The sequence below is a fragment of the Cyclopterus lumpus genome, chromosome 15, assembly GCF_009769545.1.
Source record: "Cyclopterus lumpus isolate fCycLum1 chromosome 15, fCycLum1.pri, whole genome shotgun sequence".
Taxonomy (NCBI): Eukaryota; Metazoa; Chordata; class Actinopteri; order Perciformes; family Cyclopteridae; genus Cyclopterus; species Cyclopterus lumpus.
In genome coordinates, this window is record NC_046980.1 from 22,896,646 (window position 1) to 23,040,824 (window position 144,179).

The following is a 144,179-nucleotide window of genomic DNA, read 5'->3' on the forward strand; positions in this document are numbered from 1 at the left end:
ATACAAATGTATATTTGACCAATAAGGTGGAAATAATTCATACTTCTCTCTTTCTGTATTGCTCAATCGCACGCAAGCCCGTGCGTCAATGCCATGGAAACCGAGGGTATTTAAGGGCCGCGGACGTTCCGATTCGTCCCTTTGCACTTTGGACTTGGACCTGAGCGGAACCCTCCTGAGAACCTCTGAGAACCCTCTGAGAACCCAAACCTGTGAAGGAAAACCTTTTGACTTTTGAACTGCTTGACCCTTTTTACTGCAAACGAAACAAATCTACTAGACCAGGACTACCGAGAGCACCAGAGACCCGGAGAAAGGCCTTCCGACGACTCCAGACCGAGGACCAGCCCCTGCTGACGGGACCGGCCTGTGAGTTGGACCGTCACTGTGCCGGTAAGACCATTTTTATGTTTAATTTATCATTTTTTATTATTAATGTATCCCCTTAAATCCTTAAAAGTGTTCTCAGTTTAGAAATCAGTGAAACTTTTTGAGTTTTAAGGGTCAGAATTCACAGAGTGACGTCAGGCAATTTGGGGAAAAAAGATATTTTGTGAAAAGTCGATGATTTCTGCTGCGAAATGATTTCTGAGGGGCGGAATGTCTTGAAAATGTCGGCAGATGTGCGGAATGTGATCGCAATTAGTGTAGAGGTTCGAAACCCCGGTTGTTTTGGGTTGAAGGCATCAAAACGTCGAAGTTTAATGTTGAAATTACAGAAACAAGATGGCGCCTGAACCATATTTATAGAATTCTAAAATCAAATATGCAAATTGTCCGCCATGGAACGTTGGGCGTGCGGGTCGAATCCAGCGTCACGTGACCTGCACGCGACCCTGAGTCGCTTTGTTTTGACTGTTGACACGTGACTTATTGTACACGCGTGTGCTCCTTTTACTGATTTATTTAACATTTAACATTGAAATGCACGCTGCTCGTTGTTGCGGTGCTTCGTTTGACACGAGAGCGACCTGTTAAGTACCTGCATGGGAGTGCATGTGCGCGCATGTATGATGCAAAGTTATAGTACTAATAAAACAAAATATATGTTGGACAAATATGAGAAAATAATTAAAACCTCTTTGTGTCTTGCGTGACCACGCCCATCAGTAATTGCCATGGTAACCCGGCGGAGGCCCATACCCTTTGCATTTTGACTTCGACACTTGAACCCTCTTGTTGACCCAAACTGTGAAGCTAGCTCTTTGAGCTGTTGACCGCTAGCTAAAAGCTACACTTGAATCTCGTTGGACAACAGAACTACTGACCTTCCTCTATCGCGGACCCCGAGAAGCCGGAGAATGGACGACGACATCGCCGTGGCCCTGCTGCTGGGACTGGCAGGCCCCCCTGGAGGTACGTTTTATATTTATTTGACCATTTTTTTCGTGAGAAGATATGAAACATGTTTAGTCTGGAAGGTGTGGCTCGTAGTCGGTTAATTGACCTGCTAACTGATTGATTAGCAGCTGGAATCTGAATCCATTATTGCTCAATGTAATCCAGAAATATTTCATGTCATGAGGAATCCTTCAATGTTTCCCTGCAGCTGGCGGAGACTTCGTTGGAGTTCCTCAGCGCGGCTTCCCTGAAGCCCTCAGGTATGTCCCCGAAGGTAATATCGTGCAATATGAGGTTCGCAATGTGTTTGGGGTTGTGTTGGTTGTTTTGCCTGACTGTGATTCAGATTCCAACGACTCCAACCCGCCCGACCGCCTCCGACTCGCCCGACTCCGACTGGCCCGGTCCCGTGTCCGACTCGCCCGACTCCGACTCATCCGACTCCCCCGACTGCGGCTGGCCAGCTTCCAACGGGCCCGACTGCGACAGGTCCGAAGGTAAGTAATCAGGTAAGTAATCAGGTAAGTTATACACCTGTCACTTTAAACCTACATTTACATTACACTGTTTAAAGTAATGTTATCTGTTTGTCCGTGCACTTTATTTTATATTCTACTGTAAATGCATTCTACTGTAATGTTATTGTCCAATGTTGCACCACCCGCCATGACAAATGCCATGCTCACTTTCACATGCACACACACGCTCACACATGCCTACTCAGACTCGATATAATTACATTATTTTTCTTTTGTTGTCTAGCTTATGCATTTTTCATTTTATGTTTGTAATTTTGTAAAATTTTAAATATTATATAGGTGGAGGCTTCAAATAAGCCCAGTTCGTGCACTGTGATATTCATTTATCTCTGTTGTGATTTTATTGTTTGAATTGTGCAAATAAAAAACAACAACAACAAAAACAACCCAAAAAACAACCAAAAAAAGATATATAGTTGTAGATTAGATAGATACTTTATTCATAACCAGAAAAAATGCAAAGTGTATACACAGTGAAATTGTTGCAAGGTTTATTGATGTTCAATTTACCCTCCGTTTGTGTGGAATGTCCTGAAGAATCTCCAGTCCCCCAGAAACCAGAAGAGTCTACCAGGAGGAGCATGGAAGAGGACTCCTCCCCCGACTGCCGAGGATGGAGGACCACAGGACCAGATGAGAAGGATGGAGGACCACAGGACCAGATGAGAAGGATGGAGGACCACAGGACCAGATGAGAAGGATGGAGGACCACAGGACCAGATGAGAAGGATGGAGGACCACAGGACCAGATGGAGAGCGGCGGTTGCCTTTCTGTTAGTGGGCGGAGTAAGTAATCCCTCACTAAGACTACAGAAGTATCATTAATACGATTCCATCATTGGAGGCCAGATTCAACACACTAATGTAAAGGTTGTTGTGTAGTTCAGTTCAAATGAATTCATCTCTTGTGTTTGTGACAGGACCCCCTTGCCCGTCCACCCAAACCCCGCCCCGCCCCGCCCGCCAGCCGAGAGGGCGAGGGGCGTCCCGTTCCCACCGGCACAGAGGACGTAGTTTGTCTCCGTCTGCTTCTTCTGTGCTGGTCGGTTCGGGAAGCTCCTCACAAACATAGGAAGCAGCTGTTTGCATCTGCTCACAAATCCAGAATGAGACGGAAGCTTCTGGCTGAACAAGATTCATAATTATTATAAAAGCTTTACAGCATTTTATTTGTCACATATAATACTGTATCTTCATGTAAACTGTGTACAGTATTAAGACTGTTATCTCCTGAAGAGTTGAATGAATAAATGTACAACAAAATCTCAATCTGTCTTTTTATTATTAAAAACTACTGGGTCAGCGTTATGATCTTCATATTGGGTTATAAATCAGATCTGTAATGGTTGATTCTTTTATACACTACAATGTTATAGTTTTTATATTTCCCTTTTGGGTTGTTGATTCATAACAGTGAGCGCTTGGTCACAATCACCGGTGGACGTTTGACAGAGAGGCCGGAGCGAACGCATGCAATGGCAGAGTGGTCACTCAAGTCTTGACTGAAGACTCCAGACTTCCTGTTTATAAATTAAAATATGAAACCATGAGACTGAAAACATAATTCTTTCACTTTCAGGCTACTCGATAGCTTAATTTTAAATGCTTAATTTTTACTGTAGCTTTGAATCAGTCTGAAAATCATGGACCACATTGTTGATAAACTGTTATCTATTGTAATTAGTGTATTTAAATGTATATACATTGAATCATAATAACTAATGAAAAATTATTCAGTTTTGTTGGCCTTCATGAAGACAAGGAGGACAATGAAGTCCTTTATGAAAGTTGTATCGGATCTCACTGAAGAATGGATTATGAATATTAGCCTCCTTGAGACTTTGATGTAACAGCTTTGTACATGTCAATCATTCGAGTGTTTAAGAAGACCCTCCTTGTTTTGTAAATGTCATGTTGAACCTTATTTGGTGTCAGTACCTGAAAGAAGTCTTTCAGTCACATTTACAAATATATGAACCCAATAGAGTAGCTTAAATCACCATTCAATTGGCAGCTTGCACATTGACTGCAGGTTGTTTTTCATATTTAATATTAGCATTCTTTACACACACACACACACGGTACATATTTGATATTTGTATAGCGGCTCGGCCCTGCTTATAACACCGTACAAGTGCGGCGTTGACAGCTATTTGTCCCTGTGTTCCTGAACGTGTCACAGGGACGTGGGCGTGGCCAAGCACCTCGGGATAAAAGCACTCCTCCAGGGTAGCTCGCTCTGTCCGGCTCATACCTGGTTAGGGCTTTAATTGTTTACACCCCGCACTTCATCATGCTCACGCATTCACATTACTGATTAACACACTTCACAATTGTAGTCTTTTCTTTACTTAATTATAGTAAACACCTTTGTCGTCAACTGTCTAAACCCGTTAACGGGGTGTCGCGGTGTCGTTTTTGAGCGCTTCCTACCATTAAACCCGCCCCCCTCGGGGCCATCTGGCCAATAGCAGCAGCTCATACAGAAATCCTTCTTCTGCCGCTAAAACTGAACTCGCTACAACTCCTTGCCTGTCAAGTTGCTTGTGTAAAATAAAAATCAGCATCAAATAAGTAAGTTTTACTTCCACATTCGTCCTTCTGCCGCGGTCCTCTTTAGGTCAGCGCGTCTTTGACATCGGTCTCCGCTATGGAAGCGAAGAAACGGTCACCTTTGGTCCGTTAAGTGGGCTAACAGACGTTGTGCTATTCAGCTAACTAGTTACAAGGATAGCTCCACCATGTCACTGTGAGCTAACAGACGTTGTGCTGTTCAGCTAGCTGTTAGCTACAAGGATACCTCCACCATGTCACTGTGTGAGCTAACAGACGTTGTGCTGTTCAGCTAGCTGTTAGCGACAAGGATACCTCCACCATGTCACTGTGTGAGCTAACAGACGTTGTGCTGTTCAGCTAGCTGTTAGCGACAAGGATAGCTCCACCATGTCACTGTGTGAGCTAACAGACGTTGTGCTGTTCAGCTAGCTGTTAGCGACAAGGATAGCTCCACCATGTCACTGTGTGAGCTAACAGACGTTGTGCTGTTCAGCTAGCTGTTAGCTACAAGGATACCTCCACCATGTCACCTGTGTGACGTGTGATGGGGTGCTCTCTTTCTGTGTGTTGAGATGACTATATTGTGACCTTAATATTTAGTGTCGATTGGCTTATTGACATGTACCTTTTACATCATTCGATGGCACGCTTGAGGTTTAGTGCTCAAGTCTTCCCCGAACAGGTGTTCACTCGGAGGACATTCACAGCTCAGGTGTTCATCTCTCGCCCTCTAAATCTCTCACTGTCAGTCTAATAATAAAGGTATGAATTGCCCTCTAAAATAATCAAAAGGAGATTGCCTTTGCCTCCCTCCCTCATGTGAAGTCACAGAGGGCCAAGATGGCACGCATGGAAACAACCAACCTGCAGCGTCAACCTTCTTAGCATGTGTGGAAATGGAGCTCCTGTATGCAGGCGTTGTTTCAGATATACCTTTACTCACTGAAAGTGTGAGCAGGTGTCCTTATCCCTATTTTCCTGACTCTATTCCAGCTGCAGAATCGGCTCATATCTGCAGCTGAAAATGGGAATCTCCGGTCTGCTGCAGTTCATCAAAGATGCTGCAGAGCCCGTCAACGTGAAGAAATACCGAGGCCAGACCGTGGCTGTGGACACGTACTGCTGGCTGCACAAAGGAGCCTTTTCCTGTGCCGAGAAGCTCGCCAAAGGAGAACCAACTGACCAGTGAGCTTTATTTATTATTATTCTAGCTCTAGCTGAATGTTTCTTGAAAATGGCCACTTATTGCTGTCGGGTCCAAGCATATAGTTGCTGTGCTACAATGACACTCACAGCCCATGTTCTAATTTTCAGACGTTCTTTCTTCAAAACCCAAATATAGTTTGGTAACAAACTATGTTAAACGTACGATACAGGCATGATAAGCAGAGTAAACAGGTTAAGCACGGTCAAACTAAACGATCCAATCGGCACAGGCCATGCATCTTTTAACCAATCAGCTGACTGAAACCAGGGAACTGTTTATCTTTACCAGATCAAATGCTGCGAAAAAGAGAAACCGTTTACTACAATTTTTTTATCGTGTCAATGACACTAACAGTAATGTGGCAACGGCGGCTGCATGTCCAGAACTGATATTGGCATTTTGATTTATTCATTCAATCCCAGGTATGTGTGGTACTGCATGAAATTTGTGGAAATGCTGTTGGCCTTCGGTGTCAAACCAATTCTGGTGTTTGATGGACGCAATCTGCCTTCAAAAAGAGAAGTGGAAAAGTCACGCAGAGAGTGAGTATCTACCTTTTTTTATTGTGCATCAGTGTATAGAGCATACCATCTACGACCTCACATCCGCACCTCTCTCAAACTGAAATTATAAACACACGTTCACAAAAACTATCCAGCACCTTTCGGTGCTAAGCGCCATAGATGATACATTGCGTGACCAGATAGCTGGAGCTAAAGGCTAATTATCCACAAACTGTAAACCGCTTTTCTTCTTGACATAATAAACATATTTACTTTTGCAGTTCATGCATATTGAAGCGAACAAAGCTCATGTTGATCTCTTCAGAAGCCGTCAGTCATTCTTATTTTTTATTTTCTACCCTGAGTGACCTGTGACGTTACTTGGAAAACGGCCCATAAGACCAGTAGATGAAATGAATGAATCTCATTGGTTGGTACATCTGAAACAATCACTGTTTAAATCAAGTTGATGGACTATTATACTCATTCAGTGGTTAAAGATGTTTTTCCTTTTTATCAGAGTGTTCTCTGGACTCTGAAGATAACAGAAAGTTATTCATCATAAGCTCAATAGTGTCTACCCGGGAGATGCCAACAAAAACAAAAACAGCAGCATTAGTTTAGTCACAAATAAAACCATCCAACATTAATTAGCAGCGCTGTTCACACATCAGAGAATTCCACTGCTTTGTCAACAAAGTGGAGAAATTAAACTAATTGTTTCTATTTAAAGTGATGCTACAAAGCAAGTAAGACATATTGAATTATATAACTTAGCTTAGACTGCACACATCAGTATTTATTTAAACTGTGAAGCGCGCCCCTCTAGTGGGGAGCAGTGGTGTTACTGGTGAGGCGCACTGGGAAATGCAGATTTTATTTTTTTTATTTCGAGAACTTTAACTTTACTTATTACAAAAGTACACGGACATAAAACTAAGTCATTAATAAATACAAGGTGACTCTCCACATCCTACCTCCGTGAGATCTTTTCTGCTGATGCCCTTCAAAACAAAAGCTCCTCAATGAGCATGACTTGAGAGTGGCCGTATCAACTCCGCAACCCCGTTTTAAAAATATGTGTCGAGGAAAGCCGGCTCACTGCAGCCACTAATACTGATGAAACTTGCCAGTGGTCAGATTCATGCTGATTACTCCAGAATGTCTTTTGTAATTGTTTTACAATTACAGTCATTCAATAACTATATCCTGTTCCAACATCTCAATTTGGATTAGCTGCCTTTCTCTGTTTTTATATCTTTTATAAACCAAATATCTGATGGACATGTTTGACTTCATGTGGACTGTAGCGGCGTTCCGTCGGCGCGGTTCTCGTTCAGCCGCTAAAGAGCTGCAGACACCTTGAGTCCTTTCCTTACGCGAATAAGATGATTGTATCCTTCATTTCGTTTTCTGGCTTTATTTAAACATGAATCAATTCTACATACACAAAATAAATAAACTCTCTCTCTCTTATGATCTTACGGTCTGTTTCGATCTCCCGGTGCCTAATGCAGCTCGTTCCCGTCACCTGCTGCTGTCATGACGTCATTAAATTGTTCCGTAATTCAGAAAACAAAAAACACCCTTGTGGCTCTTACATGGACGTTTAAGAGCGCTAACCATTATAGGATTAATCTACAATAAATTGAGAGCTGAATGAGGCCAAAGCTGTGAAAACAGATATAGCAGATCACTCGCACAGAAACAAACCCCGCGGAGAATCTCGGATGAAGAAAGAAACCATGTGTGACCATAACAGACACTGCAGCTGCATTGTCGTCTGAGAGGACCTGATGACACGCGGCGATCCAGTGTTTCTTATACCTGGCAACGAACACCCTCAGACAAAGCTCGGCCTATTCGAAGGACTGCATTCCTAAACGGCAACAGAGCAACATTGTTAGGTGTGAAGGTGCAGAGAGGAATGTGCAGACCTGTCGACGGGTGAGGCCAGACAACCCCCGCCGCAAACAAATCCATGTTACACTTCATAATTCGGTGTTGTTCATGTACTTTTCAGGCGCAGAGAAAGCAACCTTCAGAAAGGTCGACAGCTACTACGTGAAGGCAAACTGTCCGAGGCCAGAGAGTGTTTTACCCGCTGTGTTAACATCACCCCGGCCATGGCTCATAACCTTATTAAGGTAAATAAATAATATATATATTAAAATATATATATATATATATATATATATATATATATATATATAATAATAATAATAATACATTTTATTTTAATATATATATTTATTTATATTGTTTTATTTATTTAAGTAAGTACTGGCTGACTGCCAGTACCTTTGAACCAGATGCTTGTCCAGGCCCAGTAGAGGCCCTCTACAATAATATATATTAAAATAAATAAATAATAATATATATTAAAATATGTATGTATATATATATATATATATATATTAATTTTTAATTTTAATATATATTATTATTATCTTTATTTTATTGTAATATATTATTAATTTTAACATTATTATTTATTAATTTTAATATATTATTATTATTTGTAATATATATTTTATTTTAATATATATTATTTATTTTGTTTTATTTATTTTAATATATATTTTATTTTAATATATATTATTATTTATATTGTTTTATTTATGTAAGTAAGTACTGCAGACCCAGTAGAGGCCCTCTACAGTTTCTCTTCCGGTTTGCCAACATCAGAAAGGCTGAGTCAGTATTTAATTTGTCCATTTAGACCCCACAGGTACATGCTTTGCTGTCTTAGTTTCTTTTATACTTAGTGGTTACATCCAGCGATGTTGCATGCCGGGTAGAAAATGTTTTTTTTGTCTGATTTCTTTTAAAAACCAGGCCGCAAGGGGCAGAGGAGTGGACTGTGTTGTGGCTCCATACGAAGCCGATGCTCAGTTGGCGTTCCTCACTAAATCTGGTTTGGCCCAGGCGGTCATCACTGAAGACTCTGACCTGCTGGCATTCGGCTGCAATAAGGTACGGGGCTGCAATGGGGTACGGGGCTGCAATGGGGTACGGGGCTGCAATAAGGTACGGGGGCTGCAATAAGGTACGGGGGCTGCAATAAGGTACGGGGCTGCAATGTGGTACGGGGCTGCAATAAGGTACGGGGGCTGCAATAAGGTACGGGGGCTGCAATAAGGTACGGGGGCTGCAATGGGGTACGGGGCTGCAATGGGGTACGGGGGCTGCAATAAGGTACGGGGGCTGCAATAAGGTACGGGGGCTGCAATAAGGTACGGGGCTGCAATAAGGTACGGGGTACTAGATCCAGGGGATGCATTTCAGGCTGCACAGGTCTTTGCACGGGGATCAGAGTTCTCATATCTGAGTGTTGACGATTTGACATGAAAGTGCTTTTTATTAATTCTTTGAAACTGGTTTACATCTGCAAACGTTTATGCTTATTGACAGCCAGCTGGACCAAGACCCAGATGTTTTACTGTGAAACACACCCATGAAATAGATTAATAAATGATATCGGAAGAAAATAAATAAATAAATGTAATTCACAATGAAACCCAAACCTATATTTGATCAAACTAAATCAAATTGAACTTATAAAATACGATTGAATATAAGTTAGTAAACCAAAAAGGACAGATTGTAGTTTGAGAAACTAAGAAACGACTCAACCCAACAAGGTTACAAATGTTGACATTTAAATAGGAATTTGTCATTTAGCTCAATTTGCTGAAAGCTGTTTGAACAATTTAAAGCTGCTAAGATTTTTTTTATTTTCAAACCGCTTATGATTATTACTTGCTAGTCCACGGGCAAAGCCTCACCAATCATGCGCCAGACATCACTGGTAATACCCAGCTGTCCACAGTGATATTGTGGAGCACAATGTAGAACAAAATGAACAACAATAACATTTTATTTATTGATTTGTTCTCCGTTCACCTAGCTCCATGAAACCTCTCTGCCAACTCTCCACTAATTCTGCCTTTTTTTAATTCTTACAATAATCGTCCTCTGCTACCCAAAAGGACTCCAGCCATGATTCACCAATCCATCCTCAAACTGCTGTCAACCAAATGAGTATAATCTTATCCTGACATCAGCTTGTTGGCCTGAATTAGTCACGCGGCCTTTAGAGAACAGGGCCCTGGTGGATCTATGGAGACGTTTCCATGGGCGGAGAAGATCACCCCTCCAGTGTTGATCATGTCTGCAGCAAACGTTGAGAAACGGCCTCGTGCCGCGCGGCCACTCCGCTCACATTGCCGCGCGACCACTCCGCTCACATTGCCGCGCGACCACTCCGCTCACATTGCCGCGCGGCCACTCCGCTCACATTGCCGCGCGACCACTCCGCTCACATTGCCGCGCGGCCACTCCGCTCACATTGCCGCGCGGCCACTCCGCTCACATTGCCGCGCGGCCACTCCGCTCACATTGCCGCGCGGCCACTCCGCTCACATTGCCGCGCGACCACTCCGCTCACATTGCCGCGCGGCCACGCCGCTCACATTGCCGCGCGACCACGCCACTCACATTGCCGCCGCCTTCTAATCGTCTTTCGCCATCACGCAGGTGATCCTCAAAATGGACAAGCAGGGCAACGGCCTGGAGATCGACCAAAGCAACATGGGCCGCTGTCGCTCTCTGGGGAACATTTTCACGGAGGAGAAGTTTCGCCACATGTGCATCCTCTCTGGATGCGACTACCTGGCCTCCATACACGGCATCGGCCTCGGCAAAGCCTGCAAGCTGCTGCGGCTGGCCCGAGACCCGGATATCCTCAAGGTGAGCCCAGGTGGGGAGGTGGAGAACGTTGCTATTTGAAGTTGTGATTCCAGAGCTGCCTCACTTGATTGATGGATCGACATGGAAACTTATGCCGCACTCCAAACCTGCTTCTGAGGAAAGCCCGTTTACCTCATCTGACCCAAATCTGGAAAACAAAACCCCTCCCGCGTGTCACAGATCAGCTGGTGGAACAAGCGGCATCAAGCATTACGTTAGCAATGCCATGTAGCAGGCGGTTTATTGTGAGCTGTGTTGCCCCGTCAGGTGATCAGAAAGATGGGCCAGTATCTGAAGATGGATCTCGTGATCCCTGAGCAGTACATCGAGGGGTTCGTCCGAGCCAATAACACCTTCCTCTACCAGCTGGTGTTTGATCCCGTCAGGAGGAAGGTCGTACCTCTCAACCCGTACCTCGAGCACATCGACCCGGCATCCCTCAGCTACGCTGGACTGTATCCTCTTGCCCTGTATTTAGTGGGAATGATTTGTTTATGTATTGTTTAGAAAAGGGAACGTCCTCTCCATTACTTTGATCCTTGATGACATTGACTCCAGTAATCTAGGCGATGACAAAGGCTTGCAGATGGCCCTGGGAAACCTTGACATCAACACCATGGAGAGGATAGATGACTTCAACCCAGACAAACCCATCCCACAGGTATCGGATCACAGCACCATTTTTGATAATCAGGTCTCCTTTCACTAACTGTGATGTTTAATTTAGAACATCTTTGCAAATGTCCTCCTTTTTGTAGCTTTTGAAACCCCGTAGTCGCAGCTGGAATCACTCATCAGCTCCCACTGGGCCCAGTATCTGGAGCGGAGACTTAAAGTCAGCAGCCGTTGCCCCGCCCCTTTCTGCTGCCTCCCCAGACAGGCCTCCCTCCACCAGGGGGAAGGAGAGAATCATCAGCCTGGTCGGTCTGAGGCTGTCCTCCAGAGAGCTGCAGGTGAAGAGACCAAGAGAAGGTGAGCCGTTGTAAGATTCATGCAGGCTGCTGAGGTTAAACCGCTGCACCGATAACCTGAAGCACAAACGGGTTAAGTCAATATATCCAGGTCCCCCGTCTGGGGGGGTCAGTGTCTCCAATGGTATGTGCGTCACTTTGTCAGTAAGGGTGCATCCCAAGTCTCTTATTTCTGTATTGAATAAGTACTATCGATTCATCATATCCTCATAAAGCCAATGTTCAGTGTTTACTTTAGTTTGCTACAGATTGACCCAACCCAGTCCACCTTTTATGAAATATAATGTGCAGCTACTGTTATTGGTCCTTTAGGGAACAGTCACTGGCAAATAATAGAAGCAGCCGTTTATCTCATTAAATCTTGTCTTTTTTTCCTTCCGCAGACCCGAGTGTATCAGACCAGGATGTGCTCCAGCAGTACTCGTCCTCCAGTCACAAGCGGTCCAGGTCAGACCAGCATTCAGTCGAGCCAACGCTAACCAGCCCGCCTCGGCCCCGCAACCGCTTCGCCACCTTGCTGCAGAGGCGGAACCAGGAAGCGGAGGAGGACAGCCAGGCCACGTGCAGCAGGTGAGGTCACAGAAACGCCACCACATCGGATCACCTGCTTCCTGTCGGACTCGCCGCTTACTCATCGAGACGCGTACGGTTACCGTGGAGGACGTTGGGGCAAGAAACAGACATGAACTGATTCAGTTTAGTTTGGAGAACGAGTGTTGGCTGAAGGTGAATTCCAACACTGAGCTCAGCGTGTTTGGTGCAGCGATGACGTGGTGGGAGGTTACCAATAACAGAGCATGCCCTCCCTACGCAGATACAATGATCAGACACTCGCAGCTCGCTTCCTGAACCTGTTCCCCCAACATGTTGAAACCACACAATGACGGGGTTAACGATGTGAGCTCCAATAAGATTAAAAACACGGCGACTGAATACGACAAAATACACAGGAAGTTACACGAGCTTCTTGCATCACACTGCATGTGAGCCTGATGTGGTTGTGTTTATTTCCACGTGTAGATTCTTCAGCAGTTCCAGTCTGAGCACCAAGGCGTCTGCTCGGGAGGATTTACCTCAGGAGAAAGAGCCCGGAGCGGGGGGTCCCACCCAGACCAGGGACAGCGAGGAGCCAGACATTCCCTCTGTGGACACCCCCAGCCCGCCTGCATCACCGAGCACCACTTCCCCCAGTTCAGCCAGTCAGGGCCCCAGGCTGTTCCAGTGGTCGGGCAGCTCCTCCACGACGGAACAATTGAGAACGCCGAAGTCCACTTCAGCCCTGTGCGCCCTGCAGCAGTTTCAGTATAAGAAGGAGAGTTTTCCTTTGTCTAAAAACACCCACGGGCCCCCTGGAGACATGTCACCCACACATCAGTCCTCCACTGATGGAAAACCTGAGCTCCAAGATTCACCTCCCTCCCAGGACAGTGCCTACTTCTCCCAGCCTTGCGTCACTTCCTGCCACAAAGAGGAAGTCCTCACCGACAGCTTCCAGGAGGATGCTGCTGCAACTGTGCGTTGATACAAATCTCCACTGCCTCTATAAATCCTTTTGTGGTTGGGTCAGCCTTCACACATACATCATCATCATCGTTTCATGATTCAAGAGTGGGTGTGCGTAATGCTATTTTAGTAGCAGGCTTCGCGGTCTGACCTATCTTTCTTTCACTTCCTCAGGAGATTAATTCAGAGCCAGAGCAGAGTCCCACTCACTCGACAGACGCAGATCAGAAACGTGGCATTCTGAGACCGAAGGTGGGTTTGTAAATCCACTAATATTACCATCCAACTCGAACCGTCACCAGCAAAGCATGCCATTCGTTCCGCTTTTGAAAAAGGGTCAATATAAGTCTACAGTCTCCACAGCTTTGACCTTCATGTAGTTTCACGTAGCCAGAACACAGCATTCTGGTGGAATACAAATAAGGTAAAAAGTCACGTGTTGGTCATGTGACCAAAGGCTCCTGACACATTCTGAGAATAAAGTACATTGTCATGTCTCAATAAGCAGTCGTTCAGTCCCAAGCGACAGCATCGACGTGTGGACGTGCGGTACCCTCTGCTCTCAAGGGGCGGCGCTCTACGATGACATCATCATACAGAATAGACTTAACAAAACCAAAGTCTCAAGTCGTAAAATGTAAAACACTTTGCACGGGACCGGCCGCATTCAAACATGTATTCCAGAGAGAGGCCACTTTCTCATCTTGTTTTATTTATTCACAGTTTCTAAATAATGAAGTCGTGTGTCTCCACTGTTTTTAACCTGGTGGTCTTTCTCCCTCCAGGTTTCAGGTCTGTCGAAGCCAAAGTCCGGCCGCCAGGCTCCAGCAGCACCGGTGCGAACGCTGGGCCCCGCCAGGGCCAGTGGGCTGAGGAGGAAGTCTGTGGCGTCTGGGAAGAAGACCTCGTCCCCCAACAATGAAAACAACCCGGGGGTCCAGGCCACCATCAGCAGCCTCTGGAAGAATTTCAGCTTCAAAAAGTAAAAGAGAAATACTCGAGTTATTATGATTGATGCTTTTTACATGATTCTGATAACCATCTGGTTTTAAGGGAAGGTTTCCTCGTAAACATCATAAAACATAAGTGATATTTTAAACGGATGGATCTGCTCGCATACCACGGATGTTTCAATCGGGTTGAGGCATCCCAAAGACCTGGACATGGACATCTTTTAACTTAAACAGTATTTTATTTGTATTTACTAACTGTTACTGAATGTCAGCTTGGCTATACAGCTGTATAGGGCTGCACCGGTTCCTCAAAGAGGGACGCGGTCCTCCTGCTTTGGTCAACTATCGTACTATAACAAATAAAACCTACAGCAATAAAACTATAATGCACACGAGAAAGCGTCACTCGGTAACGTGCAGATCTCAACAAGTATAAAACAAGCGGCGTCGTAAAGCTGCGTTTCACCCGAGTGACGTCATCAGTGCACGTGAAGCCTGAGCAAGTTGTTTAGTAACCAACCGAAGATCTTACAAAGTAAGTTCTCTGGGGACCACGCACAAGTAGACACAGACCTTCATGTGGCCAATCGGCTCAAAGTTGTCGTATAATCAATCAGACGAGACGGTCAACAAGCATTATTGAATTATGCCGTCCTTCCCAGTATTGAAAGGCTGTCGGTTCTATTAAAGTAATTGTGCTCCATCCTGAGACGCAGAAGACGCTCCAACATGCACACGTTGGAGCGTCCATGTGGAGTTAGAAACATGTGACAATCTGTTGGTTTTTCCCTTTTTTATGTTTCCTACAACTGTTTACATAATGAACTTTCATTTCAAGCTCCATTGACGGCTGTAAGACGTGTTATTCCTTTCATACGATCTTCCCATCATGCATTCTGAACCTCTTCAAACTGTCTTTCCCAAAGGGAACCAGCTCACAACGGGCTTTAAAACTGAATCTCTTTATGAAATAACAAAAATACAAAAGACACGTAATATAATTGGCTGTAATCAACGATTCGAAGCACCGAGGCGTTTATGTAATCTGTTCCGTCCCAGTTTGCACGTTTCCAATCACATCGGGACGGGAGCATTCAGCAATAAACGAGCACCCAAAATATGATGTGTGTTTTTTAGTTTTCAACAACATACCGATATGTATTTTCATTCGTTGGTACACCTGATATTCAGGTGCAGTGCTCAACAAACAGAACGATATGTGCGCTCAGCCGTGGACGAGGCGACAACCACAACACGGTCACGGTCGGACAGAGGAGACGTTTTAAGGCTTCTGATATGCAAAGTAAACGAGCTGTCACGGTGACATCATGTCTGTGGTGACCTGTGACCTGTGACCTGTGGCCGTTGTGTTTCAGGGAGTCCCAGAAGACGGGTCTGAAAGGAGAGCCCATGTCTCCGGTCAAAGACAACCTGCTGGGCAGCAGGAGCCTGATCACCAGCTTCTGATGGTTCAGTGGAGCTTTTAAACATACCGTGTATGTCAAAGCTTTCTTATTAACTTGTTTTTCTTAGTGTACAGTTTTGAAATAAAGTGTGTGTGTGTGTGTGCGTGTGCGCCTGCCTTCAGTTACACAAGGTGGAGTTGCGTCACATCTTGTTATCGTCTGTTGCATCAACACAACATCCCAATAAAGAAAAATGTGTCGCCTAGTAAAAAAAGGCACAATGCATTCCGGAGTGTTTACTGAAAAAGCCCAACACACACACACACACACACACACGCAGGCTGAGGGATGACTGCTGGCTTCCTGTGTGTCCAGAGCAGCGGCCGGTGTGTGGAACAACATACACAACACACAACACCTCACACACACACAATATACACACAACACACACCCTCATACAGTATACACACACAACACACTCTCACACAACATACACAACACCTCACACACCCTCACACAACACCCTCACACACACACAACACCTCACACACAAACACCCTCACACACAACACCCTCACACACAACACCTCACACACAAACACCCTCACACACAACACCTCACACACACCCTCACACACACACACCCTCACACAACACCCTCACACACACACACACACACACCCTCACACACCTTGGATCCGTGTGGCCCCCCCACGTCGTCTGGGTAGATCAGCCCGTTTACGGTGTTCATCTCTCGACACATTCTGCGTGTTCGTATTTCCCTTTTCCTTTTATATATTTCAGATTGTTATATTTTAATCATTTTTAAAGGCCCATAAACTTAAATCTTCTTAGACTACATACAAATATAGACTTTTATGAAGCTGTTTGTTTTGTCTTTAGTTCACAGTTTAATCTTCTTTCCCCAGCATGAAGGTCTTAATGTTGTTTCAAAGCCATCACACTGGACAGGAATGTAGAACATGAAGAATCAGCTGATTAAAATACCATCCTGACCTCCAGGTTATGCTGCATGTACAAACCACAATGTTCTTTTATTTGATCATTTCTAGAAAAGGGTTGTCCTTAATTCACTCCTGACTGGCTTCTTCTGACCTTAAGACCTTCAGCAATAACCAGTTGGAAACATTAACATGTTTTGGTTTTGACGACCTCACATGACCTCCCCACCCACCTGTTATTGAAAATATCTCAACTATAACAACGTTCTATATATCTGAGGATGTGGGCCTTCTGGTGTCCACCAGAGAAGGTCAGCAGGTCGACCTCCCGCTCTGGTCTTTAATGTCTAATGATGGCCAGAACATCTGAGCTAACCCAAATGCCACCGCGCACGCTTCACTTGTGTCCGGGACCCGGACGCCTTCTAAGAGCAGGTGAAGACACTCGATGGACGGAGTGTGAATGAGATGAGTTCATCCTGGGAAAACAATGGTGATCAAAGACATCACATTTCTTTTAGCTGACGCTTTCATCCAAAGCGACTTTCAATAAGTGCATTCGACCACGAGTACAAACTCAGAACAACAAGAATCGAGAAAGTAATCAAACTACTAAATCAACTGAAGTGGCTCTTATGTGCAGGTGTGATGACGCTGTAGCTGTATCATGACCCAGACTCGGTGTGTAATGGATGCAGAACGCTCGGGTACAGCGTGCGGATGTAATTGGTTACCGTAGAAGTTCGGGGCATTCCACAGTGTTTGCTGAGTTTAGACAGTCTGATCTTGATGAGTTTCTACTCTGCACACGAGTGCGGTAGGAATGCCGTTTCCCAGCATTCCCTCTGGCAGCAACACCTGTCGACACTTTTTTTAAGAAATGTCAAACGATCCAAAATCAGTCCTCCATCATTTAGTTGATGGTTACATAACGTCTGCCGGCTGTACGTCGTGGAGCTTGAACGGTGACACGACTCCGCATGTCGGAATCTGAGCGCTTGGGTTCGCCAACGAACTGTCTCTCTGAAGGAAGTAAAGTCAAAAAGTGTCAGAGTAAGAGAAGGGAGCTAACACGCACACACACACACGCACACACACACACACACACACACACAAACACACACACACACACACCATATTTGGGTTGATTATTCATCCATGTTTCAGTCTTCTGGGCCCCGAGTTGCTCTTGGTTCATAGAAGTAAGCGTGTTGTCCTGAAACAGTTAGCGGTCCCAGTTTGGGACCTGGGGGGTCCTGGAGGCCCTGGTTCTGAACCTCGTGTTGGACTTCATGAGGCCTGAGAGGTTGGCTGGCTGAATGTGTGTCAGCCTAAGACGCCCTAAGCGATGTTCCTTCTCCGACTGCTCTATTGGCCACGAGACCTGAGAGGCCAAGCGGTTCTTTCTGCACAATACAAAAGAAAAGTTTGAATTACTTGATTGTATTTGCTTGTCAATGTTTCAAAGCATTTGTTTGGTGTTATTTAATATTATTACTATTTTAATGTGATTTCGATGGAGGTTTTTCAACCAAACACAGATTGTGGTTTCACACTCCTGGCTCTGGTAGTTCTTTGAATGCATCTTTATGTTTTAATGGTTTCTGAGGACACCGATGAGGCCGGTCAGAGGGGATGGATTCAACCATCTTGGTCACTGCAGCCACAATGAACACGTCCACACAAGAGGCTGCAGCTCGGGGCCGACACGTGAAGAATTTATCTCTGAACCGAGAAGGACGCCAGCTATGAGGGGAATGCTGCTCACCGACAAGAGCCTCCGCCGCACCACCTGCAACGTTGACTAATGCAAACATAACGTGTGTGTGTGTCTGTGTGTGTGTGTGTGTGTGTGTGTGTGTGTGCGTCTTTGTTTTACAGTTCCACAGGTATTCATTAAAAAGCACAAGTTTGGACCTGAAACTGAAGCAATGAATGAAACATGAATCGAGGAATCTCGTTTTCTTTTTCTTCTTTTTCTTCTCTCTCTCGCTCTGACTTCTCAAAACGCAGCCGTCGGCGAAAGAGACGTGTACGGACAAAATCACCCCCAACCCCTCACTCACAAAGCACGGGAACCTCTGGGTTATATTTCACGGTGAATCTGCGTGAATCAGATTGACTCTTAAATCTAAAAGATGAACGCTTGAGCTTCAGAAACCAGCTTCCAATGTTTATGCAAACATCTAAATCCTTTCAGAAGTATATATATATATATATATATATATATTTATATATATAGGGAAAAGATGCAAGGAAAGACTGAGCTGTCTTTTTTACACACACACACACACACACACACACACACACACACACACTATTGTCGGGCTTACATTACGACAAAACCCCCCGGAGGAGCCGATTCCTGTAACCATAGTAACTCCCTCCTTGGTGTCAGAGGAGCCGCTGACTGAACTCTGAGCAGCAAGTTGCTAAAAAGGTCTGAAGTCAGGGAGCTGCTCAGAAACATCCTGATCCCGGGGGAGATGTGACCGGGACAGCCCAGAACACATCGGACCGTTCTTCCCGTCTTATGGCCCGGTCAGACTGTCGGGCCAGAGAGCCGGTGTGGCACATCAACCCCCGAACCAGCGATGTGGTCGATGGGACGTTCAGGAACCGAACACACAAATTGCTCAAATTCAAAGCTCATGGGGTCAAACGTAGGGAGGCACGTTTGACCCCATACATCCTCCAACCCGGACAGCTGCTACCTGGAGGACCAGGATGACGGTGAGCTCGGTCCTCATCCTGCTTGGGTCATGTGTTGTGAAGGACTTGGACGTGCTCAGTGGGTGGTCGTCCAACCAGTATGTTGGAACGCAACTCATTTCATTAGTCGACTAAATGAACTCAAGTACAAGTAATAGCTTCATACTGTTGGTCCAGGGAGGTGGACCCAGACGGACAGAGGAGGATGTGCTGTGTGCAAGTTCCTCTCTTCCCATTAGAGGGTCAATCCACCACTGTTAAGGTTACTTTACTCATCACTACTTCTGTTCATTATGTCTGTGGCAGTGGAGGAAACAATAACCCCGGTGATGCTCAGAGAGGCTGTGGTATCCGGTGGGGGGGGGCGTGTTCTCCCAGTTGCAGCGTGGGTTCTCTCTGGGTTCCACAATCCAAAGACATGCAGCTCAGGTTAATTGATGACTCCATAGTGCCCCGTTGGTGTGAATGTGAATGGTTGTTTGTCACATTATGTTGTCTTTGCCCCATATCATCAGTGTTCTGTGACTCCTGCTCTACGTGGAACATGGCTCATATTTTAGACGTCCTTCGTTGTACCAGAAAAAGCTCTTTTAGATATAGTTGGACTTGTTTTCTTGAGGCCAGCATTTATATTGCTCATCTATTGTGAATGTATTGTGTGACAACACCCTGCTTAGCCTCTTTTGTATTAGATGTTGTATTAATTTGATGGATGGGTTGGGTAGTGACTCATACTGCATCATGTGGTACGTAAGGAGAATATTTAAGCAATATTATCTTCAAAATAATTTCGCAATAATTGAAAAGGGATTTGTTTCCTGTTGAATTGAATTGAATTGAATTCAGTTTATTTGGTATAGCCCAATATCACAAATTTGCCTCAGAGGGCTTTACAATCTGTACACATACGACATCCCTGACCTTTGACCTCACATCAGATCAGGAACAACTCCCCAAAAATAACCTTTGACAGGGAAAAAAGGGAAGAAACCTTCAGGAGAGCAACAGAGGAGGATCCCTCTCCCCGGATGGACAGATGAATAGATGTCATGTGACCAGATGAACAGAGTTACAGAGTTACATAAACACATTACATGAATATGACAATGTATGAATGGAACTCCAATCCATGAAACAGAAGGAGGTAGAGAGGAGGGGGGGCGGGGCCTCAGCAGGGCCAATGGGAGGCCGGCTCACCAGCATCAGACACCTCCAGGTCCAATGGACCCTATGAGACGTGAAGTCACAACGACTCCGGGGAGGAAGCAGAGTTAATAAGGTGCAATGGAGAGATGTAAATTCATCCATAAGGAGAGAGAGGAGAGGAGATAGGTGCTCAGTGTATCCTAAAACATCCCCCAGCAGCCTATAAGCCTATAGCAGCATATCAAGGGGCTGGACCAGGGCAAACCTGATTCAGCCCTAACTATAAGCACTATTAAAGAGGAAAGTCTTAAGTCTATTCTTGAATGAGGTGACTGTGTCTGCCTCCAGGACTGAAAGTGGAAGCTGGTTCCATAAAAGAGGAGCTGTTGTCAGACACGACTATCAATCTGAGCGAGCTGCCCTGAGCCATCACATTACAGCACGCTCAGCATTCTCCTTCAATAAGGACCAATTTAAAACATTATTGCCCCCATTAGTCACTAATTGAAATACAAATTATGGTTGACACACTGTAGCTCCCCTTAGTGTAATGATTTAGCACATCCACAAGATGTTTGGAGCAGATGCTCTACAGGGCGACTGTGTCAGTGGTAGAGCAGGTCCACCCATGTTGATGTGTCCTTGGGCAAGGCACTCAACCCAGAATTGCTCCCGCAGGCTGTTCCTGCGGTGTGTGAAAGAGTGTGCATCTTAGTTAGTCCTGATGGGCAGTTAAAGGAGTGTTAAAGGAGTGTTAAAGGAGTGTTAGAGTAGTCTTAAAGTAGTCTTAAAGTAGTGTTAAAGGAGTGTTAAAGTAGTGTTAAAGGAGTGTTAAAGTAGTAGTGTTAAAGTAGTCTTAAAGTAGTCTTAAAGTAGTGTTAAAGTAGTGTTACAGTAGTGTTAAAGTAGTGTTAAAGGAGTGTTAAAGTAGTGTTAAAGGAGTGTTAAAGTAGTGTTAAAGGAGTGTTAAAGTAGTGTTAAAGTAGTGTTAAAGTAGTGTTAAAGTAGTCTTAAAGTAGTGTTAAAGTAGTGTTAAAGGAGTGTTAAAGTAGTGTTAAAGTAGTGTTAAAGGAGTGTTAAAGTAGTGTTAAAGGAGTGTTAAAGTAGTGTTAAAGTAGTGTTAAAGGAGTGTTAAAGGAGTGTTAAAGTAGTGTTAAAGTAGTGTTAAAGGAGTGTTAAAGTAGTGTTAAAGGAGTGTTAAAGTAGTAGTGTTAAAGTAGTCTTAAAGTAGTCTTAAAGTAGTGTTAAAGTAGTGTTACAGTAGTGTTAAAGTAGTGTTAAAGTAGTATTAAAGTAGTGTTAAAGTAGTGTTAAAGTAGTGTTAAAGTAGTATTAAAGTAGTGTTAAAGTAGTGTTAAAGTAGTATTAAAGTAGTGTTAAAGTAGTGTTAAAGTAGTGTTAAAGTAGTATTAAAGTAGTGTTAAAGTAGTAGTGTTAAAGTAGTCTTAAAGTAGTCTTAAAGTAGTGTTAAAGTAGTGTTACAGTAGTGTTAAAGTAGTCTTAAAGTAGTTTTAAAGTAGTGTTACAGTAGTGTTAAAGTAGTCTCAAAGTAGTGTTAAAGTAGTGTTAAAGTAGTGTTAAAGTAGTCTTAAAGTAGTATTAAAGTAGTTTTAAAGTAGTGTTAAAGTAGTCTCAAAGTAGTGTTAAAGTAGTGTTAAAGTAGTGTTAAAGTAGTCTTAAAGTAGTATTAAAGTAGTTTTAAAGTAGTGTTAAAGTAGTATTAAAGTAGTGTTAAAGTAGTGTTAAAGTAGTATTAAAGTAGTGTTAAAGTAGTTTTAAAGTAGTTTTAAAGTAGTGTTGAAGTAGTTTTGAAGTAGTTTTAAAGTAGTGTTAAAGTAGTGTTAAAGTAGTGTTAAAGTAGTGTTGAAGTAGTTTTAAAGTAGTGTTAAAGTAGTGTTAAAGTCCTTCACAGTAAGAGACAAATATACAGAAAGTACTTAAAGTACTCATTATGCAGAATGGCTGCTGTTATTGAATCATTATCATCATGTGTTCCATGTGCTGCTGTTGTAGCTGATTTTATACTTCAACTGAGTAGTTGAAAGCAATAAAAAGTACTTCATCTATTTTCTTTATAAAAATGGATCCTACACGTTGTTTGTTAAATCTTACAGTAATCTTATTGGTTAGTTGACTGTGTGAGTTTCACTGCCGTTGCTATTGGTTTATGTATTTAGAATATCGGTAAAAGTGTTAGTCCTGTCCCAGCCACCAGCCAATCAGAAGCCAGTACCTGTGTGAGACATGCCATGAAAGATGGTGCATGCAGATTTGTTAGGAATCCAAATTAAAATATTTAATCACCAACAATGTATTTATGAATTAATGTTTAAACAGTAACTTTCTATTATTTTGACCCACATCTGAGCATTTCTGAACAACTTTACTTCAAGTGAGCGATGGTGTTTTTTAAAGCGGTAGCCACTGTTTACATTTGTGTTACTATGATATGAAAATGAGGGGGCAGATGAAACGGGATAATCGTGTCTGCACTTATGGTTGTTAAGTGTGCTAATGAGTGTTAATTAAAGATAATAAGCAGACTTGAAGCTTAGCAACTGGATTTTTCATATTGTACCAAATCAAAACTAACGCAGCTTGGAATAATAATAATAATGATGATATTCCTAATAGGAAAGTAAAACATTTATAACTTTTGTAATGTAATTGGAAAATCGTAAAATCCTTTAACTGCTACGGAGCCCGGGAGTGGCCAAAGAGAAACATATGTACGCACATTTGAGGCCACAATTTATTAATTTGCGCCCATAAGACCGTAATCCTAAATTCTATTATGTTGCTCGCACTTTTTTGTTCCTTCATGTGCATGAGATACGTGTTGACATCATATTAGCAACAATATAACCCACCAGCTCTCAATATTTTCATGAATTGATTTTACGAACAATAATGTCCTGCAAAGCAACTGTTGTTAACATCCCATAACTAAAATAAAGCTTTATTAAAGAGTCTCTACAACCAATGACAAGTGCCTTCAGCAGCTGGAATGCAAGACGTGGCTTTGTGCATATAATTCATATAATTAGTGTGCACAAATTAATGAAAATGTGAGAATGACTTCATTAAAATGAAGGTAGCGAATTATAACTTTTGCACACAAATCAGAAGCACATTAATGTCCTTGACCTGCTCTGCAGAAGTATAACACAAACAACCACGGCCCACAACGTTGGAGGGCTAAGGCTCGATTCATCCCAGCAGAATGCCAACAATGTGCCCGTGAGTCCGGTTTCTGTGTATGAGAGTGTTGCGATGCCTCATGTCTTTGTAAGCCTGGTTAGTCCTGTTCAGAAGGAGTGGTGCTTCTCTCTTGTGCTTTCTAGTCAGGTTTCGGCTGCCGCGAGACTCTCTGACATAGTTTGAATTTGAGGCGTGTGTGTGTGTGTGTGTGTGTGTGTGTGTGTGTTGTGAGGGGATAAGGGGGTGCTAGGAGAGGCGGTACTGATGTGGCCCAACCCGTTCTCCTGGTTCGCTGTAAGCTCATAGCCAGTTAAGTGGCAGATCCATCTCGTCTTGCCTGTCACAACCTCAGTGACACACCGAGGAGGCGACATCTCTCTCCGGGCGCACGGTGAGTCCATCAGATACGAGGTCTACGGCCTCTTTTGGCTTGATATGGGACCCCGTGACGGGATCATTTGGGAGGACAACTGCTAAAAAGACGGTTGTTATTGAATTATCCAAAAAGAAATGCATACATAGAACGCTTGTGCATTATAAATATTAATTTGGTGTAGCTTTTATACACAGATTCTCTTCGTCAGAGCATTCATGCCGTGTTGCATGAATGACATATTCTTGGTTTAAAGGAATCTTAAAGTATCAAAGTGTCAAGTTCTAAGTCCATAATTTTGACATATATTGGAATCAATATTTTATTGTAATAATTTTTTTTAAAGAATCTCAGTCCTTGTTGCAAAGTCAAGATCTTTGTAAATATGTTGTGACGTCTGGCCTTAACAACAAGTGAGGATTCAAAGTAATGTAGATACAGAGGAGTATAGTTCTGTATATCAAATGTTATATTCAGTTTGGCTAATACTTATTGCTGTCAGTGTGACTCGCAGCTGTCCGTCACGGTGCGGCGATGTGGTTGGCATCGGTGTTGATGTCGACGCCCTGTTTTAGATCAACTCTCTTGTGACTTGGGAGTTGCGAATTTTCTGTTTTTTGGAAAAGTCTGAGGCCAATGTTATGCTTTTCAATATTTCATTCTGCTTTGGAAATCAAAGGGCATCCGTTCAGTCACATCATTCTGATTAGTGTTGATCTAATAAGCCGAGCCCCCTTTTGAGCTCTAAATGCACTAAACGTAACTGTCAACAGGTCACTAATTTATTATTTGTTACACAAGGCCTCTAATTGCACACAGCAAAGCTGTTGATTCCTCACTCATAACTATTTCAACGGTTATGACGGAGAGAACACTGATGGGTGTTGGCCGATGGAGCTTATTGGACAGTCTGGCTTTTAGTGTGAAGAAAACATGCTTGATTTCACAACCCCGTGTTACTAAATGTAAAGCCTCATCTCTCATTATGTATGCGACTATGCTGCGAGTGAATCCCAAGAGCATTTACATGTTGGGGCGGTGTTGAAGGGAGGCCTGCAGAGCGGTGCGCCATGCCGGTCACAATGCATCCCAACCAACTGGTTTACACGCATACGTTCCCCATGAGCAAACCTGGCAGGAGCTTCGGATTCCTGAAGTGTGAGGCGAGCCGGCGTGTGGGCGTCGTTGTTTATCTCGTCCGTCAGGGTCATAAAATGGAAGCGCTGATGAAGACTGGGTGAAGAGCCCTGGGCGTGGGCAGGGATGTGTGGGTAGAGGCCTCTAGTGAGAGCGACAGACAGATGATGGACATCGTTTATGAATCCAAGTGACGATCTTCCGCTATGTTCGTGCTATGACTTTCTATCATGAGTGTTTGTTCTATTGTCATCTTCAAGGTCGACCATCATCTTTTACCGTGCTCTTGCGGGGTCAAATATTACCAATTGCCAAAGATTTTAGATAGCTTCTAGGCCATCACAACATTCATTTCCTTCCTATTCATAGTGGACATTTTTGTTTAGTTGATGACATACTGGAAACCTAAACTGGGGCTTTATAAATAGCAGGAAAACCATGTTGCTTGCTCTATTCTTTGAGAGAGAGCTACAAGAGGGATTGTTCCCTGCAGCTTCATCTTCCACAAGGTACATGATATAGTGATGTCGCTGATTTAAGTTGCTTTTTCTCTGGTGTTTCACAGATAACTTTGCTGTGGTTTGGTGTTTCCATGGTTTTTGGGTATTTTGGTCAACAATTCCATGATGTGTGGATGTAAATACGACTAAGAAATGATGGTAAGTATGAAAATAAGTCACAAAATAAATGTTGCTAAAATATGAAAGTGGTGCCTGTCTAATCTTATGTACTGTGAACCACTTTTAAACATAGAGCGCGGACAGCAAGAGCAGATATGTGTCAGGTCTGGGCCTCGACAACTCTGAGGAAGGAGTCACTGGAACCACAGATGACACGGTCGCTGCAAGGAGTGGCCAACGAGCCGGTATAAGACAAATAAGTTCATATAGAAACTTAGATTTTGTTCTTGCTGCAGTTTTGGAAAGGTAGAAACATGCGGTTTTTGATGAGTTGTTTCTACTTGTTTCAGGGGATGAGATCGTTGCAGCCACTATACGCCTAGACCACCTAAAAAAAAATGAAGTGCAGGACATCATGAAGGTCCTGGAGCCATATAACAACAACATTGAGGTTCTGACAAAGAAGCAGCTGGACGCCAGGGCTGACCGTGGCTCCTTTGGATTAGGTCTCAAAGACTCTGCAAAGGTAATCTTCTCGAGGGTCGGTTCACCCAAATTAAAAAAGAAACACTTACCCGTAGACGTGGGATTGTGTTTCAAAAATAGTTCTAATAAAAATGGATATCTCTAAACTTGGGTATGTCAAATCTGCATGGCTATACACCACAACATCTTTTTTTCTTTGTTATTTGGGTGAGCTATAGGCAAGCATCATACCAGTCAACTACATCCTCCACTGATATGATGTTAGTGATATTAATAGTGACAGCAGTTCTCCAACACAGTGCTAATGATAACTGAACAGCATAAGATCATTATAACTCATTAATGACACTAAAGCTTTAATCAATGTTAATTAACATTTTTTTTATCACTCCATTACCAACAGATGCTCAACTTAAAAAAGGACCTGTCACTGGATGCATCAGCTCAGGCACCCATTGTTTCCCTTGATGGACTGAATGGAAAGATAAATGCTGCACAGGGCTTGGGGGGTGAAATAGGTGGTCACACTCTCAATGGAGACCTTCCCAGTCTCAGTCTAAAAAAGCCCTCAGCTGGTGCCGGTGCCAACTTCAAAATGCCCTCCCTGGGACTGACTGGACCAGATATAAAAGGAGATCTAGATAGCACCCTCAAAGCACCTAATGTCAGTGTCTCAACTCCCAAGCTCGACACCCCCAATGCCTCACTTAACATCGAGAAACCGGGAATCAAGACAGGCAACCTGAAATACAAGGCCCCACATTTCTCAATGCCACAATTCAATCTCCCTCAAATCAAAACACCAAAAGGAGACATGGATGTTTCTAGTGATGTAGATCTCCCTTCCGTCAGTGGAAATCTAAATAAACCAAATCTCAATCTGTCAGCCCCAAAATTTGATCTTAAAAGTCCAGATTTGGACCTGAATGGACCAAAATTGGATATGAACGGGCCTGACATGAATTTTGAAACCCCAAATGCTGATATCGAGCCACTCTCAAACAAAATCAAATGGCCCCATAAGAAGTGGAAAGGTCCCAAAGTTAAAGGACTAGATGCCGACTTAAATGCTGACTTGTCTGCACCTGATTTCAGCCTCACCACACCAAAGATCGATGGGGATCTAAGTGCACCAGATGTTGACATCAAAAGCCCTGATCTAGATGTTCAAACCCCAAATCTTGACATTGATACGGCATCTGGTAAAATCAACTGGCCTCATCATAAATGGAAGAAACCCAAACTGCATGGCCCAAAAGCTGATCTGGATTTAGATGCAAACCTGAACACACCATATGTTGATCCCTCTCTGCCAAAAGTGAGCGGTGGAATAAATGCCCCAGACGTGGACATGAATTTGCCGAAGGCTGAGTTAGACATGCAAACCCCAAACATTGATGGAGAGCTTCCATCTGGTAAAATCCACTGGCCTCACTGGAAATGGAAGAAGCCCAAACTTCAAGGCCCAAAAGCAGACATAGATGCAGACCTAAACACACCCGATTTAAATTTCTCAACTCCAAAGATTGATGGTGACATTAATGTACCAGATGCCGAGCTGAATCTCCCCAAAGCTGACCTTAACGGCCCCAATGTAGACTTTCAGGGCCCAGATCTTGACATGGATGCATCAGGAAAAATCAACTGGCCTCATCGTAAGTGGAAAAAACCCAAACTTCATGGCCCCAAAGCTGATCTGAGTGCAGATCTGAGCTCACCAGATGTGGATCTCTCGGTTCCTAAAATTGATGGTGAGATAAGCACACCAGATATTGATCTGAATTTACCCAAAGGTAATGTTGATGTTGACGCACCAGATATTGGCAAATTCAGGTTCCCAACACTCAAAAAGCCCAAGTTTCTGCAATCTGGGCCAAAGGTGAAAAGCCCAGATGTTGACTTTGATGCGAATGTAAACGCACCTGACCTCAATCTCCCTCAAGCGTCATTTGATGGACCTGATGTTGATCTGAATTTACCCAGAGCTGATCTAGACATTGAGGGTAATCCTGGGAAGATCAAATGGCCTACTCTAAAAAAGCCAAAGTGGGCAGTCTCAGGTCCTAAGATTGATGGTGAATTAAATGCACCAGATGTAAATCTAAACGCACCCAAAGCTGACCTGAAAAGCCCAGAGTTAGACATTAATGCTCCAGATTATGACAGTTCTGGAAAATTGAAATGGTTCAACTTTAAGAAACCCACATTTGGGACACTGAATGGTCCAAAGGGGGACATTGATGCTGCTCTGAAGGTGCCAGACTTTGAGGGTGGGATTGAGACTCCAGACCTCAATATGGGCATGCCAGACATTGACTTACCTAAAGGCAATGTGGCTGCACCTAATGTAGACCTCAAAACATCCGATCTCAACTTGTCTGCACCAAAAATTGGTTTTGGAGCACCAGATCTTGACCTTAATGTACCAAAGGCTGATCTAAGAGGTCCTGATATCGACCTTCAAGCTCCAGAGGTTAATGCCTCAGCTGGAAAAATAAAGCTACCCAAATTAAATCTTCCAAAGTTTGGCTGGTCAGGGCCAAGAGTAAAAGGACCTAATCTCAATGTTGATGCTGACAATGTCGATTTTCCTGATGGAAATCTTAACCTGCCAACAGCTGATGTAACAGGACCCAGTTTGGATCTACCAAAAGCAGACCTCCAGGTACCTGATCTCAACTTGAAATCACCAGATCTCAGCCTGTCCTCACCAAAGATTTATGGAAACCTCTCAGCACCAACAACTGAACCTGTCACACTGAACTCTCCAAACATGGATATCAACTTGCCAAAAGCCGACCTGAAAGGACCCGACGCGCAGTTAAAAACACCAGATCTCAATTTGGATTCCCATCTGGGTGACTTTAATTCTCCTAATTTCAAGTTTCCAAAACTGGGTCTTTCAAGTCCTGAAGTAGAAGTTCCCAGTGTTAATCCTTCAGTGAAGGCTGGAATTGAGGCACCAAAGGTCAACATAGGCACTCTTAAGGGAGCCATCGAAGGACCCGGAGTTCCAAATGTAGATGCCAATCTTGAAAAGCCTAAATTCTCAAATTTCCAGTTCCCAAAGCTGACAACTCCTAGTGTTGAAGGAGGGATCAGTCCTGATCTGGATATTACAGCTGAAGCAGATGCTGAAGTTAAAGGTTCTCCAAAAAGTAAGTCAAGATGGCCCTTCAAATGGGGATTAAGGTCCGGTTCAGTCAATGAAGAGGGAAGCGGTGATGACTCTGAAACGGATGTCTCTGATGCTAACGTGGAGTTTCCTCCATTCAAAACCCACAAACTGCCAAGGAACAGTCTTAATGGCATCGGAGGAATTGAGGATATTCTCAGCGTATCAAAGCTTGAAACAGAAGCAAAGGATTTCGTCGTTAGCAAAGGGGTCCGCTTGCCAATAATAAATGCAAATACAAAAGCAGGAGGAAAGGTTGACATTATGGAGAGACTGAGAATGGCAAAGGAAAAATCACACTCGGCTAGCTCCTCACCGATCGAAGCAAAAACAGATCTGAAGCTCTCCGCCCCGAGTCTTGCTGTCGGTACCTCGGTAGATCCAGATTCTTCTTTGGTGAGAGGAGGCACTTTCAAAGTTGACAAGCCAGAGTCTGCCCTTGCCCTGGTAGCCCCCGAAATTTCGACATCAGATGAAAATGACAAATTGTCATTGAGCCTCTCCAATATGCTTGGCCTGAATAGCAAGGACTGATATGCTGGCTGATTCCTGTTACCTGAGAAGTAAAGCTTCAGTCTGGAAACATTGTAAATACATTGACTCAATTCCTCTGCCTTAGTTTGTGACCGTGACAGATATTAACTGTTTAATTTACACTTGCCAGTTTTCTGAAAATAATGCTAACTACCAGTAATGTGCCAGCCAGCGTTCTTTATTACCAGCAACCATCGGACCCGCTATGAGAGACAATTTGCACCGTTCGACCTTTCTCAGGACTGAGGTCTGAGACAAGGACAGAGACAAAGTGGACAAGGACAGAGACAAAGTGGACAAGGACAGAGACAAAGTGGACAAGAACAAAGACAAAGTGGACAAGGACAGAGTCAAAGTGGACAAGGACAGAGACAAAGTGGACAAGGACAGAGTCAAAGTGGACAATAACAGAGTCAAAGTGGACAAGGACAGAGACAAAGTGGACAAGGACAGAGACAAAGTGGACAAGGACAGAGACAAAGTGGACAAGGACAGAGTCAAAGTGGACAAGGACAGAGACAAAGTGGACAAGGACAGAGACAAAGTGGACAAGGACAGAGTCAAAGTGGACAAGGACAGAGTCAAAGTGGACAAGGACAGAGACAAAGTGGACAAGGACAGAGACAAAGTGGACAAGAACAAAGACAAAGTGGACAAGGACAGAGTCAAAGTGGACAAGGACAGAGACAAAGTGGACAAGGACAAAGTGGACAAGGACAGAGACAAAGTGGACAAGGACAGAGACAAAGTGGACAAGGACAGAGACAAAGTGGACAAGGCCAAAGTGGACAAGGACAGAGTCAAAGTGGACATGAGCACTGCAGCTCTGTGTTTGAGAGAGTGAGAGAGAAAGAGAGGGAATAAGAGGTGGACTATTTAATTGGAACACTCTTTTCTCATTTATTTGACCCGCTAGCCTGGACTCATGATATTTTCTAGTAAGCTTGGCCCAAACTCATTATTTAGCTACAGCATGCGTGTAGTAACTTCAGGTAGCAAAGTGAATAAATGTGTTGTTATAAACTGTGTATTTATATAAGCATTTTTTTCCCAACATTGTTGATTTGGAAGTATGTTACTTATTAGTATTGCATGTGATCACAAGTTTCTAAGAAATGCATTACTTTACCTTAACATCTTTACTTGATAAGATAATTGTGTGTACTTGTGATTCTTTACCAAAAAGATACAACTGATGATTTGTTGGTTTGTATGCAAAGTAAATTAATGTATGAAAATGAATAAGATGCCTTTACAACTTATTCATTTACAAATCCGTGTTTATCAAAGACATTTATGGGAAACCTCTTTAAAAAAATCCAAATTATTGGTAAAAAAGGAATGTCCTTAAAATATAACCCAAATAAATGTGATTAAAATATGTATTATTGTAAAATGTACTCCACATAAGTTGATCTGTATGCTTACTTATTAAAAGCTCTTTCAGCTAACCTACATTAAGCTGAATAAAATGTCTGTAGAAAGCAATAGCATTAATCAACTGGAAATGCACCAACAAGAACATTCTTTCCAGGAACCTTATGGAAAATATTTAGGAATTAATGAGCTGTTATAATGCAAAGCGTTGCTGATAAATAAGTTTAAAAAATATAAAAATATAATTCCTTATTCAAAAAAAAATGGGCCTGTTTTTCCTTTGAGGTTGAAGTCGCTTCTTAGTTTTCCTTTGAAAATGACTAAAGCTTTTACAGAGTTTGACATGCATTTATTTCATACTAACAAAACTAGTGCAATAAAAAAATAGAATTGTCTTGTTTCTTCAAACCTGAAAAAACAAACTGAATAACAAATAACATGGAGGCGAGCAAAGGTTTTAACAGTAGTTTTGGTTGGCAAATTTAACATTACATTTTTTTATTTAGTTTGTAGAATATCTTCTGGTTAAACAAAATTTAGGAGATATCTATGAAATTAATATTATGGTTGTGAGTATAAGCGCCCCACTGGATGCAACAATAGAACAATAGTAACAAAGACACACGATGTCATGATCACTCAAAGGTTGTGACCTATATCTGCTAACATGGCGTCTTAGTTGTATGAGCATGAGTTTTAATTCCAAATATAAAACAACATACATAATAAAAAATAAATACTCGGACATTCCCTCAAGACCAATGCAGCCATATGCACATGAATACGAGTCTACAGCCACGCTAACGGCTCTGTAAATACTTGGGTACTTTGATCTAAATGCTAACATCAGCATGCTAACATGCGCATGAGGAAGATGCTAACATGCCGATGTTCAGAAGGTATGTTCACCATCATACATTTAGAATGCTAATATTTGCTAATTATCCCTTAACACACTTGACTTCAGCAAGAATTAGGTTGAAAACCAGAGTTGGACAAATACGATCTTTTAACTGATGATGGCGCTGCAGAAAAAAAGCAGAAGATCCCCAAATTAATTACAATTCATCCCGCGGGGAACATGAATGCCCGCACCAAATTCTTTGGCAAACCATCCAATAGTTGTTGAGGCATTGCGCTCAAAACTATAAATGTCAACCTTTTAGTTGTGCTAGTCAGGAGATGGCCAGTCGTTAGGATACATCCTCTAGGAACCATGAGCGTCTGTACAAATGTGTCCCAATCCATCGAGTGAACGTTGGGATATAACACTGGATAAGAGAACCTTTTGACCTGCTGATGGCGCTATAGGAAAAGTGGCTCCCCAAAGTCATAGGATTCATGCCCTGGGGACCATGAATCAGAAGATAGCATTAATTGATCCCAAATGGAGAAATTGAGGTTATTGTCATGGTACTCCATCTAACAGTTGTTTAAAATACTTCAGTCTGGACCAAAGTGGAGGAGCAACCGACAGGATGAACAACATCCACGGAGTCAGCACGGCTAACACAGAAAACCACGCTGTTCATCAGCCGTACTCTTCTGTCTGTTGTTCTTTTTCTTAAGATCACTTACTAAAGTTACTAATGATAAACATGGTATGAAGAAGAAGACGAAGCACAGCCCTGACAGAAGGTGAACACGTTAATGAGCCTGTTGCCAGCGTGACGGCCAGTCTTTCTCTATCCAGCTCTGCAGCAGTCGCAGCACATCGATGCGCTGGTAGATGCGGCAAAGTTCGGTGAGCTCAGTGACCGTCTTCTGGTTGTAGCGCAGCAGGAACTCCTGGGTGGGGCTCTGGGACAAGGAGCCCTGGGTCCGGTGCTCCAGCAGGGTCAGTTCATCGTAGCTCATCCCCCAGCGACTCGCAAAGTTCTTCCAGTTTTTGATGGTGCAGTGATTCGGGTCCAGCTTGAGCCGCAACGAGTCCAGGAGATCTTTGTCGTTCATGAGATCACTTATCTTGGGTGGAGGTGCCGGGCGGCGGCACTTTTCACAGGGGCTGCTTAGTAACTGCAGCTCTTTGGGGTGGTCTGAGCTCAGAGGTGGACAAGGAAGATTGAGTTAGTACAATATACTGACAACATCTGAAATGGAATAAATATCTCAACTACAGTTGAATTAATTCATTTGGTCACCTGGCCCCCGAAGGCTATCGCAAAGTACGGCCATCTTGGGTGTCCCTGCCACCTCGTGGTCTCGACATATACCAACCCCCCCCCCCCCCCCCCCCCCCCACCACCACACCTGCCCATGCCTCCCACCTGTCTCTATTGTCAGCTGTGATGACGATGATGATGATGAAGTTGCTGTAATCTAGCCGTAAGCCTCGCTGACGAAACTAAACAAAGTAAATTAATTTCCAGCCCTGTCAATTGCTCATTATTAGTGGCGTATTCTCTGGCTGTGTATCTGTGTAAAGCAGTTGTTGCCCTAATGTTTATTCCACCTAGAAAATGTTGTAAACAATCTGTTGCTGTTATTTTACAGCTTAAAAATTAATTATGTTTTCATTATTATATGTCCTATCATTAATAAGGTTATCAATAAATGAATGCTATATTAATGTAGAAGGATTAAGTCATGATTTGACTGTTATTACAACACATGAATATACCTGGTGAAGTAGATGTTGGGCAGGTGCATTCTTCAACATCTTGAACTGGCTACAACACAGAGAAACATAAATCAGTTACATCACATCCTGTTTCCTGGTGTTCTACATTATGGACACTGTAAATACATTTGTCCTCACACACATCACTGTTCACATCATCAAAAGATACATAACTTAGTATAACAATGTAAATATATAAAAAGGAAGAGAAGCCAATGCAAAAGTACCTTAAACTTGCATTATTTCTCTGGTTGTATAGAAGTCTATGCTTCATGTGGTGCCCTGGTCCAGCCCCTTGATATGCTGCTATAGGCTTATAGGCTGCTGGGGGATGTTTTAGGATACACTGAGCACCTCTCTCCTCTTCTCTCTCTCCTTATGGATGAATTGACATCTCTCCATTGCACCTTATTAACTCTGCTTCCTCCCCGGAGTCGTTGTACCTCCTGCCTCATTGGCCCCGCCTCTTTCGCGATGCCTCCTGCATCCGTGGCCCTGCTGAAGCCCCGCCCCCTCCTCCTCTCTTCCTCCTTCTGTTTCATGGACTGTGGATCGTGCTCCATGCCTACTACTAATTATTCATACATTTCTGTAATATTAATTGAATGTGTTGTTACTGTGTAACGCTGTTCATTCTATACATATGACATCTTTTGCTTCTGTCCATCCGGGGATGTGATTGTGTGAATGTGATTGTGGGCTATACAAAATAAACAGAATTAAATTGAATTGAATGTGTCAAAGCTGCATTCTCTCTACTGACCACCAGGGGGCGAATGAGAAAATGACTCTACTTCTCTCTCTGTATTCCCTCAGTAAACATTGTAAACATGAGTTTTTGGTCTCAATCTCTAGTTTCAAGTCTTCTTCAATACAGCGTGATGTTCATTTAGTAAATTATGGTCATTTAGAGTCAAACAGACCATGAAGCAGGGGATGCTTTAAGGCGGGGCTACAAGGTGATTGACAGGTCTCTACCACAACGTTGTCCAGTCTGTGGGTGATGTCATGGGGACTATGTCCATTTCTTAAATGAGTATATACTGTATTGCACTGCCTTCACTTCACCACCTATTCTGCTAATACTCCCTATATGCCGTACTAGTAGGCCTAATATTGCTTTATTGGTTACATTTTTAAAACCTGGCAGACAAATCAGCTGTTTTCCATGTTGACATCAGGCTGACTTGACCCCCTTCAGTCTCGGCTGTTGTTGTGTTGAACAGCCGGCCTTTCTCAAGTTATTTTTCCCTATGCGTTTGGTTGTGGCAGGTGCATGTCTCCACTTATGCAAGTTATGTGCCTCAAACTGTGGCTACGTGTAGTGAAACATGCCTGGACAAAAGCCACGCTGCACATCAAGGAGAGCAGCAAGACGCTGCGCCTGGAGGGGATTGGACCGGTTCTCTTTTCAAGTCCCACTGCTAACATTCTCTCACTAGTTTACCTTTTAAACAATGCCGTCTTTTATAAAGCTGCGTGACGGAGAGTGAAGTTAGCACTCTTTCTGCCTTCTGTGTTCCTGCCGTGTTATTAGCGTGTTATTAGCGTGGTACTCACAGCTCCACCTCCAGTGGGACAAAACCACATCTTTCTAACCTCGTTGGCTGTTTATTATGCCGATATATCGCTGACTATTCTGTCCATCTATAAACCGTCTATGACTGCCACTGGATTACGTTTGTTTGTGGGCGGGTCCATGCTGAGAGGAAATGAGTAGAAGGAAACGACCTGCACAGTGCAACCCGGTGACGCAGGTTAAACATCCGTTGGTCGATTTGAGTGGAACGGTGTGAATCATCTGGCCTTCTCAACCAATGGACTGTTTAAAAAGGAAATAAGAGCATCTCCAACACTGTTGATACATACAGTGTTTTAATATCACGCCGCTCTTCATGATAAGTTTGGTGACGGTTCGACATCACACCGTTTGTGGTTAAATTAAACTACCTGGCTTTACAACGTTAAACTACCTGACCTTTAAGAAAGAAGAAGAGAGAGGAACATCAGGGGGCCTGAGGGGCGAGTGAGACGTTACGCTTCTAATGGTGTGTCTGTGAAAGATGACGACGAGGGACTCCGGTTTCAAACACAGGTTGCATCCGTACTGACCTGTCTTATTCTGTCTGAGGGGCTCAGGAATCCAGAGGGCATGGAGCTCAGGTGGAGTGTCACAGCATCTGATGGAGACACATTACAGCGTATTCTCATGAAATAAAACACTGCAGGAATACTAATCGCTGACAACGACAGTGACAGTTTCAAATGTACTGCAAGTGTCAAATAGAGGCATTTATAATCATAGCCTAGATGAGGAGGGTGTCAACACAGGACCTTCACCCAGGTCACTGCTGTTTGTGTCCCGTGATTCTAAACAAAACCATGATGTTTTTACAGGGTTGTAAATTCAACATGTTTCTCAGTTGGCTGTTCCAGTTTGATTCAGCTGACGATGCAAACTCTTTCTTTCTTTTTGTATTGTGTTATTCTAGTTGTAGTTATTGTGTGTTTTTTTTAACCTGGCTGCGGAAACACTACTCAAGTTTCAAGTTGTATTTGTCTCATACATCTTTTTACTCGTACACTTACATTTTGCCAGTTAATCTCTCCTCATTGAAGCTCAATACTTCTGACACAAATGTCTCCCATTAAAAGCCTTCTAGTGGGGCGCAATCCTTGCTGGTGTTGATCTGTTTCTGTTTCGTGCAATACATAACGCAGAGTTCACCATGTGAGCTGTTATAGTAAAGGTCATTAGTTTTATTTGAGAATGTACACTTGGTATGTTATGCTTTGTAAAAGCGACCATTGTGGTTTGACCCTTATTTACCATTAGGATCCGTCACCTGCACCGGATAATTGGCCTCCAGGGACTGTGGGAGAGACGAGAGAACATGAGAGAGAACAGGAACAAAGCTCAGGAGAGAAAAGCTGCTGTGTTTGTGAGGCTGAGGCAACATTCAAGACGTCGTCTGTGACTGTGGAAGAACGTGAAGATAGAGAACAGCCTGCTGCAACCTGTTCTTCAGTGAGCCCCGGGGCTCCACCAATCACAGCACAGTGTGTTCAGTTATGGTCCATTTCTTAGCAGATTACCGTAAGGCTGCTTTCTGAGGAGAAATCAGTGCAAAGCACACTGGATAGACGACGAGTCAAGACAACGAGGCAGCTAAACAACACGAGTGGAGGAAAGATCAAACAAAAAGGAGCTTACAAATTCGGCCACAAAGCTGGTGGTGTCTGTGTCCTCCACAGGTTCAGAGCTGCTTCTGTCTGTGACAAAGAAAAAGGGGAAATGCTTCAACACATGCTGTCACCTTGACTCTTTTGGACTCTTCCTACTTCTCACCAAACTACCAACAGCAGAGATGCACAGAAAAACCACTTCCTCCAGCCAACGAGTATGTTCTGCTAGTGAGAGTTCATGTCGGCAGTAAAACTGGGTAGTAATGACGCACCAGGAGCATTAACGGGAGGTAAACTGTAATTTGTAAAAGCAGGGAAGACTTTTTCACATTATTCCAGTCTTGTGTTTACCCTCCAAAAGCAAACCAGCTTCAGGGCGTGAACAGCTCTGAGAAACAGAAAAATAACTGTTCAGCACCAACGTGGAAAACTTTTAAATCAAATGCCTTCGACACTGAAAAAGGGAAATTTCTAACAAGCACATTCACGGATGAGTTGGGAGAGCAGCACAAAGGCAGCTTTTCAGCTCCGGGACGGGGTTCTGTGGGCCTTCATCGGTCCACGTCACTGTGAAGCCATTGTATCCAAAAGGGCTCCAAATAAAGAACTCGTCTGGCCTTTCTTGGGTTACACTCTACGCCGATGAAACTGTATTTTGCTTGGGAAACTAGAATTAGGATTAAGTGATCAGGTGTAAGCAGACCGTTTCCTCCATGCAGCGTTCAAGGAGTTGTTCCCTTGAGAGAGAGCAGTCATGTATGTAGGTCACAGAGACAGTGTAACCGGCCCGTGTGTCAGCCACCAGCTCACAGCCTGGTTTAAGATGACACTTCTCTGGATTCTGGCATAATAGTCACATTGTCATTACAGCATGAGCAGTTTCTCTTTCTGTACATTGAACTTCAAATGTAAACAGAAATATCTCCAAAGCACGGTGAAATACTGAGTCCTGCTACGGAGAAAAGGTAATGAAGTGTACTAACAGGTATGAGTAGCAAAGCCTGATAATCGTCTTCCTCTGTGCCATTGAGCTCCATCAACTATTTCAAACTCCTGTATACACCGTCGTACAGTTTATGTCTTATATTAAATATTGTATAAAGGAACCAATGGGCTTGGAGCTGAGAGATAACAACTTAAAACTTTACAACTTACAAAAATCTTGATATTGCTACTGGTGGACAGTTATCCTACACACGAAAAAATACAATTGTTACAGTCTCACTCAAAAGGAAATGGAATAACTTGAATTGAGAAATGAAAGAATCTTTTTCAAATACACCGCACAGGAACTGTGTCGAGAATTTGTTTTTGAATCCAATCTCGACCCCAAGAAGCAAAATAAAAATAAAATCACGAAGACACCAAAGACTAACAGCTCGAGCTACAATAAGACATTATTGGTTTCTGACTTTTTATGGGATCGTTTGGCAATAAAACAAATATAGAATAACACAAGACTTATCGCACTGCTTTCCAAACTGCAGTTGTCGTCAATGTTTCTGGAGAGTGCAATATAATATAACTGTCTGCTGGAAGAAACAAAAGCCAGTGTTTGTTGAGGACGAACAACTTGCTCGTTCAGAGTGACCGGGTTTCCTTGGCCCCCCGGAAGTTCTGAAATGAAGTCACTCTTCAGCATATTGACAGTTTAATAGATTAATGCCCCCCCCCTCTCATGCTATCTCAGACTGACCTTTTGGACCTCATGGCCAATTGAATGATCTGATTTAGCAACGTTAAGGCGATTGGTTCCCCATCGTTGTATTCAAGGTGTGTACTTTCAGGTTGGAAACAAAGAATTCGCTTGCAGAACGCAAACGGATTGCCGAGGACGCTAACGTACGTTTCAGTGGGCTGATGCATGCTTGTGATAGGAGGAGAGTCGAGGGCTCCATCTCTGCCTACAGAACTAGGGTTACGATATCGAGACCTTCGTTAGCTGCTCAAGTGCAACCGCATTCGTAGAAAGCAAATGTTGAAAGCCTAGTATGAAAATATGCTGGATTTAGAAATGCTCAGTAATTCAAGGCAAGTGAGAAAAACGACCATCTGTGTTGTTGTGACTATGAAAGGCCTCCCACGTACTTGAGCTCTCGGCATGACAGACACGGGACTTTCTATGTTGTCACCCACACACACACACACACTTCAGTGTGTGGTGTTGCATTTCGTGGGATGCCAGTAACACTACATGTCTAGATGAAACCATCAGGAGGTGACAAACAGTATACTCAATTCAAAGGAAATAAAAAAGGTAAATTCCCCTTCACCACAGTTTTGTCGAGCAGCCTACACAAGACTCTCTAGTTCTATGGTCTATATTAGTCTCTTATGTTTTATATGTGTTGAATCAATAATCCAAGCTGAACATACGACACTTGTGCAGAAACTGAATTTCATTTAATCCTTCCATATTTATTATTATTTTAACTTGAATATTGGCACGTTTCAATGGATGCTCGGCACTATGCAGGCATCAGATTTAAAATGCCAGAACCAGCAGTGTGTGGGAACTCGTTTACTGTATCTGAGGTCCTTGAATCACATCGTTGAACTGTGTATTGTTTAACTGTATTGAAAAACTGTAAATTAAGTATTCATTATTATTATTGAAATTGAATATATTAGTTTACATCTGAATTCCAATAAATCAAATGTCGCTCTGTTTACCGCGCACGCCATGAGTTGTGTGTACTGCTCACCCACACTATGTTTATTTATATCATGAAATTATGAGCTCAACAATGGAGTTCACAAAGTGCTGTGAAGAGGAAGCCGACTGAGTGGCCCGCAGAGCGATATCGAGCGGCTTTGAGCGGAGATTACGAACTGAGCCAGAACCAGAGCGTGTGATTGGAGGGGAGCCTACGTTCTAACCCCGCCCACATGCTCTGGTTCTACCAATTCAAATTCAGTTCTTGCAATTAAATTTCTGTTTTACTGAGACACAAATACGGTTGTTGAGGAAGAGCAACCGAGTGCAGAATATTTTGTATTCTCTATTACTCAATGAATTGTTTGGTTTGTTATAAAATAGTAGTTATACTAAAATAGTATAAAATAACTGTCCGAGTTTAAAATAGTATTACGACATAATACAATTGTAATGTAAAGCCAAACAATTTTCAGTAAAGTCATGGTAGAAAATCATCCTATAAACAACTTGCTCGTTCAGAGTGACCGGGTTTCCTTGGCCCCCCGGAAGTTCTGAAATGAAGTCACTCTTCAGCATATTGACAGTTTAATAGATTAATGCAGTGGGCTGATGCATGCTTGTGATAGGAGGAGAGTCGAGGGCTCCATCTCTGCCTACAGAACTAGGGTTACGATATCGAGACCTTCGTTAGCTGCTCAAGTGCAACCGCATTCCATCCATCCATTATCACCCGCTTATCCGGGGTCGGGTCGCGGTGGCAGCAGGTTCAGCAGGCCGACCCAGGCTTCCCTCTCACCCGCAGCACTTTCCAGCTCATTCTGGGGGATCCCGAGGCGTTCCAAGGCCAGCCGGGAGATATAATCCCTCCAGCGTGTCCTCGGTCTTCCCCGGGGCCTCCTACCAGTTGGACGTGCCCGGAAAACCTCTAATGGGAGGCGTCCAGGAGGCATCCTGACTAGATGCCCGAACCACCTCAGCTGACTCCTTTCGACACGAAGGAGCAGCGACTCGACTCCAAGCTCCCCCCTGATGTCCGAGCTCCTTACCCTATCTCTAAGGCTGAGCCCGGCCACCCTACGGAGGAAGCTCATTTCGGCCGCTTGTATCCGAGATCTCGTTCTTTCGGTCACGACCCAGAGTATGTGACCATAGGTGAGGGTTGGAACGTAGACCGACCAGTAAATGGAGAGCTTTGCCTTCCGGCTCAGCTCCGATGCGCCTATCGATCTCCCGCTCCACCTTACCCTCACTCGTGAACAAGACCCCGAGATACTTGAACTCCTTCGCTTGGGGTAGGCAGTTTGCCCCCACCTGGAAGGAGCAATCCGCCGGTTTCCGGCAGAGCACCATGGCCTCAGATTTGGAGGTGCTAACTCTCATCCCTGCCGCTTCGCACTCGGCTGCAAAACGCCCCAGTGAATGCTGGAGGTCACGGTCCGAGGAGGCAAACAGGACCACATCATCCGCAAACAGCAGAGAGGCGATCCCGAGACTCCCGTACCGGATCCTCTCCGCCCCCTGGCTGCGCCTAGATATCCTGTCCATGAAGGTCACGAACAGGACCGGTGATAAAGGGCAGCCCTGGCGGAGGCCAACACCCACCGGGAACGTGTCTGACTTACTACCGAGGATACGAACACAGCTCCTACTGCAGGCGTACAGAGACCGGATGGCCCATGCCAACGGGTCCGGCACCCCATACTCCCGCAGCACCCCCGCAGCACCCCCCACAAAAACCCCCGAGGGATCCGGTCGAAAGCCTTCTCCAGGTCTACAAAGCACATGAAAACTGGTTGGGCAAACTCCCAGGACCCCTCCAGTAATCTTGCGAGGGTAAAGAGCTGGTCCACTGTTCCACGACCGGGACGGAATCCGCACTGTTCGTCTTGAATCTGAGGTTCGACAAGCGGTCGGAGCCTCCTCTCCAGCAACCTGGCATAAGCTTTTCCCGGGAGGCTGAGCAGTGTGATACCACGATAGTTCGAGCACACTCTCCGGTCCCCCTTCTTGAAGATGGGAACCACCACCCCGGTCTGCCAGTCCATGGGCACTGTTCCCGACCCCCATGCGAGACTGAAAAGGCGTGTCAACCAAGACAGCCTAACAATGTCCAGCGCTTTCTCATCCACCCCTGGCGCCTTGCCACCAAGGAGCTTTTTGACTACCTTAGCGACCTCTGCCAGGGATATGGGTGAATCCACCCCAAAGTCTTCCGGCGCTGCCCCCTCTCCGGGGGACATGTTGGCCGGGTTTAGGAGTTCCTCAAAGTGCTCTTTCCACCGCCCGACGATGTCCCCAGTCCGGGTCAGCAGTTCCCCCCCCCTGCTGAGAACAGCCTGGGGTAGACCCTGCTTTCCCTTCCTGAGCCGTCGGATGGTTTGCCAGAACTTCCTTGAGGCCAACCGAAAGTCCTTCTCCATGGCCTCCCCGAACTCCTCCCATGCCCGAGTTTTAGCCTCCGCGACCATCGCCGCTGCAGCCCTTCTGGCCCGCCGGTACCCGTCAGCTGCTTCAGGAGACCCCTGGGCCAACCAGGCCCGAAAGGCCTCCTTCTTCAGTTTGACGGCTTCCCTCACCCCCGGTGTCCACCACCGGGTTCTCGGGTTGCCGCCACGACAGGCACCGATGACCTTCCGGCCACAGCCCCGAGCAGCCGCGTCCACAATAGAGGCTTTGAACAAGGTCCACTCGGATTCCATGTCCCCAGCCTCTCTCTGGATTTGTGAGAAGTTCTTCCGGAGGTAGGAGTTGAAGACCTCCCGGACAGGATCCTCTGCCAGACGTTCCCAGTTCACCCTCACTACACGTTTGGGCTTGCCAGGTCTCTCTAGCCGAGTCCCCCGCCATCTGATCCAACTCACCACCAGGTGGTGATCAGTTGACAGCTCTGCTCCTCTCTTCACCCGAGTGTCCAAGACATACGGCCGCAGATCAGATGATACGATTACAAAGTCGATCATTGATCTCCGGCCTAAGGTGTTCTGGTACCAGGTATACTTATGAGCCACCTTATGTTCGAACATGGTGTTTGTTATGGACAAACTGTGGCTAGCACAAAAGTCCAACAACAAAACACCATTCGGGTTCAGATCGGGCAAGCCGTTCCTCCCAATCACGCCCCGCCAGGTTTCTCTGTCATTGCCCACGTGAGCGTTGAAGTCTCCCAGGAGAACTATGGAGTCGGCAGGTGGCGCCCTTTCCAGGACCCCCTCCCACCGACTCCAAGAAGGCCGAATACTCCGAAATGCTGTTCGGTGCATAAGCACAAACAACAGTCAGAGCCTTACTCCCCGCAACCCGTAGGCGCAGGGAGGCGACCCTCTCGTTCCCCGGCGAAAACTCCAACAAAGCGGCGCTCAGCCGGGGGCTCGTGAGTATCCCCACTCCCGCCCGGCGCCTCTCACCCTGGGCAACTCCAGAAAAGGACAAAGTCCAACCCTTCTCCAGGATCTTGGTTCCAGAGCCCATGCTGTGCGTGGAGGTGAGCCCAACTATATCTAGCTGGTACCGCTCCGCCTCCTGCACCAGCTCCGGCTCTTTCCCCGCTAGTCCCTAGAGCTAGTCTATGCCGCCGGCGATCGGCCCGCCCAGGTCTCCCGCCTGGCCCGCCGCCCGGTCTACATAGCACCCGACCCCGATAATTCTCCCTGCGGGTGGTGGGTCCACAGGGTGACTGCTGCTCCATGATGTTTTTTCGGGCTGAGCCCGACCGGGCCCCATGGGCGGAAGCCCGGCCACCAGACGCTCGCCGACGAGCTCCCCTCCTGGGTCTGGCTCCGGGAGGGTGCCCCGGTTTCCCTTGTCCGGGCAAGGTAGCTTCAGTCCGTGGGCTGCTTATCATCAGGGTTTATTGAACCGCTCTTAGTCTGGGCTCTCCCCCGAGACCTGTTTGCCTTGGGAGACCCTACCAGGGGCTGATGCCCCGGACAACATAGCTCCCAGGATCACTGAGCCACTCAAACTCCTCCACCACGTTAAGGTGGCGATTCATAGGAGGAGCATTCGTAGAAAGCAAATGCAGTATTCATTATTATTATTGAAATTGAATATATTAGTTTACATCTGAATTCCAATAAATCAAATGTCGCTCTGTTTACCGCGCACGCCATGAGTTGTGTGTACTGCTCACCCACACTATGTTTATTTATATCATGAAATTATGAGCTCAACAATGGAGTTCACAAAGTGCTGTGAAGAGGAAGCCGACTGAGTGGCCCGCAGAGCGATATTGAGCGGCTTCGAGCGGAGATTACGAACTGAGCCAGAACCAGAGCGTGTGATTGGAGGGGAGCCTACGTTCTAACCCCGCCCACATGCTCTGGTTCTACCAATTCAAATTCAGTTCTTGCAATTAAATTTCTGTTTTACTGAGACACAAATACGGTTGTTGAGGAAGAGCAACCAAGTGCAGAATATTTTGTATTCTCTATTATTCAATGAATTGTTTGGTTTGTTATAAAATAGTAGTTATACTAAAATAGTATAAAATAACTGTCCGAGTTTAAAATAGTATTACGACATAATACAATTGTAATATAAAGCCAAACAATTTTCAGTAAAGTCATAGTAGAAAATCATCCTATAAAGGATATCATATTTTGAGAGTAATTGTGCAGCAGTGTAAGATGCAGGTGATTTCTAGTTAATATGTAAAACAAATACAAAACTAGAGTACACAACCAAACATTGCACCCCTGGGTGGTATTCTGCTTAACATATCGTGCATTAAGTATTAGGACTTGCAGCCGGTTACCCAATTATAAAGTGTAAGTTGAACCCCAGATCAGTTGAGTATTGTTTCTCCCTCTCTGGGAATGCAGGGGCATGTAACGGCACGCTCTGGGTAAAGTTCAAGAGATGAAATATAAACCACATCATAATACATCGCTAAGGGCCATAATTCCACACAGGTGAAGCGAGCTTTTCTCCGTTTTGACCACCCATGTCTCCAGTCTGTTTGCTGAGTTTGTTTTCACACATGAATGGAGGTGAATGGCGTGCCAACACCTGACCCCGTGGCACTGTGGAGTCTAGACGGAGACACACACACACACACACACACACACACACACACACACACACACACACACACACACACACACACACACCTTGTACAAACTCTCTGCTATGTAGCGTAGCTGAAAGTGTGCTTTCACTGCGCGTGTGTTTTCTTGAGCTGCACTGGATTACACAGGTATTTTAATGCTTATATCATCTCTTTAAGACATATCCCCCAAACAACACGGGATGCTCCTCTATGATCAGTCACATAGAAACATTCTGCAAAAGAAACCGACGGCACTTTTCAACAGCTTAGTGTGCTGCAGTGTCTGTGCCACTGAATGGGTGCACTGGGAACATTTGGGGATTTACACTGTGAGGTAGATGAGAAGTTTAATCACAATCTTATCGTGTGTGTTACACATAAAGCTTAAGTCAGGATGTGGTTAGCTTAGCTTAGCATAAAGACTGAACGTGGGGGGAAACAGCTAGCCTGGCTCTGTCACCAAACGTTGTATTTAATTGGTTTAATCCAAGAGAAATATAAACGTGACACTTTGTGTTGCCAGGTTTGGTAGCATCGTGTTTAGGGGTGGGAAAAATGGCCAAAAGATCGGCGGTTCGATCTCCGGCTCCTTTCACCCATGTCGAAATGTCCTTGAGCGAGACACTTGACCCCAAATCGCTCCTGCAGTGTGTGAATGTGTATGATGGGCAGGTGGCACCTTGCATGGCAGCCGCCCGTCATCGGTGTATGAATGGGTGTGAATGGGTGAATGATGACACGTCACGTTAAAGAGCTTTGAGTGGTCAGAATACAGACCAGTTACCAGTTCAACATCATAGCGTGTTGTCAGTTCATGAAAATGGTCTCAACAGGTTTTACATACTGTAGCTCCATCCAGTCGTTTCACTTCTATTTGCAAAAAAACCCCCAAGATGGTGATAAACAGAACAAAAAAGTCCTCTTCTTATATTCAGTCTCCGGTCGAGATGCTTCCTCTTGCTCTGTAGCTACGACTTCCCTCTTCTCCTTAATGTCACATCCTCACGTGAGAATTGTTACCGCGTGGAAACAGTGTTGCCAAATCTCTACTGGTGGACCCATTTCTGCCATCACACGGTGTATATACCCTGTCTCCCAACAGATCTGGCAACCCATGCTGCAATCTCAGATGACGTGCTGGGTTGGATTGGTGAAACTGTTCTTAAATAGTTCCAGTAAGGACATTTAAAAATAAACACTTACAACCATTAAACCATTCGACATTTTCACATTTTTGTTTCTGTATCGGCAGATTTTCCTCTCACGATAATCCCCAAAACAAGGTGTGAATAGTTCTTTCTGGAACTACTTTCTACCAAAGGAATCATCCATTTTGGATGTCCTTTTGTGAGATCTTTGAGCACCACAAACAAAATTCCCTTTTCCTTTATTGTTTTTGGGGAAAACCCAATGCATCCAAAACTATCTGCATGGCGAGATACAATGACACAATATGTGTGTGTGTGTGTGTGTGTGTGTGTGGGTGAACAGACCCTTAAAAAACACACGCAAAGCCGATAGAAAAGACTTCTTTCAAGTTTCAGTGACGAGATCAACCTTAAGCCACACGCATCTCTCTAATAACAAAAACATATTGGTCAACACACCTGCAGCCACACAGCTGTTGACAGGAGGTCCGACTGTTTCCAGCCACTGTGCACGGAAGGTCAAGTAAAACGGTCGGAAGAGGGGTCACCTGGACCACCGTCTACAACTAGTGTACATGCATTAGTGTGTGTTATCTGGCTTGGCTCAGCTGTGGCATGAAAGGTCAATAACCAGTCTATTAAATAACTAAAAACTGTAACGTTGACTACATGCCAACAGATTTCTGGGCTATAACATCAATTGTACAGTTCTCAATCACTTGATAAACATTATTTAATGTTTTCTCATGCATAAGGTCCCCAAATAAACAAATGAAAGTGCAATAAAGTTACAACTGAACCATCGTAAATCTCCAGTTTAAACGTTATAGCAGCCATTTTGAACTGAACTAAAACCTCCACAGCCTGGCTGGTAGTTTTCAGATCAACTCAAGACGTGCAGTGAATTACAGTTGAGTCGTGGTGAAGGGAACTACAGTGTACACTCGGATCATATAGGATGGCAGACAAACAGCCATTAGGCACGGTGTGTGGAAGTGGCAGGACATAACGAAGTTAGATAGCCCTAAAGGAAATGATATAGCATATTCATATATACACATGCCATGAGGTCATATGTGCTTCTGAGCGGAGACAGTTGGAAAGCCACACTTCTTGGACGTATACATGAATGTGTTTTAGAACAGAGAAGTGAGTTCACTATAGAAACTCATGCATTTGGCTCTCAAGGCCACTGAAAACTAGACTGAAATAGAAAGTGTGCAATCACATGTTCATAGATATGTTGTCTCATATGAATCACTGGGTCAAATGCAGACAAAGCCTTCTGTGTTGAGGAGGGAATAATAAAGCTAAAAGTAGCAGCTAACGCCTTCATTAATGGTTATACATCATTTACTAATGCTTTAAAAAGGCATTATTGACCACAAGTTTGGGATTTGCCACCTTGGTTGTAACTACCGGTGAGGTGTAATATTTGGGGGGTTTAATGGCCTAAGGAGGCTTGAATCACATTACTAAAAATAATCAATGTGTATTTTAAGTCGGTTTTAGGTGAAACTTTAAATACAGGAGGATCAAGGGATTGAATATGTTCCAAAACAAGGACATGCTCGGCACGATGGTGGAGCTTTTGAAACTAGTTTGATTGATACGATAGTCTACACACACGTTCAGTGCACACGGGCCTTGTCTTTTACTGATCAGATCCTCGGTATGGATGAAGGTCAAGTCAAAGGTCAAGTCAAAGGTTCACTGGGCAAAAGGTAACGGGTTGCCATTATTAGATTATAGAAACTTTCTTGGTTGTGGTTCCAGGAAACATCTACTGATTCATCTCAAACTAACAAATTAAAATGTTATATATATATATATATATATATATATATATATATATAAATGAATAAGCTAATAAAATAAAATATTTCAAATGGTAAAATATGATTCATGTTATTACAACAAAGACAATACGACATACTGCATGACATGATCCATTTAGGAGGTCTCGATGTTAGTCTATATAGTCTTCACCGTTCACTAAGGTAATGTAAAACAAATAAAATAGTTAACACCGGAACAAACCGTCAGTGTCTATGAAGACACTGGAATATCTGACTTACCAAATGGTTCCTTAAACGCCCTCAAACTGCTCATTTTTGAATCCATGACGTCTGCCATGCAGGTAGATGCACGAGGTGAGATATAAAGTGTCTGTATGACGGTAACAGGTGAGAACCACGCTGTAATCCTCCGGTGCGCAGCAAGAACACACGCCGACAGCAGCAGCCCAGCGGCGGCAGCTCACACGAGAGATACACCTTAGTGATGAAGAGGTAGGCTGCCAGGATCAGTGCTGCCTTCACGACCCCCTCGGAAATTCAAACACATCCCTCTCGGAAGTCGTTAACAGGCGAATACTCGTCAACGTAAAAGCGCCTTAGACTTTAATCCCGGCGCCACCAGGTGGTCACTTTATGTCACAACAGCTTATGTGTCTTTATAACATAAACAAACATAACACAACTACACACACCCACGCACACAAACAAAGTAGTCTCTGTGCTGCTGCTGCTCTACATGAAAAATATTTATTTTAGAATTAAGCAAAAATGGCAAAAGTGTTTTTTCATGTTTTAAAATGTAATAATTTGCTATATATCATTTACCTTACATGATACATTGTATGTATTTGGGTTTCGGACTGGTAGTCAGACAAAACTCTACATCTGATGACCTCATCTTGTTCTTGAGGATATTAATTTCTGTCCTAATATCACACCAGTGAGACCTACTTGAATATTCTTCATCATTTTAGATTTGATTGTCCCTTAAAAAGTCTGTGCATGTGACTGCCTTCAAAAGCTGCTGGGTCAAAACGTTCCTCCTCTAAAGTAATGGTGGCCATTCTATTATGTTCAATCCAAATATACTGTAAAATGCAGGTTTTATAAATGATTTAATTTCCCTTTAAGAGTACACAGGTGTCTCAACATGGCCAAGCTACTGTGGAATACCTAATGATGGGACACTGACTCTCACACAAATCAATCAAAGTTGGTCCAAATGGAAAATATTGTTTTATTAGAATTGTAAACGACTTGCAAAATTTGATTGATGATTTCCCTTTGTGGTTTTCGTGTTTATTTACCTTTTAGAATTATGAGGCTACGCAAATTTACAGTGACATGATTTGATCATATTAAAGCATTAAAGTAAAAAAATGTAAATAAGGGTCCATGATGTTCAGAGGTGTGTGTGTGTGTGTGTGTGTGTTGATAAGACACGTTTACCTTGTCCAAAGCCAGTGCATAGATGTTTCATATAACGACATGCACGCTCATCACGTGTTTGTATGTTTCCTGTTCACATGTCACACATTCAGGGCGTTTCCTGTTCTCACTGTGGTCAGATAGAGGAAGCTTGTTGGAATGGAATACACGTATATGCAACGATGGCGAGAGAAAGACATTAAAATAACTTGTTAAAACAAGAAAAAGCAGCTCATTTACCAGTAATATGTTATATATGTTAATGTTACATATGTTATGCTATATATATATATATATATATATATATATATATATATATATATATATATATATATATATATTAATCCTACTCCTTCATAACGCCATCCATTTCATCGCTCGTGGTCACAACGAAAGATGACGTTTCCTGCTCGATAAGGTACACTCAAACAGGTTTGGTAAATCCGGCGTTCCTTGAACGCATCGAAAGAAAACACACTCCGCCTCCGTCATCACGCACAGCGACGTAACCCGCTCGACCAATCAGGTGAGCAGCCCGCAGCTCAGGAAAGAAGCCGATGATATGGCAGCTTCGAGAGCGATCTGGTGGAACTTGCTTTGTTAAAAAAAGAAGAGAAAACCCCCTTTTGATTATGAACACGCGCTGTCCTCGAGACGGCAGCCGCGCGACATGATTTACGTGATATTGATGTCCGCGTTCTCCGGGGCGGTCGTTACGCTGATGCTGCAGTTTCTGTTGATCTACCGGAGGAGCCCGGAGCCCACGGGCAGGACGGTGCAGTACGTCAAAGTGGTGCCCGGGGACGCGCTGAAGGATTACTTCAACACCCACCGCGCGGAGCCGGGTCCGACGGAGGCCGGGAAGCAGCAGGAGGCCGCCGCCTGCGCGAGGCAGCAGGAAGCCCCCGGCACCGGCGGCGGAGGCAGCCCCAAACAACAACAGCCGCCTCCCGTCGGCGAGCCCACCGACGCGGCCAGACCCGAAACGTGCAATTTCCTCAACGCCATATTCCGGTTTCTCTTCAGGGAGCTGCGGGACACCCCCGCCGTGAGACACTGGCTCACCAAGAAGATCAAGGTGGAGTTCGAGGAGCTGCTGCTGACCAAGACGGCGGGCCGGCTCCTGGAGGGGCTCAGCCTGCGGGACATCTCGCTGGGCGACTCGCTGCCCGTCTTCAAGACGGCCACGCTCATGAAGCCCGTGCACCTGAACGAGGACGGCATGTCCGAGGAGCTCAACTTCGAGGTGGACATCGAGTACAATGGCGGCTTCCACCTGGCCATCGACGTGGAGCTGGTGTTCGGCAAGTCCGCCTACCTGTTCGTGAAGATGCGGCGCGTGGTGGGCAGGCTGAGGCTGCAGTTCACGCGCATGCCCTTCTCCCATTGGTCCTTCTCCTTCCTCGAGGACCCGCTGGTGGACTTCGAGGTGAAGTCCCAGTTTGAGGGGAGGCCGCTGCCTCAGCTCACCTCCATCATAGTGAACCAGCTGAAACGGGTGATCAAAAAGAAGCACACCTTGCCCAACTACAAGATCAGGTAGGCTCCCCCAGACACCCCAATGTGGGCTGGAGGAGGTCCTCAGCCGGCTGTAGACCCACAGAGGCCTCCTGCAGCTGTTAAGAGAGACCACAGGGATTTGAAAACAAACACCTACATTATTCAGGATAAGGCCCCAAGGGAACAATGCTAATAATGGTCATAATTCTATAGTGCAAGCATACTTCTATTCTATTGTGTTGTCATACAACGGAAATCAATGCCCTGTTTCACGGAGAGAAGGTTCAACGTGTCAAAATGACCTAAACATACAATAGAGTCTCATGTGGGTTAGGGGCTATTTATTCCAAAGGACTACATGAACTATGGCTACTACCTTTCTCTAAAACGGTACCACTGGTGGCAACAATAACATATTTAATGACGAGCTTTGAATATTATGAATACAATGAGGACAAGGAGCTAGACGGAGCAATTGTAAGAGCATTGGTCTGAAACCAGAAGTGGGTTCATTCAGGAAGCTTCAAGTGCTTAGAAAGCCGTGACACTTCCCCCCCAGCTCAAACAGAACGGTAGTCGATGTCAAATAGCAAAACCTTTGGAAAACTAAAGTACAAATGTTCTGAACTGTCACTGGAGCTGCTGCTCTCCCCTCCACGCTGGTCCATTTCTTCCAGCAGTGAATTTGAGTTATTTTCTGGAGAAATAGTGTCCTTTCAACATGATTTAAAAAATGTTTCTTTTCTCTTCATACACAGACTTTTTGGTAATTCTTCTACTGTGGCTACACTGCATAGTTAGAATTGGTATGCATATGACATATTTGTCCTTAAACTCTCTGCTAAACCGGGTCTTTCTTCACAAATCAATCTCACCAGTAGGTCCACCCTGTTCGGGATCTTTCCAGTGTGTCACAATGGTCCACCACAGCCTTCTTCTGTGGATACTTAAGACTTTGAGGTTGTGAGTTGCAGCTGAAAGCTCTGGAAACATGTGACTAAATGGAGCTTGTGTGGAGTTTTCTTTGGTCATAAACTGTTTGTTTTCATGACAAAAGTCCACAGGATGACTTTAAAACGCAGACTGTCCGATTGGGAAGTTGCTGTCTATTGACTTGACTGAACAATGCTACAGATCACAGAGACTTATCTTTACACACATTTCAACAGATGACAGAAACGCAAAATACAATAAATCGCTTGAGGTCAACGTAGGCCAGGTTTAAGAACACATTTTGTAGGGATGGGAATTCCGTTTACAGAAGTGAGAGAAAGAGAAGACAGGAAAAAAAGGGAAGTAGAGAGAGTAAGAGAGAGAAAACTAAACGGAAACTTGTGACACTAGGTCTGAGTGTTTTCCAGAAGAGACCGAGCAGTGATCACGTAGTGGACACGCACTGCTGAAACTCCAATCGGCAGATTGACACAAACTATGCAGCCGGTGACGGAGACGTAGGTCTATGCAGACCCTGGCCGCCTGGCGGTGACGTAGGTCTATGCAGACGTTGGCGGAGACGTAGGTCTATGCAGCCGGTGACGTAGACGTAGGTCTATGCAGACGCTGGGGGTGACGTAGGTCTATGCAGACGTTGGCGGAAACCTAGGTCTATGCAGACGCTGGCGGTGACGTAGGTCTATGCAGACCCTGGCCGCCTGGCGGTGACGTAGGTCTATGCAGACGTTGGCGGAGACGTAGGTCTATGCAGACGGTGACGGAGACGTAGGTCTATGCAGACTCTGGAGGTGACGTAGGTCTATGCAGACGTTGGCGGAGACCTAGGTCTATGCAGACGCTGGGGGTGACGTAGGTCTATGCAGACGCTGGCGGTGACGTAGGTCTATGCAGACGCTGGCGGTGACGTAGGTCTATGCAGACGTTGGCGGTGACGTAGGTCTATGCAGCCGCTGGCGGTGACGTAGGTCTATGCAGCCGCTGGCGGTGACATAGGTCTATGCAGACGCTGGCGGTGACGTAGGTCTATGCAGACGTTGGCGGAAACCTAGGTCTATGCAGACGCTGGCGGTGACGTAGGTCTATGCAGCCGCTGGCGGTGACGTAGGTCTATGCAGACGTTGGCGGTGACGTAGGTCTATGCAGCCGCTGGCGGTGACGTAGGTCTATGCAGCCGCTGGCGGTGACGTAGGTCTATGCAGCCGCTGGTGGTGACGTAGGTCTATGCAGACGTTGGCGGTGACGTAGGTCTATGCAGCCGCTTGGCGGTGACGTAGGTCTATGCAGCCGCTGGCGGTGACGTAGGTCTATGCAGCCGCTGGCGGTGACGTAGGTCTATGCAGACGTTGGCGGTGACGTAGGTCTATGCAGACCATGGCCGCCTGGCGATGACGTAGGTCTATGCAGACCCTGGCGGTGACGTAGGTCTATGCAGACCCTGGCCGCCTGGCGGTGACGTAGGTCTATGCACATGTTGGCGATGACGTAGGTCTATGCAGCCGCTGGCGGTGACGTAGGTCTATGCAGACCCTGGCGGTGACGTAGGTCTATGCAGACCCTGGCCGCCTGGCGGTGACGTAGGTCTATGCACATGTTGGCGATGACGTAGGTCTATGCAGCCGCTGGCGGTGACGTAGGTCTATGCAGACCCTGGCGGTGACGTAGGTCTATGCAGACCCTGGCCGCCTGGCGGTGACGTAGGTCTATGCACATGTTGGCGATGACGTAGGTCTATGCAGCCGCTGGCGTAGCCCAAATCGCTTGTTTTACGTCTGTAAAAATAGAAACACCGCAGTGCACAAACACTCTGGAAAAAGTCCCGCATTCAAAATCTGACTAATAAAAATATACTTAAAGTACTTATTAGTACTTTTGCTTGACTCAGTATTCATATTATGGCTGCGTTGTGGCAACTTTTAAATACTTAACTTATTATCAAATCCTTTTCATAATTCATTAATTGATGAAGTGAAAGTTAAAAAGTTTATACAAACCACAAACTGGATGTTTTGATAGCTTCGCTTCTCACGTCAATCGCATGCAAAATACCAGCTGGCACGAGAGTTTGCAGTTATGCACACATTTATAGATTAAAAATGAATAAATCAAAAGTTTAATGACTAAACACATAATGGAGGAGATGGTTTATTCAGTGACATCATGGACATAAAGATTGTCATAATAACAAAGCTTCAACCTTTCTTCATAAACATCCGGTCTACTCTTCATCATGGCCGATGTCACCAGACTGTTGGGATGTAGCTTGTTCCTCCACATCCACATCACAACATAAGAATACTATTAATAATGTGTATTCATCACAATTGATACATTATCAATTAATACCAGGTCTATAGAGAGAGCGTCACTCTACTGTCTGACTAATTTAGTCCCTTCTGTCATTTAAAATATAGAAAGTTCAATTGGATAATATCTAAACATGTGTTTTCAGACTTCAATGCATTATATATATAATATATACTCTATTAATAAATACATGTTCTCTCATTTCAAGTAATTTCATTTAGGGTGAAGTGAATACAACAAAAACAACATGAATCAATAAATAAAACATAATATTATATTCTTGTCATCTACTAAAAATAGAAATATGTTTGCAGGGACTTTTATCTGTGATTATTAAACCGCTTATTTCAGCAATATTCTTCTCGTTGGACAGTGAATTCACGAGTCAGAAGGTTTCAGTTAACATAAACAAATATCCATAAATAGAATCTGACTAGCATGTTAAGTAAGTTTGTTACCTTGGTTCTCATGAACCCAATAACTACAGTTTATACACTCATTGTATTAATTTACTATAACAAGGAGCACAGGACATTACTGTCACTGCTTATTATTGTCATTCTATCCACTGCTGCTGCTTTAGTAGTCGTCGTCCTTATTACTGCTCTGTGTCTGTCGTATGGATTGACAGTCGTAGTTTCATTACGTGGTTTATCCGTACAGGTGACATCTGTCACGCTTCTGTCCGTCCTGGAGGTTTCCTCCTTTTTGTTTCTCCCTGTTGACCCGGTTCCTTTTTCCAATGCGAGGGTCAGAGGGTGTCGTATGTTGTGCAGATTGTATTTGTGATGTTGGGCTACACAAATAGCGTTGACTTAAACGTGTAAAAGAACAGGATGTAGACAAAGGGTTTCAGGACCGTTTCCTTTCCCGGTGACTGAACCGTCTCCATAACATATGTGGTCTTCTCCCGTGAGATCAAGGGCCTCTGCTGGTTTTCCCCTATGCTTAATATTTTATTTCAGAAAAATGTAATAGTTTTGTCTGACCTTTTTTGAGGAGGGACTATATGGTACAACTCTACAGGAAACCTTGTTACTTGGCTCCATTTATAACTGACCTTTGACACAGTCTTTAAAAAAAAAAAAAAAACCCTCCTCCAAGCATCCGTGTCGCCTGTCCAACTGTTAGATGCAAGCAGTAAACGCCTCTTTATGGCCCTCGAGTTGTCTGGGAGAGGACTGCAGCGAGCAGAAGAACTCCGACCGCGTGTGAGCGTATCTCACCCACCACCGTGCAGAGAGAGTGAGCGTGATGAGATGATGTAACGAAGAGCCGCCTCCGAGGATGAGCACTGGACCTTGGGATTTGCAGAGTGGCACAGATGGTGGTTCTGGGGAGGGCAGGGCTGGGACTGCGGCCCACTGGAGGTAATCCAGGCATTACAGCACCCGCGGAGAGTCCCAACCTCGGCTCTGGGGGAATACGATGCTGAAAGCCTAATCTGGGATGGTCTTATTTTGCCCTAATCATCACTCCAGTTCCACGAATTTGTTTCGTATTCATCCGGAAGCTGCACTGCAGGAGCTTAGATGAGGGGAGAGCAGAGGAGCCTGGGAAACGGCTCGCTCTAGCTTTTAGGGCCACGCAATTATTAGAATATTAATCTCATTCACGATTTAAACTGCCCTCAATTAAATGGTAAAGATTGGTTGCAATATTGTTTAAAATGTGTGCTCCTCTCACTGTCATATAAGGCGCTTCAGGGGGCAATCCAGATGTTTGGGCTTCACCCTCCAGCGGCAGCCTGTGGAAACTCCAGTCCAGAGCATTGAGTAATGCCCTGTGCATTACTCAATGCTCTCAGGCCCTAAAATCAGTGAATAATCACCATGAATAATTGTGAACCTCAATAACTAACTAATATAGCAAAGGTATGTCCGAAGGAAGCAGCGTCGAGTCTGAAGTTGCAAGCCAAACCACCGCAGGCCGAGCAGTCGCTCGAGTTGCTCATTTCTGTAGTTTTATCAGTTAATGACTCATATAAGCAAACAAATAAACCCCCAAAATGCCCCAATACGTCATGTAAACAAACCACGTACCTATCGGCTGTGTGCTGGAGATCGGACCAGAGACATAACCACGACAACGATGGGTGAGCAGTACTCGCTGTCTTCTGATGTTTGTACTTTCTAAACTGAAAACGCATGTTTTATACTGTGATATTTACTGCAAGTGGCATACAATATCTCCAACAGCAAGTAGGGAACTGTCAGATCCCTGGCCATCTCCCTCCAGCCAGCTGCCCCCTTATTTAGGTAGTTGTGGTCCAATGAGGAGGTATCGTACGGATGACTCATTTGAGTACAAATCGCTGATTAGTTTCTTTGAATAGCTGTTCGTTGAGCAACCCTGTGTTATAGAATGACATTAATTGAACCAAACTCAGCCAGTTTTCGTATGCCAGAAGTCCGGACCGGAAAAAAAGACCGGGATTGACAAAACTCTAATCTGCTGTCGCTCGCTAATTTGATTGCTGCCTCTCGGTTTGTCCCGCAGACGGGAGGAGGCTGGTGCATTGATTGGACTCTCGCTGTAGTTCAGTTTGTTTTGGCAGCCGAGGAGCCAGAGATGATGACGTTTGTAGAACAGCACGGCTGGAATTGCCTGGTTTAAAAAAAAACATCCATTAACTGCTCTTTAATGTAACTTTCACGTCTTTTTGCAGTGTCACGGCAAATGGTGCCACAGTAAAGTCTACCACACGGCCAGATCTCCTATATCAACCCCCCCCCCGTGCATGTATACATACACTTTGAAGAAGGGAAATGTAAGAGGCCTTTAAAATGAAACTTCACAACAATCTTGAGACAGGAACTTAATATCAGGATGGCTGAATGTCTTCGTCAGTGCACTTGCGGAGCTAATGCTAAGGCCGCTGTGTGAGTCACACGCTGGTAGCCAAAGATGTGATAGCAGCCGGGCCTGAAACTGATAACATTACAACATTCCTGCTTTTAGGCAATCTAATGAGACCTTTGAGATTAGAGTCACGTTTCTCTTGTGAGGAATGTCTGTCTGTTGTATTTGGTCTTAAGCCTTTTAACCTCTCATTAGCTGAGCTGTCAACTACCTGAGACTGCAAATGCCAAGACCTTTTCTTCTGCTCAATATTTGAAGGTGTGTCTACCGCACAATGTCTCATATCTACTGCCTCTTCCTGGTCAACAAGGGGTCTAGGAAATGTACACTCAATGAGGAAGTGAGTAGGCCTTAAAATCCACCCGCTTGTATACCACTCACATTCCCAAGATTCGATTACAATTTACCTGCCAATGTATCTCAATGTATTCAATTCTCAGTTCATATTCCGGCACATGGCTACTTTTTCATCAATGGATACAAGCACTCAAGATCAATCTGAACTTTATTTAGAAAGGGCTTTAAAACTCAGATGAATAGTTTTACAGTAGATGCTAAAGGGGATTAGCAGTACTTTAGGCACTCTAGGTTTTCCCTAGAGGCCACACGACAAAGTGTCAGCCTAGAAGGCTTTTTTAAAAAATGTTCGTCATTTTGAAAAAAAGACCTTGACCGTGTATCTTTTCCTACGCTTCTTATTATTTGAACTCTTCTCAGTTCCCTGGTTATATTTCTCATTAATTGTGGCAAAGTAAACATTGTGTTAGACATCGTTTTGCCCATTATTTAATCCATTACTTATTTACAAGTGATTTGTATGTTGTCTCCTGCTTTTTAAAATGCTGTGGTCTAACATAAAGACTCAGTGAAATGAAAAGTGTTTTATATGTAATATTTTCATTCAAATTGCTGTCTTTCCTCATGTAAAATGGTTCCAATGTTCGATTACTCATCCCATGGAGCTGTTTTCATATCTTTAATCAAGAGCCAGGTCTTTAGATTTGAAAGCGTGACTCATTAGTTTCACATTCAGATTTTGTAACTCCATAAAACTCCTCACACTCAAACAGCCACTGCTTGCGCCCTGATTGGCTCTGCTTCTACGCAAACTCAGTTTATAAAAATGGATCCAATCCAATGAGAGTTCGGGTGGAGTAGCTAACGGAGCAATATGGAGAGATGTGTGGATGTGAGTTGACAAAAACCTTAGTTTTCATTTCCAATACTGGCTGAGGTCTAAATGCATCAAGGAGAACTTTGCCATTTGTCAGCCGGCTCTGTGTCTGCAGTAAAGGCAGATGAGCGTCTGCTGGAAGAAGCCAAACCATCGGCGCTGCTTGCCGGCGATCGTCTGTATGTGCTGTGCTCCGGCTCAGAGGTCAAGCGGGTTGTCCTCCAATTGGGAGATCGATGGTTCGCACTAGGTAGTACGACCGTTGTTTGTCTAGCGACCATTTTTCCGCCGTTTGTTGACAAATCTCCGACTGCGTGTTTGTGGCCGCCAGAGCATTTCCACGAAACAGACCGTAACGTCAGTTTCACCAGTATTGTGAAAGATTTGAACAAAGTCCACTGTTTGGAACAGCAAGAGCCTCTGGCAAACCACAGGAGCACCAAGAGCCCAAAATAGAGGGCCGGTGTGTGCTCTCAGATCATGTTTATACATTACAATGACTGTTTTCATTAAAAATCAGGCCGGCTGCCCTCGGGGAGTCAGTTCTCCAGCAGGCACCACACCCAGCAGAAGTAGTCCCAGTGTGGCCAGCATTCACTGTGACCCCACCTACTGGTTACATTCTTCACAAACAGCCTACTGGGAACCAGTGCCGACGCCTTCCACACCTTTCAGAGCCGGTAGACGGGTTTCTCAAATCTAATTGAGTCTTGTTCACTGAGTGGCAACATTTGACTTCTTGTATCCACAACCTTTTGTTTACCACCAGCATCGCGTTGGCATTTTGTCAAGGAAAACCGGTTGGCCTCCAAATATTTAATTTAATTTTGTTAAACCGACCTGCAGATTCCAAAGTATGACTGCAAGGCTCCAGAGTAACTTTTTTTCCCTTTCTTTCTTCTAAAAATATCTGCCATTCTGAAGGCATTATAAACTGTCTAAACGTTATTATTTTATTATTGTCATCTATTTATTTTAATAAAACACACAATTTAATTGATCAGGCAATGCATGATTGTATTTTTATTTAAATACAAAATATAAACGGCAACATCTTGACATTAGTAGTTTACATTTTATTTTATTTTTATTATTTAGGATGTTAAACGATCATGATATCCTCTCAATCTATTTTCATATTATTGTGAATACATCTCCTTAAAACACAACGCAAAAATGGCCCGGTAATATGAAACCAATGGCCCGGTAATATGAAACCAATGGCCCGGTGATATGAAACCAATGGCCCGGTGATATGAAACCAATGGCCCGGTAATATGAAACCAATGGCCCGGTGATATGAAACCAATGGCCCGGTGATATGAAACCAATGGCCCGGTAATATGAAACCAATGGCCCGGTGATATGAAACCAATGGCCCGGTGATATGAAACCAATGGCCCGGTAATGTGAAACCAATGGGCCGGTAATGTGAAACCAATGGCCCGGTAATGTGAAACCAATGGCCCGGTAATATGAAACCAATGGCCCGGTAATATGAAACCAATGGCCCGGTGATATGAAACCAATGGCCCGGTGATATGAAACCAATGGCCCGGTAATATGAAACCAATGGCCCGGTGATATGAAACCAATGGCCCGGTGATATGAAACCAATGGCCCGGTAATATGAAACCAATGGCCCGGTGATATGAAACCAATGGCCCGGTGATATGAAACCAATGGCCCGGTAATGTGAAACCAATGGGCCGGTAATGTGAAACCAATGGCCCGGTAATGTGAAACCAATGGCCCGGTAATATGAAACCAATGGCCCGGTAATATGAAACCAATGGGCCGGTAATATGAAACCAATGGCCCGGTAATGTGAAACCAATGGCCCGGTAATGTGAAACCAATGGGCCGGTAATGTGAAACCAATGGCCCGGTAATGTGAAACCAATGGCCCGGTAATGTGAAACCAATGGCCCGGTAATGTGAAACCAATGGGCCGGTAATGTGAAACCAATGGGCCGGTAATGTGAAACCAATGGCCCGGTAATGTGAAACCAATGGCCCGGTAATATGAAACCAATGGGCCGGTAATGTGAAACCAATGGCCCGGTAATGTGAAACCAATGGCCCGGTAATATGAAACCAATGGCCCGGTAATATGAAACCAATGGCCCGGTAATATGAAACCAATGGCCCGGTAATATGAAACCAATGGGCCGGTAATGGCGAGCAGCTGGAAACCAATCGATCAGAAACTTTTGGATCTTTCGTTTCCTGTGACGGTTTCTGAAAGCTCCTCAAAGTTCTCCAAAGTGAGAAAACGTTGAATTTGCACAGAAATGCAAACATCTGAAGAACAGAACCCCCCCCCCTCATCGTAAAAATTCCAGAATAAAAGTTTACATATTTTTACTGCTGTCTAATGTCCAAACAGTATGTTTGCGCAGTCGGGTATTTTACATTGATGCCATCGTGGAGATCCTGAATTGAATTGTTTCCTGTCTCTCTCCACAGATACAAGCCCTTCTTCCCGTTCCAAGTGCAGCCGCTGCTGGGTTCCACTTGTGATCTGGACCTGTCCATCCAGGACAGCAGGCTGGTGGACGGCCGACTCAGAGTCACTCTCATTGAATGTAGCAGGTGAGACGCCGACACCCTGAATGCATCTGGCCACCGCCGTCCAAATCCCTCTTTGTGTTTCAGTCTGTGGTCCCTTTGAACATTTGATTGACTGATATTTTAGACAATAGTTTCAGGAAAGCCCCCTTCCTGTTTTAAAATGACAACCCCCCTCAGTTTCAATTTAATTCAGTTTATTTTGTATAGCCCAAAAGCACAAATGACACATTTGTGATTGTTTGTGATCGCGGTCCGCCTGTTAGGGACCCACCTAGTACATTAAAGGGAGGCATATGATGGCCTTTCCCATTTATGTCTCCTTCGTTGTTGCAGCCATTTTGGGGTTCATACCATAAGTTAAACAGATTTGCTAAAAGTAACCATTTTTGACCGCCTCTGAATTGATAAAAAAAATATTTAAAAATCCCTCCAAAATGCCAAATAAAGGCCTTTTATAAGCAGGGGCATGACAAATAAACAACAATGCAAATGACTCATCTGCGAATATTTTCTTTTAGACTATTCACACCTGCAGCGATGAACATCTGCGTCCGGTGCCACAAATTGTATAAAAGGTTTGAAAACATTGGGGCAACAACTCCCAGAATCCTAGAGACCCAGAGCTGCTCCTGTGAGGTCAAGTAGAGTGTAACTTAAGCTGTTCCTTAGCGTAATGTTTCCTCTAAACAGTTATGCGGTGTCTAGGGCTTTTAATGTGAAAGGTACGATCGGAAGGAACTGGTCTGCGTTGCCAAAGTTTTGACGTTTGGTGATTTCTTCAAGTATTATTAGAAAGTCCAAACACAACTGGGCCAGGCCAGTTATTACCCTACTACCGTGCACCTGACGTCGTTGGTTAATTAATAAGCTGCACTCTTTGATATTGAAGGCTATATCAGACTTAAACATTGCTTTCCTGGCTATGAAGCAGAATGTAACAGATATAAATGCAGACAATTTGTATTCATTATAATAAGGGTATCCAATGCCAGAAGGGCTTATTGTCACCGACACCAGATCCTGCTGGCTGAGTCGGCAGCAGACGGATATCTGACCTCTCTATCGCTGCATCTTTGCTTCTGGATCGGCATCTTCCGTACTGGATAACGCTTTCAAGGTAACACGTGATTTGTTGAATCAGCATTTTAAAAATGCCGTTCCAAGCAGACTTTTCACAGAAAACGACAAAATAGAAACAATTTCTCCTGAAACCAGCCACTCTTACTGTTTATATTCTACATTAGAGAAACGAAGATTAAAGATTCTAAGCTCATCTGAATTTGACCTGTTTCCTCATCATCTCTGCGCCATTATATAGTGTCTTCTAACCCCATCCTATTGGACAGACCACACTCTGCATCATCAGGCTCTCCTTACTGAGATAAACACACTGTGTGTGTGTGTGTGTGTGAGATCATGCTTGGATGTGGTTGATCAGATCAGCCTCACCCATTAAAAATTCATGTCCTGCCCATTAAAATCGTACAGACTGTGTTCTTCCTCTGTATCAGCAGGTCGGGAGGCTGTGTTCTACCTGGCCTGCCAGTTTGAGTGGTCAGGTCGATCGCATCACACCTGGGCCGAATGAGTGGTGGTTGAGGTTTCCACCCACTGACGTGTCAAATAGTTGAGTCTTATTGAGGAGGGTCAGCATCACGTCACCTAAGATGATCATACTAATATCACAGGAATGCTTTAGTGTCTTCACGGATGCTCTGTGTTTCACACCGAGGGAGTCAGCATTGGCAGCATTGACCTCCTCTGCCCAGCAGGGGGCAGCAGTAGCCAAGCATACATCAGCTTTTCACAGTACACGATCAGGTCCAGCTTTGTCTTTTGAAACTACCGTATTAATACAGCGGTGACTGCTGTGAGTGGACAACACGAGAGAGCGAGAGAAACGAGGATAGCTCTCGTGATCGTAACTGTACGCGTCACTCATCAGCTTCTCCAATGTGGAGATCTCATAATGAAAATCTTGGACGCTTGGCTCTCTAAACTTGTGATTTCTTTTCACTTTTTCCCAACATTTTACAGACCAAACATGCAACTGATTAACATACATCAACAGTTTACAAAGTAGCCCTGCTGACGGCAAACAAATGGGGGAAGCAAGGAAATAATCTGTGATTTAGCTGTGCTCTTGGACTTAAAGAGACGGACTGCACGATGACGAGGTGGCGTCATCACCAATGGTTTCTAAGATTTGACAAAGCTTCCTCACATGCTCAGATGCACGAGCAATAGCCAGTAAACTGATCTGAAATCGGTGGCAGGAGATGTCTGAGCATCGTCAATAAAGAGTCCCGTGCGGTGGGCAGATTTAAGTGTCCGTGGATGAAGATCAATAAAGTCTTTCTGACCTCAGGTTGTGGTTGAGAGTGAAATGTGACCGGATCCTCTTTCCTGCTGCGTCTCTCGATACAGCGCAGCAGTGTTCAGGGCGATCTTGGTAGATACAAGACTGGCTCTTTAGAATTTAGGTTGCTTTTCATATGACGTAAGAAGTTGGGCAACAATCAAAGTCCAACTCTAGTTCCACTAAAGCTACAGTACTTTTTAAAGTAGAACCCTCAGTTAAACTGCTTCATTGTGTGTGTGTGTGTGTGTGTGTGTGTGTGTCTGTGTCTGTGTCTGTGTCTGTGTCTGTGTCTGTGTCTGTCTGTCTGTCTGTCTGTCTGTCTGTCTGTCTGGTCTGTGTGTCTGTCTGTCTCATGTTGCTGAATCCTGATTCGGAGCCCAGTGACGAGATGACACTGCTATTGGACGTCTGGCCTTTAAGACCTTTAAAGGAACAGTGTGTAGGATTTAGGAGGATTAATTGGCAGAAATGGAATATAACATTCATAACTGTTTTCTTTAGTGTGTAAATCATCCAAAACTACCAATCTGGTACCATTTTATAATAACGTCACGCTATGAAGCATTAGTTAAGTATGAGTAAACACTTAATGCATCATTTATAAAGCATTTTTCCACACTTTATAAGCGATGGATTCACCATTTGTAAATTAAGTATTATATAATGCTTCATAGCGTGCAGTTATTATGAAGGGTCTTTTTTGTTTCCTCAGAATGAGCCCTTCATGTCTCCATGGGGAGCCGGTCCTCTTCACTGAGTCCACCGGGTTGCATCGCCATGTTTCTACGGTAGCCCAGAGCGGACAAACCAAACTCTAGAGAGAGCCTTTTTGTGTTTCTTGAAGGCCACCGTAGTTCTCGTAACTGTGAGAGCAGGCGGTGGGTGAGCAGAGGGTTATGCATACAATAATCAGGGGGAACCTTAATGCTCCTTAGGAGACGCAACGCTACACCTGGATGTGACCTCGTTGGTGTTTGTGAACGTCTTCGGTGTAGAACCTCACAGTCTCTCCGTGTCCCTGCAGACTGTTCATCCTGGGCTCCTACGACAGAGAAACCTATGTCCACTGCACCCTGGAGCTGAGCAGCCACCAGTGGAAGGAGAAGACTCGCACCTCCATCAAACGGGTGGGTTCTCCTCGCCTTTCACGTCCCACTTTACGTCTCTTTACCTTCTTTCAGCCGTAACCCAAAATGAGTACAAAGGCAAATCCGCATTACCGTGTTCCACCCAATAAAGGAACCGGATGGAAACATTCATGGCGTACCAAGATGGCTTGTGAGTCATTGGAGAGATCTTTAGCATTACACATTTACCCAAAGGCCCTCCCGATGTACCTGAAGGGGACCAGAGGAGAAACACCGCGGAGACATTACTCCTCTATATCTTCACATGTATCATAATTGTTTGCTGCTATACTTAAGCTGTAAATATCAAATGTAGCACCTTCTTCTTTTTTTTTTACAACCGGAGCTTTTCAAACTCTCAGAAGTGTAACACAAACACTTTCTCTAATGACACATATTGGACACTTTGTTTAATTGACACATTAATACAAGCTTATTGTCATCATCCTCGCACTGATGAGATTGTCCCATTGTTGACATTTTGAGCGGCGCAGAACATTTTGAGGCCCCTCCGGCGAACCTTTTCTAATTGCTGCAATTTAGAGATGTAACAGCTATCACATCGGGCTGGTTTGGAAGTGACTAATGACAGTTTTAGAGGGAAATGTCAGCCGTAATTACTGGCTCCGGCTCCCACGAAGCCTAATGCCGCCGCTGTCCTTACCACACACTTCTGAATGACATTTGCAACGGCTCAAAGATTTCTATTGTGTTGAACAGTAATTGTTCGTCACACGTGGCGTTTAATGACTTTGGAGGAGTTGCGTCCTCGTCCAGCAGGGGGCAGTGAAATATCAGGCCTTTCATCCCAAAGCAGCAGCTCCTTGTGCATATTGGCTGTGTGTCTTTGAGTTCCGGGGTTCAGAGTTAACGTTTACTGTGAAAACACAAACTGAAACGCTACAAATAAGTTGATTTGTGAAATTGTTTTTCAGGAAACGTTCAAATCAAATAGTCCACGAGGACAATTTGGTTTTATTTCTGTGTGAAAACAAAACCAAGCCTGTGATGATCTTGATTCCAGAACCAGTAATCACATAAATGTCCTGCGTTCTCCTGAATGTTAAGACCGCCCCGACGAGAAGACCATTATATATATATTACATACGTTATTTAAGGTTGTTTGATTGTTCACTATAAAAAGGTGCCATCTGGGATGCAATGAAAACATTAGATTCCAGCGTGTTTTACTGCCGCTTTTAAACACATTTTGATGATTATCGGGATGAAATTGTGAATCTGAATTATTTTGGCCATGATAATTGTGACGTGCGTTTTTCACATCTTCCCATGCCTAATAGGTTTCTATTACATGAACGCTAATAACAGGACGGTTGCAAAAAAACCCCTGATATTTGACAATTGATGTGTGAGAGGGAGGGGTGTAATGTTATGGAGGAAGATGCATCATTGATGGAGGATGCCATTGAATTCATTGCGGGTCGTCATTGAAAAAGGCATATATTCAACTTTGTTCCGTTTCATCGTTGGTTAAAGACTCTCAGGCCGTCACTTCTTACTTTCTGAAATTGCTTCTATACCTCTAAAAAAAAAAAGAAGAAAAAAAAAGCATTTGCTACACAAAAAAAACAAATGCAGTTGTTGCACATGCACCCAAAAACATATAAGCTTTCTCCAGAAGTGACCTCATGGTCGGTAAAGGTGCAGCCAGCATCCAGTGAGTAATGCATATGTGAGCCGTTCCTCCCCAACACGTAACCAACACAGACATCAGCACGGCCCTCTCCAAGTGGACCTTCTTCAAAGCACTTCTATCCCTTTTTTTTTTTTTTAATATAGGCATAGAAATGCAGATTCACAGTGGCATTTGAGCCTGGTTTATCAGACTCCTCCAGTCGGCGTGTCCCCTGCAGGACTCTGTAGTACAGATTAAAGGCTATACCATCTGGAAAAGGTCAATTTGCCATCTTTCTGGCTCTTTTCCTTTTCCCCCTGGATTGCCAGATATGAGCTTCCCTCGCGTCTCTTCTGAAAACAGTGTCTATGCTAATGTTTTTACCATTTGAATGTCCCCTGCTGCTTTCCACTGGACCACTAGACACTCTTATCAGACTCTGTGTTCAACACGGTCTTTTCGAGGCTGGTTTAATGGATCCGTCTTCCAAGATTACGAGGTTATGTTATTGTCATTGTACAACAAAATGCAGATTTTAGTCCCATATTACGACAGAAAAACACATAAAAAAAAACATGAACGTTATATATTATATATGGCGTGTGGCCGATGAATGAAGGCGTCTCACTGCCTGCTCTTTAGTCTGTTAGTACGACAGCAGCAGGGTGAAGGGGCTGGGTGGGTTTAGCCTTTATTCTATACTTTGAGCTCTTCACAGGCACCGCTTGTCACCAACATCCCTAATTTGCTCTCTGCACGTGGTGTCATTGTTTGTAACCCGGCCGATGGCGGTAGCTTCACCTGAAAGCTTCACAACGGCGTCCTCTCCGTGTTTGGGGTAGCAGTGGAGTGTGTACAACGTGAACACAAGCACCCGGCCCGGGGGGCCGGTGTCCAGCACCAGAGTGTGGCTGGGGGTCTGTTTACTTTCTGCTTCCACACTAAATAGAAAGTCACAATACAAGATTTTAATGTGCTAGTCAGGTTCACAGGGTGTTTGTTCAGTTGTGTGAGTACAACCAATATACTGAATTTAGGTATCCAAATGTCCCCTAGTACCTGCAATCACATACAGGATGTTTAAATAATATAAACTGGGTTTATATGTGTGTGTGTGTGTGTGTGTGTGTGTGTGTGTGTGTGTGTGTGTGTATATACATACACACACACACACATTTAGCGTGTGTGTATATGTGTGTATATATATATATATATATATATATATATATATATATATATATATATATATATATATATATATATATATATATATATATACACACACACACACACACATACATACCGTATTTTCCGCACTATAGGGCGCACTGGATTATAAGGCCCACTGTCAATGAATGGTCTATTTTCAATCTTTTTTCATATATAAAGCGCACCCGACTATAAGGCACATTAAGCAAAACAAAACAGTCAGTCAGTCAAACTTTATTAAACGTGTTCACAATAACTCTCAACCTTGTTCAGTTGTAACACGTAAAAACAGTCTGATATCAACGTTAGCGTAACTCTGTGTGGTCTTCTTTACTTTACAGGTCATCTTCTTGCTTCCTCCACTTCCGTACCATTGATTCATTAATGTTGAATTCTCTCTCAGCGGCTCTATTCCCACGTTCTACTGCGTGACTGACAGCCTTGAGTTTGAAGTCCGCGTTGTAAGCGTGTCTCTTGACAGCTGCCATTTTGGGGTCCTTATACACACACACTGTAATATTATGGCGAAGCACAGTATGTATTACTCCACGACGCTCCTGACGGTAGCCGTAAAGGGGCGTTCACACCAAACGCTTCTGGATCCCATGTAAAGTCAACGCACAGACGCCGGACGTTGCTATAGACGCGTTTTGCGCGTTGCGAATTTTCGCCAGAGTTGAATAATATATAAAGACACACAAATGAACACAACTTGACTGGCGAATAAACTGACGCGAGTTATAAAGCCGTTTGGTGTGAACGCACCATAATGCTGCAAGCGGTGCGGCTTTGTAGTTTACCAAAGTCGTACTAAAACATTTTGACAGAGCGCCGTGTACCACACAAAATCGCTTCGAGGTCAGTAAGCACAGCCAGAATGAATCCATATATAAGGCGCTCCGGATTATAAGGCGCACTGTCGTTTTTTGAGAAAATTAAAGGCTTTTAAGTGCGCCTTATAGTGGGGAAAATACGGTACATACATTGCCTCTCTGGATGGATTGTCCTTCACGTGATACATTTGTGATACATTTGTGATACAAAGCAAAGAAAGACGTCCCTTTCATCTTCGCTGCCTCCCATTGGTCAATGTTGACTTCAGCCACTTCATTGTACTGTGTGTGCTTACATCCGCACAGACCACCTGTGAACTGGGTAAATGAAGCCTGTTCCATTACAGAGTGTGAGATTGGTTGGGTGGGTGTGTATTTTTTATTTTTGTATTACTCATTTATGGTGTGTAGAGGGGGGGAGGGGGCCTCTGTCAGGCGTGTTTGCACATCTGCCCCGTCGATTCCATTGTCGGCCCTGGAAGCTGATTCTTGCTGACAGCTTGACCGAAGGGACATTCACAAGAACACTGCGGCTCAACATCATGTTGTGTAACAACAATTGTTTGCACTCGGTGGTTGGCTTTGTGTCTATTTCCAGCTGTACGAGACCGAATGTTCCGCTGGATGCTTTGTGTGTGTGTGTGTGTGTGTGTGTGTGTGTGTGTGTGGTCGGCCTCATGGCCCCGAGCTCAAAACCGACCCGGGCTCAGGGTTTCATCCACAGCAACATGAAGCGTGATTAGGAAGTCAGGAAACGTCTTGATCTGTTTAGGGCCTCTGTCAGAGAGCACTTTCCAGGGTTAAACCAGTAAAAGCCAGACATTCGCCTTCAGTTTGAAGTACATATTGTAGATTTAATAACAAAAAAATTGAAAGAATAAGGTCATTTATTGGAGTATTTAACAACAACGTTTCACAACAGAACTTCAAAATGAAGACTCGTTAACACAGAATGCGATTGACATCCGTGTGTTTCATTAAAAAGGATCGCGGCTCCCTCGCGGCTGCATTTTATTTTATTTTTTATAATTCATGCACCCCCTAAAAGAACAACTATCAGGACTCGCTGGTCCTCGTGATAATACTTATGGCGATTGGTCAGAATGCGGATGTACACACACATACATTATATACAGTATATTGTTATGATATCATAAGAAGTCACCTGCAAGTGCACAGTGGACACTTCTAAAGAGCAAATTCAGTTTTCTGTGAAACTCGTTTGATTTAAAGCCACTTCAAGGAGCTTTCATTGTGTGTTGATTCTGGCGGTCCCTGTGGACGAAGGTGGTAGTGTTTTTTAGGATCCGCCCACGAAACACGCCTGTCACTGGCAGGCTGTTTTAGCTGAACCTGCATTTTTGATCTAAACCGTTTGTTAAACATAAACTGTCCATACAGAGTATTAATGCCATGGAACTTCCTTTTATTATTATAGTTTAACACGTTTTTAAGTGTAAAATATTGTTACATTGCTGACATTTTACTAGCTCTGGTAACTTTACACCCGAGTGGCTCATGTGCATGTAGCGAGTGACACGTGTTGTTGTTAGTGTTGCTGTGTAGCGTAAATTAGCCGATGAATGGTAATAATCATCGCGGTGACCTTCTCTGGCCGATACCTGCTCCGGCATCCTCTAATGCTCGTATACTATCTAAACGACTATGTTCACAAATTACAGTTTCAAGACCGAAGCAATTAATGTAAGAATTGGAAAAAATGTAGAGTAAGGATGACTTTTCATAACTTTCATTTGATAATTGTATCGATAATGAGTTCTACAGTACATTATACAGGCACACTCATGGAAATGGATGATTGTGACTGTGCTTGACTGCATCAGTTTACTCTTTCTGTTGTCAATAAACCCAAAGTTGTGTATATAAGTTTTAAATACAGAACGCTACAGTAATACTGCACATGAGATGAAGCCGCAGCAACACACGCACACTCGGTGCTTCACAATGTTGCTCACTAGGTCATCACAAGTAAAAGATGATTGGCGCTTGGAGACGCGTGCTGCACGCTGAGTAGTAATCGGTCAAACTGTCCGCTCAGCGTTTGGGGCGATTGTGGTAAAAAGCCACCGTCCTTCAATCAGAGGGTTGGGGGTTTGATCCCCGCCTCCGTTAGTCCACTAGCCCGAGTGCAGCGTGTGAATGTTAGATGGTCCTGATGGGCTGGTCCCATCAGTGTGTGAATGTTAGATGGTCCCGATGGGCTGGTCCCATCAGTGTGTGAATGTTAGATGGTCCTGATGGGCTGGTCCCATCAGTGTGTGAATGTTAGATGGTCCCGATGGGCTGGTCCCATCAGTGTGTGAATGTTAGATGGTCCCGATGGGCTGGTCCCATCAGTGTGTGAATGTTAGATGGTCCCGATGGGCTGGTCCCATCAGTGTGTGAATGGTTGTGAATGTTAGATGGTCCTGATGGGCTGGTCCCATCAGTGTGTGAATGTTAGATGGTCCTGATGGGCTGGTCCCATCAGTGTGTGAATGTTAGATGGTCCTGATGGGCTGGTCCCATCAGCGTGTGAATGGTTGTGAATATTAGATGGTCCTGATGGGCTGGTCCCATCAGTGTGTGAATGTTAGATGGTCCTGATGGGCTGGTCCCATCAGCGTGTGAATGGTTGTGAATGTTAGATGGTCCCGATGGGCTGGTCCCATCAGTGTGTGAATGTTAGATGGTCCTGATGGGCTGGTCCCATCAGTGTGTGAATGTTAGATGGTCCTGATGGGCTGGTCCCATCAGTGTGTGAATGGTTGTGAATGTTAGATGGTCCTGATGGGCTGGTCCCATCAGTGTGTGAATGGTTGTGAATGTTAGATGGTCCTGATGGGCTGGTCCCATCAGCGTGTGAATGGTTGTGAATGTTAGATGGTCCTGATGGGCTGGTCCCATCAGTGTGTGAATGGTTGTGAATGTTAGATGGTCCTGATGGGCTGGTCCCATCAGCGTGTGAATGGTAGATGGTCCTGATGGGCTGGTCCCATCAGTGTGTGAATGGTTGTGAATGTTAGATGGTCCTGATGGGCTGGTCCCATCAGTGTGTGAATGTTAGATGGTCCTGATGGGCTGGTCCCATCAGTGTGTGAATGGTTGTGAATGTTAGATGGTCCTGATGGGCTGGTCCCATCAGTGTGTGAATGGTTGTGAATGTTAGATGGTCCTGATGGGCTGGTCCCATCAGCGTGTGAATGGTAGATGGTCCTGATGGGCTGGTCCCATCAGCGTGTGAATGGTTGTGAATGTTAGATGGTCCCGATGGGCTGGTCCCATCAGTGTGTGAATGTTAGATGGTCCTGATGGGCTGGTCCCATCAGTGTGTGAATGTTAGATGGTCCTGATGGGCTGGTCCCATCAGTGTGTGAATGTTAGATGGTCCTGATGGGCTGGTCCCATCAGTGTGTGAATGGTTGTGAATGTTAGATGGTCCTGATGGGCTGGTCCCATCAGTGTGTGAATGGTTGTGAATGTTAGATGGTCCTGATGGGCTGGTCCCATCAGCGTGTGAATGGTTGTGAATGTTAGATGGTCCTGATGGGCTGGTCCCATCAGTGTGTGAATGGTTGTGAATGTTAGATGGTCCTGATGGGCTGGTCCCATCAGCGTGTGAATGGTAGATGGTCCTGATGGGCTGGTCCCATCAGTGTGTGAATGGTTGTGAATGTTAGATGGTCCTGATGGGCTGGTCCCATCAGTGTGTGAATGTTAGATGGTCCTGATGGGCTGGTCCCATCAGTGTGTGAATGGTTGTGAATGTTAGATGGTCCTGATGGGCTGGTCCTATCAGTGTGTGAATGTTAGATGGTCCTGATGGGCTGGTCCCATCAGCGTGTGAATGGTAGATGGTCCTGATGGGCTGGTCCCATCAGTGTGTGAATGGTTGTGAATGTTAGATGGTCCTGATGGGCTGGTCCCATCAGTGTGTGAATGGTTGTGAATGTTAGATGGTCCTGATGGGCTGGTCCCATCAGTGTGTGAATGGTTGTGAATGTTAGATGGTCCTGATGGGCTGGTCCCATCAGTGTGTGAATGTTAGATGGTCCTGATGGGCTGGTCCCATCAGTGTGTGAATGTTAGATGGTCCTGATGGGCTGGTCCCATCAGCGTGTGAATGGTTGTGAATATTAGATGGTCCTGATGGGCTGGTCCCATCAGTGTGTGAATGTTAGATGGTCCTGATTGGCTGGTCCCATCAGCGTGTGAATGGTTGTGAATGTTAGATGGTCCCGATGGGCTGGTCCCATCAGTGTGTGAATGTTAGATGGTCCTGATGGGCTGGTCCCATCAGTGTGTGAATGTTAGATGGTCCTGATGGGCTCGTCCCATCAGTGTGTGAATGTTAGATGGTCCTGATGGGCTGGTCCCATCAGTGTGTGAATGGTTGTGAATGTTAGATGGTCCTGATGGGCTGGTCCCATCAGTGTGTGAATGGTTGTGAATGTTAGATGGTCCTGATGGGCTGGTCCCATCAGCGTGTGAATGGTTGTGAATGTTAGATGGTCCTGATGGGCTGGTCCCATCAGTGTGTGAATGGTTGTGAATGTTAGATGGTCCTGATGGGCTGGTCCCATCAGCGTGTGAATGGTAGATGGTCCTGATGGGCTGGTCCCATCAGTGTGTGAATGGTTGTGAATGTTAGATGGTCCTGATGGGCTGGTCCCATCAGTGTGTGAATGTTAGATGGTCCTGATGGGCTGGTCCCATCAGTGTGTGAATGGTTGTGAATGTTAGATGGTCCTGATGGGCTGGTCCCATCAGTGTGTGAATGGTTGTGAATGTTAGATGGTCCTGATGGGCTGGTCCCATCAGCGTGTGAATGGTAGATGGTCCTGATGGGCTGGTCCCATCAGCGTGTGAATGGTTGTGAATGTTAGATGGTCCCGATGGGCTGGTCCCATCAGTGTGTGAATGTTAGATGGTCCTGATGGGCTGGTCCCATCAGTGTGTGAATGTTAGATGGTCCTGATGGGCTGGTCCCATCAGTGTGTGAATGTTAGATGGTCCTGATGGGCTGGTCCCATCAGTGTGTGAATGGTTGTGAATGTTAGATGGTCCTGATGGGCTGGTCCCATCAGTGTGTGAATGGTTGTGAATGTTAGATGGTCCTGATGGGCTGGTCCCATCAGCGTGTGAATGGTTGTGAATGTTCGATGGTCCTGATGGGCTGGTCCCATCAGTGTGTGAATGGTTGTGAATGTTAGATGGTCCTGATGGGCTGGTCCCATCAGCGTGTGAATGGTAGATGGTCCTGATGGGCTGGTCCCATCAGTGTGTGAATGGTTGTGAATGTTAGATGGTCCTGATGGGCTGGTCCCATCAGTGTGTGAATGTTAGATGGTCCTGATGGGCTGGTCCCATCAGTGTGTGAATGGTTGTGAATGTTAGATGGTCCTGATGGGCTGGTCCTATCAGTGTGTGAATGTTAGATGGTCCTGATGGGCTGGTCCCATCAGCGTGTGAATGGTAGATGGTCCTGATGGGCTGGTCCCATCAGTGTGTGAATGGTTGTGAATGTTAGATGGTCCTGATGGGCTGGTCCCATCAGTGTGTGAATGGTTGTGAATGTTAGATGGTCCTGATGGGCTGGTCCCATCAGTGTGTGAATGGTTGTGAATGTTAGATGGTCCTGATGGGCTGGTCCCATCAGTGTGTGAATGTTAGATGGTCCTGATGGGCTGGTCCCATCAGCGTGTGAATGGTTGTGAATGTTAGATGGTCCTGATGGGCTGGTCCCATCAGTGTGTGAATGGTTGTGAATGTTAGATGGTCCTGATGGGCTGGTCCCATCAGTGTGTGAATGGTTGTGAATGTTAGATGGTCCTGATGGGCTGGTCCCATCAGTGTGTGAATGGTTGTGAATGTTAGATGGTCCTGATGGGCTGGTCCCATCAGCGTGTGAATGGTTGTGAATGTTAGATGGTCCTGATGGGCTGGTCCCATCAGTGTGTGAATGGTTGTGAATGTTAGATGGTCCTGATGGGCTGGTCCCATCAGTGTGTGAATGGTTGTGAATGTTAGATGGTCCTGATGGGCTGGTCCCATCAGCGTGTGAATGGTTGTGAATGTTAGATGGTCCTGATGGGCTGGTCCCATCAGTGTGTGAATGTTAGATGGTCCTGATGGGCTGGTCCCATCAGCGTGTGAATGGTAGATGGTCCTGATGGGCTGGTCCCATCAGTGTGTGAATGGTTGTGAATGTTAGATGGTCCTGATGGGCTGGTCCCATCAGTGTGTGAATGTTAGATGGTCCTGATGGGCTGGTCCCATCAGTGTGTGAATGGTTGTGAATGTTAGATGGTCCTGATGGGCTGGTCCCATCAGCGTGTGAATGGTTGTGAATGTTAGATGGTCCTGATGGGCTGGTCCCATCAGTGTGTGAATGGTTGTGAATGTTAGATGGTCCTGATGGGCTGGTCCCATCAGTGTGTGAATGGTTGTGAATGTTAGATGGTCCTGATGGGCTGGTCCCATCAGTGTGTGAATGTTAGATGGTCCTGATGGGCTGGTCCCATCAGCGTGTGAATGGTTGTGAATGTTAGATGGTCCTGATGGGCTGGTCCCATCAGTGTGTGAATGGTTGTGAATGTTAGATGGTCCTGATGGGCTGGTCCCATCAGCGTGTGAATTGTAGATGGTCCTGATGGGCTGGTCCCATCAGCGTGTGAATGGTTGTGAATGTTAGATGGTCCTGATGGGCTGGTCCCATCAGTGTGTGAATGGTTGTGAATGTTAGATGGTCCTGATGGGCTGGTCCCATCAGTGTGTGAATGGTTGTGAATGTTAGATGGTCCTGATGGGCTGGTCCCATCAGTGTGTGAATGGTTGTGAATGTTAGATGGTCCTGATGGGCTGGTCCCATCAGCGTGTGAATGGTTGTGAATGTTAGATGGTCCTGATGGGCTGGTCCCATCAGTGTGTGAATGGTTGTGAATGTTAGATGGTCCTGATGGGCTGGTCCCATCAGTGTGTGAATGGTTGTGAATGTTAGATGGTCCTGATGGGCTGGTCCCATCAGCGTGTGAATGGTTGTGAATGTTAGATGGTCCTGATGGGCTGGTCCCATCAGTGTGTGAATGTTAGATGGTCCTGATGGGCTGGTCCCATCAGCGTGTGAATGGTAGATGGTCCTGATGGGCTGGTCCCATCAGTGTGTGAATGGTTGTGAATGTTAGATGGTCCTGATGGGCTGGTCCCATCAGTGTGTGAATGTTAGATGGTCCTGATGGGCTGGTCCCATCAGCGTGTGAATGGTTGTGAATGTTAGATGGTCCTGATGGGCTGGTCCCATCAGTGTGTGAATGGTTGTGAATGTTAGATGGTCCTGATGGGCTGGTCCCATCAGCGTGTGAATTGTAGATGGTCCTGATGGGCTGGTCCCATCAGTGTGTGAATGGTTGTGAATGTTAGATGGTCCTGATGGGCTGGTCCCATCAGCGTGTGAATGTTAGATGGTCCTGATGGGCTGGTCCCATCAGCGTGTGAATGGTTGTGAATGTTAGATGGTCCTGATGGGCTGGTCCCATCAGTGTGTGAATGGTTGTGAATGTCAGATGGTGCCATCAGCGTATGAATGATGACATGTGGTGTTAAAGTGCTTTGAGTGGTCAGAAGACTAAAAAAAGAGTACAGTCCACTGACTTGAAGGACAGCAGTGTGTGTTTAAAGGTCTGTTTGGCTCTCTGAGCATTAAGAGGTTAATACAATGAAACAATTCAAAAATATTGTAACTATTACAACTGAGGTTTTGTTCAGTTCATCTTGAAACCGTTCAAGTCCACAGCTGTCATCCAAGACCTCAGGATCAGCCAACACACACACACACACACACACACACACACACACACACACACACACACACACACACACACACACACGCACCCCTCCTCATCACAGTGGTTGTTTGATGTTCCACTTAAGGTGTCTTTGTGTCTTTAATCTGCCCGAACACCCGATGAAAGACAGTTGGTTGATGAGCACACACACACACACACACACACACACACACACACACTCACACACTACAATGAGTCATGTGGCGCTTCAAGCACCAGAGAGGCCACAGGTTCACTTTCCATTCAGGACTTACAGTAGGAGTGAGCAATATCATCACGGTAAATTCAATTTTGAATCGACATTAAATCACCATTTAACTCAATTGATGGATCAAATAGTAAATCCATCTATCTATCCATCTATCCATCTATCCATCTATCCATCTATCCATCTATCCATCCATCCATCCATCCATCCATCCATCCATCCATGACTAAGCCAGCAATTAAAAAGCTCATTTCAATTTGACTAGTTTTTATGTGAACAAAAGTGAATGCATGAAGAACGAGGGCTGGCTTGTGATCACCTGACTTTGGGGACATTATATTTATATTGTTTTTTAAATAAATTTTTCAAATGCATAAAAACCCTATTTTATTTAACAAATTAAGTCAAACTACCCAATGCTTCAGTGTTGCTCTATAAAACCTTTGCCCACATGATATGAACTCTAAAGTTAGAACAATCTTTTATTTAAATGTGTGTGTGTGTGTGTCATACATTGAGACTTTTGAAAACCTATGCTGATGTGACAGACCGTCACCTTCATTTACAAAAACTAGGATTAAAAACCAAACAAAATAAATGAATATATGCTCTGTAAATGTCTTTCAATCTGGAAACTCGACGATGAGATTATGATCCGTCTCTCCAACCGAGGCTAGGGCGACATTGTTTGTCGTGTCAACATGCACGGCCAGCACATAATCAAACGGTACTCGAAGGAGCCAATCACCTTTTTGCCGTTTTCGTTCCGCACACATTGACCGGTGACACATCCACCATTCGTTTCCGCCTTGCCGGGGCCAATTAAATGTCCCGTTCTAATTCTGTTTGACAACGGCGGGCCGCGCAGCAGCAAGCAGATTAAAGACATGAGAGCTCGGTGCCACAAGCTGTTTGTTTCTAATCGCTTCTCCCACGGATCAATTCCCCTCCGAGGAAACTCGATAGGCCGGCCGCCATGTGCATGACGGCCAGAGCCGCAGCCATATTACACCTTTTCATCTGGAATGTGTTCCTCTGGTCCTGTAGGCATGGCCTCTCATTAGAGGAGGCGTGAATGTTACTCACTGCAGGGTGAACTGAACTCCATGTAAGGCCCACACCGATTGGCCATTAGCGGGTATCATTGACGTTCTTTCAGACTTTTTTGCATGTATCTAGATGCAGTAATTGACACGGTGTAAATAATAATAATAATAACACACGTTATCGATGTACTCCCACATTGTGCTGCCTTTCCAGCAGTGTTCTGCGTGAAAGGGGCTTCGGTTTGGTTGCAGACGGATTGCTATCATTTAAACTGGAAGAGGACCCGTTGAACCCTGAGTTTATTTTCCCTATGCTTGGTCCTAAAGTACCTCGATCCTTCTGGGAAACCTTGTATGCACTGAATCGGTTTGAAAAATGAAGCATTGCCAAACATGTCGGTGTCGCGCACACGTTGTCTGAGGTTTGATCTTTTTCTGATGTGCCTTGGAAGACATCAAGCCACTCGATAAATGCATCTTCTAATCTTTGAGGAGTCACTCTGAGCTCCCGTTCTCTCCATCTAGAAGGATCTGACATGACGTACGCTCGTCTGTTTTCCTTCTGCTATGTCAGTCTTATTTAGAGTGATGCTAACCACGGACTATTCTTCTGTTTGTTCTTCTCTTTAACAGAAATTATGTTATATCGGATCTTTTGAGCAGCAGCAGAGCCAAATGAAATATAATCCTTCATTTTGCTCTTCTGAGGGTTTGTGTAAGTCGGCCTCTTTGAATAGCTCCTCCCAGTTTTAAAGGGCCCACTGAATCCACATGCTAATGACGAAGACCTGTAGCCTGTCGTGTGCTACAAATCAGCGTTGAGCTGGTTTTGGTTTCACACTGATCCGGTCCATTTAAAAGCCTCCCAGCAGCTCGGTGTGCCGCATGTCGCCGTTGTTTTCGTTGCTTGTAGCGTGAAACGCAGCAATCGTCTGAGATTAGGCGACAAACTGTGCAAATGCTAAACGAGTGATAAGCAAATGTTACGTGGTCAAGCGTAACAACCCGCAGGTTTCACGGAGCAAAAGGACCCATGAGCGTCGGGGAGGAGGGAGATGGTGACGAGCTGTGATGTTCAAAGGACAGGAAGCACTGAAATGCCAACTTGATAACAGGGGAAATGGTGTTCTCAACCTATGGTCGTAGTTTACAATTTAGTTGTCATTTATTACTCCCGGATGATGTAACACTCATGACGATCATTAGTATTTTTTTTTTTTATGCTAAAGACGGCTACAAAAAAGGTCGGTGTGGGCGACCGCGCCACTGCTGCTGTCTATACAAGTGCAAATTAGGCAAAGCACCTTTTTTGTTAGCCGGCGTCTCCATGACAACTCCTTTGTCCTTTTTAATGCTTTTGAAACCGGCTTCCTATGATAAAAAGGCAACTTGACAATTCAGATTGAGCCATTTGTTATCTCACTCGTTCTTTAGATACACGTATACAACCTTCTTTAGAAGTGAGATGCAGCCGATGCTCGTGCTCGGTGGCGTCGCTGAGCCCTGGTCCAACGAAGGGCTGCTCTCCTTTAACGAGATGATACTGGCTCGAGCGCGGCTTTAATGGAGTACGACTGCACGGGAACATCCAGATGCTATCTCGACAGTCCTGCTGTGTGCCGGCTAGTTTTATTTCAAATGTTCCGATGCGCTTTTACTGTAACTCAACCAGACCGCTGTACCCACGTAGACACCTGAGCGACTGGCCATGCACCCCACCCCTCAGCCCACTCCACCCCCGTCACCACCGGGGCTGCTAATTGGATGTGGCAGGGAATTGCGGCGCACTTGCCTTGCAGCGACTCGTGCCCTATAACCATACACAAATTGATCTGACATGTGGTATTATTTTAAATTACCAAGCGGTGCAGTGACAGGGAAAAGGATTTGCCCCCCCCCCCCTCCCCCACCTCCCCCCTCCCAGACCTGCTGGAGAGCAGAGGGATGTTCAGCCAAGCAACAGGAGACGCTGCTCCGTCCGAGCTATCCGTCAAGCAGCGGTTTAACTGGAGATCAGTCGACACATAACCCTCTGATGACTTATTTCATCTGTACAAGTATAACTGTTGGTACAGACGACGGTGGTTTACTACAACTAAGACTCGGTGTGACGTGAATTACAGCTGCAAGCTAGATCACGTTCACTCGTCATTTGTAACGAGAGGGAGAATGTGGTTCACAGAAGCTCCTTTCAGGCATTCACTCCCACGGGCTGTGAAAAGCACGTCGGGTTATTTATTTTGTACATTTTTCATAATTTTAGACAACATTCTAAAAATCTTTTCAACTGAATGCTAAAGCAGGCGTGAGCTACTTACAACTTACCTGAACCAGTAAGATGAGCATGTCCTCAGGAAGAGCACATCAATGTAAACTGTTCCAGGGCGTAGTCGGGATCATTGGCAGTCCACAGCTGTAATGATGGAGAATGCATAATTGTCCCCATTTTTATTTATTTTTTGAGAGAACACAAGCGACCGGGGTGAGCTTCAAAATGAAAGCAGCAGGTGGTCCACCCTGGTGGACACGTCATGGGGATGCTGGAGAGGAGCAGAGTGGGGTGTTCTGATATCAATTTTATCTGAACAAAACTTTAGTGTTATAGCTCATCAGATGAAGTAATGCATTGACAGTGGGTCAAGGATTCAAGACTCTGGACGGAGGCGTTGTGTTTGAGGGTCCATTCTCGAGATCCCGTGGAACCTGGGATACAAGGATGAACCCATTTAGATTTTGGTGGTCAAAGGTCACAACACGTTTTTTAAAACACGTTTGTTGACAATTATTATGACAAGTTCACACAAATGTTTAGCAGGATAAAATGAAGTAATGGCATTTTAAACAAACATGGATGTAAACTACAACATGATTGTACATGTACTTCTAGTTTTTCTCTGGTTAACAGGTAACATCTAGTCATCTAGTGATTGCTATGGAATTATGTACAAAAGCATTTATGTTCTCTAGAAAATTGAAATGATGTTCAGAGACATTTATTGTCTCCAAAGAGTAAATCCTACTGACTTTGTTGATGCCCTGACCTTCTCTAGCTCTACCATGAGGGTTACTGTTTAGAGTTAAATGTCTCCACAGCTACTGGATGGATTGTCATGCAGGTTGTTTCCCTCATAATTATTTGTAATAACTGGAGTGATCCTGTGACTTTTCATCAGCACCTCTGAGCTAAGTAAGCCTCAACGTATTGCTTTAGACCAGGGTCTCCAGGTCTGAACAGTGAAGTCAATGCGGAAGTGCCTTAAGCCTACATTCTCTCTCCTGACCACCAGGGGGCGACTCCTCTGGTTGTATAGAAGTCTATGCTTCATGTGTTAAAGCTGCATTCTCTCTCCTGACCACCAGGGGGCGACTCCTCTGGTTGTATAGAAGTCTATGCTTCATGTGTTAAAGCTGCCTTCTCTCTCCTGACCACCAGGGGGCGACTCCTCTGGTTGTATAGAAGTCTATACTTCATGTGTTAAAGCTGCATTCTCTCTCCTGACCACCAGGGGGCGACTCCTCTGGTTGTATGGAAGTCTATGCTTCATGTGTTAAAGCTGCATTCTCTCTCCTGACCACCAGGGGGCGACTCCTCTGGTTGTATAGAAGTCTATGCTTCATGTGTTAAAGCTGCCTTCTCTCTCCTGACCACCAGGGGGCGACTCCTCTGGTTGTATAGAAGTCTATGCTTCATGTGTTAAAGCTGCATTCTCTCTCCTGACCACCAGGGGGCGACTCCTCTGGTTGTATAGAAGTCTATGCTTCATGTGTTAAAGCTGCATTCTCTCTCCTGACCACCAGGGGGCGACTCCTCTGGTTGTATAGAAGTCTATGCTTCATGTGTTAAAGCTGCATTCTCTCTCCTGACCACCAGGGGGCGACTCCTCTGGTTGTATAGAAGTCTATGCTTCATGTGTTAAAGCTGCCTTCTCTCTCCTGACCACCAGGGGGCGACTCCTCTGGTTGTATAGAAGTCTATGCTTCATGTGTTAAAGCTGCATTCTCTCTCCTGACCACCAGGGGGCGACTCCTCTGGTTGTATAGAAGTCTATGCTTCATGTGTTAAAGCTGCATTCTCTCTCCTGACCACCAGGGGGTGACTCCTCTGGTTGTATAGAAGTCTATATAAATGACTCTACTTCTCTTGATGTATTCCCTCAGTAAACATTGTAAACATGAGTTTTTGGTCTCAATCTCTAGTTTCAAGTCTTCTTCAATACTAGTAAATAAGTGAGAATGTAACTCTGTTCATTTCATCCACATCTCTCACACTTCTGTCCATTCTGACAGAAGGATCCTCTGTTGCTCTCCCTGAGGTTTCTTCCTTTCTTTCTCCATGTTAAAGGGTTGTTAGGGGAGTTTGTCCTGTACCAATGTAAAATACAATACAGATTGTGAAGCCCCCTGAGGTCAAATTTGTGATTTTGGGCTATACAAAATACATTGGATTAAATTAAATGATGGTCCATTCATAGTCAAATGAAGCAGGGTATGCTTTAGGCCAGGGCTACCTTGTAATTGACAGATCTCCGATGTGTTTATGATTAAATTATTTACTAGAGCTTTGTGTTAAAATAATTGTCCATGTTTTCCTTTTCCAACTCTAACTTTTTCAGTGTGTTTTCAGTTCATCAACATTGACTATAACCTGATTCTGATCGCCTAAAACGTCTTATTCAGTGTTCCGTTGTATTTAGCTCCGCCTTCTTGTGTCACTTCTGGTTGCAAAAAGCCAAGATGGCGGCGGCCTAAAGGACGAACTTGATGCTTCAAAACAGCTAGCCTACGTCCTCTTCTCGGACGCAGTCTCTGCTGTAGACTCTCTGGTTTGTTAGCAGCCGTTCACGAGCATTCAATGTGTATTAATCCACATTTGTGAGTATTTGGGGCGGCAGGACTTTGTATGTGGGATTGAGTCCAATTAAATGACACTGCATGTGTTCATGGTAATTAAGGAACGTGTCACTGAGTGCAACAGTGTGGCTCACTGTTTGTGGAGTAATGGAGCTATAGGAAGAAGATGTATCAGGCTTTGATACATGGTTTTATTGCAATGAGTGTTTTATTCAGGGATCAAAAGAAGACTTGTCTGTGTTTCGGTCCCCGAGGTAGAAAAGGGAACTTTAAAGCAGTGATAGCTGCCATTTGAACATATTAACCTTTCATTTGTTCTCTGTGGCCGTGGAGATAAAAGGGAGACTGGATTTGCTGAAATAGATAGTGAATTACGCCATTTACATCTGCAACCAGTTCAGGGTTGCTCCGCTCTTTGTTCGTCTTTTCTGCTCGGAGACAAGGAACCGAGAGCGGCTCGTTGTCCTCGTCGATGTTAACGAGGTTAGTGCAGTCGCTGCTGCTGAGCCCCGAGAGCAGAGTCCTATCTTACTGTTCCTCCACCAAACAAAATCAACACTGTAAGCAAGAGTTGTGATGGGGGAATTATGAAATTAACTCACTTGATTTGCACTTTGATTTGAGATCAAATATTATGTTCTTTCTTTTTTTTTTTTTTTTAAAGAAACTTAATTTCAGATAAATACATGTGAGAATATACTTCTCACCCCACAAGGTGTAACATAGACAAATGATGTCTGGTTCAAGACCCCAAATAAACGTAATGGTTTACAAATATATGCTACTCCGCGTTCCAGCTGGCTAGCTTCCAGCTGTTCAGAGTCCTGTTCAGGTCCTTTATCAACTGCAACGTTCACTTCATTCATTCTGGTCGGTGTGTACATGCAGGGCAACGTGCAGGAGGCACAGCGGACACTCGCCGACCAGGTACCGTGAGTGGAGCGGACCTACCCGGACCTCTTAGTTATTGTCCTTGGTGACTTCAACAAGAGAAACCTCAGTCATGAACTTCCTAAATACATGCTCAACCAGAGAGGAGAACATTCTGGATGACTGTTGCACCACAATACGTGGGGCCTATCACGCCGTCCCTCGTGCTGCTCTGGGACCCTCTGACCACGTGGTGGTCCATCTGATTCCTGCCTACAGGCAGAAAGGTGGACCAGTGACGCTCTGGAAGATCTTCTGACCCTCATGGTCAGAGCCCAGGTCCCCCACAGACCCTCATGGTCAGAGCCCGGGTCCCCCACTGACCCTCATGAACAGAGCCCGGGTCCCCCACTGACTGACTCTGGGACTATTTCCTACCCGGTCACTCCCCTGCACATCCCTTAATAATTCACTTTAAACTTGCATTACACTGTTTAAAGTACTGTCACCTGTTAGTCGGTCCACTTTATTTTAGATTGTCTATCCCTCTGTAGCAGTCCTGTAAATAAAGTCCCCAAAATGAGTCCTCCTTTTCCCATTGGAAGAAGACTTTTTGGCATAGAAAATGTTTTTAATATTTAGGTAAGGAACTGTTTTCTTATGCGATGTCATGTTCTGTTTTAAAGTTCATTGGCTCTCTCTGGACTTTTAAAACTATTATCCTGTGTTGCTTGCCATGATTTCACCATTATACATGCTATTTATACCGGTGGGAATGATGGGGTGCACCAGTAAGTCAGGTAGACCCTATGCTGAGTCCCTCCTGCTTGGGTCCCGGTCTGGCCCAGGACCCTTTGCTGCATGCCATCCCCTCTCTCCGGCCTTTCCTGTCTGGTTCTCACAATCACAGAAAGCCGATTTGCCCAAACAAATAGTTTAAAGTAATAATAGGAATGCATATAAACCTAAGAGGGAGTGTTCTAGTGCTTTTTAGGTAAACCTCTAGCTTCATCTCTTTGGATCCAGTGGTGCTGCTGGAGGTCTGTGTGCACTGACATATAATTAGGTACACAAGAGTGTCTGACTGTGCACATATTGGTGGTGTAAGTGTGCGTAAAAGGGAGATTGACACTATTTGCACTTCAGAAGAATGGACTCGTAAGCTCACCTTTGTAAATCTATTATAGGCACAATGGCCACATGGTGGTGCAGCTGTATACACACGACGACAGCACTGCTCCAATTATAGTCGGCGTATTCATCACCTGCATTCCTTACAGCAGTTCTTACTCAACAGGCCAACTGTCACTCCCCTTAAAGTCTGCATCTTGAATAGCCGATCAGAAGTTGACTGGTGGATAAATAACTAGAACAACCAGCCACTCTGGTTGGTGTGGCTTGGGACATGAGACGGATACAATGATCTATTTCTACTGTATGACCCTCCGTGCTTTTCAAAGTAGATGTCCAAGATGGACCATTTTTATATCCACAGCACCAACTTGACAATATGGCAACAATTATATTTCACCAGAACTATTTCCAGTATTTAGTGATTAACTCGATAAAGCAAATCATTTACAATAGTCAAGAATTACAGGTCCAAATTGGCTCATAGCGTTTGACAGACAGCCAAAACACTTATTTTATTCAGAATGTGTGTACGGACAAAAACAGACCATCAATCCAGTAGACCTTTGTTGTCATCTCATTGTGGACCAAAATCTCTAAGCAATATTTCCAGCACCGTGTTGAATCTATGCCACAAAGTGTGCAGACTGTTCTAAGGGTAGGTCACCCTATCAAGAAAGGGTGACCTAATCCAGTTGGATATGAGTGTATGTAAACCATGTGTGTTGTTTTAAAAACACATGTATGAATATATGCATGTAGGATTGTCTGCTTCACAGGATTGACCATCCTGTGAGACCGACTGCATTGATAGTTGCATATTGTGGATTAATGTGCTATTGCACTTTCAATACCCTGCTCAATGTGAGTCGCCTCCCGTTGGTGCACACGACCCCCAAAGCAACCTGTTGCCTCTACAATGTTGTTATCGTCTTCGTGGAAGAGCTGTAACATGGCCAGATCTGATTACACACACACACACACACACACACACACACACACACACACACACACACACACACACACACACACACACACACACACACACAGAGAAGGGTTCACGAGTTCTGAAAACCTCCGAGAACGTACAAAGCTTCTCAAATGATCAATACTGTGGAGTCATTGAGTAGCAATAACTACTCATATAAACAGATGTGTTGTTAAGTGTCTTGTACATATTGGTCATATTCACCAATTCTCTCATATTTTAAATGTACTAAGTAGTCCAGTGCTGTCCGCCGCATGTTGATTCAAGTGTGACGTTGAGGATAAGAATAAAAAAACATTATTTTTAATCAAAACATAATCTCATGTTTCATATGGTATTATGAGCACAAAACAACAACACCCAAGAACAAGTATTTGTTTGAGGAGATTACAATAGATTACTCTTTCTTTGTGTTCTTTGTGTGTTTCTTTGCACCATTCATCCACCAGTAGGCGGGGTTTCATAGTCCCAAGGCATAATTGTATAGTCACAGGGTTTATTTGTTATGATTTCTCATAATTTGTTTTAAATCTGGTAATTTTAACATGAAAGCATTGTTTGGTCAAATGTTATTTTTTCTCCCTGCACATCATTGGTAATACAAAGGTGTAGATGAAGCATAGTTTTAGCCAGGTTGATATTTATTCAACCGATGTGTTTATGATGAAATTATTTACTAGAGCTTTGTGTTAAAATACTTGGAGTGAAGTTCAAGGCACAATGTTTCCCTCCTAGTAATAGTGGAATTAAAGTTACATCACATTGAAACTCAAGTAAAGTACAGGTCCAAATTGTAGTGAATGGAGTACTTTAGTAGCATAAATGTACTACCACTGGAAAGTGTACACGATACTTAACAACGCAGCAGGTTTTTAGAGGGTCCGAGGTCCGCCTCATTACATTTACATTACATTACATGTCATTTAGCTGACGCTTTTATCCAAAGCGACTTACAATCATGTTGCATTCATACACCGTAGACACAGCTACAGGGAACAATGCAGGGTTAAGTGTCTTGCTCAAGGACACATCGACTAGGGCGGGGATTGAACCGCAAACCCCCTGATTGAAAGACGGGCATGCTAACCACTGACCCACAGTCGCCCTACTCCCATGGTCCGACACTGAGACTAGATGGTACTAGATGGTGAACTTGCACCCCCTCCCACATCCCCTGTGCCAGCTTGTGTAGATTATCTGCTCATTCATGGCCTGTCCTAACTCAATCACTGCCTTCCACCAGAACCACCACACATGACAGCAGGGGAAATTACAGTCATTCATCTCCGTCTACCCACATCACGTCGGCCCTCCTTTTCTGTCTTCTAAACGAGGACACCTGTACCATCTTCATCCGCCTCCTCCTCCTCTAGCTTTGTCTCTGTACCAGGAAACATCCTACCATATATGTGTCTCTGGTATGTGTCATGGGTTTCCGTACCCTCCTGTAAAGGTGCCGTCATTCGATAGAGGACCTGTCGGACGTGAAACGGGTCACCTCCGCCTCGCAACAGGTGTGTTGTGGGGTATGTGACTGGGACTGTGTGCGCTGGCTGTTATTAAGGCAGCCCGGAGTGGGGATTTAATTGCAGCTCTCTCTTCTGCCACAGAATTGCTGCTTTCAGTTTCAGTCAAAATGCTGGAGGCAGATGTCAGTGCCATCAGTGTGAGACTGTGTGTACAGTCAGGGCCATAAGCATTTGGACTGTGACACATTTTTTCTCTATTTTTGCCTATTTACATGACTGCAATGGATTTTAAATAAAGCAGTCAATATGTGGTTGAAGTGTAGACTTCAAATACTATATGAATATAGTGAGAAATCCTTTGCAGTCAATGATTCCCTGAAGTCTTCCACCCATAGTCTTCACCAAACGTAGAGTTTCCTCTCTTGAGATGCTTTGCAGGCCTTCACTGCAGCCTCCTTCAGGTGCTGCTTGTTTGTGGGTCTTTCTGCCTTCACCTTTATCTGAAGTAAGCGAAAAGCACCATCACTTGGTCTGAGATCAGGTGACTGACTTGGCCTTAAGAAGCTCTTCACCGTATGTTATGGGTCGTTATCCATCTGTACTGAGAAGTGCCGTCCGTTTTGCAGCATTTGGCTGAATGTGAGTATAGCACACCTCACAACTAATGCTGCTACTTCTATGAGCTGTGACATCATCATCAATGAACACCAGTGGCCCAGTTCCATTGGCAGCCATACGAGCCCATGGCATAGCACCGCCTCCACCATGTTAACCAGAGGATGGGGTTTGCTTCGGGTCAGGAGCCGTTCCTTTCCTTCTCTACACTTTTCTCTTCCCATCATTCTGGTCCAACTTAATCTTGGTTTCATCTTCTAAAAGAACCTTCATCTAAAACTGGTTAGGCTCATATACATGTTTTCTGGCAGACTCTGTCCTTCCTGTTCCCAGTGGTTTGCACCTTGTTGTAAACCTTCTGTATTTAGCTTCATGAAGGCATCGATTGTAGACTATGACAAAGACACGCCTCCTCCTCCTGCAGAGTATTCTTGACCTCAGTATTTACAGTATGTTCTGAAGGCGTGGGTCTTCACCAAGGAAATAATTCTGTTGGTGAGCTTGCCAGTACATTCCTTATTTTTAGGAATGTACCAAACTGTTGATTTGGTCAATCCTGATGTTTCTGCTATATCTGCCTGATAGGTTTGTGTAGTCGTCAGCCTTTTAATGGCCTCCTTCACTCGCAGTGACACCTCTTTGGTCCTCTGGAGCAGCTACCGAATGCAAGTTCAACACCTTGAATCATCTCCAGTCCTTTTTATCTGCTTAAATTGTCATGAAATAACGAGGGAACAGCCTAACCTGGCCATTAAACCATTTGTAAGACAATTGTCCAATTACTTTTACACCTCTGAAAATGTGGGGGGCCGTGTACATGCTGTGTACAGCACTTTAGGTGGTCGGAAGAGCACTATACAAATGTACCATTCAACCAATCTCCTCCAGTTCTTAATATCTATAACAAACCATAAATATGAATAGATGGAAGTTACAAACATTCGGTTAAATGAGTGCTGCTTTGTACTCAAAAGGAGTGTTGACCACCTCCTGGTAATATAATAATAATAATAATTGTTCATGTTCCTGCACACCACAGTGTTATCATTACATCAAGTGGGTAAGTTATGAATGTGGCCTATGACCTCTGAATCAATGCCATTCTTCATTGTAACTTTTCTTTTGTTGCATGCATCAGACGGAGGTCATCAAGGGGCCGTGTGGCAGCGTCGGGATGACGTTCAGGCACGTTCCTGCCAGCGAGGGCGACGCGGTGCATGTCAGCATTGAGACGGTGACGCCCAACTTTCCTGCGGCCTTGGCAGACCTGCAGAGGGGGGATCGTCTCATCGACATAGGAGGTTTGATCATTGTTATTCAGCAGAACACTTTTCAACAAATCTCAGGTCTTCACACGACTAATGGGAAAACTTTTTTTCCTTGTTCTTGAACATTTGACAGGTGTCAAAGTAACATCCTCGGTTCAAGTGCCCAAACTGTTGAAGCAGGCTGGAGACAGGGTGGTGATACTTTATGAGAGACCTGTTCGTCACCAGACTACCTCTTCTTTTGGAAGTCTCGGGACTCTTCAGGAGGGGTTTGGGCAGCTGGAGGAAACTGGTTTTATTTCACAGCCAGGGGGTTTTGAGGAAGACCCAGCCCCTATCACCACCCTTTCTGACATATCCGACCACAAAGACATGGACTCTGAGTTTGAAGAGTTGATTGTAGACTCCAAACTTAGCCAGAGTGGTGGCCCTAACAGCAGCACCACAAATACCAGTGACACGAAGGAGGATTCCTTACTTACTGTAAACCAAAGCCCCAAAAGGACTGTGGCCAACCTGGCCTCTAAGCCCCTTGGTACCATATCACCTATCCTTAGCCGCAAGTTGAACCTGGTGGGTCTCCAGTCACCACTAAAGCCCCAGCCCAAAGAATCACCAAAGCCCTCACCACATAAAACCCATAGTGATCCAATGGAGGGTCTGCAACGCCCCACTGTCCCTCCCCCACCTCCTCCTTCTCGCCCCCCAGTACCACCGAGACCTCAGATAAGGTTGACATCAGCCTCCTCAGAAACCAGTCTTTTGGAAGGCATTGATTCTTTTACAACGACTAATGTCACAGTTGTTCCTACCACGACAAACACCATCAGCACTACTGAGAAATCTCTCACTGGAGCCAATGAAGATAAGATCGGCACTGAGAAGATATGCGTCAAACAGGCTGAGGCAAAGCAGTCCACTAGGCCTGCAGAGTCCAGTGATGAGCTGCCAGTCCATTCCACTGTGACCAGCAGCAACAAAGCTGATCAAGCAAAGGACAAAACATCAGAGAGCTCCTGCAGAATGCAGGAAAGTCTAGAGGACCGTTCCCTCTGGGAATCCCCAGAAACCATGTTTCGTAACCAGACGGCATGCTGGCCCAAGGCCTCTGTCCTGTTTGAGGTGGAGGGCAACCATAAGTACCTTAATGTAGCTCTGTGGTGCAAAGATCCCTTTAAGCTAGGCAGTTTGTTGTGCCTGGGTCATGTCAGCCTCCAGCTGGAGCATATAGCCCTGGAATGCATGGCCACATCTTCAGCTGAGTACCAGAGCACCTTTAGGTTGGGGCCTCCAGAGCCCAGAGCTAATGTCAGTCGCACTGCGCTACGCAGCCTTAGCAGCCACAAGGGCTTCAATGAGAAGCTGTGTTATGGAGATGTTACTCTGAACTTCTGTTACGTAGCTGAGGGAGACTTTGAGTGTTCAGGAGGGCTGGCAGAAAGGGAGCGACAGGGGAGTCTCCATGATGAGGACCTAAGGGAGAGGGAGCATATCCCCACTGCACAGCGTGATGACTTAGCCTACAGCTCCATGCAGTTGGTGGAGCTTCGTCACAACTTCCAGGACACCCAGTTCCAGAACCCCACGTGGTGTGAATACTGCAAGAAGAAAGTTTGGACCAAGGCAGCCTCTCAGTGTATGGCCTGCGCCTACGTTTGCCACAAGAAATGCCAGGACAAGTGTCTCGCTGAAAATCCCTTCTGTGTGGCGGCGACTGAACGTCGTGGAGCTGACCCTGAGGCCAAATCCACCATCAACCGGGCCACCACTGGCCTCACGCGTCACATTATCAACACCAGCTCCCGCCTGCTTAACCTCCGCCAGGTGCCCAAGACTCGGCTGGTTGAGCAGGTGGCTGATGTGGTGCCTGGAGCGGTGGAGCCCTCACCCAAGCAAACACCCAACACTTCAGACAATGAGAGCAGCGATACCGAGACCTACACGAGTGGCGCCAGCCCCTCAAAGCATCATGGCGGCAGTGGTGGCAGTAGTAAACTTGTACGGAAGGAAGGTGGGTTGGATGACAGTGTGTTCATTGCTGTGAAGGAGATAGGCCGCGACCTGTACCGGGGGCTGCCCACAGACGAGCGCTCTCAGAAGCTGGAGTTGATGCTGGACAAGCTACAGCAGGAAATTGACCAGGAGCTGGAGCACAATAACGCCCTGCTGCTGGAGGAGAGGGAGGCCACAGATGTCCGGCGCAAGGCCCTAATTAGTACTGCCCTGGCCAAGTCTGGGGAGAGACTCCAGGCCCTCACCCTGCTGATGATCCACTACCGAGCGGGCATCGAGGACCTGGAGTCGGTGGAGAGCACCTCTCCTTCAGAGCAGCAAGGCTTCAAAGGCAAAGGAGAAGGCTTGGAGGAAGAGGCCCTGATGGGGACAGAGGTCTATGACAGTGACATATGCAGCCCTGCGGAGGTGCAACTGCTGGATGACATTACGGAGGAGCAGATCTGTGTGGAGGCGCTCCACTAAACACGACTAGAAGGGAGAACGAAGAGGAACGTGTGCTTTGGGCTCGCGCCTCCCAAGGAAATTATGTTTGTTTAAGGAGATTAGGGAATTTCAGCAGTCCATTTGAAATATTGCATATGTTGGGGTCGGATGTTTTGATTCACACGTTTTTTTGGGGGTGTTTTTTCACGTGAAGAAACGGGCTGGGCAAAGGACTTTCCTCCCTAAGGTTTCATGTTATTGATGTTTTGATTTGCACAATATGATGGCGTTTCCATGCACTTGGTTTTTTTAAGGGAAGCTTGCGAGCTGCACTAGTATCTGCCCTCAGTCGTGCTGCATGCGTATCCTCCAGTTTTGTTAATCTGCGGCTTCAAAATGTCTTTTTTAAGCAATTGATTCACTTTCTTGTCTCTAACTGCTTTGTCATAATGTACACATGTCTGTCATCTTAACTTTGGGGAAGGAAATGAATTGTTTGATATTTCCTGTGAGCGACACGCCTATATGAAGGTGACATATTTGAGTCGATAACCGTGAGGATACTACCAGGGAAAAGCAGGTTCAGACCTCCAGATGAACGTGTCATTAAGTTTTATTAAGCAAGCTGTTTGTTATACATATCTTTCTTTGTTTTAAGCGTTTTTTTTAAAATACAGTAATATATTTGGATTCTCCCTGCTCACTAACCTCTTTTGGATTTCAGCAGCTGCATACTCATTAGTGGAGTCTTTTTTTAATATATAGTTTGGTGTATTGGTAAGGCCAAACATGTTTTACATGTTAGCCATATTTTTTCTTTTCCCGAGGTGGTAATTGTCCTGCGTTATAATTAATCAATTTCTTAAGCAGTTCTTTTATTATGTCTAGTTAAGTCACATTTTTGTTCAGAACACCAACTTCTAAAACTCAACTATGGCACATTGGTAACTTTCATTGTGAGAAATACATATTTGATACTTAATTGACTTTTTGGATTAATTTCTGAATGAATGTTACCCAGGAGCTCTCATGACAACATTTATTGAATTGGTTTAGTGTGTGTGTGTGTGTGTGTGTGTGTGTGTGTGTGTGTGTGAAGATAATGTTCATGCTTCAAGAAGCTATGATGTAATTTAGTGCAGATTATTTGCCTTCATGAGTTGTTTTCATGCCCAAATGAATGTATGCTCCGCCCTTTCTGTGTGTTGTGTGTGTGTACAGTTGTTGGGCAATGCCTTCCCCGTTCCCTCGCTGAACATCAAGAGTTAATGTCCGTTCCAGTGTTTCCTTCATGGCCAGCTACAGCTGTTTATTTATCTGTTACACCCTCGGAGAACAAATGGTAACACTTGTTTGTGAGGAGGGAATATCTCACTCTTACATATCTGAGGAAGAATCTGCCCTGGACCACTGAACCTTTTGAACATCCATCTGGAGGTGATGCCCTTTTATTATATAACTTCTCACGGGGTTGTCCACGGGCATTTGGGAAAGGTTAAGGCTTCAAAATGCTTCAAACGATACGTATATATAGATATGTGTGTGTGTGTGTGTAAATATATATATATATATATATATATATATATGTATATGTGTAGGTAGGTGTGTGTGTGTGTAATATATATATATATGTGTGTGTGTGTATATATTATATTATATTTAATATAATATATAATATAATATATATAAAAAACCCTGGTACCAGTACCGGGGTTTGGGAAACGACTGCATTGGGGCGAGTCCTCCGGTTCCAGTGGCTCCATCTGTCCTTCAATGTAACGAGCCTCCAAATGGACTCGTCCAAGCTAACGCTAGAGGAGTAATCCGTAAGACTCACAAGAAGCAAACGCACCTTTCCTGTTCTTTTCTACGTAAGAGATATGTTGCCCGTGTGGATTTTGGCTTGCCGGCTGCTATACTTGTCAATCTCTCTCTCTGTCCCTGTACATCCAGATTTTTGTGCAATATTTTTGTAGGAAATTAAGCTGATAATCAGGAATGAATCCCCACGTCTGTGACTTCTCTTGCTTCTTCTTTAAACACATGTAGTGTGTGTCTGTCTGGTAGTGTGACGCGAGGGGGACCAATGAGAACCCTCCTCCGGCCCGAGAGGCGCTGCTTCTGCTGCTGCATCTGTTTCAATGTGCTCGTCCACAGACCCCCCCCCCCCCCCCCCCCCCCCCCCCCTAACCTTTGAAACTGCACTTGCAATAGGACGGCCCGCCGCGGCTTTCAGCAGGTCGAGGTGGCGTTTGATTCTATTTGTGCATGTGAGGGATGCGGCACACACTTTTCTAAAGGCTCATGTGATGAAGCTTTATTGTCCATAACCTAAATAAACAAGCTCAAATGAACTCCCCGTCACGTTGTGGTTTGATCTGCTCACAGAAGGACGTTGAAGGCGCAGTCTGTGATCCAAATGTCACCAAAACCTTCAACTACGTCGGTCTGTCAACACTCGACAACAATTGAATCTAAGTTACAGCTTTATTTACATAAACACACAAGGAGGGCACACCAATGGTTCAATGAAATCAGCTGATGACTTGTGTGTACAGTATGTAGTCACACTTGTAATGTAACTTACTTATTGGCATGTGTACAACCTTTCTGTGTAATTGGGGCAACATAACGTCTACATGGTACACGATTAATGAACGAAGCTCTATACCAAAACCAACAATGCGTTACCAGGTGTTCAGACTGAGAAGCTCTGCATTAAAACACACTAAGAAACCGCTTTGACCTTTCAGAAGGAGTCGAGTGTGAAGTGAGGAGATCAACACCGACGGCCCTTTGAACTCCTAATCTCTGCTTGCCGTGGTATCGGTATATTTGATGGTCAATGACATTTCATTTCACGGCGACATTAACGAGTACAAATGTCACATTGGAGGATCCATCGGCACTCTCGTTAGATGTGACGTCTGCACCGCAGTCCACTTACTGATATCTCCACCGGTGGCCTGGAAGAGGACGTTCCTCTGCACCCCACAGAAGGAACGGAGGAGAGGTACCTGCGTTTTCCTTGTACATATTTGAGTACATTGCATCAAAAATTCACGATATTTTCCTTCATATTCTCCTTCAAAGACATTTTGTGAGAACGACAGTTGTTGGGTTCTTAAGAGGGAACAGAGGGAAGGTATAGTGTGAGCATCTGCAACGTAATTGAAGCCCAGTGTTGATGGACAGGCTGATTACAGTTCCCCCTCATGGCAACCCCCCCCCCCACACACACACACACACACACACACAGTGCAGGCAATCAACAACATTTCTGATACCAGACTGCATGCATGTTCTTAGCAGTTTGATATGTCCATGTGTTCCTGTACATGTTACTCCTGTTCAAAAACAGTCATGTAAATAATAGGAAAGGGCATTTAGAGTTTTAAATGCAATGATGCTGAAAATCCATCTTTCTCTATATTTCAGGTCATTTTTTTTTAAGGAGAAAACTGCTTTTTCTTTGTTTTTTTTATACCACATTTAATAGAGGATATAGGCTTCCCACATGTAAAATAAAATAAATAAAAAAATAAAATCCAGCCAATGACATACATGGAGGAAAGCTCACATACTGACATGTGCACACATATGTTTGTTTGTGAATATTTGCAATAGATGTCGGGTTGACAACACTACACAGCATTTGAATATCCACACAAGACTGGGCAGGTTGATGGGAAGGCGTGTTGGTCCCAGTTCAGACCAGTGAGTCGGTTATGGATGAGCCGCTCCGGTTGGTGCTTTCATAATGATGTTATTTTACCAACACAGTGGAGCAGTTCACAACCCACCAGCAAGTTTATGAGGAAATAAAAAAAATACTACATGTGACAAATCATTAGTATATTATAAACATTAAATACACAACGGGAGTCTTTACAATATAAGAATATGTCAGTTTGTAGAGTTTGTTTGAATTTTCCAAATATTTGGAATCGTGGGGGAAATAATCTCATGGGTTGAGTTGAATCTCAGGGGGCGGAGCCAAATACACAATGTTAAAGCATTATCTAGCTAGCAAAAATAAATAAATAAAGCACCTTGTTTGGCGGAATGATTAATAATAATTATGATACAGAGTTAATAACAATTATCCTAAAAAATAAGAAATGTATGCAATTGGTATTGACAACCTTTCTGATTATTAAACTACCAATGAAGAGCAACAGAGAGCGAGGTCCTCTCTCAAAGAGTGAAATGTGTTCCTGGGTTTTATTCTGTTGTGTCTTTTATGTTCAGGCTAAAGTTCTAAAGAGTGTTGGCTCGGTCCGCTGAGGTTCAACCACTGAGATTATTATTATTATTATTATTATTAAGTCACTTCAGAACACTGAATACCCTTTTGCTGTCCAAGCACTTCATCGTCCAGTTATTCTGGAGAGTTTCATTCATGATTGTACAATAACTGCAACAATAATTTAAGGCATGATAAACACATTTTATGTCAATACTTCAGAAATAGATGCTGATTGACATACTGCCTTTGTATGTCTACCTACTGTGTCAGTGGTGTTAACAGAGAAAATGATGGTTGAACATTTATTTTCCCAAATCCATTGTAGAAAAGTGAATATGTGACTGAAGGACGTGATCAACACCTTTTGGCCTTGAACATGTTCCATCTCTGAGAATACGAGGCAACCAGTGGCATCAGCTGTGTTAAACCCAACTATAAGGCGGATATTGGTATTTTAGTAAACATCAGGTCTCAGGTCAGCGTCATCAGAAAAATCATTTCTCATGATTGTTTAAGAAGAAAATTATAATATGAATGATTCCAGAGTGACATTTTGAAATGGCCAACAATTAGGTCCATTATTAGAGGGATGAGAGTACTAGATCTCAGTGTCTTGACAGAGGCTTTTTATTAGTAGGATTTGGTAAATGTCAGAATATTGTAATATAAACAATAAAAGAATAGTCCATCAATCTTTTCTTCTAACTCGTGGCACAAAAGCACATAACCGTTTTTTCCTCAAGATGTCAAACTATTCCTTTAATGCATGTTGGTCAACGTGAATGGAAATACAGTAAAGAACCGGCAAAGCACAAGCGCCTCAATAAATACACGAGAAAAAACACTTTGCACACGAGGCAGCGGACCTTCGTCCACAGCTGACATTTGGACGAGTCAAAGCAGAGGAAACAAGTCGGTAATAACATTAATGATGCTCGGGGCAGAAACACACAGGAAGTGACCACGTTGCCAAGAAACGCCGGCACCTCCCCCACGCAGCCGCCGGTGGGCCGATCCGTCGAACCATCAATCAAAATGTGTCTTACTGCTTTCCACTGTTGTCAGGTGACGAGGAGGCACACAACACTGAACACTGGTAACATACACAAAGCTAAGGTATCGGCAGCCTGGAGAGGCCTCAACAGCACTGACCACGGACATGTTCATCACAGGTGAGCGTTCCCACCGGCTTCCAGACAACCACCATCGACCCTGTTCCTAAAAAGGTCTGAATGACCATCGCCCTGCGGCCCTCGCCCCATTCGGGTGAAGTTCTTTGAGAAACTGGTTCTCCAGGCCATCACCTGCCTGGACCCTCACCAGTTTGCATACAGAGCCAACGGATCCACAGAGGATGCTCTCTCAATCTGGAACATGACACCGCCGTCAGAAGGGTGTTTGTTGATTGAAGCTCGGCCTTCAACGCCATGGAACTGATGAACTGGTAAACTTAGCACTCTGGTGCTTGAGTGTGTCACTCTCAACTGGTTATTAGACTTTCTCAACAACAGACCCCAAACATTAAAATGAAAACCGCCCAATACATCACATTATCCATTGAGCATCAGTGATAAGAGGAGCCTGCTCAGAGCCCAAAGGATATTAAAAGACAAACCCCAACCAGCCACAGCCTGCTGCCATCTGGACATTTGTTGTGTGTGTGTGTGTGTGTTCATTTGCCATAATGGAGACAGGTGTATATACAGGCTACAAGCTCTCATCATCATAATTAGCCCTGCCATAAACATCTGGTCGAGATCCAATCGAAGACTCAGCTCGAGCAGTCGGTCACGTTTCCAGACGTTTAGATTCATTCAAACTGCTCCATCAGTGTTCCGCCTGTTTTCTAAACCCGTTTCCATCTGTTTCAGGCGGTAACCTCGGCCTGGCTCCAGCCTCTGCCTCTACCCTCAGTTCCACTAAGTGTCCAAAGAAGCTGTGCACAATACAGAGCGCCTGGAACTGGGTGATCTGAATGTAATGCAGTCATTGTAAACATGATAAACACTTCCTATACTTGTGGAAAAGGAATGTGCACTGCGAGCTATGTAATGTTAAACTTGCGTATAGATAGATCTAGTTGGCGGATTAAAGATTTACACAAAAGAATCGGCAGAAAATAACCAGCAGAGACCGATAACGTGCTAGCAGCGTTAGCACGCTCCGTTATGATGTTATGAGCAGATTCACCAGCACATCACACAGCTGACTAGATATAAGCTTTGAGAAGTTAAAAGCTTCATTCATAACGCTGGCATTCAAACTAGTCGCCCTTCCACCGTCTCTTTCTGGCTCATCCTCACCTCTGTAATTGTCTCAGTGTTCAGGACAAACATTCTAAATGTATTGAAAAAGATAGAAGTAATCATTTCTAAAAATGATTACTTCTTACATGTTTTTATCAAAACACTGTTGGCTCCACAAAAGCAGGGTCTCGCAGCAATCTAACCGCACCATAAATTACTTTACCAGATTTTTAAAACAATTTTTGGGGTGACGGCATCATAAAGTATAGAAACATTTAAAGCTTCATTCGGAAACCTCAACAGAAGCATTGAATGTAAGAAAACCGAACCCTCGTCTGCAAAGTGCAGACAAGGTAGCTTTTATTAGCGACTCTCGGACAGCTCTTACCGGGTGTTACTGTCACTCAAAAATACTTAAAATGTCCGTCCCTGAGATGTCACAGGCTTTGGATGCACTCCAACGTAAACCTACCTCCATCATTATTAGACGAACAAGGACTTTCACCCAGGAGGCCACTGTTCCTGTTCCGTGTAACGCAACGTTGACTAATTCTACCGGGTTTTTGTTAGGTAGCTAACGTACTTTAGCCAACACCAGTTACGGGACAAGATGTTATTATAAATCCAAAAACACACTTATTTCAACACAAACCATGATCTTTTTGAAAAGAGATTGCATGTAACAAACGTAAACCGTATGTTTCACCATGCACGTCACCTGACCTCACACGAGATGGGTTCCTAGAGTGTGAAATGAGGTGCCACTGATCTGGAATCTGTGTTTGACGAGTTGGGAGTGAGAAGGTTTTTGCATACACAGTATTTCTGATACCGGTGAGTATGACGTCACTGTTGTTGAAAAGCCCGTTCTAGGCCTGGTTCTCCCAACCACTGAGGTAAATAAAGGCCACTATTTGAGAATTGACAGTATTAATGATTTATTAAATAAAAACATTACGGACAGCAACTTTAAATGATCTTTTGAACCGAACTTGCCGCGATGCGAGATTCTGTAGGTTCTGTTGTGCCACCACGTGTCTGTATGTCGTGTTTCAGAACACATTCTTCATCCTTTTCTCAAGCGGCTCAAATGTGTTGACTCGAGTCCTAAATATGTACTTTTGTAGCTACATCAATGCAAACAAGCATCAGACCAAAAAGTATTCTCCGACTTTAAAACAGTTTCTTGACATACCACACAGTTACCCAATATAATACCAACTTGCACAAGGTCTGTTAATAATATTCTAGACAGCATCATGGACGTACAGTAAATAAAAAGGAGACTTTTAATAGCTGACACATAAATTAAGAAAGATTTGTATCCAAAATAAACCGGCAACGCGTACTTCTACTACCTAAAAAGTGCTTTTTGACACATCTCTCTACTGAATAAGGCGGTCGGCTAAAAAAATATCTCTCACACAATGCGCTTGCAACCACAGATCAAGAACAACTTTGGTTTGCTCCAGTACAACTTCTAAGAGGACAGAGAACAGTGAAGACAGAATGCGGGCACATTCACATGGAAATATCTTGGCCTGTTTTGTTAAATTACAGTTTTTTTTCTTTTGTACAACAAAATAGATCCTCTGAAGGGTTAACCTGCGTGGCTCGTGTCCCGTTAATCATAATCGTCATATTCTGGATCCATGTTCTCACCCTGGTAGCACGTCCCCTGAGTGGAGTAGGACCGTGTCTTCATTGAACAGTTGGAGTCCATCAAAATAGCCTGAAAAGACAATTGCAGAGTGTTGTTTGTGAGTTTCAGGTTATGTAGATACTGCTATCATCCTTCGATGTGGGACAAGCTTCATTCAAGGTAGTTTGAAGTTATGTTTGGAGCCATTAAAGCCCCCATGTGTAAAATTAGAAAACTCCTCACTTTAGGTAACTTCTCGTGGGAAAATCACATGTCAAAAAGACCCTGTTTCTTACAGCTAGTAGAGGACTCAACGTGTCATTTCTGGCACTCTAAGCGACCGTAGAGACCAACTTTATCGGGTGTTGGGGAGTCTGAACACGGGGGCCCCGGGGTCCCACCACAGGGCTCTATTCATGGGTGTTGAGGTGCAGTTAGTGGGTGTGCGAGCAGCTCGGGCATCATTAGGCAAGAGGGGGCTGTCTGTGCAATACTGCAGCTCTAATATATGCATTATAAAACAATATGGAGGCTGACTATGATATGTCACACGCTGAAAGGATCATATTTAAAATGCTGTTATTAGTCTTGGGACAATTACATTTTTTATTTTTTATTTCTGCCTCTTCAACCTTTGTTTCATCCTGATGTTAAATACATTACATGCATCATACTGTTCAACTTTACAGATTTAAACATAACATAATATAATTTATTAAGTGGGCACTTAGGCCACTGTGTTAGAGTTTGAAAGTATTGCATTTATTTTGATTTAATTTAAGAGCAGCAGATACAAAAATACAAAATGTAATATGTGGTCACACCTTACTGCAGTGTAACTGTTGAGTAGCATTGCATCGTTATTTTGATAGACTAATATATATATATACATATACATAAGTCTCAGAACTCTCCTAGTCTCTCTACACTACACTTGTACAATATGAACAGAGGCACTTTGCTCTGTTGCCAGCATGAAAACAGAGCCCACCAATTGAAATGTTCTAATTTCACTACAGAAATACACATTCTAGGAGCTGTATGCATAGTCCGTCTTCTTCGACACCAGCGGCTCAAGAGAAATCCTTAGCTTTGTCCTGCTTTTTTTTAATGTTCAAATTGTATTGGACTATTTCGTTAAATTTAATTTTGATAACCAAGTTCACCTCATGAGGTCAGAATCCAGCCAATCTCTCTGGGATTGAGTGAACGAGGCTCATACTGATGGAGGGGAAGATGATATAAATCCGAGGCGGTGAATACAAACAGAATGTAACGGAGGAGAGAGGTGATGGATGACAGCGGCATGGAGACGGACATTATGAAGGCAGAGGGATGGAGCTGCAGCACGAGGGGCTTCAGTCATAAGCATGCAGGATGGACATGTGCATGCAGGCAACTGGTGTCCAATGATGGAGGCATTCACTGCTGTAGTCCAATCGTTAAAGGCTGAAAACACCAGAGTCTGTGTTTCTGTTATTCCCCAAATAGAAACGTCAAAATGCATTCATACATGTCAGCGTATGCGGTTATAAAAGTCCCTTATAACAACATTGTTATAAGATACACATGTAAACCTTAAGGAAGCTTTCTTTCATTGCCTTTGGGATCTTTTACTCAGGTGTTTAAATCTTAATTCATAGTAAAATGGTTATATGTAACTGTATCTTCTGTTCAGCAGAAATAGTGTGAAAGGAGAATGGAAAACTTAAATGTGACTATATTGAATATGTTGAGGAAATAATTCCATTGAAGGTTTTTCAGAATGGGTTTCGACATTAATGTCTGGTGACGGTGTTGGTAAATGTAATTGTAATCTTTTCATTTCCTTTATTATTATTTGAATTCTTAAATGTAATATGCCCTGCTATTTTATTTTTTATTTCCTCTCGGGGATGAATAAAGTCAAATCTAATCTAATCTGTTTTTCGGGCTTTGAAAACAATAAGCCTTCTGTTTTATATGATTGACAATGTTGATATAGTTTCAATCTAAAGACTCTTTATCCTGTTTTCCTTTCTTTTTCTTTTGAAATGCTTGTTGAGCAGCGAGGAGCCTGAAACAGTGTCTCTTCTTTTCTTTTGTGAATTATACATTTTAAATTTTAGCCACTGTGCAGTTATGAAATAATAATGCAATATCTAGCAGATATAAAATAAACTGTTAATAAAAGAGTTCATTGTCTTTTCACCGGCTCTGCGTCAGTTCTTTTTTTGATAGTTTTAATTTGGCACGTTAAAACTTTGACTTTTGGATTTTTCATGCACCTTTTGAGGTTTGGTTATATAACTGCATGTCAGAGCAACATCGTTGAGACTTAAAAGGCAATGAAGGAAAAAATAGTCTCAATTTATCATCTATCCAAAAACTACCAATGTATCCACATTAGAAAACCCTAATAATTATGTTTGTTGACCTCGTCTTCCAGAGCTTCAATATTCTTTTGTGTATATGTAGGATTTGATGTGTGTGTTGGATCTTACAATTTTCTCTTCTTGTCCCGGTGGACTCCTGAGGAAGATGCAGAGAGGAGCAAAGAGAATATCCACGATCCCAATTATGGTCATCAGCCAGGGGAAGCCGATACTCTCGGCGATGGCTCCTCCGATAGATGGACCTGCATGAGTCGTGGACAGACCGCACGCTGGTTTAGTTTGGCTGACACTCCCCCCGACCAGTCAAATACCGCAGCGTGCTCGGTGCTCGTCAGCTCCCAACCTCGTTCCCTTGTTCCGTCAGTTTTGCGTCAGTGCCGGCGTGTCAATATGCGCTCATGCCCGACAGGCGTTGTTTCTTTTTAGATTAAACTTCCGTTCACGCAGGAAGTTGACCACTTAGTTAGGTTTAGGAAAACAGTGTGCTGAACTGCTGAGCGATGGGAACGCATCCTAAGTGGTTTTGTTGCCCAAACCTAACTTCCTGTGATGACACGTTCATTTTGAAAAGTCACTATGCGCGTAACGTATAGCATATATTCCCACGCCGTCCCCGACACGTCCAAAACTGCTGCTAGAGGGGGATGTAGAGCATCATAGACCACGCTGCAGTATGTGATGCATTGGGGTGAGAACGTGTGATATGTTGGATTAAATTGAATAACTATAAAATCAAGGCCAGAAACACATAAGCTACTACAATGACACCAGCATTTCATTATTTGGACAAGATGGACATTGATTGGACTCTCCGTGTCTGTTTTCAAATTCACTTTGGAGGTATCATAGCCTGTAGATTAATTGCCTAAAATATTGCTCATGTTTTTAGGTTCCTTCTTACCGAAAGCAAATCCAAAGCAGAACGCCACGTCAGCGATGGCATACACACTTCCATAAACAGACACGTGTCGCAGGTCCACCAGGTAACCCATGATGGGCATCATAGAGGAGTCCACCATGCCTGTAACACACCACAAACAACACATGTCTCACACACTCAGAGGGACACACACTTGTGTAGCGCACCATTACATTCAGCAGACCTACCGATAGCCAAACCAATACCGAAGTTTGGGATAATCAGACCGGAGAGGTTTTTGGCAAATGGAACCTAGAACACAGAGACCAATATCAGGACATGTCTTCCTTTGAGAGTAAACAACTAACTAGCTAACTAACCAACTAATTAATTAACTACCTAGCTACCTAACCAACTAATTAATTAACTACCTAGCTACCTAACCAACTAATTAATTAACTACCTACCTAACTAACCAACTAATTAATTAACTACCTACCTAACTAACCAACTAATTAATTAACTACCTACCTAACTAACCAACTAATTAATTAACTACCTACCTAACTAACCAACTAATTAATTAACTACATAGCTACCTAACCAACTAATTATTAATTAACTACCTAGTTACCTAACCAACTAATTAATTAACTACCTAGCTACCTAACCAACTAATTAATTAACTACCTAGCTACCTAACCAACTAACTAATTAACTACCTAGCTAACTAACCAACTAATTAATTAACTACCTAGCTACCTAACCAACTAATTAATTAACTACCTAGCTAACTAACCAACATACATAACATAAGGAGAACATCTTGACCCGAGAAACACAAAAGTCAAAATACTGGTTCCAACCCACTCAACCCTTTTTTGTACATGGAAATCATAACCTGGTTTTGAGAAAATAAACACTTTTCTACTGTCGTGTTTCTACTGGCTGAGGAAATATTTCTGAATGTATTTAAATATTAATAATTATTATTATACACCCTACAAATCCTCTTTAGAATTCAGTTATCTTAAACATTTCTGGTGTTTAGGGACCCCCCAGCGCTGGAGTGTGAATATTCACTTTAATGCCTCATACTTACACATATTACACTGATTCCAACCACGATCATTCCAATGAAAGCACAAAGCCATCTGTAAGAGAGAGAGGACGAGTCAGTGCTGCTTAAAGTTGGACTGGGATCCTCCTGCTTCTACATCAGAAGGTTCATCTCCCCAGTTATGTAAAGTCTCCCCAACGAATAGCAACACTATATTAAAGATAATGCTTAATAGCTTAGAATAAACAGTTTAGGTAACATATCTCTATAAGCAATTTGTATTTATTATTGGCAGTAGTTTTTATTGGTAGTTCATGACAAGTTTAATATGGAGGTGAGGAAATATGTGGAGACGAGGTATTAATGTAACTGGAAATCACCATCATGACTTATTATATTATATATTGCTGAAATTCCCTTCATCCAAACATTCCCCCTTTTCTTCCGGGTAACACAGCCACAATTCTACTGTGATTTATTATATGGAAACACATATAGTGCTTTATGTATACGCACCAAAAGCAGCGCATTTAGTCCTTTCTGTGGTGAACACGTTACGAAGAAAATCTCACAGTTTCATAAACTTTGTAATGTATAGTCCTTAATGTGACTCCAGAGGGCTGCTATGTTAAGTATTAAGTGCATTGCAATTAGGTGGTTGAAACCTGACTCGCCATCTTACAACATTTGCAAAAACATTATGGAATCTGGTATCTGCAATGTCCATATTAAGGCAACAGAGTTATTCATTACATGTCACATAGTCTTTGAAACTATTCACACACAATTCATTCACAGATTCTTTCTCATGCACACATAAGTCCCCCAATGCTGTGAGTAACCTGTGTTATCGAGGTCTCAATAAAGCCAGCCTCACAAACACTGAAAACTCATTTAGAGGAGCGGAAACAGATATCACATCCAGAGAGAGAGAGGGGAGAAGAGCACAGATAAGGATTATTTCTCTCCCTACCTCCCCATCTTGAGCCCCAACCTGCCGAAGATGTAGGTTCCAATAAGGTAGGAGATGGACGCCGGTAAGAAAGCGACGCCTGGGCCACAGACAGACACACACAGATGAGAGAGATGAAGGTGATAAGCAGATCTCTATCAGGGCCTCATCACTGAGCTGCTGTACATCTCCCATTGTCTGTAATGAAGACTTGTGCTTCCCACCTGCCAGCACATGGCACCCTAATATCCTGTTTCCCACTCACCCTTTTTTATCTGACCTAGACTTCATACACAACCGACTGGAACGAACCAATAACAGTAGAGACGGCCGGGAGCGTCTTTATGGAAAAGATCTAGCAGGATAAAGCAATGACACTTTTGCCAAGCCACTATAAGTAAAACATGTTTAGAAAGTAAAAAACGATTCGTAGGGTCTTCTCTCGGTATCACAGGGTGAACGGGTACGTTCTTTTATACTTGTAGTACATTTTGATCATTAGGGTAGTTTTTCAATGCAGCGCAAGGGCTCTATTGACCTTGACTTGGGGTATAAAGTATAACGGACTGTAAGCCCTTTGTGGGGGAGCCATGGAGGACAGTACTTTTCAATGCCACATGCCAACTGACTGTCACATGGGTGGAAGGTGCTTCAAATATTTTGATATCACACTTGTGTTTTGGTGGCAGAAAGACATTTCAACCCAAGATTCAGGGCCCCGTCTCTTTGGATATCTGTTTTAGCCAATTTTACTACGAATCAACTCTACATCACAGGTTTTTACAAAGTCTGCGATGGAGTCGTAGATTTTGTTTTATAGACCGATTCATTGGAATTGCTAAGCAACAGCACCATGTTGACTTCCTGTCAGCTGACGCACACGGCAACAAGAAAACAAGTCTTTAAATAATTTCCACACCGATGGACTACTTACATCGCGTTTTGTTAAAATGAATAAGGGTCAGTTGTCTAGACGGGGCTGTAAAAACATTAGACTTCTGAAGCACTATGCTTTGGAACATGGTAGTGATGTCAAGTATATACACTCTTTTTTTAATGGAGGTTAAACAATGCAAAACACTTAAATGGTCCTTTCATCTTCAGTTTTTGTTGTCACTGTCATCGAGGTGTTAATTAAACGATATGTTTGAGCATTGAGGTCGTAGTGGTGGTGTTTTGTTGGGCTGTGAGGACACAAAATGAAAAACACAGCATAACACTAGTCTCGTGTAACACCAACTATGACCTCATTAACAAACGTATGATTGAATTATTAAACCTAAACATTTCGGCGTATATTCTACATAGTGTGTATTTTCTGAGTGAGCACTCCTGTAAATACCTAGCTGCCATTCGCTGGAACACATGGTCTGCATCATCCAGATTGTCAGCGTTGGCTCCATCATGGCGACGGCCATATTTCCAAAACAAATGGCACCTGGAGAGGAAGATTGACGCAGTGTCAATTATGGTCTGTTTTTCTCCTTATTTGTTACTTCTCCAACTTCCACCGCCAGCACACAGACACACATACAAGCACAGCCTGCTCTCTATGTTACTGTCAATGCAATCGTCCTGCCACACGCATTTGTATTAGCTTACCAGTGAGGTACAGGTGGTCACCGTACAGTTAATTCATAGTCATAGCCTTTAAAATATTTGGATTTGGTCCTTCTGGTGATCTAAGACTCTAAATAAATCTTTGTTACTTGCAATTATCAGTGAAATGTCTTTTGAAATATTAGTCTACCATGTCATGCAGTATTCAAAGTGAGCCTGTTCTCAGGTCCGTTTGCAGACCCAAGTGGACCCCATTGGAAGCAATCTGATCCCAGATCCTAGAGGGACATGTTGTCCCGGCTCTTTCTGGATGCCAGGACGGCAGCGAGGTGAAGCCGAGCCGAGGTCTACGTGTCGGGTCGGAGAGAGAGGCGAGTGTGCCGTCTGGCTGTTGTGTGAGTGGCCTTATTGTTAACCACGTTAGCCTCGGAGAGTAAATAGCCCCCCTCCTGGTCTTTAACCCACTTGTATGCACAATGCTTAGGCAGTAGACAGAGATTGGACTCCATCCTTTCCCAGAATAGCCCCGGGGCGAGAGGCATCAACAGACACTGGGATACTGACATGTCACAAATAAAAGGTTCTTATTGTTGTCGGTGCATTGAACAGCAGGTCATAATATCCGACCTCTGGCTTTGCTGCAGGAGAAGACGCCATTTGGAAAGTCTTTGGATTGGAGTGCATTCAACTTGTAGCTCTATACGTTCTACTTGAGTAACAATATAGGATTTTGATTTTCAGAGGAAATCTCATTTCCATGATTATTAATCAGTATATATATATATATATATATATATATATATATATATATATATATATATAGATATGTATTTATATATTTAGAACCATGCCTTGCCCCTTCAGTCGGCAACATGTGTGAGATTTGGTTTAAACCACATCACTGGCGCCTCATTGGATAAGGGCCACAGGAACCACCAGGAACCCCTGTGATACGGCCCTGAGGTCACTCAGACTCTATAGATCGGCGCCACCTTTACTCCGTGTCGTCCGAGTGACTCTGGTTGGTGGACGGAGGCGCAGAACAACGTTGTTGCTTTTAAGAAAACCCAAAGAATAGTGGCGAGCGGATAACCTTGCGCCCCACTTTAACCTGCAGAAGGAAGATCAGGGAACTCTCCTGGATTCTTAACGTCCGCTGTTCCCACCGCCAGCCAGCAACCAATAAATAAATAGAGGACTTTGTGTGTCCCTGAAAACAAGATCTGGGTACGGTTCTGTGCATGCTCTTTCCCAGCACCGTTACGAAAGACAGTATCCCACCGATGCTCCTCCTAAGTGTGGTGACATTAGGTTTCCTCACATCCACTGTGCTGCTATTATTTTCTTACCAGCTGCGACTAAAATGTATGGATCCTTCATTAGTGTCAACAGCGGGGTCCCCTTCTGACTCTGTGGAGGACAAAGGCACAAAACACTATGAGAGACATTAATGCTCATGCCGAGAGAATTAAAATAAAAGGTTACACATACAGATTCTGTATGTCACACACTCTTTGTATGTCACACACTCTTTGTATGTCACACACTCTCTGTATGTCACACACTCTCTGTATGTCACACACTCTCTGTATGTCACACACTCTCTGTATGTCACACACTCTTTGTATGTCACACACTCTCTGTATGTCACACACTCTCTGTATGTCACACACTCTCTGTATGTCACACACTCTCTGTATGTCACACACTCTCTGTATGTCACACACTCTCTGTATGTCACACACTCTTTGTATGTCACACACTCTCTGTATGTCACACACTCTTTGTATGTCACACACTCTTTGTATGTCACACACTCTCTGTATGTCACACACTCTCTGTATGTCACACACTCTCTGTATGTCACACACTCTCTGTATGTCACACACTCTTTGTATGTCACACACTCTCTGTATGTCACACACTCTCTGTATGTCACACACTCTCTGTATGTCACACACTCTCTGTATGTCACACACTCTCTGTTCCCTTCACCTGATCATCATCTCGTTCCCTTCACCTGGTCATCCCTCGTTCCCTTCACCTGGTCCTCCCTCTTTCCCTTCACCTGGTCCTCCCTCTTTCCCTTCACCTGATCATCCCTCGTTCCCTTCACCTGATCATCCCTCGTTCCCTTCACCTGGTCCTCCCTCGTTCCCTTCACCTGATCATCCCTCGTTCCCTTCACCTGGTCCTCCCTCGTTCCCTTCACCTGATCATCCCTCGTTCCCTTCACCTGATCATCCCTCATTCCCTTCACCTGATCCTCCCTCGTTCCCTTCACCTGATCATCCCTCGTTCCCTTCACCTGATCATCCCTCGTTCCCTTCACCTGGTCCTCCCTCGTTCCCTTCACCTGGTCCTCCCTCGTTCCCTTCACCTGATCATCCCTCGTTCCCTTCACCTGATCATCCCTCGTTCCCTTCACCTGGTCATCCCTCGTTCCCTTCACCTGGTCATCCCTCGTTCCCTTCACCTGGTCCTCCCTCGTTCCCTTCACCTGGTCATCCCTCGTTCCCTTCACCTGGTCATCCCTCGTTCCCTTCACCTGGTCCTCCCTCGTTCCCTTCACCTGGTCCTCCCTCGTTCCCTTCACCTGGTCCTCCCTCGTTCCCTTCACCTGATCATCCCTCGTTCCCTTCACCTGATCATCCCTCGTTCTCTTCACCTGGTCCTCCCTCGTTCCCTTCACTGGTCCTCCCTCGTTCCCTTCACCTGGTCCTCCCTCGTTCCCTTCACCTGGTCCTCCCTCGTTCCCTTCACCTGGTCCTCCCTCGTTCCCTTCACCTGGTCCTCCCTCGTTCCCTTCACCTGGTCCTCCCTCGTTCCCTTCACCTGGTAACTCTTACACCTCAACCATCATTACAATGTAATCTCCACGCAGAACAACAACAAGGAGAAGCAGAACCATGGCTGACTTCTACGAGCTCCTCCATTTCTTTACATTGGTCTGCATTAAAACTCATGCACTGTGTTGTCATAAATTACCACTCGTTAATGCTCATTTCCTAAATTTTTTTTTCAAATAGCCTTCTAATTGGCTGTTTCATCCTGGTTGCCATAGATAATTATACCATTGACTCTTTTCTCTATTAATATACATGTACACATGCCACTATAATAATATACTTGTAAACTTACATTATGTCCGTCTGTTATAAACCGTTCTGATTCTGACACCACAGCTCAAAGAAAAGAGACATTCAGACAAAAGAATTCCCTTTTGTCGCTGTAATTCACATCATTTGCTTAAAATGAATTGCAGAATCTCTGGTTGGATCCTGACTGTTAATATTTAATGCCTGAGTTCGGGTCAATTTTGACCCAGGCGAAGAATTCCCTCATCGTAAGTGTCTATACCAAATTTTAACTAGATCTATTTAGAATAATACATTAATAAATGTATGATTCATCCTTAATAAATGTTTCAGAGAGCAGGGAGAGTGTATTATGTTCTGACCAGCAGGTGTCATAACATTAATGAACCCTCCCAACCCAAATGGATTCAAATGTGTTACTTTGTAGATTGTTGTGTTACACTGCAGGTGCAGATCTGGCCCCCTTTGAACACCATATATGGTCACTCCTATGTCGTTTCACTAAACCACTGTTTTGAGATCCCCCCATTCCCCTTCAAAGACCAGCAGGGTCCGCCTGTGGGAACCTGGGCATGTCGTGGGAACACAGACGGCTCCCTTGAACCCGGTCACCACTGTCACACACATGGCCTGCACAGAGTCCCTTTAACCACCATTTTCCTTGATTTGACCCACACTGAGATAGATACGGGTCAAATTTGAAAGCCGAAACCTGAGTGTACAAAAATGTGTAGCACCTGTACAAAAGTACAACATTTAAAAATATATTTGGATCACTTTAGGAAAAGTCAGATTTCAGGCTAAAAGAATGACGTTTAGGGGATTTTTACTGCTGTCAAATGTCAAACGGGGTCAGATTTGACCCTCACAGTATGTCAGGGGTTAACTTGTCCCTGTGTTAATGTCAGGCACTTTGCAGTTGACGTTCATTTTATACAGTAAGTGCAAGCCATGGGTTTTGTTGCATGTAACCCACCTTCTCTGTTTCTTTCCACCCTTTTATTGACTATACAAATACAAATATTGCCTTTAAAATGTCCTGCAGCTGTACAGGTCATCTTAAAGTAAAATGAAGTTCAGGGAATGAGATCTCAAGGAAAAACAAACTCACCTCTGGTTCGATCTTGTTGGGCTTAAAAACAAGCAGCTGCAGAGCTGTGAAGACACAGTGAATCAACGTAATTTAAGCCTTTGATATCTAAAAGGTACTGTTTCAAAAATATATGAAACTATGTTCAACAATTACATTATTTGACCATTCCTGCTACCGTGACTACTTTTGGTCTGGATGTAAGAAACAATGCAACCGTACCTCCATCGAACAGAGCCAGGAACGCCAGGATGAGGAACGGAGCGGTCTTCCCAACAAACTCGTACATCACGCTGCCAAACGGGGGTCCGACTGCGGAGGACACGCGGGGGGTCAGTTTGTGGCGAGGTCCACTTTATAAAATCACTGCAGTTGACGGCTCACGTTGCAAACGTTTTAGGAGAGTTTTTGGAAACGAGTTGATTCAAAATGAGAGATCGCTGCATGGACAGAGTACACATCTTCATTTGTTTATAAGAAAAATGTGAGTTTGATTAATTAGCTAGCCTACACTGATGTTTTGTGTAAAGGTCAGAAACCTCTACATGGCACGTGGCAGTTAAACTTTACACTGCATGTCATCATTCACACATTCATACATCAGGATGTAAACTATTGCTCATCCGCACATACTTTCAGACAGCTTCAGGGGCAATTTGGGGTTCAGCATCTTTTCCCCAAGGACACTTCGGTGGAGCTGGGGATCGAACCACCCGTATTCCGCTCCACCTTTCTGAGCCACAGTGTACATGCATATGTGTACGTACCTAGCACTCCCAATGCCAGACCTCCTAAGGCAATCCCGATGGCTTTGCTTCTCTCCTCTTCATCCGTGTACAAACTGGCGAGCATTCCCATCCCTGAAACACACAGATGAAGAGGGTCTGCATGACAACTGTAATGGTAAAATAACCTTTAGCCCGGAAAGTCCTCCAGATATGACCCATCTGCTGATTGTGATATGAAAAAGTGCAAACCCTGATCTTACTTCTGACTGTAGAGAGCTCTCATTATTCCTTAGAACAATGGCCTGTCTGCTGTGGATCCGGTTGAAACTGGATGAACACAGATAACAACTCACCTTTTGATTTGAGCACTTAAAAATGAAAGGCGGACTCAGGTCTGCGTGAGTCCTTTCCACGGTCTCTGAGATACGTGGCTTTGTAAACTTCTCTGAACATAAAGAACACGCTTATATTCCTTTGTATCAACAGTCTTTTATTACATAGGTTTGAACTTATTGATCAAGACTCTTCTGCTTTGATTTCTATAACACAGCATACTATTTTTAGTGTCACATACATGTAATGTCACACATGGTCACTGATACAGGGCAGCAGATCCTACAAGGGATACACCATTTATCATTCACGCGTGCTGAGGTTTCATGATGACGATGATATTTCTAACTAAAAACCAGGAATGCCAAAATGGGCATTTAGCTGACGTCTTTTTCCTTTAGTGTTTTCTTTTATATTTTGTATTTTTACAAACCCATACTATACTGTCATATTATAAGGAGCTTTACAATACCTTTCCTCCTGAGCCTTTCTAACTACATTTGGCAGCTCAGCTGTTAGATGATTTCCAACACTTTCAAATAAATATTATCTCTGGTAATTAGCTCCCAGCTAGCTTGCCTTATTGGGCTGACTGAGCCTAATATAGCGAGAAGAATGCCACTTCCTTTGCAAAAGTATTTTGTGTAAATAGTGTAGGGTAATGTTGAACGCTGTTTGTGTTGTTCACGCATGAAAAATCAATCACTGATATTGACAGTTCAAGGGAGAGTTGCAGTACGTCATCATCTTAATTCCAGAGGATGATATGACACATTGTTTACTGTAGTGTACTGATGGTAAAACCCATAATACAAACTGCAGCAGGCAGACATGTGTTGGGAGATATCGTGACAGGTGTCTCTATTACTTTGTCCACCCTGTTTATATCAATGAGGGTCAACTTAATAACAGAAAAACCTCCATGTCCCCCAAAATGATCTGAATCAAGACCTCTCTAGATCTTCATGAATTTAAATTTAAATTTTCAATAACATACGGGAACTATTTTCTGTAATTTTTTCACAGATAGCTGAATTCTTCCGGGTTGTGAATATAATTTACACGCGTGTCATTTTTCTTTTTTTTTCTCTGACTCATGACCAAGCAAGAGACCTCCACGCCATTTGTTTGTGAGATTTCAGTAGGTTTGTAGTAGAAATAGTGACTGAGTGTGTGTGTGTGTGTGTGTGTGTGTGGGTCAAACAATCACAGGACTTTCACCCTGGAGACCGCTGGGTGTGTTCTGTGTGAAACAGGAAGTCAGCGTCGACTTGCTTTACCATAACTCTGTACCGCAAATTAACGACACGTTCATAAATTAAAACAAACGTACTCATTTGAACCTCAAACGTGATCCAAGTCGTTTTGTTGCCTCAACCTAAAGTCGTTGAGTTTTAATTCACAATGTTCAGCTTCACGTTGACTTTAACAACACGGTCGGTGCCATTTGAATGGTCGTGATAACCACTTCCACCACACATTCAATTAGCTGAATAAAGTAGACCTTCCTTTATGCTATTGGAGCATCGAAGAAAGCAAACGTTACACTCTTTCCATGGGATCATCTTGCCTCGTAACATTGAGCCTACAAACATCCCATAATGCAACATTTAAACGAAGGCTCCATTGGATACGAGTATCAAGAAGAGAGAGAAGGAGGCCTTACCAGCCACGGAGGAGCAGGAGGAGCCGACACCTTGCATCGATCTGGCCAGAAACAGCAGAGCGTAGCTCGACGAGAAGGCGAACACTTCACAGCAAAGACGACAGAAACACAAACGAGACGTCAGGCGTGATGCGAGCGTTCAGACCTTCTGGTAATTACGACATGTCGGTCGCTACTTACTGAGAGTGGAGACGAACATGATGCAGAAGCCAGCGAATATGGGAATATGATATCCTATTCTAAAGGGACGAAAAGACGGTGAGCAGTAATTAGTTTGAGATGGCTCCACAAATATAGATTCAATGAATGGATTCAATGAATGGATTCAATCAACGCTGAAATTCTTTCTTTTCAGCTTATCCTCTCTTTCTAAAGGAGTGACACCTCAAATAAATGTAAATGATTGAAGTTGTGGAGGACTGCTGATTATTTAAATGAAAAGTGCTTCAGCCTGTAAGGGCTGATATTGCTGTACACCAAGTATGCATAAGGTAAGTAACACAACCTTGTAGTAATACCAAAAGCCCAAATGGTCCAAATAAATAGCAAATGAGTGTTAAGTAACGCCATGAACACAGGGCACATGTAGAAATGTCCATGACACATTCTTGCCAGTTACAATTGTTAGCCTGACATTTTAACCGAAAGAGGGTGACAACATCTTCTTTCATTAAAATGCTAAAAGCTGCCATGCACATCAGAGCTGTTGTATTCCCCCATAGATACCTGACATGCTTGACTTGCCTTGTATTGTCCTCTGTCAGGAGAAGGTGACTAAGAACCGCTAATGTTCCTCGCATCAATTACAGCATATCTGAGTGCTCATCTGAGACAAGACACATCTCTCCTTCTGTCCTAACGTTTAAATCTTCAGACTGGCTCTGTGTTTACAATGTAGGGGCTTCACTTGCAGCGAAAAGACAAATAAGAAAAGGATAATTAAGTATATATACACACATATATATGTTATGTACCACGAGAACAGTCTTTTCCTTTATGGAGTTGAAGAATATTTCGGAAGGCGTTTTGTCCATCGACGAGCGCCACAGCCAATCACACTCATTCATTCATTCTCTCAAAGCTTTATGTAAGCCTTGAGAATCATTGAGGTTCCCCTTCTTTGCATCGATGACACAGAATACAGAATCCAACAAATCCAACCACTAGAGGACACAACTCAGTGAACACAATTGCACACTGAGGTGAAATGGTCTTGAAGTGTTCAGGGGTAGTGAGAGTGTCTATCTTGAAAATGTTTCATGCTTTTGGTGCACAAAAACTAATATTCCTGTGGGACTTTATGTAGCAGACAGTAAAGTGAGTCTGGTAGGGTCCTGTGTTTCAGTTCAGCAGAGATGTTAGAGGTGAATGTCCAACAAGGGATTCATGTATAAAAAGATACAGGTGTTTATCACGTCTCTGTGCCACAGAGGACCAACCAAATGTGTTGTACAGCTCATGGGGATCTGAATGATGACCTCCGTGTAGGGAGTTGATGGAGGACGCGGCAGCATGTCTGTAAACCACATCACCATAATCTAAGAGCAAGGGAGGCTCTGTTTCTGTACACAAATCAGTGTTTTTGCCGCAGTTTGGTGATGAGATTTTCAATATGATGTTTAAATATAAACGCGTCATTGATACCTAGATGTTTGTACTCTGTGACTTTCTCAATATTGCCACCATTCAGTGTGGATAGGTGTAGTTTGTTAGTGCTAGCTTAGGGTTAACAAGTTAAGACACATGGTCTCAATAGCCTTACTATTAATATAAATAATTTGAATACAATATACATTTAAATAGGCCTAATATACAGTCAATTATATGATAATTTAACAATATAATAATACCATTAATAATGGATGATAAAATATACATTATAATATATATTTAACCATCAATGGACACTGAATTCTAACATCCATGGACAATCACGCACCTTACTACCATAGCAATATCCACCTGCCTTGCAAAAATGTATTTTTATATATTATAGTAAACAAATAGTACTAGTCGTAGTATTGTTTTCTTCAGCCATCACACACACACAATACAATAAATAAAGCCTGTATACAATCTAGTATACAATATGACTGAAAAGGTAAAGGCAGAAGCATAATGCTTGTATATGCCTATCCTATATTCTTATTAATGAAGTTACCTTCAAGAAAATTGAAAATGAAAAAAATGTTTTTAAACTTCATACTGATATTTACTCAACAATTAATTTGCACTCATAAAGAGATCCAATTGTTGCACAAATCATTTCTATAATATTTTTGAAAGTTGAGGAAGAAGGGATACCGTTCTATAATTATCCAAGTAATGCTTATCTAATTTTAAAATATTGATATTATCGTCAAATAATTAGGAAAAGCCCCTTTTAGAAAAGACGGATTACAAATTTCAGATGTCAGAGGTCCTAAAAATGTTTTATAAAATCAATGACTTCTTTAATCACTATCATTTCAATAGAATTTATGTAAGATAATCTTTTGTTTTTCATCTATTTACAATTTCAATTATATTAATTCAATTTACCTCACAAAAGAACATGCAATTGATCATTTCCTTAATAAGGTTATGAAACAAATCGTATTTGTTTATCAGGCACCGCAATTGTGTTGGCCAGAGGGGTTTAACACCCACAAAGGAATCACTGAAATCATCAACCATGATTGTTACATCGTCCACAGTGGCATCAGAGCTGTTTAGAAAAAAACATGGACATTTAGATTTGTACTTTCCCTTGCATGCTATTTTTACTATTCTGTGGTATTTCATTATAGTATTCCGTCTTCTTTGATCGCATAATGGAAGTCAGTTTATTTTTATACAACCTATATTTTTCTTCACTTTCATTAGCTGTCTGTCTGAGTCTGTCTGGAAAACATCCAATGGTGTGCCCAGGAGGCATCCTGATTAGATGTCCGAACCACCTCATCTCCTTACCCTATCTCTAAGGCTGAGCCCTACAGAGGACACTCATCTCCTTACCCTATCTCTAAGGCTGAGGCCTACAGAGGAAACTCATCTCCTTACCCTATCTCTAAGACTGAGTCCTACAGAGGAAACTCATCTCCTTACCCTATCTCTAAGACTGAGTCCTACAGAGGAAACTCATCTCCTTACCTTATCTCTAAGGTTGAGCCCGACCCCCCTACACAGGAAACTCATCTCCTTACCCTATCTCTAAGGTTGAGCCCGACCCCCCTACAGAGGAAACTCATCTCCTTACCCTATCTCTAAGGCTGAGCCCTACAGAGGAAACTCATCTCCTTACCCTATCTCTAAGGCTGAGCCCTACAGAGGAAACTCATCTCCTTACCCTATCTCTAAGGCTGAGCCCTACAGAGGAAACTCATCTCCTTACCCTATCTCTAAGGCTGAGCCCTACACAGGAAACTCATCTCCTTATGCTATCTCTAAGTTTGATCCCTACAGAGGAAACTCATCTCCTTACCATATCTCTAAGTTTGATCCCTACAGAGGAAACTCATCTCCTTACCCTATCTCTAAGGTTGAGCCCGACCCCCCTACAGAGGAAACTCATCTCCTTGCCCTATCTCTAAGACTGAGTCCTACAGAGGAAACTCATCTCCTTGCCCTATCTCTAAGACTGAGTCCTACAGAGGAAACTCATCTCCTTGCCCTATCTCTAAGGCTGATCCCTACAGAGGAAACTCATCTCCTTACCCTATCTCTAAGTTTGATCCCTACAGAGGAAACTCATCTCCTTAGCCTATCTCTAAGGCTGAGTCCTACAGAGGAAACTCATCTCCTTAGCCTATCTCTAAAGCTGAGCCCGACCCCCCTACAGAGGAAACTCATATCCTTAGCCTATCTCTAAAGCTGAGCCCGACCCCCCTACAGAGGAAACTCATCTCCTTAGCCTATCTCTAAAGCTGAGCCTGACCCCCCTACAGAGGAAACTCATCTCCTTAGCCTATCTCTAAAGCTGAGCCCAACCACCCTACGGAGGAGACTCATTTTGGCCACCTATTTCTGAGACCTGTTTGACCCCATGTCCCTCAATTCTCAGATTATACATTGGGCTCACACGACTCATCTCCTGCCAACCTGGGATACGCAGGACTGGATTCGTCATAAAGCACGTAAAGTTGGGGAATATGTGGCTGCCTGTGATCAAGGTCTCCTGAGGCTCACCTTCTGCTCTCATGCACCTAATTCCTGTAATCAGCTGCTGACCAGGAGCTCAGCTGTGTTGGTTGAAAGTTGATCACCTCCTCTAGCTATCCATGGAAGAAAACAGACAAGTGCACATGCGCACACATGCAATCACACATAATCAGGATTTCCGCTGTATTAGATTCAGTTGGGTTGGCTCTGTTGTGGCTGATATGAAATTTGATAAGACCATAAATGTTATTCGTCTTGACCTCCAGCCAGCTTTCCAAACTTGAGAATATTGAACCACATATTGGGGCTAGCAGGACGCTTCTGTGGCCTGAAAGGAAACCTGTGATATCCTTACTTTGTCCTTTGTCATTCTGCTTTGAATGAATGCATTCTTCTAATAATTAAAATATTATAATAATAAAATAATTTCCTTTTTTTGGTTCCCCTACATTTCTTGCATCGTGTCAAAACATACACACCCCGGTCTGTATTAAATGTTACGTAAGACCATCACTGTAGTTATTCTAAATATGTTCCTCACATGGATTAAATGAGCCCAACACCAACGTTGCATAGAGTACATGGTATATATGTTAAAATTGACCATTTCTGAAGTAAGCAGTAGGAAAGAGCATGACTTAAAAGTCAGTGGAGAACCCAACAGTCCGATGTTCAAAACAAACCTTACAAGGGAAATGGAACTGGCTCTTCAAGTTAGATTTTTCACAAGGGGCCATCTCAATTCAATTGCTGTGTCAAACATTATACCCCCTACATTTCATTTCACTATTTGATCTATCCTCGTGTTTTTTGTGACTTAATGATGTAAAAAACGTGAACAATGCTGACTATTGAATTGTATGCTACAGTAAATTGCATTCTGTGATTTAAGATAAGAAATTACAAACACGGATGATTGAGTTTCGATGGCTTATACTCATTCTGTGACACAGATTTTTGAAGCTGCTATAACGAAGGCAGCAACAATATTTCAGGTTGCCTGCAAAAACTCTTAACCCGTTTCCCCCTCCCGATTAAAATAGCTTTCTAAATAAACAAAGCTTCAATGTAGAGAGACACACAAAAACCTACTTGTTTGTGAGGGGCCCTATGAAGGGGTTGGTAATTATCTGTACGGTGGCCTTGGAAGCGAAAAGCAATCCCACTTTGACGTTCTCATTGGCCAGCTGGTTAGACTTGGGGCACTCGGTGGAGTTGTTTGGTAGCTCTGTAGCAGCGGGAGGCGTAGGGACCATGGCAGTCGCCCCAGCTGTGGCGTTGGAGCCAGAAGACCTCACGGTGTTGTCGTATAAGGACACAATGCTGTGGAAGGCTGCTGGAGGACCTTGCTGCGACATGGTGTCGTTCTTCAACGTCACGTCTGTTGGGTGATCCAGGGCGTACAGGTAGCTGGGAATGATGGGAACTAGCGGGCATAGAGAGGCGAGAGGAAATTGATGCAATGAAATACGACACAAACACTGACTGATGCTCACTAGCATGATGCTAATCGAGATGTCATTGCAAAGACCAAGAAGGGTTCTTCAAAAGGTGAGCCACGAGGACTACCCGAAAGAAAGAAAGAAACCTAAATGAAGCCGTAATTTCTTTAGTTTTTTTAACAGAGAAATGAAAACAACAAGAACAAACATCAAAGTTAAGCCCAGTATTTATTCATGCCACCAACCAAATTAAATGTTTACATGGGAATCAAAACCAACGGGGGTTTAAAGAAACAATCCGCCTTGGTGTTCACAGTAATCATGGAACCGTTGACAGTGAGGTCTACGACAATCTGCAATGAACTTTATTACTCCAGAGTACCCAGTTCATTGCAGATTGTCACGTTTTAAATCTTTGACTGCCACAAAATATTCCATTCACCTTTACTGTACTGGGTGTTCGGAGAAGGTTCAGAAGTTCAGGTTGAATTTCGTTAAATACGTGAAGAACAATGCAGATTACCCCTAGAATATTTATTTTTGATGTAAAGTTGTAGTTATTAAAACATAGCGCTTTAATTAAGTCTTAGATGGTGCCATTGACGTTGATCATTTAGTGTATCAGCCTAGATAATTTAAAGCATATATTTATTAGTCTGCAAAAATATTTTTGGGGGCATTTCCGAACGATTTTTATGGCTGTCTGTCACCTTATTGGGGAGTTTTAAGCAGACCAGAAAATGGGAGTAGAAAGGGAGCAGCATAGAACGACATGGTCAGCACCCTGTTGGGATCCCTGTCTGTTGTTAGTGTTGGCTCCCCTCTTTGTTCCCCTCCTGTCCGGTTTGTTGTTGTGTGCTTAATGTTTTGCTTTTGTCAGTCTTCAGTCTCCACCTCCGGTTTCCGCCCACTACCACGCCCCTCTCCTTTGGCTCAGCTGGGGCTCGTGGCCCTAAGTGCCGCCAGCTGTTTTAAGGACCATGGCATTCCCTGACGGGTTGTCAGATCATTCCGGTCACCAGTCTGGTTCCTACTGCATGTTGGGAATCACCAGATCTCTACCGATCCCGTGGGTAGCAAGGACTTGAGCTCGGTTGAGTTGCCCTCCCGACTCCAGCGAGGGAAGACTGGCTCCTGATCAGCTGGTCAACTCTGATCATTGTTTTGTTTGTTTTATTCTTTGCAGTTGTTTCCTTCCCGATCCATTATGGAAATAAAGATCCTGAATCTTAAAGTCTGCTGCGTGAGCGTGCGTTTGGGTCCTCCACACCACACAACCCTAACACACCCAACCCTAAAAGAAAATTAAATATGTATGAACACTATATTTATTAGGCTATGTTCTCAAAACTGGTTCTGTTGACTCACATTAGGAGCATACCAATAATGCCACACCCTTTCAATATATATACAACTGACAAACCTGCCAATCATCTCTGAGCGTACACTGAGATTAAACAAGTCTTTAACAAGTCTTAGTTTAGTAATCAATCTCCCAAAGTATTAGCCAGACTGTTGGCATTGGTGGTAAAAGTAAAGCTACAAACTAATCATCAACACAGTAGAAAAAAAGATAATTTGTGAGAGCCTGTCAGAAACAACAGTGCACTGTTGATGCTGCTGCACGTCATTAACTTAACCAGCTCATTCATTTACCCCTTTAAATCATTTTCATTTTGCAATTGATAATGATGTAAAACTATGCGTTAATGGAATAAACAGCGGAAATCATGGCGTGCTTTCAGGGGTAAATGAGTCATTAATTATAGGTATAACCAGGCTGCCGCTTGTGTTAAATACATAGCGCTTAGAAATGATGATTGATGATACTTTAAATACAAAGAACAGCTTTTGAGAAAACAACAGCCGATCGATACGCACTGTAATATATATATATTATTTATCATAATAGCCTATTGTTATGTCATCAACTGGATGCATCAGCATATTGAGGGATATTCCACTCTGGAGCGTCAGATGGAGAGCTTTTCATATTTGAACTGGTAGTTTTCAATGTTAGATCTTATAACTGAATCTAATAAATACGTTTTAAAAAAATCCATGTTCCAGTTTGGTGAGCTGCCACTTGCACTATATTTTAGACACACAGTATTGAGCACGTCGTTATACGTTGACAGTTTACTACATGCAGCACGGAGGAGGATGGACAGCTCGGTCCACGCGCTGATCGGTGCGGCAACGCGCTGCGCTATCATCCGACACACTTGGGCACATTTGGACACACTTGGTAAACCGCACCACCTGTTGCACAAAACAACTTTGCAGAGATGTAGGAGGTGGAAAAAACACCCGGAGAGCACCTACCGACCACAGTCATGAGCATGTTGTCCAAGAGCAGGGCGACGAAAACCACGAAGAGACACAGTCTCCTCGACTGCTTCTCCTCTCTGATCCATGTGAGCAAATTAAACTGCACGAGCGCATCTAACCTCCCCATGGCGTTAGTCCCGAAAACAGAGAGGTAACGGAACGGGTCACAAGTCCTCCTGGAGAGACACAAGTGGCAGTGGTGGGTCACTAACTTTCACAAATCCTTCCAGTCTCCATGAAGAGCGGATACTGGGAACATCGAACACACCGCTGCATGTGTGGAACAGTGAGGACGCTTACCTCGGAGCACGAGGAGCGCAGCTGGGAGGAGGAGACGCTGTCTGCCCACTGACTGGACCCGCTGCTGACGTCATTCAACCTTTATGTGCATAGTCCCTGACAGACACGCACTCAAACCACAAGTACATCAGATCACCGGAACAATGGACATGATCCCAGACACACATGATGACGATGATGATGATGATGATGTAAAGATCCATACTGACCCGATGCAACCTTGGACCTTTGGTTTAGAGCCAAAGGGTCATTAGTGTATGACTCACCATCTGTCCGTGGATCTGGTTTCACACGAGGCAATTTGCATTAACAAGAGCGCCACATGCAAATCATCTTGCTTCTTTGGATTGATGTAACCACAGACGACAATATCATTTAAATATCCTATAAATAACCATAAACAGACACAACTTATAAATACAATGTTTTCTACATTTTTCATTCAAGATTACCAAGATTCCATTAATAACTAAAAGGCAGAATGGGTAAGATTTTCCTCAATGAAAACCATGTGAAACTGATGATCTCTTGCCCTCAGCCAGTACCGATCTGTCATCAAGTGGAGTGGCCTTGGGAACGGCCGTATGGCCTGGTGTATATTTGGATGCTTTTCTCACATCAACCTTGACCAATTGTCTTCAACGGTTTCTACTTCTAACCCGTCTCCCTGTCTCTTGGACCCCATCCCAACGAGGCCGCTTAAAGACGTGTTGCCTTTAACATTGGGCGCCGATTTACACATTATAGTTAGACTGTGTAAAACCTTATAATAAACATGAGCAAATATATTGATGTTGTACATCAAATTAAACAAGAGAACTTGGGCTACAAGAATCAGTAAGCCATTTCCACACAACTCAAACACCACCTGAAATAATTATGAAAATATCATAATCATCATATTGTCAGGAGTCAGCCCACGTTTCCGGAACTAGCAACCCGTAGCTCATTCAAGAATAGACTTAAGACTTTCCTCTTTAATAGTGCTTATAGTTAGGGCTGAATCAGGTTTGCCCTGGTCCAGCCCCTTGATATGCTGCTATAGGCTTATAGGCTGCTGGGGGATGTTTTAGGATACACTGAGCACCTCTCTCCTCTTCTCTCTCTCCTTATGGATGAATTTCTCCATTGCACCTTATTAACTCTGCTTCCTCCCCGGAGTCGTTGTGACTTCACGTCTCATAGGGTCCATTGGACCTGGAGGTGTCTGATGCCTGGTGAGCCGGCCTCCCATTGGCCCTGCTGAATTGAATTGAATCTAGCTGAACTGAACTCAACTGAACCGTGCTGCCACTCTCCACAGAATTTGACTTTAATAATGGCCATTTCATGACGTGCTCTTATGGTGTTGTTGAGCTCAACGCTTGTTATATCTTTCAAAAAGTTACTCCTTATTTTTTTGTTCATTTACCAACCCGTGTCAATGTCCGCTCATTACATACAGTCTTTTCAAAATAAACTTCCGTCTTCACAGGAAATAACTTAGATAGGTTTAGGAAAAGATAGGAGTCCAGTATATCAAAGGGGAGGTGATGTTTGCTTCATTGTCTCCCCAACAGGCACATCTGACTCATATTATATTCCACTGCCATCTGACAACAGCTGTGTTCAGCTTATCAAGAGGCGTGTGAACTGTACACCTTCAGCCAAAGGTTGCTTTGCGTAGTTTGTTGGCTACTCCCTGTGTAAAGATGGCTTCAGGGGTATTTCGGACCAGTTGGTTTACAGTTTAACTAGCAGCCTGAGGATGAGAAAATAACCATAGCAATTTCTTAATTCAACATTAACAGGAAGTGCAGTTTCCAGCACATATGAACGAAATATGAACTCCAAATATTTAGAATCTACCAGTGAAAGCACAAGTGAAGGCCACTTTGGTGCATGACAGCGATGCAAAGGCAGATAGCAATCCAGTCACAGGGTAACACTTGCTGTCATTTAATGTCATGCCTTTTCATCTTCGGGAGGGACGGGTTTTTCAACCTTCAAACAAAAAATATTAATGTTGCAGCCAAAACAATTAGTATAGATAAAAACAGGACTTGCATTGTGGAAATGAATAGAATAATGCAAACACATCTCATAGTGCTTCTTTGAACATTTTGAATGAATAATTTTCTATTATTTGGGGAGTTTTTCCTGATCCGATGTGAGGTCAAAGGTCAGGGATGTCATATGTGTACAGATTGTAAAGCCCTCTGAAGACAATGTGTGATATTGGGCTATACAAAATAAACTGAATTGAACACATCATTATAATAATAATAACATAATAATTGAACAGGATAAAAATAGTATTTCATATATTTTTATATATATATATGTGATGTATATTATACAATATGTATATGTTATTATATATTTATGATATGTATATTGTATATTTACATTATTATACTGAATAAAAATAGTATTTCATATATTTTTATATATATATGTGATGTATATTATACAATATGTATATGTTATTATATATTTATGATATGTATATTGTATATTTACATTATTATACTGAATATTATTATATGATATATATATATATATATATATATATATATATATATATATATATATATATATAAATATACTGAATTATATGAATAAGATGTCCTTATTATGTCAGTGTTGGAATAAATGTTAAATATTTAACTACAAAGTAGAAATGCGTGTTTGATATTTTATTTGCATTGAATCATACTGGGATTTTGCTGAAATTGATTGGATGGCTACCAACATTTTTTCAATCTACACGAGTCATACCAACTCCAACAGTTTGCTCTGAATTATAATGTGAAGAGGCTTCAGGGCTTCTCTCTGTCAAATCTCATGCAAGAGGATATTCACATTCAGTGAGTTGTGATGTTAAATATTGATTTAGCAATGAAGGAGAAGCCTGGAGGCATTTGAAAGAAAGTAAACAAGTACAACTGGAACATGGTTGGCTGAAGAGAAACAGTCCATTAACAATGATTTGACGATGACGATGGAGCAAACAATACACGGGAAATTAGAGCAATGGAAGCATCGGCTTTCTTGTTTTGCTGTTGCTTCTATTGTTTTGTCTTTACCATGTAAAGTGCCTTGAGAACCTCTTAAGGCACTATACAAATAAAATGTATTATTATTATTAATAATAATACACACCTAGTTTAGTTATTAACTATTTATTTTCATTTTTGCTTAATGACAACTAATTCAAAATTGCTTCTTTGTTCTTTTATTTCTTCACCAATATCTCCACTCATCCCCTTGCATCCCTATATATTTGCAGCATATTGGTACCTGATTTACCTTCTGTGGTACATATTGCATTTTTGATGTCTTGTTATTTATATCGAGCACGGTACTGTGGAGGCCAACAAAGCATTTCAATGCACAATGCAGAAATATTTTGAGTATGTGACTAATAAAGCTGAACATGCTGTGAAGGTTTGATACCTTGCATATGGGGACATCTGCTGGGAAACCATTGGAACGGCACTCGTATGGGAAGAAACGGAATCAGAATACCAAATGTCTCACTGATATGACGAGAATTATGCACATCGCCATGAATATATGTTGGCCTTCCAGACTAGCTCTTACATGGGGCATATTTTAAATAGTATTTTTTTTATATTTCTATTGTAATTTCATTCGTTATTTTGTATTCTTGTTTAACAATATACCAAAGCAAATTATTGCATTTAAAAACCGACTGGAAAATAAACTGGATTCTGATTCTACAGCCACAAGATGTAATGCAACCTGACTTGTGCTTTTAGTTTAGCCAGGTACATTTTATTTAGATATATCTAATATCACACATTTTCCATTCAAGTTGACAGGAAATAAGAACAAAATCATTTGCATTTTTCCATTCACTACTAGTTAGGCACATCAAGATGAACTCAAGCGATGGAATCTGCACACCGGTTTGTTTCATGCATCAATATGAGGAAGATTACAGTCTCCTCATCGCTGTTTTTGTATTCTCAGTGGAACAGAAGCCATGTAGGTTATGATGTATTCACTAATCTATTAACTAAACCTGCTCCATTGCCCTTTGTTATATTATGTTTTTATTGATCAGCTTTTCCTCCTTAGCTGTTGACTATTTACACATTTCTGTCATTTTCTACTCAGATTCGGTCTAATTCACTCAGTGACACATATTGCCTTAATGCTTCTGCTTCAAAAGGTTTATTCTGAGGTTGATAGATTAAAACATTAAAGTTGTGGGCTGGAAAACCAAAATAATAGATTTTAATAGATGATAGTATTGGGGAGAAATGCAGAATTGGGTCATAATTCTCCTTGCGTTCATCACTACATTACATGTAGTCATTTGAGCCATTGCACTGACATCGATTCGAGCAGCTTTAAGGTATCGAAGCGCACTTCCCCCCTGAAATAAAGAACAATTAAGGCACACAATTGAATGTATTTAAGGGACACCAAGGGGTTTGGGTCTCGATTGAGAGATGATCTCCGTATCTTTTACATTCTGTGTTCGGGGTATTTTCCTCCTCTCTTTACATTTTGGTCATGAATATAGGTTAAAAGGAATCTTTCATAGCACTTTGAAAGAGCCATATTGGCCTCTTAGTGCCTAGAAAAATCTTAAACTTATCACACAGAAAAAAAGCAACAAAACACAGCATTATATTCAGGAATATAGAATAGTTTCAGCTTCATGTTTTCGGTGACATAGATTTACTTTTGATCTAATTACATGTTAATTACAAGTGCTTGATTGGATGAGTTTTCTAATAGTGTTTTTTTTTCTTCACCCTGAGAGCTTTGAGAGAGGTTGAAGGAAAGAAAGAGACATCTTGGGAACAGTGGGAAGCTATAAGCTCCTCATTGTTCTACAGCAGCACCATCTTGTGCTCTGGAACACTACTACAGGGTGTCCACCGATGTAGTGCAGGGTTACGGGATGTGACTAATAAAGCATTGTTCCTCACTGTATAAATAATGGATTCACCATTTGTAAATGAAGTATTATATAATGCTTCATAGCGTGCAGTTATTATAAAGTGCATTATATAATAATTAATTTACAAATGGTGAATCTATCATTCATAAAATGTGGAACAATGATGATGAATGATGAATTAAGTGTCTACTCATACTTAACTAATAATGCTTCATAGCGTGCGGTTATTATAAAGTGTTACCAAAGGGTCTTCTTATTTATTATGGGCCAAAAACAAATGTTTCATTAGCATATTCAAAACCAGTGGAAATGTTAATTTATAAACACAGGTGAGGTTCAAAAAAGATAATCACGTAATAGAATCCATCTGAGAATGAACCGACCTAAGATTCAATTTCCATTTTTGGTTTTCTTTATTATTTATGGTGATATGACTATTTATACTTTCATGTGACTTGACTATAGCGTAAATAACATGATTGTGCATTACAGTTTTAAGGTAATACAGGCATTATTACAAAAGGACCAAAAATAGAAAGAAATTGCTTAAAATCAACATGAAGTTTCTTTGTATGGAGTCAGTCTTAACTTAGATATATAAACTAAAAGAAAATGACATAGAGAATGACAGTAGAGTACGGAAATGTGAGTTGAAAAATCTGTACAAAATCATTAAAAACTGTAATAATATCGAGTTTAAACATTGTAGGAGATACATTTTTTAAATCTTGAGCTCCATGGGGTGTAATAAAGGGGAAATTGTTTTATATTATTTTATTTATATATCTCCAAAAGTATTAAAGCAATAAAAGAGGTTTATTTGGAGTGAGTCAATATATGGATCAATTTCATCACCTTTTGCTGTATTTTGCTGACAGTTCAGTGAAAAACATGGTTATGTTTTTGCTCTTGCTCAGGTCGGAACATCTGAAAAATCAAAGGCCTTTTGAGTATTTGTGCATTCACATCTCTCAATAAAGAATAACCATCAGCCAAGCCATAGTATACATTGTATAATGTATACAAATAAATGAATGAGCCTGATGCAGCTGATCAAATTCAAAATAGTATTGTATTATTTATAATTTACAGGTTCTGTTGCTGTTCAAGCACAAAGCAGAGCCAAAGCTCAGTGCTACATTTTATACTTAATACATTTTATATTTCGACAATTTCTGATTGTTTATGCAAATATTCAATCATCTTAAGACTCTGTACAACATATTATATTCAATAAATGTTGGTTGATTCTGTTCTGCTACTGCTGAGCGCCTTTAGTTTTGTTGGGGAGGAGTGTTTAGCTAACGTCTAACAGCTAACGAAACTACCTGTACACATATTAACAAAGACATTTTTGGTTGTTACTTCATGCGTGTCTCCTCAGATTAAAGCCTGTAAATGGGTGCTATGCTGGTGTACCATGACTGGGATTGTCCATGATTTTAAGGTCTTTAATTATGGTCGGAACCTGCTCTATTATTATTTAGTATTATTTATCCAAAAACATCCAGACGAGATGTCTTATTTTACCAGCATATGTTATAATGTATTGTACATTATAAGACTCAGATTAGTCATTTTGAGTCATTAGTCTTCTGAGAGGAAGTTACAGGATGCAGTTGGATCAGAGAAAGCCACATCATCCATCTATCCATTATAAACCCTTTTCCATTATGCACATTACTCCACCACTTTATGTCATTTTTCTATTGTAAGTGGTCAAATTCAGAAGTTGTGGTTATTCTTTAACTTGGGGTTAAGTGTCTTGACCAAGGAAACTTTGAAATGGACTGGAGGAGACCGGGATCGAATTGCAGATCTTCTCATTGGATAATGACACACTCCCCCTCTGAGCCACAGCTGCCCCAAGATACACATACATATACACATGATATATTGCATATAGACTGCAACCAAATAATAACACTTCTACACTGCAAAATAAAGTGCAAAAGGTCCAACACAGAATTGTTTTGTGTGATGGTCTTGTACGAGTGTGCCAAGTCAGATTCAGCAAACGCTGCTAACTCTGTAAATGACCAGCGTAAACACAAATAAATGTCACTGTGCATTAATTATTGCGTGTGCTGGGAAGAGTTTGTGTAGTGTACCCTAAAGCCGTGCAATTGGTTGTTCCCAATGATGACTTCATTTTGATGGCGTGGTCCATTTTGGGGGTCATCTGGCATGGTTTCTGGTTTTTCATGGTGCTGGATCCGGTAATAGAACATCTTCATTCATTGCAATATTATGTAATACACAGCATGCTAAAAAATAATTAGACATGCTTCTCTACGCTCTACCACAGCACGGGTGGGTTGACTAGAGGTATCATGAGCCAGGGAGCTACAGATGTGCCTGTGATAATCTGATGAGGGCTTTGATGACAAAGGGGATCACACGGTTTATTGTAGACTGGGACACAAATCCGTGAATTCAATTGTGATAAGTACCTGAACATTATAGTGAAATAAGGTTGGATCAATCTGTCTTCGGAGTTACGGCTTTAACAAGCTACATATTTGTAGAAGCACAGTCGATGGTCATCTAAAGTTAAACCACGAGAACAAACATTAATCTGTCTCTGCCAATATATCACCACCCTGTCTTTGAAGGTATTAACGTGCTAATGCATCCAAAAGAATTAAGTCAGCCATGTCCTATTGACCTTATTATATACAGAGACAAATCCACCTTCAAGTAGTGCATCATTTTAGTCATTTTAGGGATTAAGTGCAGAAATACAGAGTTCTAACAATCAAATGCAAGACTATTTGTCCACCCTCTATAGTCCAGTAAGGCAGAACAATTGCTACCACATAATACTAATACTCATTCCATGGAAAGATATTGTAACTAATTTTGAATATCAACCTCCTTCATTGGGCAAAAGCGTTTGGCACATGCAAACTTTTTATTTTGCTTATAACTGAAGAGCCGGCACAAATATCACACTGGGAATATTCCCACAGACCCCTGGTTTGGCACTGTGTCAAAACCAGCCTGTACAACTCTTACGATGTGAGACAGAGAATCTCTTGGTTACTTAGTCATGTTCATTTTTTAAAGGTCTCCACATTTCCCCTGCTGATGAACTTGATGCATTGGCGGTAGCAGCTTACAATTCGTGTTTGGCCAAGCTTGAAAGCCATGGACATGATGGCCATGCCGACAATGATAAACAGTGAGGTAATCATGAAGTACTTAGGGTGATGTGGCACAATGTCGCCAAAACCGATGGTAGTGAGTGTGATAAAGCAGAAGTAATAGGGATCAAAGCCCTTGAATTCTTTTTCCCATAACGGCAAAATCAAACCAAAAAAGAAAATGTAGGCAAAAACGATGAAAAGAATCAGTAGAAATGGTACATCCAGTGTTTCCATTCCATCCCCTAACCCTGTGAAGTCCCACATGGTAAATCCCTTGGGTGGTAGCGGCAGCCGGTCTAGCTCTGGGCAGGAGAGGGTCCTGAGCAGTGGACACTTTCTAAGTAAATTCTCCCTGGCCAGAATCTTTTCAAAAATCTCTTTGTTGTTTTGGAGTTGGACAGACCTTTGCCGTACATCTGCTTGGCTGTGAAGTACTTGCCGGATGTCGAGGGGCTCATGGATCACAAAGTCATGGCTGTAAATAAAGGTACCATCCTCCAGGGACTGGTGGCTCGAGTCCCCTGCCTTCCACGGTGACCAGGTGTGGGAGCGGAGGGTTTTGCGGAGGGTGTGAATGTGCATGTAGGCCCTGGACATCAGCATAGCAAGGAAGTCTCCCACATCAAGGATGACCAGCAGCATGAGAGGGATGCCCACCATGGCATACAAGACACACACCACCTTACCAGCCAGGGTAACCGGATAGATCTCCCCATACCCTGCAACAACAAGAGAGACAATGGGCACTTTAGTACAGGGCCAATGGTAGGATATGCAGATTAGTTCAAGTAGGGGATAAGGACGATCATGTACACAGACTATGGTAAAAATGGTTCTGATTAATGGTGCTGGAAATAAAAAAACAGTATCCTTAATATATTTAATACGTTGTAATAACACGTCCAATTTGGAAAAATATTCATCACCATTTCTTTAAAATAGTCTGTATTTCATCATGTGCGCTGTGGAGCAGGAGTTTACACATAAAATGTAGAAGACTTTGCATGTTAAATTATTAGACTGTATATTAAGAAGTGGACATTGTCATAGTGACGTCACCCATTGGTTTGAGCACTTTGGAGCCATATGAGAGAATGTAGGTGGAAAGCACTTTCGCACTGGCTTTACTTTTCAGATCTGGTGCTGGCAGCCAGGTTAAAGTTCAAATATACAATCTAAATAATATTTGATCAATATATTATCAATCTATAACCACACATAATGTTTGTTTGTTAAGTATATAATCCTTGCAAACGTGATTGAGGGGAAGGTCGGTATGCATACTAAGTAACTGCAATTGGCCCCCACCAGAGGGCTGCGTCCAAGCCTGGAAAAAAGTCCGCCCAGAGTGACTTGAGACAGAGCATCCCAGTACTGGGTGATGGTCCGGGGCTGGGCCGCCATCCTCTGAATCACTTCTGCATTCGATGGCGCTAAGTGGAAACTAGGAGCTACCATAATAATTGACAACTACTCCTTCCCCACCCTCTGCAGCAAGAGAGAGAAATGAGGTGGAGTGGCAGAAAGGCATAAAGCAGCTTTCCCAGGGGTGAATAGTCCCACTGTGCAGGAGAACCATAATGGACAGTGGATGTTGCGTTGGTTGGCAATCAATCAAGAATAGATACTTTCTCAAAACAATGTATATTCATACAATGACACGATGTAAGACAACTATGGATCTTTTGGAGCCTTGTCTTAAACCCTAATTATGTGGACGATAAAGAGATGAATATAGTTCCCAACTAACAACACAGAAGACAATTCACCTCTAACCTCTAATAAGCTTTTTGTGGTGATGTAAAAAGCCTTCTCATCTGAGAGTGCCCCCTCTAGAGTGAGTTATGATCTTCCTGATGCTGCTAGACAATTACTTGGCTTTCCTTCACCACTTATCATGTATCTGAAAGTAACAGACATACAAATGTATCTTCACAAGGTTCTTATGCATCAAACCTGTCAGGTAGTTCCAGACAGATAATAATTTACTTAACACATTATATTAAACATAAGGCAACATATTTACAAACGGGTCACTAATAAGGGGAAAAAAATTAGCAAAGGAAACTATTGAAAATCTTAAGATACATTTCTAGCTAATGGGTTTAAGGTTCCAAGCTAATACAACAGCCTGTCTGTGAGGCTGCACTTAAACTCAGTGGTACCTTGAGCTAAATGCTATCATGCTGATGTTTGCACTACATTAATTTTGAGTGGGGGGGACACACATGAATATCTCTACGCGATATCATGACAATCCATTAAACAGTTGTCGAGAGATTTCAGTCGACACCAAAGTCAACCGACTGACTGCCTGGAACTGGGAGAAATCAACCTTACATCGCTGTGTTTGGAACAGTTCTGGGCCTTGGCAAAGGGAATTGGAGCAGGTCAAACACCACCACATAATCAAACTCCTTGGCATACATAGGCTCAAGGTATGTGGGACTCTTTAGACACAGACAAGCCACAGAAGGATGAAGCGTGTGTTGGGCTGCATTCAATCCAAATTCCTCGATCTCTCTCGCTCGTTGAGTCGGAGAGGATAAGCGAATTCTGAATGCTGTTTACAAATAGAAACCAACAATTGGCCAAATGAAAGAACATTTTCATATTCTTATCTTAGCTTTCTCTTACTTTTTATTCTATGGTGTTGTATAAGTGTGCCCACAAAAAAACAATGACCAATAACCCCAAAAACACCATATAAGGCTACAAAACCTGCTTCACGTGTCTGGAAGGGGTTCATTCAAGAAAATGGCACCAAAGAGTAACATTTTTAACTTCACAAGTTTTCAAAGCATGACTTCACAAACTGGTGAAGTTAAAAATGAATCTATAGTTAAAAAATAATATAGTTTTTAACAGTGTCAGCAGGGAAAGGAAGGGGCCTGTTACTGCTGTGTCAACGGATGGTCATACTGTCAGTGAAATAAAGAAGAAATAGCTTGATATGAAAAGTATTACCACAGCAAAGCAATCGATGACTGCAACGCGAGTGAGTCAAGGGGAAGGCTCCATCACAGGGATGGACAAAATAATACGAGCCATAAGAGGTCATTGGATCCTCTTGGGTAAAATGAATATCCATATATTCATAAATCTCCATGACACTTTGCCCTGTACATGTCGAGATATGTTGATCTGGAACAAAGTGTTGGACAACAGGCAGACTTCCCTCCATAACCATAGGTTATGTTAATGTTACTCCTTATTAATATGATAAAGGTGAGGTTAATTCAGGGATGCCAATCTCCCAATGAAGCATCCCCCAGCTTTGAAATGTGACCCCATAGCAAAGGAAGTTTGGGTGTCTCAGGATGGTCTAACCTTCAGATACTTTTTCAGCCAATAGTAAATTCTGTTGGTTGTAAGGCTTTTGAGCATTATAAATGGTCCAACAATATATTAATATAATATAACTATTAAAGGGTATTTTCCATAACACATTATAAGAACACTGTGACCTTTCTAGGATTCCCTTCTTTTATGTTACAGAATAAACTGTTCTCTTTCATTTGTTTTGCCATTTGTGATTATATATATATCAGAGACTCCAACTTTTCATCTGCCACTTGAGAATGAAACACACCAGACAAAAAGGGAGCCATACTCTTTTGTTATTCAGTAATTATAAGTTTGTAATGTCCGTAACGATGTCGGTGACCCTCTGACCTGTCATCTAGCAGTAAAAAGGTTCCTCGTCAGGCACAGCTTGCTGAAAAAGTCTCTGAATATTTACGGTTCCATTGTGATGAATCCAGAGGTATTGGGAGCCCTTTCCTCTCACGCCACCCTTTAGCCAAGCATAATGTATATAGTACAATATATAACCATTTAAATGCTATGTACTTATGGTCCACAGCCTGGTGCAACGTCTGTGTCAACTTACCAACAGCTACGGACTTTACACACTTATCTGGAAGTACATCACATCCATAACAGCCTTCGCCTCAGTGGTTAGCGATGGCGAACCGCATTGGAGGTTGTCGCATGTACAAAATAGAAATAGTAATTACTGGATGTAACTCCACTTATAGTAATCAAGCCCAGCAGGTCCTTGTTCTATTCCTGTTGCTACATTCCAAAGGGAGACAAACAGCTGGAGGTCTATAGTGTGTGAACTCCACCTCCTGATGGGGTGGTGAGTAAGATTTATCTTTGGTGGAGTTAACCAACCATATGTGGAAATCCTTTGCAAATATCTATTAGTTCATCTATCCACTCGGTGAAGCAGTGATTATCAAAGCTGAAGCTGTTGTACTGCAGCCTGAAATCAGCTGTTCTTATCTTCTTTGACAGAGCATAGGCCACTTAAATGATCATCGCTGTAATATAATAAGTTTATGATAATCAAGTCATGAACATAATAAGGTAAAGCTTTTTGTAAAACACCAATACAGTTAGCGAAACACTTGAGGCTATTATATATATATATATATATATATATATATATATATATATATATATATATATATATATATATATATATATATATATATATATTCTGTCTATGAAAGCTTGAAGAGATGTGTTTTTCAATAGAATGAGCCTACATGAAAAGGAAAGCAATAGAGGAAATAATAATATACAGTAAGAAATAACTACGTATGTGGCACTCATCGGAGGAAATCATCTTGCAAATCAGCTAATCACATTTGATGTGTATGAGGGAGTGAGCTTCCCACACAGAGCATATGCTTAATGGTTATTAGCACAGTGGTCAAGTCATGACAATAATGCACTTCTGAAGTATTTTTTGTACGATGTGGTGAAGCTCAGGGCTGTGACGGGGCAGTCGACTGGTCGCTGCTGTTTACTGAGCCATACAATTCATTATTGTTGAATATTCACTCAGTGTTGACATCCTGATACACACAAAGCCGATATGCCATACGGTTCTGTTAAAAAGTCATTAAAGATAATACGTATACGGTTACAAATAGAAGACCTGCATTCAAAATCTTACTTCATTAAAAGTACCAAAGTATTAGCATCAACATGTATAAAATGAAAGTACAAGTATTTTTTCTAGAGAAATGGCTCATTTCAGAACCATATATGTTATATCATTGAATTATATAGTGATGCATTTATGTGTTCATCAGCTGGTGAAGGTGGAGCTCATTTGAACTACTTTGTAGAGGCTACTGCTTGGTGGCTTATTCTAATCTATAATTATTTAGTAGATATTAATACAAAGATATAAATAATCAAATTAACTTGTAACTAAAGCTTTAACATATGGAATATGTATATTATTATATGTTATATTCATATCATGAGTAAATATTCTTTTAATTCCACCACACTTTATGCTGTTGGAAATAAGTGAATAATAAATAAAAGGTTTTTGTGAAGGGTGTCACCATGACACCCTTCTGCAGATGGGCTAAGGGCCAGCTGGGGGGGGGGGGAGCTTTCTTTGTAAAAGTTGACATGAAAGATGACGAGGAATAGTTCTGTTCGTGGCTTGACAATAAATATGTTTCTGCAGCATGCTTTTCCATAATGCCACTCTATAATGTCTTTAAGACACAATCAGGGATACTTTGTAGCCCAGAGCCACAGCAGATATTATACTTTCACATGCAACATGCACATCATTTGAGGATAACTACATAGCCTTTATATATGAGCCATCAACATGATGCTGACTTACCGACTGTTGTGAATACAGTGCAGCAGAAGAACATCGAGCCAAAGAAACTCCATTTCTTAGGGCTCTGAAACCAAATGGACTTGAAGTGAAACATCTGTTCTTCCACTTGACTCACTATGTATCGATCTGAGGAGGCGTTCACTGAAAACAGAGAGAACATGAAGGTGTTCATGGCTGAGCAAATCATGTGCTGAATGCAGGTCCTTATCAAATATGAAGAAAGATATTCAATCAGCAAACATCCAAAAAGTCAAATGGTGTAACAGTTGATGAGATGGCCGCTTACGGGTGAGGTTCTGGACGTTACTGACAATCCGACCCAGGAAGTCCAGGTACGAGTCGTGGTGGGGAGACGACCCGCTCTTCCCCTCGATGGCCTCGAACAGGAGCGCGCCGAGCGCCGCGTACGCGACCAGAGACAGACACAGCAGCAGGTGAGGGAAGAGCCTCCAGAAACGCCCTGCGCACTTCCGAGACTCTTCCTTAGCGCTGATCCCTCTCTTCAGTGCCACGGACATCTTCTTCTTCTTCTTCTTCTTCTTCTTCTTCTTCTTCTTCTTCTTCTTCTTCTTCTTCTTCTTCTTCTTCTTCTTCTTCTTCTTCTTCTTCCTCGTCCTCCTCCTCCTCCTCCTCCTCCTCCTTTCGTGCGCGTGGAGAGCGGCTGTGCGTCCTCCTGCTCCGCTGGATGCTCCAGTGATGTGCGCAGAGGCTGCTGAGGCGGTGCACACCACATCATCCATACATGCATCTCAGTCACTGCATGGAGCCTCCGGGGAGTCCGTTATGGACTCTAGTCCATTAATCCATTCTCTGACTGAGCCTGACAAGCGTGTACACAAGAATACGCTTATTGTGATTATTGTTGTATCTCCAAAACCCCTCCAACAAATATAGCAGTCAATCTGTAAAATGAATAAATTCCACATAATTCCTTACGTCTTACTTTTGCCTCTCATTGTGGTAACAATACATATCAACTTCCATTTGATTGCATCCATCCAACTTGATGGATAGCCAGTGGTTGAATAAGCCTTCTGTAACACTGTATTTACAATAAAAAAAAAGAATTTTGATGGATATTTTAAACGTTGAGGTCACTCAAACCACTGGTTCGATCTTTAAAGTGTAAGTCCACCTTCAAGGGGGCTGAGAGATGAAACCATTGATGCAGCGTTGATGGATCTGTAGTCAGGATCTGTAGTGTTGTCGTGTTTCCTGTTTTATTTTGAAGTCCTTGTCTCTCGTGCCCTCTGTTTCTCTGCACTTCCTGTCCCTGTGATTGTCTGCTCTGTCCCTGATTGTTTCCTCCTGTGTCCGATCACCTGCACCAGCCCTCTGTATTTAAGTCATGTTTGTGTCATTCCCCTTTGTCGGTTCGTCTTGTCTAGATCGTGGAAGATCTTGTGTGTGAGACTGTTTTGTATCCTGTTTTTGAATCCTGTTTTTGTATCCTGTTGAGCAATAAAGTTGCTTTTCCCACGTTGACGGCGTTTGGGTCCAGTGTCCTGCAGCTGCACATAACAGCTACGATAGCTTGGTTTACTTTCATCAGACCACAAATGAGACAAGAATCATACCCGCGGCCCCTCCACCGCACTCTTGGCTGGGAGGTGAGCGGGGTGCCGGCTTTGGAGAGACACCCCTGACCGGGGAGCCGGGGTCTGATGGCCACCAGCCTGCTATACTGTAACCAGTGTAACAGTAGCATGGTTACATGGTGGATTTAGCAAGCTAACGTTAGCTAGCCGCTCAATGAGAACAATGGAATATCTTAACGCTTCATCCACACACTCTTGTCACGACACAGGAAAGCACATTGCTATCACCAGATAATCAGTCGTGAGCACGGATTCAGATCACAGAAAGGGGCGTAACCAGTGTAACAGTAGCATGGTTACATGGTGGATTTAGCAAGCTAACATTAGCTATTTAACGTTAGCCAGCCGCTCAATGAGAACAATGAAATAACAGACTTGTGCTGTGATTGTAAAACAACCCAGTGGTCTCAAAAAGAGGAGCTGCTCCCTGTGTATTTAAAGGGGTCACTCTAAGCTAACAAAGACACAATCATTCTTACTTTCATTTTATTATACTTGAACAAAAACATAGTCATACATATCCTGCACACTTGACCTTTTCAGTAAATGTACTTTGCGCCACTGCTGAAAAGTCTTGTTCAGCTAGATGGACTTTTCTTATGAAGTTCAACTCTCCGCAACAGCAATTAATTCCCTTTAATCTCTAAAACAAATAGTTGTGCCCTTTTTAAACACCAGGGACAACAGGTGCTGCAGGATTTCTATATTTAGTGAACCATGTGAGGACCAACTGTGAGGCAGAGAACAACTGGGGCCCCTTTCTGTAAATACTTTGAGACTATTGAATGTGCCGAGGCATTCTAGTTGAGATGCTCCTCGGCTACTTTTAAGTTGTAACGGACAATAGTTACCCGGTTTATTGTGAAGTGAATCATACTAAGTTTATTAAATATTCATCTGTAGGAGGTGCAGCATTTCTGCACTCAAGGCCATTTGTCATTGAGGCAGGGTTTTGTGGTCTGACACTACATTATGAGTTTAATGATGTGATGGATGTTTTATAATGGGGGGAACTGGAACTTTTTTTAATGAGACACCGGCCCAATGCATTAATGAAATCTACAGTGCTATTATGATCAATCAAACTACAACACAGGCATAAAAAGGAAATGGCTTAATCTTGATGTCCACCCTTAGCACGGACTTTAAGATGAACCGCGCCTCGCCTGGAAAGACGACAGCAGCAGCAGCTTTATTATTATCTATCATAGAAGATATGTTTTTAGGTTAAACATGAGCCAACAGTTGAACGTTAAGTATTACAACTATACAGAAAAATAGGATTTTCTACAAAACGTGGGCAGAATAGTCTTCTTTGGTCAGGAAGGTTCCTAACTGAGTGAAATGACCGGGTATTCTCTAAATGCTGTGAACTAACCACAACCATAACAATGACCATACCAACACCTATCTGATTTATTACAGCGCTGTTGGGCTATATTTTGTAATCGTAGACCTAGTGGTTTTGATCAGTCAAAGAAGGAGACCAACATGCTTAAAGCAGGAAGCCTGGCATACATTTATCTGATATGGTACATACACAATATCAAATATCATATCATGTGTTTTACTGAGCATTGTAAGAAATACATTCCTTCCCAGACATTTTCATCAGATAGAAAACATTATGTGTCTCTCATAGATAACTCTATGTATTTGTTAATGCTTTAGTTTGCAATGTGTTTGCACTAGTGGTGTTTCAGCACAATACAGTAAGTGTAGGTTCAAGGAAACAAAATGTGTTGTTAAGGAACTAGGAGTTAACAATCTTGGAACGTCTGAAGAAGTTGTACTGTAGGCATGAACTTCTGAGCAACAATCTGGAGTTTGGAAGGAAATTAAAGAGTAATGGTAAATGGACCTGTACTAGTTAACACTACATGGCATCATTCACCCATTCACACCCCTTCATGCTCGGATGGGAGGAGTCAAGGTTCCACCTGCTAACTAACATTTTGGGGGCAATTTGGGGGTTAAGTGTCTTGCCCAAGGACACATTGACATGGGCAAGCGGAGCCGGGGATCGAACCGACGATCCTCTGATTGAAGGATGATCCTGCAGAACAAGCTCAAACAATTCAGATAGGAAAAGACAGTACAGACTAACAATCTAGTAGACCTAATAAAGCAGATACAACAGTAGTCTAGCTGAGAAGCTTCTTTAGAGAATGTACTTAGCCAGGATCCAGTCGTCCAGTAGTCTGAAGCCTCACAGATGAACTCTAAACACAAAGCAGGTATTTGGTAATACACTAAACGTCTAAGACCAATGTTATGGCAATCTATCGAATAGTTGTCAAGTAATGTCATAAAGATAAACAATGTCACTCATGAAAAGATGGGGGTCAACGAAGTCATTCAAACTTTTAGTTGCAACTTATTTTGAATCAACATATTGACACAAACAATGCTGAGACTCATTTAGAAGCTGCTGTAGTGTAAATAGTATGAACCGGTTAGAATGAATACGATTCTAATAAGATGTTGTTTTATCATCAATAGTGTAGAGTCACATCTCATACCTTTTCCTCAGTATCAGAACCACTTGATGCCAGTGTTTACAAGTATGTATTACCTACTATTTCAAATGGAGCAGAAGGCTTGCTTAGATATTTAAAGTAGATGATACAATCTGTATTGCACTTGCAGGTCAGTTCTCAGTTCACTGTGATAATGACCATAACTGGCATAAGAGCGGACCACATGACAGGGGAGGTCCAAGGAATGTTGGCTTCCCTCTCTAAAATGCATCACTTCAACAGCTCTTCATGTCTGCTCAGCATCAGTGGAATATACATGTTGGCTGGCATTCTGGTTAAAATAAACACCCAGCAGAAAGTCACACTGCTCCAGCCTCTACTCGTCACATTAACAACGCTTTTAAAGTGTCAGCTGAGTTTATGTTACTGTGACTTACTTTCAAAGGAGACCTTACTTATTGCTAAATCACTGTTGGCCGTGTTTATAGTTGTGGCACATTTTATAAAAAGGCCATGCCTCATGGTATGGGACCATACTGAAAGTCATGTGCTGGTGGTCTAACCCTGGTTGCTATAGCACAGTATGAACCCCGGAGCCATCACACGCCTCACACTCACAGTATCAAATGACACTGACCACCCACTAAACCAATATTTCACATTACTAGCATCTGGTCAGAGATATGGAACACTTAGATGGAGACCAGCTCGCTTTAGAAGCTTGGTTCCTTCTGTAACAGCCCTGAACAATCTGCCTCTCTGACTGACGCTGAGCTGGGATGAACTTGTGCATACATGAAGATTTGTGTATTCTGTTTATATATGATCTGTATGTATTGCTATGTGTATATCTGTATCCTGACTGTAGAACAAATAAACCTGAACCTAGTGGTTCTTGTCAAATATAAATATGTACACAGGTGAGTAGTGTAAATATTTAGCTTACAGATATCTCCATGAAATCTCCCCAAGTGATTATACATACGTCAATACAATTATTTTCAGATTGACAATTTTCGCCAAAATTGTGTGATAGAAATTAAGCATTATCGAATCTGCGCTTGTTTTCATACATTTCCAGAAAATAAATCTGAACGTTGGATAAAGCTTCAAAATTCTTCTTTAATTTTTTTTAAGTCAAAGGTTTTTAATAGAGGAATATTTTGACAAAATACTTTAAACAGCTCTAAGAAATTCTTGTTGTCCATATTTTTAGGATTACGATGTTACATATGGAGTAAGAATAAACTAATTTAAAGAAAAAGAGCCTTTTAAGATTTGTTCTGTAAAATTCAATACATTTTAATCTCAAGACACTATAGGTGACACTAATGTAAGGACTCAAACTCTAGTTTGAGTCCTTACATTAAGAAACCTTTGTTGTCTGTTTTGAGCCATTACCTAATGGTAACTTTTGATGTATATTGGAGAACCTTTACGATGTATGCTTGAAATACTCCGTTTCACTTGGGAATACTCACAGTACAGAAGACGAAGACGCTCTGACTCCCAGTTAATTAACAAAGTTCTGTTCATGTTTTTTGTGTGACAAAAAGGAAGGTGGTAGTACAGAATGATTGCTTCTTCATCATATAAGGAACAATTTAAGCTAACACAAAGCCTTTGAGACTTACATGATTTAAATGTTCATGGTGTTACACAAACGAAGGTTTTTTTAAACAATAAAAAAATGATAATAAAATGTAATTCAATCCCATCTGGCCCACAGAGGGCGTTGATAGTATATGCAGCTTTACGTCACAGCCTATTCCCATTAACATAATCTAATTCCAAGTCTTTCTCTCTCTCTTTTACCACTCAAAGCTGGGAACGCTGTTTGGCCTGGGACCACTCATTTGGAATAAGTCTTAATGACTTGTTTGGCAGTGTGTCATTTTATTACTCAGCCTTTAAGGAATACAGTACACATTTTGGGAAGTATGACATGCTGATTCATTTCTGCACATTCAGTTTAGAGATAAGCCTTCCCTCAAACCTAGTCGACACAAGAAGTCAGCTTTGTGTGAACATTACTGTGAATATATTACAAGATAAGTCCGTATATCTATGTAGGGAGCGGTGTCAGATCCGTTCCAGCTGCTCGAACCGCCTACCAAGAATGCCTGCTGGAAGACCTGCCCTTGGTTAGCCTCGCTATGATGCTAACCCGGCCTGCAGAGCATGTTGGAGAACCAGAGGGAGGGCGGTAGGCGTTAGTGTAGGAGGGTTCTGGTAGGTGTGCGGGGTCCATGCACGCAATCGGCCGGCCTCCAATGTCCCCTCACCTCTGGATGTAGTCTACGATCAGGCTTGATGGGCCCTGGTTCTCCTCTCACCCACTAGACTTCTTCTACAAACCTGGTAAAGCCTCCAGAGTTTGTTTTTAATACTATCATACACACTCATAATAATAATAATATTGGGGGGTGACTGTTGTGAAATTATGAATGGGTATTAATGATTAGTTATAGTCCTGAAGGGCAGATGGCACCTTACATGGTAGATCCTGACATCAGTGTATGAATGGGTGTGAATGTGTGAATGATGACATCGTGTTAAAGCACTTTGAGTGGTCAGAAGACTAGAAAAGCTCCATACAAGTACAGTCCATTTAGCATTTACTGTAAGCAGCTCTTATGGTCGTTCTCCTGATACACCACTAAGACTGCAAGAGGAATGCACTAATCTAATATTCTGAAACAGACACATCTAAACACAGCAACCCACATGATGTTCAGCAGCAGTTACACAGAAAAATATTAACGTTAAATATGTTGTGTGATACAAAGATGATATACATTGGAGGTCAGCAGCAGTATAAACCATAGAGCAGGAGCTCTGCAATTAAGTTGTCATTAACAGTAAATCAACATGCCACATAAACATATTGCTTTGTGTTGTAATATGTGACTCTAGACTCTAATATGTTGTGTGTGAAGCCCATGAATGTGACTAAACCAAATTTCTCCATGAAGGCATTAACAAAGTTATGTGAATAAATGTTACCGTCTATTCGGGATCCAGAAGTCCCATTGGAAACACCCCAAAACAGGAATACTGTTGGGAAAACATTCTTCCCACAAGGCCCATTTAGTGCTGTTCTGGGGTTAGACTTTCTTCACACAAAGTGTGCACAATATGTGTGAAAGTGTGGTGGAAAAGAAGTTCAACGAAAACTACTGCGTCACAACTCTATTCTTATTTTATACTTAATACCTATTGGTGTCCGGATGATCGTTGAAGAACACACTGGAATCAGACAGAGTTCAATGCAATACAGTTTATTCTTGAAGCAAAGAACACAACCCGAGTCATTCTCCGGACAATGACTGATTTATTCTGTTTTTATATGGTGTGGCGGACATCGCTTTTGTTCCTCCGTTTTCTTTGATAAGTCAATCTTTTTTAATTAAACAGAGTAAATCACAGCCTGTGTCACTTTTCCTGTCATGTGGCTGTGAGTTATGTTCGTATGGTTTCTAATGTGTATGTATTGCATGTACCAATTTGTCATTGCCAGTGATATTGTTTTAGTGGGAGTTGAAAGACGCTTTCTTTTGCCTTCCAACACGACTGTTCCTTCCACACACCTGCTATGCCTCTGTCGTAGTTTTTTCTACAACAAACTTTGATCCTTACTAAATCAAAGAGGCTGTATGTTAACCCATCATTCAGGCCACACTATGTCATATACAGTATGTGAGTTCTCAAACTTCTAGACTTTCTACATCAGAATAGTTTATTTGAGGAGTTTCAGTCAGGATTTAGAAAACACCACAGAGACAGAGACAGCACTGGTGGAAATTACTAATGACCTCCTAAAGCATCAGATAAAGGACTCATCTCTGTACTGGTCTTGTTAGACCTTAGTGCTGATAAAGGACTCATCTCTGTACTGGTATTATTAGACCTTAGTGCTGATAAAGGACTCATCTCTGTACTGGTATTATTAGACCTTAGTGCTGATAAAGGACTCATCTCTGTACTGGTCTTGTTAGACCTTAGTGCTGATAAAGGACTCATCTCTGTACTGGTCTTGTTAGACCTTAGTGCTGATAAAGGACTCATCTCTGTACTGGTCTTGTTAGACCTTAGTGCTGATAAAGGACTCATCTCTGTACTGGTCTTGTTAGACCTTAGTGCTGATAAAGGACTCATCTCTGTACTGGTCTTGTTAGACCTTAGTGCTGATAAAGGACTCATCTCCGTACTGGTCTTGTTAGACCTTAGTGCTGATAAAGGACTCATCTCTGTACTGGTATTGTTAGACCTTAGTGCTGATAAAGGACTCATCTCTGTACTGGTCTTGTTAGACCTTAGTGCTGATAAAGGACTCATCTCTGTACTGGTCTTATTAGACCTTAGTGCTGATAAAGGACTCATCTCTGTACTGGTCTTGTTAGACCTTAGTGCTGATAAAGGACTCATCTCTGTACTGGTCTTGTTAGACCTTAATGCTGATAAAGGACTCATCTCCGTACTGGTATTATTAGACCTTAGTGCTGATAAAGGACTCATCTCTGTACTGGTCTTGTTAGACCTTAGTGCTGATAAAGGACTCATCTCTGTACTGGTCTTGTTAGACCTTAGTGCTGATAAAGGACTCATCTCTGTACTGGTCTTGTTAGACCTTAATGCTGATAAAGGACTCATCTCTGTACTGGTCTTGTTAGACCTTAGTGCTGATAAAGGACTCATCTCCGTACTGGTCTTGTTAGACCTTAGTGCTGATAAAGGACTCATCTCTGTACTGGTATTATTAGACCTTAGTGCTGATAAAGGACTCATCTCTGTACTGGTATTATTAGACCTTAGTGCTGATAAAGGACTCATCTCTGTACTGGTCTTGTTAGACCTTAGTGCTGATAAAGGACTCATCTCCGTACTGGTATTATTAGACCTTAGTGCTGATAAAGGACTAATCTCTGTACTTGTTTTGTTAGACCTTAGTGCTGATAGAGGACTCATCTCCGTACTGGTATTATTAGACCTTAGTGCTGCGTTCGACACCATTGATCATGACATCCTATTACAGAGACTGGATCAGTCGATTGGCATTTCAGGTACCGCACTAAGTTGGTTTAAATCCTATTTATCAGATCGATCTCAATTGGTATTTGTAAACGATGAAGCCTCAATGACCACCAACGTTAATCACGGAGTTCCACAAGGTTCTGTGCTTGGACCAATTTTATTTACCTTATATATGCTTCCTTTGGGCAACATTATCAGGAAACACTGCATAAACTTTCATTGTTATGCAGACGGTACTCAATTATATCTATCGATCAAACCAGAGGAGACCAACCAGCTCGCTAAAATTAAAGAATGTCTTAAAGACATAAAAACATGGATGACCTTCAACTTCCTGATGTTAAACTCAGACTATTTTACTGGCCCTGAACACCTCAGAGATCAATTATCTGGTGATGTGGTTTCTGTAGATGGCATTTCCCTGGCATCCAACACCACTGTAAAGAATCTCGGCGTTACCTTTGACCGAGACTTGTCCTTTAACTCCACGTTAAGCAAATCTCAAGGATTGCATTTTTTCATCTACGTAACATTTCAAAAATCAGGCACATCTTGTCCCAAAAAGATGCAGGAAAGCTGGTTCACGCGTTTGTTACTTCCAGACTAGATTACTGCAACTTCTTATTATCAGGCTGCTCTAATAAGTCTCTTAAATCCCT

General features: G+C 43.2%; 5 protein-coding genes across 7 annotated transcripts; 2 read left to right on the plus strand and 3 right to left on the minus strand.

Annotated features, from left to right (window-relative positions):
* The first annotated feature begins 4,332 nt into the window (after positions 1-4,332).
* On the plus strand, positions 4,333-16,009 carry exo1 (exonuclease 1). The gene is made up of 14 exons (XM_034552565.1): positions 4,333-4,454; positions 5,430-5,621; positions 6,066-6,185; positions 8,170-8,293; positions 8,985-9,122; positions 10,686-10,898; positions 11,166-11,353; positions 11,457-11,559; positions 11,657-11,870; positions 12,253-12,439; positions 12,890-13,382; positions 13,547-13,624; positions 14,158-14,354; positions 15,702-16,009. Exons 2-14 carry the CDS (start codon positions 5,461-5,463, stop codon positions 15,790-15,792), a joined length of 2,307 nt encoding a protein of 768 aa, XP_034408456.1. The 5' UTR covers positions 4,333-4,454; positions 5,430-5,460; the 3' UTR covers positions 15,793-16,009.
* Positions 16,010-31,132: 15,123 nt separating this feature from the next.
* edaradd (EDAR-associated death domain) lies at positions 31,133-49,418 on the minus strand. Of its 3 annotated transcripts, none has more exons than XM_034551786.1 (6): positions 49,363-49,418; positions 37,289-37,343; positions 36,905-36,947; positions 36,187-36,254; positions 34,075-34,123; positions 31,133-33,490 (listed from the first exon to the last, which is right to left on the minus strand). In XM_034551786.1, exons 1-6 carry the CDS (start codon positions 49,401-49,403, stop codon positions 33,102-33,104), a joined length of 645 nt encoding a protein of 214 aa, XP_034407677.1. In that variant the 5' UTR covers positions 49,404-49,418; the 3' UTR covers positions 31,133-33,101. The 3 variants fall into 3 exon arrangements, with proteins under 3 accessions (XP_034407677.1, XP_034407676.1, XP_034407678.1); XM_034551785.1 differs by lacking the exon at positions 49,363-49,418 and adding an exon at positions 48,193-48,476 and having other exon boundaries at positions 37,289-37,347; XM_034551787.1 differs by lacking the exons at positions 36,905-36,947; positions 37,289-37,343; positions 49,363-49,418 and adding an exon at positions 48,193-48,479.
* A 336-nt stretch (positions 49,419-49,754) lies between these two features.
* On the plus strand, positions 49,755-91,587 carry pdzd8 (PDZ domain containing 8). The gene is made up of 5 exons (XM_034551395.1): positions 49,755-50,880; positions 60,605-60,730; positions 64,096-64,198; positions 88,037-88,199; positions 88,300-91,587. The coding sequence occupies exons 1-5, from the start codon at positions 50,012-50,014 to the stop codon at positions 90,642-90,644; spliced, it is 3,606 nt and encodes a 1,201-aa protein (XP_034407286.1). The 5' UTR covers positions 49,755-50,011; the 3' UTR covers positions 90,645-91,587.
* A 7,137-nt stretch (positions 91,588-98,724) lies between these two features.
* On the minus strand, positions 98,725-120,503 carry slc18a2 (solute carrier family 18 member 2). Its single transcript, XM_034552103.1, is given in 15 exon segments — positions 98,725-98,832; positions 101,226-101,359; positions 102,019-102,196; positions 102,199-102,288; positions 103,079-103,130; positions 104,010-104,088; positions 105,331-105,426; positions 106,898-106,958; positions 109,758-109,801; positions 109,959-110,048; positions 110,504-110,596; positions 112,464-112,547; positions 112,644-112,702; positions 117,696-118,029; positions 120,371-120,503. Coding segments are annotated over 15 exon segments (1,635 nt in total).
* Positions 120,504-128,653: 8,150 nt separating this feature from the next.
* On the minus strand, positions 128,654-134,926 carry kcnk18 (potassium channel, subfamily K, member 18). Its single transcript, XM_034552544.1, has 3 exons — positions 134,695-134,926; positions 134,409-134,549; positions 128,654-129,465 (listed from the first exon to the last, which is right to left on the minus strand). The coding sequence occupies exons 1-3, from the start codon at positions 134,924-134,926 to the stop codon at positions 128,654-128,656; spliced, it is 1,185 nt and encodes a 394-aa protein (XP_034408435.1).
* Between the last annotated feature and the right edge of the window lie 9,253 nt (positions 134,927-144,179).

Coding starts and splice junctions, on each gene's coding strand:
- exo1 (XM_034552565.1), top strand. CDS start 5,461: ATGGGAATCTCCGGTCTGCTGCAGTTCATCAAAGATGCTGCAGAGCCC. Junction 6,186..8,169: donor GTGGAAAAGTCACGCAGAGA/GTGAGTATCTAC, acceptor TGTACTTTTCAG/GCGCAGAGAAAGCAACCTTC. Junction 13,625..14,157: donor GTGGCATTCTGAGACCGAAG/GTGGGTTTGTAA, acceptor TTCTCCCTCCAG/GTTTCAGGTCTGTCGAAGCC.
- kcnk18 (XM_034552544.1), bottom strand. CDS start 134,926: ATGTCCGTGGCACTGAAGAGAGGGATCAGCGCTAAGGAAGAGTCTCGG. Junction 134,550..134,694: donor TAACGTCCAGAACCTCACCC/GTAAGCGGCCAT, acceptor CTCTGTTTTCAG/TGAACGCCTCCTCAGATCGA. Junction 129,466..134,408: donor CACTGTATTCACAACAGTCG/GTAAGTCAGCAT, acceptor TTGTTGTTGCAG/GGTATGGGGAGATCTATCCG.
- pdzd8 (XM_034551395.1), top strand. CDS start 50,012: ATGATTTACGTGATATTGATGTCCGCGTTCTCCGGGGCGGTCGTTACG. Junction 50,881..60,604: donor TTGCCCAACTACAAGATCAG/GTAGGCTCCCCC, acceptor CTCTCTCCACAG/ATACAAGCCCTTCTTCCCGT. Junction 88,200..88,299: donor TCGTCTCATCGACATAGGAG/GTTTGATCATTG, acceptor AACATTTGACAG/GTGTCAAAGTAACATCCTCG.
- edaradd (XM_034551785.1), bottom strand. CDS start 48,250: ATGGCAGACGTCATGGATTCAAAAATGAGCAGTTTGAGGGCGTTTAAG. Junction 36,948..37,288: donor CCAGCTTTGTGGCCGAATTT/GTAAGCTCCTTT, acceptor TCTCTCCCACAG/TCCCTGGAGGCCAATTATCC. Junction 36,255..36,904: donor GCAGGTGACGGATCCTAATG/GTAAATAAGGGT, acceptor TGTCTCCATCAG/ATGCTGTGACACTCCACCTG.